Source organism: Apostichopus japonicus, chromosome 7 (genome assembly GCF_037975245.1).
Source record: "Apostichopus japonicus isolate 1M-3 chromosome 7, ASM3797524v1, whole genome shotgun sequence".
In the NCBI taxonomy this organism is placed as follows: domain Eukaryota; kingdom Metazoa; phylum Echinodermata; class Holothuroidea; order Aspidochirotida; family Stichopodidae; genus Apostichopus; species Apostichopus japonicus.
Window position 1 is genome coordinate 13,540,863 of NC_092567.1, and position 144,179 is coordinate 13,685,041.

At 36.3% G+C, this 144,179-nt stretch overlaps 2 protein-coding genes and 1 long non-coding RNA gene across 8 annotated transcripts in view; 2 read left to right on the forward strand and 1 right to left on the reverse strand.

Moving 5' to 3' along the window:
- The first annotated feature begins 22,494 nt into the window (after positions 1-22,494).
- LOC139969388 (ATP-dependent DNA helicase Q1-like) lies at positions 22,495-86,466 on the forward strand. Of its 6 annotated transcripts, none has more exons than XM_071974302.1 (13): positions 22,495-22,518; positions 23,618-23,835; positions 25,261-25,434; positions 25,781-25,960; positions 28,655-28,960; positions 31,449-31,615; positions 34,797-34,875; positions 37,536-37,684; positions 38,845-38,962; positions 39,779-39,917; positions 42,580-42,677; positions 64,646-64,774; positions 82,985-86,466. In XM_071974302.1, the coding sequence occupies exons 2-13, from the start codon at positions 23,784-23,786 to the stop codon at positions 84,469-84,471; spliced, it is 3,078 nt and encodes a 1,025-aa protein (XP_071830403.1). In that variant the 5' UTR covers positions 22,495-22,518; positions 23,618-23,783; the 3' UTR covers positions 84,472-86,466. The 6 variants fall into 6 exon arrangements, with proteins under 6 accessions (XP_071830403.1, XP_071830405.1, XP_071830399.1 ...); XM_071974298.1 differs by lacking the exon at positions 22,495-22,518 and adding an exon at positions 22,526-22,689; XM_071974300.1 differs by lacking the exon at positions 22,495-22,518 and adding an exon at positions 22,753-22,869.
- Positions 86,467-92,847: 6,381 nt separating this feature from the next.
- LOC139969389 (uncharacterized) lies at positions 92,848-118,399 on the reverse strand. The gene is made up of 3 exons (XR_011793712.1): positions 118,262-118,399; positions 95,781-95,850; positions 92,848-94,143 (listed from the first exon to the last, which is right to left on the reverse strand). It is a non-coding gene; the product is annotated as an uncharacterized lncRNA (long non-coding RNA).
- Positions 118,400-127,515: 9,116 nt separating this feature from the next.
- Positions 127,516-144,179, forward strand: part of LOC139969390 (uncharacterized) — a 29,706-nt gene continuing 13,042 nt past the window's right edge. Inside the window, exon 1 of the mRNA XM_071974305.1 lies at positions 127,516-128,270. Within this exon, the coding sequence (XP_071830406.1) occupies positions 127,766-128,270 (505 nt within the window). The 5' untranslated portion in view covers positions 127,516-127,765. The remainder of the gene's footprint in view (positions 128,271-144,179) is intronic.

Sequence of the window (144,179 nt, forward strand, 5' to 3'; positions counted from 1 at the left end):
ACGAACATTTGATCGATCGGTAACGTGCTTTCGATCGATCGCTAACGCACATTCGTTTGATCGATACCGCACATTCGATTGATCGGTACCGCACATTCGATTGATCTGTACCGCACATTCGATTGATCGGTACCGCACATTCGATCGATCGGTACCGCACATTCGATCGATTGGTTACGAACATTCGATCGATCGGTACCGAACATTCGAATGATCGATACCGCACATTCGATCGATCGTTACCGAATTTTCGATTGATCGGTAGCGCACATACGATTAATTGGTTCCGCACATTCGATTGATCGGTACCGCACATTCGATTGATCGATACCGCACATTCGATAGATCGGTACCACACATTCGATTGATCGGTACCGCACATTCGATTGATCGGTAACGCACATACGATTAATTGGTACCACACATTCGATTGATCGGTACCGCACATTCGATTGATCGGTATCGTACATTCGATCGATCGGTACCGCACATTCGATCGATCGGTAGCGAATTTTCGATTGATCGGTAACGCACATTCGATTAATTGGTTCCGCACATTCGATTGATCGGTACCGCATATTCGAATGATCGATGCCGCACATTCCATCGATTGGTATCGCACATTCGATTGATCGGTCCCGAACATTCGTGTGATCGGTAACGCACGATCGATTGATCGGTACCGCACATTCGTTCGATCGCTAACGCACCTTCGTTTGATCGGTTCTGCACATTCGATTGATCGATACCGCACATTCGATCGATCGGTATCGCACATTCGATTGAACGGTAACGCACATTCGATTGATCGGTAACGCATATTCGATTGATCGGTACTACACATTCGATTTATCGGTACCGCACATTCGATCGATTGGTTACGAACATTCGATCAATCGGTAACGAACATTCGATTGATCGATACCGCACTTTCGATCAATCGGTAACGAACATTCGATTGATCGGTAACGCACATCGATTGATTGGTAACGCACATTCGATTGATCGGTACCGCACATTCGATTGATCGGTACCGCACATTCGATTGATCGGTAGCTATGAGAGCTGTGGTTCAAAGACACTAGCTATGTTTGTGTATATTCCACGCAAAATGATGTCTTCACAATAAGAAACTGGTCAACTGTTTCTCAAATTTCTTGTGTATGACTTGTTTTTGATATATATACCTTGTAAAATAACGTAAATAAAGTATACACAAAAGTGAGGGCGCTTCGATACCTGGCCCCAAAATGGCGCACATGAATTCAGTTGGCCGGTCTCACCTACAATATGGTCTCTTGTTGCTTACAGATACATTGTGGATAGGGCTCTGGTTGCTTAGAATTTTTAAAAGTAAATGTACTGAACTATTTAAGAAATCTTACAGCGGTTGTATGAAATAATTTATGGCTGAAAGATACAGACACACATGATATATGGCACAATAGAATATTCAAGATGTTTAGATGAGTTCAGCAAGTACTGCTGTTGCCATGGTTACCAAAAATGTTTGAGGATTGACCAGAAGGAATGCTGTGATATCTCTAATTCTATCGTGAGCTATGACCTTGAAACTTGGTAGGAATGTGCAATTCTTGATTGAGACTAGCTTCATTGCAACTTTCATTTGGTTTCTGTGGTATAAATAGATTTCACATGGTCAGAAATTGATGATACACTGGCTCCAGCTTTTCTGTATAAATTATAGAGCATATTGTAGTGTTAACTCAATCTAAGATTCCAGGGGAAGGACCTAAATATTCTCTGCTGAGGACTGGTGGTGGTATGGAAACAAATGCGGCTTCGATGGCCGTGTGTTAATAACGACGAGCCTTGAATCTCGCTATTACATGCAAAGAATATAACAAATAAATAAAAGAGTAAAGAATGAACACTGAGATTTCGCAATCTGTTACATAATCAGCCATGGTACAGACAATTCATTGGCACAAAGCCCTTAATAATAAATAGAAAAACATATACTTAAACGATACTGGTCACAATGGAGGTATCAATGCCGAAGTAGAGTCCTATAACGATACGTCCAATAGTATAAACATCACGTGACCTGTAATACTTACGACACTTTCCACATGGAAAGTACATGTGATACGTAACCTAGATAATTAGAGGACGACAGATATGATGACCAACAGCCTCACAATGTTCTCCGCTGGCAGCTGAAACACATCAACTTTAAGTTAAATGGATCTGGAAATTGGTATCTCATTTGGAATCAATAGTTTTCATCGATGTGCATATCTGTATATAGACAGCAATGTATATCCCCACTTATTTTTCACACTTGTTACACTTATGTAGGTCTACTTATGTTTCACATTGAAAAGCAATTAATGCAATAACATGCCATAGTTGCAAATAACTGATACTTTTTTAAGCAAATTGATGATGACTTGTGGAAATAAAATATCGTGGCTAGTTAATCAGATTTGCTAAAGGCCTTAATAGTTATAGATGATACACTACTTTGGTGGCAAATTCTGTGACCTTGATGAGAAAGAAGCTAACTTTGATGATCATAGGAGTTGTTTTTCCAGAGGTTCATCAATTTCTTCATCAATTTCTGTTTGGTGATCTTCTTCAATAGAGATATCTTGATCTGAAATAAAAATTTAAAAGTGTAAAACAATTAATATTCCTCAGGATACCTCCTCTATCTGCAAGTGACCTACAGTCATAGGCGTAGGAGGCGGGGGGCTGGGGGGGGGGGGGCTGAATCCCCAACCATATTTTTGGGTGAAAATTCTTACAATATGCTGAGAATTTTTTGGGCACCTACTGGAAGAATAATACTTTGCAGTGTGTTTTTCAAGTTTTTTGGTGAAAATTCGGGCAATATGCTGAGAATTTTTCGGACACCTACCAGTGGTGGAGCGTCCATACAGTCAGAGGGGGCCGATGCCCCCCTGACGGACTCAAATGGACTGTTGGCGACGGCGCCCTTTTCAGCTTTTTACCACTCTTTACTTATTCGCGATTTTTGACTTTTTCATTGCGCTCTCAAATAGCTATTGACATTTGTCACATTTTGTTGGTGCAATTTTCTGACAAATGGCGATGACACCTATTTATTTTTCGTTTATCTGCAAATTAGCTAGGCCCGGAAAGGGTCATTTCCGGCGATCTAGGGAGTATCTTTACTCAAAAAATTTCTGTACGCTCCGCGCCAACCTGTGGTGGCGCTGCGCTTAGATAGTGTCGAAAGCGCCCCTACAGACCATTCTCTCCTCCCTGACCAATACCCCTATAGCTGCGCCACTGGCACCTACTGAACTGAAGTCGTTACAGCCCCCCCCCCCCCCCCCCAAATCAAATGAGGCTCCTACGCCTATGCCTACAGTTGCTTTGTTGGGTTGGTTTGTTTTTTGAATATGACCTTTCTCTAAAACAGACTTTCCATGACATCCTTTTGTTACCTACACAATATTCATCCAAGATTACAATGTAGAGTTGGAACAATTCCTATTCAGAGATGTCTGTGAGTGACTGCTCATATGTTATGTGGGCCCAACAGACACTGACTATTCGTTACACAGAAAATCATTTGTGTCTTAGAAATGACAGCATGACACATAGCACAGTGAAGCCTCACTCAATTTAGAAAACATACAACTGATCTTTATCAATTTCAAATTATGCCATCCTGCTAACAGATTAAAGCTTAACTAAACTTGTTTTGTTGATAGTCAAAACAAACTAGCCTCATTTAATCTCTGACATGCAAAAACAGTATAATATGCTATCTTACATTTTTTTATCAGATAGAGGAAGAAATGATTAAAAGATGTCTCATGGTCTTATATAACTTCCTTCATTTCACTTATTGTTTTCAAAATCCATATCAGAACTGCACTTGCATGATTTCTAAGAATTCTTCAATTTCCTGTGTAGTCAGGTAAACTCATTTAACAAAATCATGCTCAGAGGCCACTTCCTTCAAGACAGGATATATAGCAGGATTTAGCATAAAAAAATTGGGAAAATAAAACAATCAAAGGCCCTTTTGCTCACCCAAAATCTTCTAGAAGTATGCAGTACGTAGTTACCATGTATCCACTTACCAATGTAAATTCAAGCAGTTCAATTACATTGTATTCAATGGAAATGCGCTTTCAAGTTCCAACAAGTGAATTGATCCAAGAAGTGTTACATCACATCATTGAAACAATCTTTATGTGTTTTTTTACATGTTTCTGTATTTCCTAATTTTTGTTTAAATGAAGTCTGCATTGGCCCCAAATTATATATATATTGAAGATGGTCCTGTCTTTGCCTATAGTATGCATATGTGTCTTTTTCAGCATGGTAACATTAAAACCACACATTGACTCTGACATGCAACTTTAATAAATGCTGCCTTCGGTCCTGAAATTAAAACACACCTCTTCCAAAACACAGGTATGAAAGTATATTTCCTACAATATTGGGACGTCACCATAGAAATACAGGACTAACATATTTAAACAAGACCAGCCATGCATGATCATTAATGATACAGAGAAGATGATAACAACTACATTAGGCATCAATATTCGAACAACTTCCAAATCAGACTTTGAGACAAGTAAAAGTTATTTGAAAAACCAATGTGCCACCTACTAACATAGAATGGATATATACAAACAGCATTAATTAAATAAGGGCATTGACGAGCAAGTTACAGACGAATTTTGGCATGAGTAAGGACGGTGATTTTTCTTCCAACAAATATTTTTGATTTGCATGTAACCATGTTAAATGGTTTGGGTATTTTCCCACTATATTCCAGCAGCTACAGAATGTATCTACATTAAAAAGAATGTTACCGTAAGACTTTTTAACATGGAAAAGGATTTTCCTTATGCTTGGATATAGAGGGTGAATGCCTATGAATAATGGTATATTATATAAATTAATAAGAATATGAAGACAATCAAGACAGGTGACCTTTCTAACATTAAGTCAATTTCAATGTATTTTTGAAATAGTTTTTTATTATAAAGCATAGCATCATTAAATTTCATACTTATATCCCTTTTCTCATTCTGTTCTTTTGTGGACCGGTCGATTTTAATAAACTGGAATTTATTTAACCCTGAAGATCGGTTTCTTCATGTTTTTAGCAAAGTGAACTGAAACCAACTATTATCGATTGATTGATCAGAAAAAGTATGTACCGTCTTCAAACAAAATTTGTAACTTGAAACAGCAAAACCTAATAAAACCTAATGTATTCAGATTCAATCTCAAGTCTCCCTTTCAGTAGCCTCTCAGAACACACTTCTCCAACAATAACCCATCACAAGTGCAGTCGCTGGTCATATGGAACATCATGGGGGCCCGTTGATGTGTTCCCGCATCTTGTGGGCCCTCAAGACACTTTTCCGAGCAGTAACAAAATCTGCACTTCAGTTAAAGTCTGTGGTGTTTTCATTTTTTTTTTTTAATATCGAGATTTGTGCTAGGCAGACCATATATATATATATATATATATATATATATATATATATATATATATATATATATATATATATATATATATATATATATATATATATATATATATATAATGATGAATTTTCACCAACACATTCATGGACCGTTTTTGGTCGTTTGGTTGATAATGTTGCTAATGTTTCTATAATTATCTCTGTTTTAAACGGCCATGTTTTTGCACATCTGACATGCTCATACGGTTAAGTCGATAATTTTGAATGAGTTGTTGTCACATAGCCGCTTACAGTTGGGAAATTTAGCTAAGTGTTTGTAAATATGTGAATTCTTATAGGTTTTTAGATGCTCAGAAATCCGTGTAGAAAGGTGCCTATGGGTTTCCCCTATATAACAAGCATTACAGCTTGTGCAGATGAATTTATAGACCACACGAGATCTAAGGTATGATGGAATCATGTCTTTTACTACACACATATTTCGAACTTTAAATGAGATAAACACTAATTTAACATCAATGTCTGTACAATGCGATTTGATCAACTGTCTAACTTTGTTCATAGGCTAAATTTCCCAACTGTAAGCGGCTATGTGACAACAACTCATTCAAAATTATCGACTCAGCTCCCACTAAACTCCAGCTTAGGATCAAAGAAAGCCTACATATCAATTGGGATAAACCTCATCTCAACAAACAGCTTGACTGTCCAGTGTTTTCTTTGTTGAGTTAATCTACTTTTCCTTGTGTGTTATTGCTAGTGTACATTTGTTTGCTATTTCTTGTTCATTTTGCGTCTGTAACCTGTGATGAAAGTCGCTACTTTCGAAACATGTCGATCTTTTTGTATTAATTTTGGTAAATAGATGTATAAGTTAAAGTCTGTGGTGTTTTCATTTTTTTAATATATATATATATATATATATATATATATATATATATATATATATATATATTATGTTAATGCAATGGAGGTAAACGACAAAGGCAAATGAATATATATAAATGAAAATCGTAATGAGTTGGAAAATCAAGAACAGTGAAAAAACTTTCAGCCTCCACCGGGATTCGAACCACGGGCCTCCCGCTCTGTACGCGGACACCCTAACCATTAGGCTATGGACGCTGATTGTATGTCCAGAGGTTCGAAACCGGTAAGGAAGATCGTAATTCCACTGTAGGCGTTTGTCACCTATATCGAACAACACTAGTTCTGTTTTTGGTGACATATTTTGCCCTACTCTAGAGATCAAACATGATGCTATCCAACTCGAAAATCATTTGTGATTCCTAAAGCCGGATCTCGAAAGAGATACTTTGAACAGACTTTATGTTAATGCAATGGAGGTAAACGACAAAGGCAAATGAATATATATAAATGAAAATCGTAATGAGTTGGAAAATCAAGAACAGTGAAAAAACTTTCAGCCTCCACCGGGAGGCTGAAAGTATATATATATATATATATATATATATATATATATATATATATATATATATATATATACATATATATATATATATATATATATATATATATATATATATATATATATATATATATATATATATATATATATATATATATATATAGAGAGAGAGAGAGAGAGAGAGAGAGAGAGAGTATAGGTTGGCGTCTATCTTGGCGCAGAGTGCTCTATGTCCATTGGACAGAGCGGAATATATGTTGATACTAGATGAGACTAGTGGAACACTAGTAGTTGTAACTCGGAGTTTCACGCGTTATAGCGATCGTCAGACAACATAGAGTCGTCTGACGATCGCTATAACGCGTGAAACTCCGAGTTACAACTACTAGTGTTCCACTAGTCTCATCTAGTATCAACATATATATATATATATATATATATATATATATATATATATATATATATATATATATATATATATATATATATACATATATATATATATATATGTATATATATATATATATATATATATATATATTACTCTGGATCATACCTTAGGTCGACATTTACATTGACTTACACACTAAATTCAAACTGTCGACCTAAGGTACATATAGTACGTATATATATTTATATATATATATATATATATATATATATATTGGATATATATATATATATTGGATATATATATATTGGATATATATTGGATATATATACATATATATATCTATCTATCTATATATATATATATATATATATATATATATATATATATATATATATATATATAACCAACACCCTTTTGGACAATGTTTGACAATATGACGCTGCAAAGCACTTCATAGTCCAATTTCTATTGAGTAAAGATTTGGAAGTACACTTTTCACTGTCAGTATGATTGCTTCGAAGCGTGACATGGACGTACACTTTAAGGACACGCCGTACTAACATATATGTCTTAGACCATTGTCTCTATTTATGGTTCACAGACCTATGGTTAACCTATTTTGACTAGTTTTTTTGGTGAGGTGGGGTGGGGGAGGGTGAAGGGTGAGGGGAAGTTAATAGCAAACAGTAGTGTTGAAATATTATCACGGTAGATGTGCTACCATATAGTATACTCTCCTATTTACATATTCTGTCTATTTCCCCTTGAAATGTCATACATTCGCCAAGTTTTTTGGTCTGTATATAAAACTTCATCAAATTGCAACAGTTTTTTCCTTCTTCTTCTAAACATATTACTTTTCTCGGTGAATACATAATTCTAATATGAATAAAGAAGAACAAAGAAGACAACTTCAACACAATTGTCATGATTACATCATTCACACTGCAGGTGCATTCACAAATATTATTCCCAAATTGAAAATATTCAGGCTTCGCGATATCATATTCTATAGGTATACCTGCCCGTGTTTGGCCAAAAGATGTTGACGGTTATTGGTTATCAGTCATGAATAGAATTAACGGTGAAGCAATGTCATATCGGTCTTATCTAGTGGACAACCTGCAGTCTTTGAAATATCTGAGAATGCCTTTGGGCAATCTCTTTCACTTCTGGGCAAAGTACCTGTGCATTCTCTTTTTCAAACATAGTGTGATATTCGAACTAACATGTGGTTTTGTTAACCACTCCTATAACTAGCACAGTTTACACATGCACGTCTGGTATTAATTATAAATCAACCAATCAGAAACTTTCTTGGAGGTAATTTGAATCACGTCCGCTAAACCAAAATTTAGCTTTGAGCGTCTTTAAAAGTTGTATCCAATGCTCCGAAATGAAATATATACTGGACAATATACTTACACTTGTGAATCTTCTCGTAAGTAATTGGAGACGAGATCTCTTTAAACATATTTTCACAACCAGTACATATATTGAGGACGTTACAGCTGTGCTATAGCCTACAAAATATTTGTAACACTGAAAAAGGATCGATCATGCGCATTAAGGAACCAGAACCGAATGTACGTCACTGTTTGGAGCCAGAACCTAGACACATCCCTATTAGGACCGGTATGACAGCGCCTTCTGCTAAAAACGCTAAAGATCCCTGTTTGCAGTAATTAATGCGTTGAAACAATCAACCTCTGTTAATGGGTTATCATAGCTCAATCAACATATGCATTAATATGCATGCATGACCTCCTTTTTCTGCCTCATTTCTTTAACCTTTATACTGCCTTACGGGGTTTTTAAACGAAGGTTTGATTTATTTTGCCCTTTAAAACCTCTTGAAATAATTTTAATTCATCACTTAGCTTTCAATTTGAATATGTTACAAAGTGCTCCGTTCAGTTGCTGTCCACTCGGTGAGTATAAATATTAACTGAACCCTCGTCCAATTCAACAGTGTCAACAAGGGTTGTGTAATTTTGTTTATAGCTTGACCAAGGGTAACTCAATAACAATTTAAAGAATTAAGTAAATAGCTTGGAAAAAAGACCTCACAAGTGTTGACGTCACTGAACTGACAGTGCCAAATTAGTGACAAATATCACGTTTGAACATAATATCACTAGCTAACATTGAATATATCAAGGAAATGGGATGCAGAATAACAAAATAAACCCTAAATCCGAAATTATTACGTGAAAAAGCAAAGGAAACAAAAATTAAATAGATTGCACATCCAATATATCTTCGGAAATGAATGTCATGTTATGAATTAATTACCGAACTTGTTGTTATTTATGTTGTCTACAGTATTTTTCGTCTTCCACTTCGAGGAGTTGGTGTGGGACTACCGCCTACCCGCCTCCTGCCCTTCATTCTTTCAATTCCTCCAGACCCATGCTATATGTCCATGCACTTGATGAATAATTGGTACTTATATAAGGGCCCTTAACAACTCTCTGTTTAAAGGTTATAGTCAATTTTGATATGCCGAAAACCCTTAAACAAGTATCCTATTAGTCAGTTAAAGTGGGCTTGACTGACTACTTAGGTTTACAGTGTAACAATTCAAAAGAATAACATAAGACTTTCATGTCATGGTAAAAGTATACCCTCATATTAAAATTATGTTTTCGCCCGTAAAATAAATCCTGTAATTAGAATCTCTCAGAACCAACCTACTTGTTTAGGATATAGAAGAATTTGTCAACTATTGAAATATTTGGACGACTAAACTACTGTAAGCAGCCTAATTTCAAATTAGGAGTGTAAGCATAGCAAGAACTAACGTCTTGAAAGCAATGCGGCATTCAAGAAGAAAATTTTAAATTTTCCACATGCAACTTTTCAACTTTAACGACTTAAAATAGAAAAAAAACTTGTTTGCCTATATTATTGGTGGGTGTGGCCACCAGGGCTGTTGCCATGGCAACACTATAAAAATTGGGAACAAATCATATCTTTCGGAGTATACAACATGAAAACACAATCTCAGTGTTTAGTTACATCAATTGTATGGTAGCTGCACTAGCTGGTTGATTACAATCAAGATATGAGTCATTTAAGGTTTTTATTATGCCCAATCAGGACCGTTGCGATGACAATGCTTCAAAACTTTCTTGGGGTGGGGTAGGGAATGGAATGGAAACACAATCTATGTGTCTTTGGCATAAAACTTTCAGACTGTCTGGTTGATTGAGCTCAAGATCAGGCCCATTTAAGGTTACTATCGAGCTCAATTAAGACTGTTGCCATGGCAACACTAGGCTGACTGAATTTGAGTTTGGAATGGACTTTGACAACAAAATGTCATATTTATGTAACTAAACAATATAGAAAATTACACAAGCCAAGTGTCAAGATATATATATATATATATATATATATATATATATATATATATATATATATATATATAGATTTAGGGCTGCCTGGTAGATTAGATCAAGATCATTGCAGATTAAGCTCATTCCCAACACTTTGCTGATAGAATTGTAATTCTAATTTGAGAAGAAAATGTCATGTCTTTGCTCAAATACACAGTTAGCCATTAGTAACTTTACATTTTGTTCTAAAATTTGAATTGTTCATCATGGTGTTACCATGGAAACAGCCCTATTTCGACATGACAGTGACCTTAAATGATCCAGATCTTGACTGCAATCAACCGGGCAATGCCAAATCAATGCAAAAAAGACAATTAGTTTGTATTGTTTGGTATATGTATATTATGTGATATTTTTCTCAAAGTCCAAATTTCATCATGGCTATTTTCATGGCAACAGCCCTAATTAGGGATGACTTTGACTTCCCTGGTTGTGATTGGTTTCACCAAGACAGCTTCAAATATATATACTGAGACACTAACGTTGTGCTTTTAGGTTATTTAATTACAAAGATATGACATATCCTTAAATTCCAAGTTTTAATGAATGTGTTGGCAACTTGGTGATCAAAAAGGGCCCCTAAAAAAATGCATCTGATCAAACCAACGAGGTACCACTTGAAACCAATGTCAATGTAGCAGAAAATTTGTCTGGCATGATGATTTCCATAGTCTGTAAGATCAACCCGAACATTCCAAACCGGTTTTGAGTGGTACCTTGCATATTTAATCTGGGTCAATGCTACGATAATGGGCATTTGGGCCATATTTGGGAGCGTCTGGCGGGCCCTTTGCAGCAGAAAATTTGTCTGGCATGGGCCATTCAGTACTATGTGGCATTCATGCATTAAGTTGACATTGGTTTCAAGTGGTACCTCGTTCGTTTGATCAGATGCATTTTTGGGCCCCCTTTAACCGGCCCCAGGGGCCACATGCAGCAGAGGGACCACGGCAGACATCCACTTTTGGATATACTGGGTTTTTCCACAAATGTTCCAATACTCAGATATTGGTACCTCGTTCGTTTGATCAAAGTGCACTGGGCTGCCGGGCTACTACCCAATTGTAATACCAGTTCCTAATACAGGACGATACCATGGTTACGTACGGTTACCCAATTTTCCTAGCTACGTTTATACCTTTCATGCTTAAACCTGATTTTTGTCATGTCACGCCTATTTCAATGACACAACATCTTTTGTTAAACAGAGTAAAACAGAGTTCTGAATGAAAGACAAATAATAAATTAAGGTGAGTTCTGGAATAAGACAATTCATTTATTTGTTCTATGTTCAATTTTTTTTCAAACCCACACTCTATGAGAGGTGACGCAAACACCTCTTTTCAAATCAATAGGAGTAGAAGTTTTATTCCGTTCGTTTATATCTTTGTTATAGAGATCTAATGTACAACTGTCATGGTTCAGTAACGTATCGGCAAATGGAATGAGGAGGGGCGGCGGTGAAAGGAGAGTAGCTACGACCTTGAAAGGGACTAGATATTGTCTCCTATAACTTATGCTTTATAGAGATTTTAGGAAAAAGAGAAAAAGGAGGGAACAGAAGAGAACTTATAAAATTGTGCTATGAAACCAATTGTGGCTGGTCTTGGACTCGACCGAGTCGTCGGGGAACATTACACATTTCGGTATTAGACCAGGATCTATATGTGAACTGCACTAGACCTATGTCCTTCGATGCAACACTGTCATCCAGAGATAAAATGTTATACAACGCGAACTGAATGCTAATTGTTACCCCCACCCCTAGAACCGTAACTCATACAATGACTCTAAAATAAATATAACAAATTCCGCATGTGATTTGAGAATTGAGCACATTTCCTGTGAATATCATGTAATGGATCCAAAGGTGTATCATTGCCGGGGGGGGGGGGGGTGGGGGCGGACGCACATACCACTTCTTAAGATTATTCCCACCTGCATGAAAACGCGCGCCCCACAACCATACGCCCACCTGTCTAATCGCTTTCCGATGAGTTACGAAACCAGACCTATCGTATTCAAAAGTCTACTAGGATTATTTGTCCCCTGATTTTTTAAGGCAGATGCCCATGCATTTCTCCAAACTAAATTTCTATGCCATGAGGTTTGGGAGCATCATTTGGGTCTGGGAGTGTTATTGCCGGTGATCTGGGAGGTATATTTGCCAAAAAATTATTTTACGCTACCCGCGAACCCATGGTCGCGCTCCGCTTAGATAGTATCAGAGAACAGACACGCGTCCCCACCATAATCCAAGACTGATCTGCGCCCATGTACCAATAAATTAGCTGTGTCTGATATTTCGAAATTTCCCTGACCAACATTCCTAAAACATTCTTCCCTCTTCTCGTGCAATTTTGACAGGTCTGTTAGGGGTTGAAGGAGGTTTTTCTGTATTGGCTGTCCATAGATGAAATTTTGTGCAGCATTATTGGTATGTTTTGAAGTGAATTTATTTCACGAGGAGTGTGAATTTTCAAATTCTGAACAAATAATGGGCTTAAAACCTTGAAAAGTAGGGCTGACGGGTATTGTGGGCCGCGACGTGGAATCACCTACAAAAGCAATGATCCACAGGAGATGCAATGAGGTCGCATATAATGTGTGACTGGTGACAATTGTCAAAAAGGTTATGGATGGAAAAAATAATATTGGGAAAATACTTGGTTTACTCAGGCAAATGTGAACATCTAGTTGGTCATTTTCAAGCCCGATATGTGCCATTTCCGGTGTCAAAACCAGAAATTTTCTTGTACGCTGCGCTCCAACTGATGGTGGCGCTCCGCTTAGATAGTCATTTGCGCCACGGGTTAGAAAATCCTGGATACGCCCCTGGACAGTCACATGTATTTAACGTGTTGAACTTAATAAGTATTGTCCCTTCCTCATTCAAAAGGGTCTTGAAATTGTTTGTTGAAATGTTAGGCTTAATCCCAGTTTTTAATCGTCTGCATAGAATATAGTTGTAAAGGGAGACAACTTACAGCAAGAACTCTCTTGCGAGCATAATCGTAAGCGACCTTTTGTGAATTAGAAGATTTCACGGAATCCGTTTTTCTTTTACTGCTTGCTTCGAAGTCATCGATAGTATCGGGGCATAAGCCAATTGTACATTTACGTCTTGAAAGGAAACGACATTCTTACTGCTTGCAGCAATGTAAACAAAGACATTGAAGCGTGAGCTTGTTGTTAATAAAGATATTCTGATCCGTTGTTCTAATGAGAGTGAAACAGGATGAATAGAGATTTCGTTGAAGGCAGTGTCATTCACTGTTACCAATAGATTGTATCCAACCAATAATACCAATTTAAGCTCGTTAAAAGTTAACTTGTCAAATGGCTCAGATGGTAGAGCAGTGGACTGGTGAGCCGATGAAACTGAGTTCGATTCCATCAATGGTTGGTTTTACACGTTATAAATTTCTTTTTCTCTTTCAGTAGTCGACGCTGAAGTCTTGATATATTAATTTAACCATATAATTTACTAGCTGATGTGGTGGCCGATGCTGTTAAGAGGGTGACGAAAGACTCATGCCTCGTCGGTCGTGTAAATCGTGGCTAGGGTTCAAGACAGGCCTCTGGCGATAATACCTTTGGCTGTAGGTATGGTACTTTTTGTGGCCTAGGATCCCGTACCATGTCTCCCTTGTAGTCGCAAAAGAACCCGGGAGGATGCGCAGAGGGTCGGTCAAATCGACCAGAAGCGTACTAGGTGGCGTGCGTGAATCCTTGCCTTTGGCCAGAGGTGGTGACATCTCTGCGACCGGCATGCTTGCAGCCACCGTCCACTGAATACGTGGCCTGATGAGGCGTTATTCTCCTAAAAGTGAATCTACGGATGCCTTTAAGAGCCATATAACTATTTTATATTAAAAAACACCCTGTTTCAAACTAGCGCCATCGAATTCCTTAAAAGCATTTTTTCTTGTCACTCTGAAGGTGGAATGAATTTTATTGTAATGGGTTATTTGTGGTAAGCCAAGCAATTAAACTCATTGTTGGGTATAAATGTGTTGGCAAAGATTTACCCAACCTACACCAAAACAAGCATTATATTCGTTGCAATGCCAGAGACATACAAGCCAGCAAGGCCATGAGATAACATTTTAATATACATAGAATTCAATCTATATCACTTTTGCAAGAAAACCAAAATATACCAGTGTCAATATGGTCCCATTATAAGCAACAGTGTTGTAGCAATTCTCATACCGGATAGTAAGTAGTTTCGGAAACTGAGTGATTTTAAGAACTTTGTTTGAGATTCATAAAAAAATACACCCCTTATTGTGTTTTGATAACTTCAGGAACCAAATTAACTTTGATATGCCGTGAACCGTTAAAAACCACTGCTCTCGGTCTAGCTAGGGTTGTATAGCACATTTACTTATTTTTTGTTTGTTTTTTGGAATGACCCTTTAAACAGTTGAGGTTCACTAGTTAAAGTGACTGGACCTTTTAGTTTAGTACACAGCCCCTCAGACTAGTTCCTTAGTTGCAATACAAAACTCAAAGGGAGGAATTAAGATGATGATGGTCTCAAATGACATGTTTATAATTTATTACCAATTTGTGAAGGACAAATGGTGTTGAATGTCATCCAAGGGTGCTCTGTTGCGTATATGGAGTTTAACGAACATATCCTGGTTGACGGATTAACATTTACTATAAGAACTGCAATGAGGAGCCGACGTCACCATCAAGTTAGCCTAGTAAACGAATATTCCAGAAATTAAGTAAATTTAACGATACATATCTTGAAAATACTGGAAAAGCTACAGAAACATTATTGGACTCAAAGTTTTTTGTTTTATTTCTATTATAACATCGAGGCTAAAATTCTGCTTTATTCATTATTTAATTATTTAAGTAAGTAATCAAGTTACAGCAAAATCTATCTGTCGATCATTCTCCCATGATTGAATACCGGGGGTATATTTTTTTAAAAGAAACCTCATCCAGGAAAGAAACTGGGCACGAAAACCAAACTACCGAACATCTGATCCGCTCTCAACCATAGTCCCCTTGCATCGAGACTGTGACTGTGTGACCATCGTGAGGTGTGTATGACCATTCCCCTCGAAAGGGAACAGATACTACACATGATCTTCAGGGATGTCTTCAACTCTTCGGTCTATCTGTTCGTTGTACACGTCTCAGGATAAAACTAGTTTGATCTAGGAAGAATGTTATCCGGTTCCTTGTTCTTTGTTCTATTTGTTTTACCAGTCAATGGACTACATTCTGATGAACAATGAAGAGATGAAGAAAACCGCCATTACTGTAATACCAAGTAGTCCACGTAATGTCCAAAACGTAACACACTAATGGACTTTATCGATACTCATTGGAGAACCACATCTTCCTTTTCGAAACAAGTTTATAACAATAGAGATAGATTAATGCCATTCAAGTGGTGCATTTGCTTTCATATTGTTAAAATCTATACGACAAGATGTTTACGCTATGTGAGCTGTCCAGAATTCACAGCCAACGTTTTGCGTTTAACCGGTCTCCGGTAACACGTATCAAGCATTCAATTGATGAATATACAACGACAAAAGACATTGAGCACATGGACATTAATATCCTCCTACTTGAGGTACATATGTGAGGCTTATTTGAATCCATTATTATAATTTGCTGTAAGATCAACTTTGCTAGCATTTTTTTCGCAATCTGGGAAATCAAACTCGACCTCTTCGAGGAAACTTAGGGTCCCTGAAAAAGCACCGTGTAATTGTATCCCCTCGGTAGAACCAGGGACGATTATATAAGAAAACCCCTTTAATTTGGAATGAGAAAAATAAAAGACTATAAATTATATACGTTGACAATTCGTATACTTGTTAGTGGATAGATCCATTTATGTTTTTGTATTACGTTTGTTTGGTAAAAGTAACGCAAACCCGGTCACGATGTGGTTCCAAGCGGTACCATTATCTGGCAACAGCACTAAACGCCAATGGCGTGCACAAGGAGGGAGGGCGGGAATGTCCCCTCCTTCACAAGCTCCTTCCTTCGCATCTGGCTGTTTCCACCAAATTTCAGCCTCCTATATCTAATTCGCCGCTGCTACAGTCGCTGTAAATGCTTGTATACAATATAATTCTCTAATAATATCTTTACTTACGCATCTGAGAAGAGTCTTAGTTAAGGTATCAGAAGCACACCCAACCATCATCAGGTGTCTATGTGATAGAGATGAACGACATACCACCCCCCCCCCCCCCCACAGAAAAGGTAAGAACATTTTTATTCCACCCTGCATGGAAATAACAACTTAAAAGTTCTTTGACAGACAAAGGTGATAGCTTGAACAAATCAAAATATTACAGACCGATTCTCATTTGCATTAATTTTTATAGACTTATTATTTATAGCACTACATATTTTCCGTTATAAAGTTGAGCTTTCCAAAATAATGGTGGATCGAACATGTTGAATGTGCATGTAATAAGTGCTTTCATTGTTTCATTGTCAAGTGCGTAAAATCAGCTTGAACATGGAAAAAAGAATGAAAAGAAAAAAAGAAGAAGAATAGCTAAAGGAATAGCCATGTTTGCACCTTCGGCAACACTTTGTCTTCATGACCTGACTAAATGACACACTCATGACACAAATTTCAATCCTGATATCTCCCAAATATTTTGATTTATTAAATACTTGAAATGTTAACGTTTTAAAAGTTCAACAGACTATTTAAATCTCAAAATAGCAACTTTTCTTGAATCCTCGGGATAGTAATATAATTAGGAGGTACTCAATAAAGTAGGAGGATGTTTGAGGGTACAACGAAAGGTCAAAATAAACTGTTGCAAGATTTCGGTGTTTTTCTCAAACTTTCGACCATTTATAGAAAGTTTTAAGGAAAATTCCAACATTTTCACGGACTTTGGTAGGCCTACGACAAAACACAAAATGATAATTTGACGGTTAGATAGCTGTCAATTTCCTCGTAGAAATGAAACCGGACATCGTTTTACGTCGGTATACCAATGATGCAGTCATACTTGTTACGTTGACCCGAATTTTCAATGATTACAGCAGCCTGGATAATTATTATACATGTTTAGACATGGCAAAACAAAAAGTGACGGATAAATCCACACCTCAGCTCCCCCTTCTCCGTCGGTTCTGTAGAAGGTGAAAAATTACCGGCACGTGATTATAGTAAGCTATATATAGAATTGGTCAAATTCGTGCAGAAAAGTGTGCTGCAAAGTCATTCCTATAAAACGGAAATGCTTCGAACGCTTGAGCTTTTGTGATGAATGTTATGTTTTTATGTAACGTTGAACCTTCGTGGTTCACAATCCACACGCTAATGGTTGTCTGAATAATTCATGCGTCACATTTTGGTTCATTCTCCTCCTTGTTATTAGACCATTTTCCTTATCGAATTCAATTTTTGTTTCCTTTTCTATTTCTTCTTTTCAACTTCAACTCTTAAGCCATTGACGTTCATCAGTTAAAGTGACTGGACTTTGTAGTCCACCGACTATTAGATCAGTACCATCAGATGTAACACTAAACTCAATGGGATAAATAAGACATTTTATAGCCCTCACATGACATATTAACAATGCATATACAAATGTGTCAAGAACAGATGGTGCTCAATGTCATCCAACGATGCTCTCTGTTGTTATATGATAGTAATAAGAACATGATGTTTGTAGCTGAATGATTAAAATTGATATACGAGTTGATTAACCCCTTGCAACCTTTAGATATGCAATGAGGAAATGACGTCATCATCAATGTTAGCCTTCAATTACCTATCCAGAGATTTAGCATAAAAGACGATCCTTCTATATCATCTTACAGTATCCTGAATTTCCCAACGGACAGTCCAGATGAATATACCCAGTGACGTTATGGAACAGAATTGTCCGTTGCCGGTTAAAATTGTCCGACCCGGTTATAATTGTCCATAGTTAAAGCAGCCCTTTTAGTTAATAGTAATAGTTGTTGCCCATATTGCTTCCCCCTTATACCCACAAACCAACCCCCTGCCCCATACTCACTCCATCCCAATCCCCTAAAAAAATAACTTTTGCTATGAGACTGCTCATAACGATTGCAAATATAGGAGAGAAATTGATGGTTGATGAATCTTGCATCAACCTCCCAACACACATAGGCAATGTTCGGCCCCCTTGTGTAACCCATGCTGAACTGTACTCCGCAATTCCATAGTATATTACTATCGTATGGATATATGATGCGCTGGAGTTATGGGTGTGTAGAAAGTGAAATAATCTGGTAAAACTTATATCAGATTGTTCGATCACACGGGGTAATGTGAAAATTGCATTTTTTTGGCGTTGAGTTCTAAACATCCTGTCAGAAACACTAGCCTAAGGCTACTGTAAAATAGGGTCTGATAACAATTTAATGCGTGACATCACTCATTGAAACGTCGGGCAGATTGCAACAATACGGTAATATTATTAAAAAGGTTTAACCATTCAAACATTAAAAAAAAAACATTACATTCGTTATACATATAAATTTAAATGTGCGTGATGTGTGTGTTTGAGCACCCAAAACACCCCCATGGCTACGCGCCTGAGTATGAGACTGCGGTATTATCGAATATAGTGTAACGTTGGCCAGTGTCCCCGAAGTCCAGCTGCTTGAACTAATAAAAATCTTCAACACATATCAAGACAAAAAAATCGGAGAAGAGGTTGATGAATGCATGATCGCTTATTTATTGATTTATTACATTGATCTTTGATTCACTGGCACATGAATTTACCACAGATTATGGCATTGACAGACTTTACAGATAAGCAGTTAATATGGTACAGGATAACAGGAACTGTCTGTACACTTAAGCAGTAACACAGTTACGCACTTAGGAAGTTACGCAGTTAGGTAGTTACACAGTTAGGCAACTACGCACTTACGCAGTTACGCAGTTGCGCACTTACGCAGTTACGCACTTACGCAGTTACGCACTTACGCAGTTACACTAACGCGTGGAGGCATAAAAGATATTTTATTGGGACGTACTCAACAACAGGCTTAAAGACTTAATCAGTTTATATTACTAAATAAAATATCTCTTTTCGAGATCACAACCGAACCAGTACGTGGGTAAATGTATTTACAGATGAAGGATAATACTAGCGTTTGTTGACACTAGTCGTTCTCACTATTTGCTTTGCTTAAGAAAACATAAAAGATATCTATAAAACAAACGCCCACATGAAGCACACGGTATAGCGTTTGTGAGCCTCCTAGTGAAGTCGAAATTACAATTATCGAACCCCCAGAATGTGACAACAAATATGACGTCCTAAAAATACACCCTAGTTTCTTGCTACTTCAATGCACTTAGCTCAACGATAATTTTCTTACAATTCCCTAGGTGTACGAAAAATAACCCCCGTCACCCCAAAGATACCCGATTTAATCTTTCCTAAGACAAACAATTAAACCTAGAAGTCATGCCAAGCACATAATCGTGTGATAGAACAAAAATATACCAGTGAAGTGGTAGCAACTTACAGAAAATAGGCGTTCTCTCGGTTCTCTCTCCGTCAGAGGCCAAACTCGGAATACCTCGTGAGCGTGGTGAACTCAAACTAATAAAGCAATCTGCGCTACCACTAACAAGGGGAAACATCTCAAATTCGGGTGCTGATTCAGCAAAGTTTACAAACAAAACAGGGGTACGATTTTCATTGGCTGTCCCACCTGCAACTCGCAAAAGCTCTACACATATTTTGGGAGAGAGGCCATCGACGGGTAGAACCGAGGGAACGCTCAATCCTAAAACGAATATTACAATAACAAATTACTTAAAGGGATACATTTCCGTTACAATATTTAAGCATGTAAAATTTACCAATCGATTTTGAACGAACGCAATTCAATGAACTGTTAACTCTGGTGGCAACCGTCATGAATAGTAATAATAATTTTCTAATGAAATCTTGATTTATTAAAATTGCAATGACGCGTGGGAGTAAACTCACTTAATAGACTATTTGGGTTACCGTTCCGTATAAAAGAATTGTTATTATATTTTACAAGTTGCCTTTTAATAGAGCCTGAAGCATGCATAAGTCGATCGTAAGAATTATGATTGTTTATTAAAAAGGTTGTTTCATTATCATTCAGTCATCGTTGATCTTTTTCCAAAGAGGGGAAATAAAGCATTCTCCGTATCAATTCAAAATCGAAATGTCGTCAGTCCAGCTTATAAGTTGTCAAGATGTGTTAGGGCATACTCAGTGTCTACGTGGTGGGGAGGGGTCGGTTAATAAGTTACGTAACCATTACGTTGGATCACAACATAACTGAAACGTAAATGACTAACGTCGCGATATGTCGTTGTATGAACGTTGCAAGAACATAGTAAAAAGGTAAATATATAAACGTTAATGTGACGTTATAACGCAACAGTTATACGTTATCAAATAACGTAATAAAAACGTCAATACAACATTAGTTTTTTTTGTCAAAGTACAACGCAAATCTCTGCCGTTAATATAACGTAAACGATTCGTAAATATAATATTATAGAAACGTAATTTTGTTAGCTTTCCAAAGCTGTAAAAAACACAATACGATCCACACATATACCTGAAATGGATTCAAATTAATGAAATGTGTAACTCTGTTGCGCTGCAAAAAGTTTGGGTAGCCTGCTGTATCGTTGCTAGTAATATTTGAAGATGCGTCAATTAAAAAGGTTAGTCAATGACGAAGCTTTACTATACAGATCGAGCAGCAACAAACTGTTTCGTGGCATATCCTGTGAGGACTTTGAAACCTGTGATGAATCCTGTGACAAGTTTGAATCCTGTAATGAATCCTGGGATAAGTTTGAACCCCTGTGACGAATCTCGTGATAAGTTTGAAACCTGTGATGAATCCTGGGATAAGTTTGAACCCTGTGATGAATTCTGGGATAAATCCTGGGACGAGTTTGGAATCCTGTGATGAATCCTGTGATAAGTTTGAATCCTATGATGAATCATGGGATAAGTTTGAACCCTGTGATGAATCCTGTGATTAGATTTAATCCTGTGATGAATCCTGTGACATGTTTGAATCCTGTGATGAATCCTGGGATAAGTTTGAATACTGTGATGAATCATGGGATAATTTGAATCCTGTCATGAATTTGAATCCTGTGATGAGTTTGGATCCTGTGATGAATCCTGGGATGAGGTTGAATCCTGTGATGAATTCTGGGATAAATCCTGGGACGAGTTTTGAATCCTGTGTTGAATCCTGGGAAAAATCCTGTGAAGAGTTTGAATCATGTGATGCATCTTGATATGGCAGCATACGCCCATTAAAAGCCCACTGACTCACATGTTGCACACTAAATCACAAAAGTAATGTTGTTGCTAAGTCTAGAAAGAAAGTTCTCACTAGCTAAACACTACCCATCACCGGATAGCTGACAAGTTGGTTTTTAATGGCACCATCGTTTTTTGGTATCCTTACTGTGCATTTTTGTTTTTGCTATGTGATTCAGAAATTTTCGTCACTAAGTTGTAATCAAACCTCTTCACTCAGTAGTAAACAATTTTCGTACGCTGCTCCTGGGAGGCCTAAACGGGTCTAAAATCGCCTAAATTGACCCAATTTGTGCACCACATGTACTTCCATTATTGCTCGTCAACATACAAAACACAGATCTTGATTGATAACGTATCAAAAAAGATGTTTTTCTACTGCATTTCGGCACTTTTCCTGAGATCGGAAACCATCCGGGCGGAGTAATATAGACTCTAATAAATAGGAGTATGCCACCTGCACGGTGATGAAATCCTGAGATGAATCCTTGGATGAATCCTGGAATAGCTTCAGGTTAGTGATGGATTTGACTGTAATGTTGATGCATAGACATAAATACTTTTCTTTAGGTATTGGTGAGTCTCTTAGCTCACGGACTGTTATCGGGAGACTATGCAAGCATGACATACTTAATCACCCTACGATTGGGTGAATTGCCACAACATTTAAATTATACAAGACAAGGTACAAGCCTAGTGCTATTCATTTTGTATGTATCAACAGGACTCATGGTTAGGTCACGAACAGTTAAAATCTAACATATACGTAGAATTAGCGAAGTCGTACTCGTACAACGTAGGCTATGAATGAATGATTTAGCGACCAAGTTGTAGCTTCTACTGTATACTTATGCAGCATGTGAAGGTTTTAAAGATTTCATAGTATAGGTCATATAGCCAAACAGGGATGTTCACTGACATTGTTCAATATCTGTACCAATTAATGTTCGACAAATATTTATCTCAGCAACAAAGACAACTTTGCCCAACGTCGTTAGTCATACGTTTGCATTCACAAGTCACTGTGTCGCATGACTCTAAGCCTAGGCCCTAGGCCTATGACAGAAAACACGCACTTGACCTGTTAAGCATTAACGTCTATCATATATATATATAAAACTTCCAAGGTGTATTTGAAACTGGAAAGTTGTGATGTAATTGTTAAAATTTTTGACATTTGAAGTTAGGCTAGTCGCGAATATTTTATGCTCAGGATAAATGCAACAAAGTGCAACATTTTACATGAGAGGGGCTGTGGAGGGGTGGGTGTGAGTTAAGGTTGTTAGAAAGAGTATGGCTTACTAAGTTAATGATATAGTATAGAGCATTACTATTACATGTTAGGGTCTAACAGGTAAATGATACATACAGTAGGCCTATACATGTGTGTTGGAGTAAATTTGTTTACTACGAATGAAATCAGCTCTGAGAGTTATACAATTTTGTGATACTTTTCATCAAGGTGAACAACAGCAGGAAGTACTTTATTCTGATTGAAGAATGATGCATGCTTGTTGGAAAACTCAGAGACCAACAAACCACTAGCCTAATACATTTGCCTTATAATTAACTCAACAAATTTTCACACATTGTATGCTTTTCTGTCTTTCCAGCCTGGTAACACATATGTGAAATAATTCCAAGAAGGAATGAATGTGAATTACACATCTTGCGGCTCCTTATGTTTGTTGGAACTGTGGCTCAATCTTTGATACAGAATCATTGATAAAGGATAAAGCAGAAATTAGTCTTTCTGGAGGAAAGTTCACTTGAAGTGAAATGATGGAAGGATTTTCTCTTTCTTTACCGGAGAAAAAGAGAAAAATAGGAGGTGTGTGCTCCATTTCTTATTCCTATAGCCAGTGATAAATTTTTGAAGGTGATGGATTGTGTGTGTTATGCTTTGACTTGTAAACACTTTAAATAAATAAATAACTAACTAACTATATGATGAGTGAACTTCATATTTGGCGTGTGGATGCACCTTATTGATACTTGTTTTTTGAAGAGGTCAAAATGCCATATGAGGTCACTAGAGGTCATAATATCAAAACTTTGTAAGCACAATAATTCAAAAAGTAAAGCTTGTACTTACTTCATACAAAGTATGTGGACCCACCTTATTGAAGACAAGAACCATATTGTTTTTTGGTGGAGGCCAAAGGTCAGTCGAGGTCAGCATTTGAAATACATACTATCACATTAACTCAAAAAACTAAAGCTTTGGTGTGTGGGTCCCTACTTTGTGTGAGAAACCAATTTGTTTTGTGGATGGTAACCTCAAACCTAATAAACCTAATAGTCAGCACATTTTAGTAAACACAGTACGTTTTAAAGCAAAGCTAGGGTGAACTTAATATGTACAGTATGGTATGTGAATCCATCATATAGTGAGTACAAAATTGTATTGTTTTCTTAGAAGTGAAATGTCAAGCATGGCTGGACTTCATATTTGGCATATATATGCACATTATCGAGTACAATAATCATACTTTTTATTGGGTGCAAAGGTCATATGAGAGCATGAGTTTTCAAATTGTGGAAACGTTGTGCAAAGTTTTAGGTCAAAATTTGTGAATCCTTTGTGCAGAAATGTATGTTCTTATGTAAAATTTGGTAAGAAACCACCAAGTTTGTTGGCTTTAATATTTGTAAAAGGGTACTAACCATATGGTTTAAAGGCATTGAAGACTCGCCCCAAACCGCATACCGCGCTCTGAAAAAGTTAACTTTCCGTTGCTTGCAAGTGTAGTTTTCTGCTTGTCGCTACAAAATGCAGACAGTAATGAAACTTGATACCTTGTTATCTTTAGCTGGACCTGAGATGTCCATCGCTGTATCGTTTGTACACTGTGCTGTGGGTATTGACCGCAGCTGTATGTACTGACTGTACACTAGTGTCTAATTACCAAAGGTAGCAAGCTGTGTGCGTATTTTCTGGGATCGATGGTGGTGTCTAACACTTCTGTTACACCTCATTCGAAACTAGGTCAGATTACCTGCATTAGACGTTTCTTTTTGCGCGAGTCTTCACACCCTTTAAGTCTGCAAAGCAGTTAACAAATCTGATACTGTAAGGCAGCATTTCTCAATATAGTAGGGGCCTATGAGCTACACTTGCTCTGACAAAGATTTTAATCTGCCTGGGCAAAATATGATGTTTATTGTGTAATAGCATTGCGGTATTGTTTGTTCTGTTACTGTATGGGTTGGCACAAACATCTATATCTTATCTTACATACTTTCATTTCAATAGAGCTGAAGAAAAATATTTCAGCTATTAATTTAGATTTGGCAGAAATTCATAGTAAGCTGGACTACTTGAATAAGAGAAAGCTGATATTACAGAAGGAGAAGAAAGAAATGGAGTCAGAAGCCACTCTTTTGGAGCGATCTTGTCAGTTACCAGATGTAGATTTTAAATGTTCAGGTAAAGTACTGCATGTGACTTGAGTCAGTTTTGTTCAGGAATGTTGTAAATAGTCTGTACTTTGTCTCCAAATATGATGATGCTTACCAAGAAGAAAAGAGGTGGTTACAATTGGATAAACTTTGAAATTTCTCAGTCATCACCATATATTATCTTAACGTTCTGGAAGAAATGTTTGGTACATGTTCAACAAAATGTGCAAACAAAATACATGTGTGACTGCATTTCCACATTCATATTGATCTTCAAACTCAGGACCAGTTTACAGTAATGTCTAGCTGCTTCTCCCAGTAAATTTAGCACAACTAAAAGCTCAAATGATGTGTACAGATATTTCTTTGTCCAGATTTTCAGTGGTCTCAGGAGCTTCATAATTTGAAGACTTCTATGTTTGGTATTGAATCATTCCGACCTTACCAAGAGGAAGTTATCAACGCCACTATGTCAAAGCATGATGTTATTCTGATAATGCCAACTGGAGGAGGAAAGAGTCTCTGCTTCCAGCTTCCAGCACTCCTTTCTGAGGGTAATGACTAAATACATTATTCTTCGTTGAGGCTTATGCATGCAATACATCCTTCATAGCTTAATGCCAGCACCCCAATGACTAGAAGTAACCGTACGTAACTTTATGACAGCACCCTTTGTGGAGACTAATGACTAGCAGTTTCCTGTACGTAATTTAACTTTATGACAGCACCCTTTGTGGAGACTAATGACTAGCAGTTTCCTGTACGTAATTTAACTTTATGACAGCACCCTTTGTGGAGACTAATGACTAGCAGTTTCCTTTACGTAATTTAACTTTAAGACAGCACCCTTTGTGGAGACTAATGACTAGCAGTTTCCTGTACGTAATTTAACTTTATGACAGCACCCTTTGTGGAGACTAATGACTAGCAGTTTCCTTTACGTAATTTAACTTTAAGACAGCACCCTTTGTGGAGACTAATGACTAGCAGTTTCCTTTACGTAATTTAACTTTAAGACAGCACCCTTTGTGGAGACTAATGACTAGCAGTTTCCTGTACGTAATTTAACTTTAAGACAGCACCCTTTGTGGAGACTAATGACTAGCAGTTTCCTGTACGTAATTTAACTTTATGACAGCAATCTCCATATTGAAGGTATTGATTGCTTGCATCCTTATTGCATTGTTATGTTTAAACTTACTGCAATGCTAAAATACATTATTCTTTATTTAATATATCCTCCCTCCCCTCCCCTCCCCTCCCCTCCCCTCCCCTCCCCTCCCCTCCCCTCCCCTCCCCTCCCCTCCCCTCCCCTCCCCTCCCCTCCTCTCCTCATTTTTGCAGTCGGACTGAGGATTTGAAGGAATTTCAAGTTCACAGTTATTTGAAAAGAATCACCCAGTAGTCAGAAGAATTCTATTGTTAAGGTTATTGTACGTTGATTAAAAAAAAAACAAAAAAAACAATGAGGTCCTCGGTCTGAATATAAAACACACAAGTGTGTGTATGTGCGTCTGTGACAACTTTGCTCATAAACACAGTAATTCACCAAGCATTCAGTCCATGCACTTCAAACTTAAATCCCATAGTAAGTGCTGTTGATATTGAGCAAGGTCTATAGGTCATTTGAGGTAGCCAGTGGCGAAGATAGGAAAACCTTGTAAGCAAGCTTACGGAGCATCAGTAACATTGATTAATGCTATAATTATGCGGTAGTAGCTTACACTTTGACTTGGAGCAGGGCTTGATAGAAGCTGTGAAATGTCATTAGAGGTCAACAGGAGACAAAGTATGAGTACAAGAACTGTTTTTGGAAGAGGGTCAAAGGTCAATAAAGGTCAGTGTCTTTTGGTAGGTAGGTGCCCCTAAGTAAGTTCCCAGCTACTTTTGTTTTTGGAAGGTCGAAGGTCATGTGAGGTCAATAGATGTACAATTCTGAAAAATAATAAAAGTAAAGCTGCAGTGAACCTCATATTCAGAATGTACATCTATGATTGTGTAGATACAAGAACTGTTTTGGAAGAGGTCAAATGTCTGAAAACTTTGGAAAAATGACAACTCCAAAAGTGTGGCTTAGATCGACCTCATACGTGGTATGATGGTTTCCCAATGTGACTTGTTGTTGTTATTTCCTTTTGGTGAGCCACCATGGTTGGGTCAACTTCAGTTCAGTTAAGTTTGTGGAGAGGCTGAATACATTAATAGTCTAAATATAATTATGAACAATGCACACAGACAGTCTAAAGATGAATCTGTCTTTAATAGAGAGCTGATACTGTTGAGTTGGGTGAGAACACACTTGACCCTTGTAAGTTGTCACACTTTGAACATGAAGGGGTCAACAGGTTAACTCAAATGGTCTCCAAATTGGCCTTATTTACTGTCATAAGTACTAGATGATTTTGTTTTTGGCAGTAAATTGTCAAAATATTTTACAGTGAAAAACAATGCGATAACTTTCATTCATTATTAACAATTGTTGAATTGTTAGTGGCAGAGCTGATTGTTTAGCTCAATTAGTTAAAAAAAGACCATTTTTATCTGTTTTCAGCAGACAGTGGTCTTCTCTGGATATGGAAACATTTTGGCATTCAACTTGTTTATATTATAAAATCCTTATGAGTTACTCAGTTTTTTTTTGATGCCAGCAGTGTATTAGATTATAATCTCTGCATCATCGGCTAGTTGAGTAAAAATTGAATGGTAGGGAATCACAGAAATGCTTCTGGCTTTCTGGTATTCTTTGTTTGTATAGTAAAAACTGTTGGTCTTTTTTTTAACGTAATTAGACGTGAAACTGGAGGCCAACAACATATCAGTTCAAAGCAGAGCTAAGCTGAAAATCTTTGAAAGGGTTCCTCTTTCACAAATGTGGCAGTGAAGATGAGCAAAAGTATATAAAATGGGGTTATTATCTATTACACACATAGACAATGAATTGAAAAATTTCATGGTGTATGTCAGTTTGCAAAAGACAAATGAGTTAAACATTGCCACTGCTCTAGTCAGTGGAACTCAATGCTTATCTCATGACGGAAACAAAGAGCAATACGTGGAGACATATTTATCTCTTGAAGGAAACCTAATAAGGTTTGTAAACAAGGCATCTAATTACATAAACCCAGACCACATTGCAATTTTGGCATTTCTGGTAAGTATTTCTTTTATCTACTACAATAAAAGATAGAAAAGTCTATTCTATTTTGAATGAAATTAAATGATTAGTATTACCTTTCATTTTTCCCTAGGAATTACCTTAGTTGTTTCACCATTGGTATCTTTAATGGAGGATCAAGCCATGACCCTTCAGGATCTTGGCATAGCAGCCACGCTTCTCTCAGCATCTACCTCACGTGATCATCTGAAAGTGGTTCTTCAGGACATGGTAAATCCTAAGGCCAAACTCAAACTCCTATATGTGACTCCAGAGAAAATTGCCAAGAGTAAACGGTTTATGGCACAACTTCAAAAAGCTTATGACAAGGGAATGCTTTCCAGGATTGTCATTGATGAGGTCCATTGCTGCAGTCAATGGGGACATGACTTTAGACCAGGTATGTCATCATAACTATAACTAATAACTTAGTTCTACCAGACATATCTCTGGACACAACATTTCCCCAAAAACTTGGTTTCCCCATCAGCTAATAATACTTGTGCTGTGTCCTGTACTTACAAGGGGTTTAATTAGTCATTTTTGCAGTAAAATACATGTTATGCATAGTAGGCTCTATCCCTGTAGGTTCAGCATTTTGAAAAAAACAGCTTTCCTTTAGTAGTGACACCAGATTTGACATGAATCCTACCAACCAATAATGTGAAAATGTTTGTCCAAGGAAAACAAGACTTTCAGTCTTGATTCCTGCTCAAAAAGTTGGGAATGTTTGTAGCATCATCTTTAAGGTGTCTAAAAGTCCTTCACACTAACTAATTTTTCATCAGAAAGGCTTGCTCCAACAGGTTGGAGAAATGAAATTTCTTAAGGTGATCTCTGAAAGGTAAGAATGTTGCAACATTCATCATCATTGCTGCCACTGCCTTGGAGGAGACCCTGTTTGTTATAAAGTACCTAATTATTTCAGTACTAAAGTACCTAATATATTCTCCCTCATTGATATAATCTTGATGGTAGAGCTTAAGAGTACTGATAACAAACATTTACTGTATAAAGATAGGCTTTTGCACTTGCATGTACTAGCATGTGTTTGAACAATTTGTTTGTGCAACTTGTTAGGAAACTGTCATACACATTGTACTGACTTGAAGGATTCAGACCTGTCAACCTGTTTGACCCCAAAATAGGGAGAATAAAATTTTTCAGGGCCAAAAAACGGGGAGAATAAGGGGAAAATAGGGAGGTTGGTAATTTTTAACTGAAATTATATAAATACTCCTAAATAAATAGCCTACAGTACCGCTCATGTATAACTGGACATGTGTACGCCGACAGGATCGTATAAAGACGTATAAACAAGTACAATCGCAGATAAAATCGTTGACAAACAAATTGCCGCGTAGACACCTCGTATAATCCCTGTACGAGTTTATACGCAGGAAATGCTATTGTGCTCAATGAATAGGGATTTAAATCGCCGAAAGAATTAGTGGATGTTTGACACAGCCATTTCTTAAATTGTAGTTTAAGACGTGATATTCACCTAGCATCGAAGAGGACGCATGTAAAGTGTGTGCCAGCATAGAACTTAACTGTTTTTTGGCGTATACAAGTAGCCTACATGCAAACTGCACACATCCGGTACGCCGCATATACAAACAAGTGACAACTTTTGTTTATTAAACTTGTGCACCATGGCATATGCACAGTGCACGCTGTACTTCTGTACTGTATTCATGACTCGACCAAGGCCAACGTACAATAACGACATTGGGCGAAGTCTGAGAACTGACAAAGCAGCCTGATATTGATTGAGAGTCCTGCACAGCACTGTGTCAGTCGTAACATGTTTATAAACAGTCAGTCTATTTTTACTTAGATAACACTTATTACGCGATAGGCATAGGACTAACTGTTGGCTATTTCAGAAATTTCACAAGTGATGAAACATTAAAAAACCGGGAGAATAGAATATGAAACCGGGAGGCCGGGAGAGCTTTGTCTGTCCAGATCTTGTTAAAGCTGAGGTATATTATTTTCTACTTGTAGATTCCTCACTGAATAGTACTATATGATAGTGATGGTGCGTGAGTGTGAAAGTCTTTCCCCCTTCTAATCTAGCAGTTCCAAGTCCTTAGAAATCATTTAAAGAATCACCACATCCTCAGAGGAATAATATTGTTAAAGGTAGCCCGGAGTATGTGGATTTCAATAACTGCAAAACAATGTGGTCCTCAGTATGAATGTAAAACACACCTGTGTGTGTGTGTGTGTGATGCCTTTGCTTGTAAAACTATACCTCAAAAAGTATCTGGTGGATAAACTCCATACTTAGTATATGGAAACACCTTACTGAGTACAAGAATCTTATTCTTTTCTGGGACGGTCAAGGATCATTTGAAGTCAACAGAGGTCAAAGTCTAAAAACATTGTAAATACAGTAACTCAAAAAGTTAAGCCTGAATGCAGTTCATACTTGGTATGTACATAAACATTATTTAGCACAAGAAACTTCTTTTCTTTTCTGGGAACGTCAAACATCATTTGAGGTGAACAGAGGTGAAAGTCTGAAATCTTTTAAATATTGTAAAACAAAAAGTATAGCTCCATGAGTGAAGTTGGATAAGGATCATAGTTTGCATGTGTATCTACCAGTACATGAATTTTTAACCCATTTTGTGAACTTCAAAGGTCATTTGAGTCAACAGAGAGAGGTCAAAGTCTCAAAATCTAATCATAAAAACTTAGAAAGTTTAGCTTAGATCTTTGGATCTGAATTAGAGCAAGAAGCTTGCTACTAACATGATTTCATTTAATGGTCAACCGATAACGTCTTGTTTTAGAGGGCAGTTTTTCTGCTGAATTTCCTCTCATAGCATTTGGCAAGGAACCACTAAGCCTATTGACTTTTTGGTTTTTCATTACAGATTACAAAGTACTTGGAATCCTGAAGCGTCAGTTTCCTGATAGTCCCATCCTTGGACTAACAGCTACAGCTTCTACCAGTGTCGTGTATGATGTTAAAAGTATGCTCAACATTGCCGGTTGTGATGTCATCAGATCAACATATAATCGTGCCAATCTATTCTATGAGGTAATGAAGGTTTGTTTAGATGAGGATAATATGAGGCACACCCATTGCGTTTTACATGTGATAGTATTGTACACCTGAATACACAACCTTCAGAGCAGGTTGTGTTTCTGTACCTATTTTAGATATAAAGGTTTTAATGACAAAGTATTTAGATATCACTAATATCAGGCAAACCTGTTATCATGTTACCTCCTCAGTTCAGGTGTATTTGTTGACTTGTGTAGTGTTTCTGAGATACTGAAATTTGAATTCTATGTTATTTATCAACAAATAGAAGTGAATAAAGTGAATCCTCAACTGAAAATAGTGGCAATTAATTGGTGTGCACCACATTAATTCTGTAGGTATTAAACTTTGACCTTCGATATGGTCCTGGACGTCTTTTTCACTGTTTTTTAATATTTGAGGTTGACAGATACACTTGTGATGTTGCTGGAAAATGATATTCAGTTGTTCTTAAGTGTGAAAAACAATGCTTGTAGTAAGGCGTTATCTTACTTTGATTCCCACAGCATGCAATGTCACATATGGGAAGGCATCTTTTCAATATTAAATATGGGCTTTTGAGCCAAGTGGTTTAGGCCAATTTGATTAAGTTGAACCATTTTGTGAGTGGGACCAATGACTTTGGTAGGAAGACCCTGCCTTCTTTTTGTGTTATGCTCAGCACCCAGAAAGAATTGGGAATTTGGCAGCATTTCATTATATTGATCATACAAACTGAAGCAACTGCTACCCTTGATATGTGATTGAGTACTAGTTACAGAAACTGTTATATGACATACATAGATGTCCTTACCATCCATAGAACTTCTAGTCAGGCTGGTATGATCGATCAATGAGTTGGTTTTTCTCAGGGATTTCTCAGGAAAGTCCACCCTTCTTCCAGTGCATCATATGCTGACATTTGTGTAGTTTTTACATGGTTGGTGTTGCAAATTTCTCTTGAAGGATTTCCATAAAAGTGATGTGGTCAATATAAATATAGGGCTTAGTTCCATTGTCTCCCTTCCCCTAGATGCCAAAACATGTCTTTCTTCCTGAATTTCTTGTCCTTTCACCTGTGCTCTTGCCACCTCTGTTAAACACTGGTGTCTCTCCTGGAATCATGTCCCCTTCCGTTTTCTTTAATCTGGAAATGTGACCTTGCCAGCATTTCCATCCTGGATGCTTTATCTACAAGTTTCTTTGGGAAGCGACCTTAAAAGCAAATTATTACCCAGCATCCAAGCTTTCCGTTACAACTGGCACCCATTTGAATGCTGATAGGATATAGTCCCCACTTATCTTATGGCCACTCATGCAAAGTTGTTTGTTTGATAAGCAAGCCAGGTAATAATTATATAGCCACCACTGTAATGGGAGAAAAGCACTAATCCTCCAGCACCTGCAGTGTTTATTCCACTTTTATGGAATATGGCTGACCTCCTTCAGCTTTGTGCTCTTGGTTCAAACCTGTTGTAACATTAGCTCAGAAACTGTTAGGTACTGGGTACTTGCTCCTGTGGGTTTGAAGCAGTAGTTTGCATTTTGTTAGCAACTTTACTACATCTGCCAAGAATTAATCAAATAAAACTGCATAACTCCAAAAGTTCAACTTTCCTGCTAAGAAAATGGAGCAATTTGCGATTTAGTGATTCTACATCACAACCGACGACACCGACTGCAATTACTAAAGAGTACTAAAAGTGTTAACAGCAGTAATATTAGCCATATTACTGTCTGCAGAGCCAGTTTTCCTGATATGAGATATGCTGTTCTGACAGTCTATCAAAAGATAGTAAGGAAAAACAAACACAAAGCTATTGAAGAGGGCCTAAAAGGAAATAAGAGAAACTGCCAAATGGCAGAAAGTGCTAGAATAAAGTAAGATGGCACTTTAAAGCAGCATTTTGCGTTGGGTCTCTTTTTTCCACCTTTTTAACATGTGCATCGATTTTTTTAGATGTATCAATCATAAAACAGCAAACTAAGATACCATCCAAGTTTCACCCTGCCAAGAGAGTTAATTACTCTTTATGTCGATAACGAGTAAAAGTGTCCTCGACAAAGTTTTCATATCTCCAAATCCACTAGTTTGAATTCCACCAATCAGTGAATAGTATGTTTATTCATGAGCATTTTGCGTTTGATCGCCGTTTTCTACATTTTTGACATGTCCATCGAGTTTTTTACATGCATCAAAATCACAAAACAGCAAATTAAGATATTAGCCAAGTTTTTCCCTGCCAAAAACGTTAATTGGCGAGTATTCCACATACAAATTAATCGCATTCAGTTCCCAAACCCACTAGTTTGAATTCAACCAATCAGAGATGCAGGTTTAGTTATGAGCCGTTGCTAAAAATAGATTCAAGACTTTGCCTTGGTACAACCATGGAGCTATAGCTCCATGGTACAACCAAGGAGTTGTTATGCAACTCCCTGGTACAACTGCCATATAGACTGTACACAAATCAAGCGTGGTGTTATATTACGTATCTGTCAATGACGTTCGTAGTGTTTAAATATTCATATTATGGGCGAGGTTTATTGGGTTCCCAACGGAAAATATCTTGGAGAACAACAAAGTTGAAAGTTGCAATTTTTTCGACTTTTATGCCACCATTTGAAGTAAAATATAAATAGATAAGCTAGTTATGTATGTCGTTATGGCACAGTGGAGTCAGTGAGGTTGAGAAAAATCATAGAAAAGGACGCAAAATGCTGCTTTAAAAGGGGTAAAACCTGGACAAAAATAGGTAGCAATAATCCTTAAAATTTGAAATTTTTTTTCTATTGAGAAGCAGAGCTATGGGGAAGAGAAATCATCTAAGGCTTCACCCCTTCTCATCAGCAGAAAATTGTCACACTTAATGTACACACTTGTGTTAAAACTCTTGAGTAAGTCAGGTATATGTCATAAAAACAAACTATTATCAAAGAAATACCACTCTATCATAGAAGAAGTACCTAGCCAATGTGTCATGAAGCAATTAGACTGAAGTGGGGAATAACATAAACTATTATTAATGCTAACTACCTACTAAACTTGTGTTGTTGCAGATGACAGCTGCAAAGACCTTTTGTAGCACATTGGCACAATATTAAATGGAACAAGCTACTTTAGGTAAACATTATTCTTTTAAATTCGCTTATATTATTTTAAGTGGATATCGATGCCATTTCTTTTCCTTTCCAGGTGAGGTTTAAACCACCTGGTAATGAGTTTACTAGTAAACTTGTAGAATTGTTGAAAGGGGAGTTTGCTAATCAATCAGGTATGGTAACAAAAGTGAGGTACAATGTTAACATGTTATATCTTACTTAAGAAACAGCTGATGTATATGACATGTTGATATTTCATACAGGATCTTCTGGTACATGGTATTTTAAATGACCCCTATGAATGAATTGAATTATCAAGCCAAGCAATAATTTGATAATTGCTTTAGTTCCTGTCGATGCTGTTTGTAACCATTGCTTACATCAAGCTAACGCATTGGTGTTTGGTGGAATATGCTGTTATACCACCTTAAAAATGGCCTACCTCTTTGATATGTTGAGGTACATGCAGTGATATCTGCATTGAGAATGGGCTACTCAATTGATGTTTTGAGGTGCATGCAGTGATATCTGCTTTGAGATTAGGCTACTCAATTGATGTTTTGAGGTACATGCAGTGATATCTGCATTGAGAATAGGCTACTCAATTGATGTTTTGAGGTACATGCAGTGATATCTGCTTTGAGATTGGGCTATATAGTTGATGTTTTGAGGTACATGCAGTGATATCTGCATTGAGAATAGGCTACTCAATTGATGTTTTGAGGTACATGCAGTGATATCTGCTTTGAGATTGGGCTACTCAATTGATGTTTTGAGGTACATGCAGTGATATCTGCCTTTGAGAATGGGCTATATATATAGTTGATGTTTTGAGGTACATGCAGTGATATCTGCTTTGAGATTGGGCTATTCAATTGATGTTTTGAGGTACATGCAGTGATATCTGCTTTGAGATTGGGCTATATAGTTGATGTTTTGAGGTACAGGCAGTGATATCTGCTTTGAGATTGGGCTATTCAATTGATGTTTTGAGGTACATGCAGTGATATCTGCTTTGAGATTGGGCTATTCAATTGATGTTTTGAGGTACATGCAGTGATATCTGCTTTGAGATTGGGCTATATAGTTGATGTTTTGAGGTACATGCAGTGTTATCTGCTTTGAGATTAGGCTACTCAATTGATGTTTTGAGGTACATGCAGTGATATCTGCTTTGAGATTAGGCTACTCAATTGATGTTTTGAGGTACATGCAGTGATATCTGCTTTGAGATTGGGCTATTCAATTGATGTTTTGAGGTACATGCAGTGATATCTGCTTTGAGATTGGGCTATTCAATTGATGTTTTGAGGTACATGCAGTGATATCTGCTTTGAGATTGGGCTATGTAGTTGATGTTTTAAGGTACATGCAGTGTTATCTGCTTTGAGATTAGGCTACTCAATTGATGTTTTAAGGTACATGCAGTGATATCTGCTTTGAGATTGGGCTATATAGTTGATGTTTTGAGGTACATGCAGTGTTATCTGCTTTGAGATTAGGCTACTCAATTGATGTTTTGAGGTACATGCAGTGATACTGTATCTGCTTTGAGATTGGGCTACTCAATTGATGTTTTGAGGTACATGCAGTGATACTGTATCTGCTTTGAGATTGGGCTACTCAATTGATGTTTTGAGGTGCATGCAGTGATATCTGCTTTGAGATTAGGCTACTCAATTGATGTTTTGAGGTACATGCAGTGATATCTGCATTGAGAATAGGCTACTCAATTGATGTTTTGAGGTACATGCAGTGATATCTGCTTTGAGATTGGGCTATATAGTTGATGTTTTGAGGTACATGCAGTGATATCTGCATTGAGAATAGGCTACTCAATTGATGTTTTGAGGTACATGCAGTGATATCTGCTTTGAGATTGGGCTACTCAATTGATGTTTTGAGGTACATGCAGTGATATCTGCCTTTGAGAATGGGCTATATAGTTGATGTTTTGAGGTACATGCAGTGATATCTGCTTTGAGATTAGGCTACTCAATTGATGTTTTGAGGTGCATGCAGTGATATCTGCTTTGAGATTAGGCTACTCAATTGATGTTTTGAGGTACATGCAGTGATATCTGCTTTGAGATTAGGCTACTCAATTGATGTTTTGAGGTACATGCAGTGATATCTGCCTTTGAGAATGGGCTATATAGTTGATGTTTTTAGGTACATGCAGGGATATCTGCTTTGAGATTGGGCTATATAGTTGATGTTTTGAGATGCATACAGTGATATCTGCTTTGAGAAATGGAGTTCCTCATTTCTATTTGAGATATATGCAGTGATATCTATTTTCTAATGAAGGAATAATCAGAAAATTAACAAGAAGTTGTGATCTACTCTTAAATGTATTTGAGTAAAATCATCAGAATCCAATGGAATCGGGAAGTTCTCACTTCTGTTTGAAAAATACCGTTGAGAACTTCCCAGTCAGTTGTTGATTTACTTATAAATAAAATAATTTATGCCATAGATAAAATACTTACTAAGTTTGGTACACTTGCTGGAACTATATGTCCAAAATGCAACTAGCCGCCTTAATATCTGAATCTAATTGAGAAGACCATACCATTTTATAGTTAATTGTATTTTGAAACTTAAAGTTGTAGAAGCTGGTGCGATGATTCAAACCTTAAATTAATCAAAGTGGAAACAGTTGCAAGGGGAATATAAGAGAACTAATTTAGAAGAAGGAAGTGACTCTCCTCAGACTAGTTATTATATAGTATAAATTATTATATATAGTATTATATATAGTATAAATTATTTTAGGTAGATTTTATTGATAAATATTGAATGCATGTGTATATCATATGTTCCTTTGCAGGGATAATCTACTGTTTTAGTAGGAAGGACACCGAGAATGTGGCACATGAGCTTAACAGTGAAGGAGTTAGGGCTGCTGCTTATCATGCATACATAGAGCCACAAGCTAGGAGTATGGTTCATAAAGATTGGAGAAATGGTCGTATAAAGGTGAGTGTCAGACTCATCTGCTAAAGAAAGATTCTGTTATCATCACCTGGAAATGTAGTTCATCAACAACAACAAATTAAGTCTACAAAATGCAATTCAAAGCAGAACACTGGATATTGCATTGAACAAGTACAGATACATTGAAGACTAGTTTTTTTTTCAGGTCAAGCTTCATTCACATAAAAACATTTCTTTATCTGAGTATTCCTAAATCTCAGTCCTTTGTTTTATGTTTTTATAATTTCCTGACACAGGTCACCAGAATCTACTATTTGTCATTTCTTGCAGTGTATCATTATACATTAGTGTTCTATCTCTCTCCTCTAATCTTATCTATGTGGTTACTCAGAATCACTTAAACCTGTTCTATCACTCTCCTCTAATCTTATCTATGTGGTTACTCAGAATCACTTATACCTATTCTATTTTTGTTTCAGCTTCTTTCTCTTTCACTCTATTGTTTAATGCAAGTCTTTGTTCAATTGCTTGGAATTATAGCCTTAGATAAGTTACAGTGTACCAAGTTACCCTCAAATAAATAAAGTTGGAATGAAATGGATGAATGAATGGATGGATGAATAACTTCTTTGAAATTCATACTTGGTATGTAAGTTCACATTTGTTAGTTAGAATGTTGCTGAGTGTTTGAAGTCAATGTTTGATAATATTGTCTCTAAGGGTAACCTTACTGATGGATAAGTCCATAAGCCCTTGACTTAATGATAAATGTCAAATGATACATTAAAAGAGTGGCAAGGAGTGTATTATGTGTTGTGTTCATGGAAATTGCATGGTAGAGACTGTACTAGTTTGATTATTGATATGATGACTTGGCTACATAGTAATACTAACCAACATGACTCATGCTCTGAATTATACTGTAGAAAAGTGGCTTTGAAGAAGATTGTGACTTTCATGGCATTAGTAAATAAAGCAATGATAGTATGTGCTGATTCTAACAAAGAAAGACACTTGCTCTCTCTTGATGGGACTTAACTATTGGAGATTTCTGATTTTGTTGAGATACATCCACATTCTAACCGTAACTAGATAACGCTATGTTGACTTTTCCAAGTTTCACATGTTCTACTCCTTGTTCTAAGTAAAGATGATAAACCAGATCAAAGTGAACTCTTGAAATCTGTATTGTTCTTTGGCAGGTGGTAGTGGCTACAACTGCATTTGGAATGGGCATAGACAAGCCAGATGTACGGTTTGTTGTACATCATTCCTTGAGTAAGTCAATGGAGAACTATTATCAAGAAAGTGGCAGAGCAGGTAAAATATCATTTCTATTTTAAAACATAATAAAAAGATGAAATTCATACTTGGTAGTTAGTGTGCATTAATTACTGCAAGAACTTGCTGACCACTTGAAGTCAGTAAGGTTTTTTTTTTTTTTTTACATCTGTAAAAATTTATTTACTGTGCAGTTACAATGAAGTAGAGTTCTATTATACAGTGCAGTTACAAGATTACTGTGGTGTGAAAACCCCCAAGGGGCATGTCTAGAAGATTGAACAAAAATATATATAAGAATGTAAAAAAACAAGTAAATATCTCCAGGACACAAGCAAGTAAATATCTCTAGGACACAAGCAAGTAAATATCTCTAGGACACAAGCAAGTAAATATCTCCTGGACACAAGCTAGTAAATATTTCTAGGACACAAGCCAGTAAATATCTCCTGGCCACCCTCTAAATTACATATCCTACACAGGATGACAAGTGTCATCTGTAATAAAGTGAACATTTGCATTAATGATTTAAAAACTATTATTCATATGTGAGGTGTAAAAGGTTAAACTATATATGTATAATGAGGAAGTACTTTAGTACCGACTATTTTTTAGTGTTGTTGCATGAAACTCCTATTGCTCTAATGACTATTCGTCTTGCACTAAAGTAATTTAATTCATTTGAGCATCTTGCTGCATGCATCTTGGCTTGATTATATGCATCTTCAATGACTTTGACAATGTTCAAATGTTACACAGGCTACTTGCTCCCCACCATTGTTGATGAAGCAAATTTCACCATTGGCAGATGAAGATCCTTACGGCAATAAAGTATTTGCTACTTGTCATTTGCAGGACGTGATAACAAGCCGGCTAGTTGCATCTTATACTTTGGTTTTGTTGACGTCTTCAGACAAAGTACCATGGTGGTAATGGAACAGACAGGCTTGGCAAAGCTCTATGAAATTGTTGCCTACTGCAGTATACGTGGAAGGTAACTTCTATGCACATTCTATGTCTAAAGCATTTTCAATTAACCTGCAAAGGTGCCTCTATCCAGTTTATCAAGTCTAAAATTGTATAAAAATAAGAGTGGTAAAATTCTTGAAAATCACTCAGAAAGTCTTTGTGATTGATTAAACAGCATATTAACCCTATAAATCATATTTCTTATCAAGTGATAATTCATTCAAAGTAACACAATTTGAATCACCGAAGTTAACTTATTTGTTTGTAAGGTATAAACAATATATTTTTTAACATTTCTGCTTCAACTATTCTGAAAAAGTCTATAATTCTTTTGAATTTACAGCTGGTCAGTGCATTTATTTCGTGTGGGTAATTTTCACAAACAAGCTAAAGTATCGCTATTTGCTGAGACTTTTTATATCAAAACCTTTCATTGCTATTGTTTTCTGTGATTTCGTTCAGGACTATCTGCAAATATTGAAAAGCTGTAGGGGTGTAAAACCTGACTGCATTTTACCTGAAAATATGAATGGTAGAAACAGTTCGTGTGGTATCTATAATTCACCAAAATTTTAGTAAGGAACTTATGGAATCTACCAAGAATTTCATTTTGCAGTAACTGTCATATCATTTGCTATCATTCAACACTGTCTAGCCCATCTTGCTAATTTGTGTGAATGGAATGCTTTAGCCTCGGTGTGGCTTTTTTTGTTGTTGAATGATTCATCAAAATCCATGTTAGTACACTTTTAACAATTCAAATGTTTACAGACTGGCCAGAGGTTCCATATGTACACAGCTCGGTCATATAGATGCTGGTATGTTAATGCTTGAAACTGAATTGTCTAAGAATAAATTGATAACCTGACATGGGGACCTGAACTGAAACATTACAATTTTGGGAGATTAACAGTGGAAAGTGACTGCACAATATTTTAACATGGAGAAACATGGATACTGGGATAAAAGCAAATATATCATGACAAGAAAATGGAAGATTATCAGTATTTAGGGACATTTTCACATAGTTGATACTGGTCCATAGTCCTCCCTGCTGATACAATTAATAATCTCACATATATCCTAACATTTGAAAAGGACTTTAACTTGAGCAATTTCAACTAATTCTACACTGTTTGGCAACTTTTTTTGGTTGGTTGCATGTTGTTCAGTGGTACTGTTTGACAGAGCTTTAGCATGTGTTGTTTTTTTACCTACTTCACATTGTAGGCTAGGTTGAACAAACTCAATTTAGACAAATTAAGTTGGAAAAGCCCTACACGACCAAGCCACATGCTGTCATGACTTTTGATAAATTGAATTGAAATAGTAAAACACAGCAGCCCATAAAGTTTGTCCAACTCTGTCTTCAGAAACCGTACAAATGTTACTTTTTTACGTTTTCATTAATTGATCTTGTAGTGTCATTGTGAGCACTGCATGAGCTCTGTAAAAGTGAACATTCTGACTAATACAGTTAACTTCTTGATTGCATATTGATCAAATTGTAAGTACTTAAAGGCAATGGAAATACAAAATATGGTAACATTGCCACCAAAATTTTTGGAAAAGTTTTCACTTAATTGATAAATGTTGTTTAAATCTGGTAGACATCATCAGATAGAAGAAGTAGTAAACAAATGAACTCACTGATTGTTCGCCCGCTCTGAACAGTGATCACATGGTGAACATAACCGCACATAGACTATACATACATTATATGTATAAGGACATATATATACCATAGAATGATAAATACACCCACCCTGTGAGCTACCTTTGATATCTTATAGGCCTTGTTCACACTTAAGAATGCTCCTGTATTTCAAGTCCGCAAGGGCGATAAATTCCCTTAGTGTGAACGCTCGCGTACTCGTACTTCAAGTCTTGCCTATTTTTGATTGTAAACAGTTGATATGACCTTTTCACCCCTGCGCAGTATATTCATCTCGCAAGCGGACTTAATATGAAACTCACTCGTTCTTGAATGTGAACCTGTCTTGTCCTTAATTGATAATCCTTCTCGTGGACTTAATATCAATAATAGCCCTTGTGTTCTTAAATGTGAACAAAGTCATTGAATCCAACTTTGAAACAGAACACCAGCTCAGTGTTTGAGCTGGATACTAGTGAGGATTATCTGTCGTAGTCAAATAATGATGAAAACAAAAGAATGTGTTGAATGACTTGTCCTTGGTCTACGTGAGACTAAGCTGTAGCTACAGTAGGACATGTTGTTTAACATCTTTATGAAATGTTAACATATTATTATAAAAAAAAATCAAGTCAATGTATTACCCCCGAAGGCATCAGAAATCAATGAAGAATACTAGTCTGACTGATCACAAATACCGTAATGTAGACACAGTTAACTAAGACAACTTGAGTTTTGATATTTGGTATAGGAAGAGAGGAATGTATGCTGCAAGTGTGAAACAAAATCAGTTCCATGTCCCTTGATTTTCAATGTAACCTGTCATCAAAGTTATCTCTTTTTCAATCAACACTTGGTTAAAGATTGAGCACTGTTTGCAGAAGATTAACTATGTACTGCATCTATGTTCCATGTAACCTAATTGCAGAATGCTTTAACTTTGCAAGGTATTAAGTTACGTCATAGGTGATACATATTTCTGACACATCTTCAGGGATAAGTTAATATTTGCTGAATATTTCTAACACGATAGGTGTCGACGGGCTTCACTGGCTGAGCATTTTGATGAGTCCTGCGAGAGAGGTGTTGAGTGTAACAACATGTGTGATGCCTGCAAGACTAAATCAACAGGTAGGCTGTATAATATTGTTATCATTTCATAATTTCAAGTCGAATGGCATGCAGAAATTGCATATTGGCAAATACAAACTTCCCTTAATGGCCCCATTTGGTCAGTGTAACAGTATTTCTGATATATTTTTTTAATGAAAGTTTATACTTTGCTGCAATTCTTAGGGGCATCTACAGGTAAACTGCATATTTAAAAACTTAGTAACACATTGAAGACATAAGCGAAACTTGTGCCAACCTCCTGGTGCTCACAAATTTTCTTCTTTTTGGTGCAGAATGAAAATGATACGTATTGAGCAACATTACAGACATGCAGCTAGAGGCATCGGTAAACTGATAACATCAGTATATCGGTAATTTGCTTCATACCCATACCCATGGTATTGAAATCTGTCATCAAAGAATATACCAAAAAAAAACAGGTATATCCGAAACAAACCTTGCATACCCAGTAAACAAAATACTTTATTAAAATACAGATCCAGACAGTACACGCAAACTTGAGGATACTGATATTCCCGCTGCTACTGTTTATCGTGTATACCTTAACACTCCCCATAATTCCAAACTGAAACATTCTTGCTGAACAATCTTAGCCCTTGCATCTGTTGCTTGTACTGTACTGAGCAATAGAACAACAAAGGGACACACATTATTGTTCTTGGGTTTTCACCTACAAAAATGGTTTAAGCCTAATCAGCCAATCATGAGCATGGAAGGGGTACATTTACACACGATAATTTGGAACAGTCTATGTACTGATGGTTGGGGGGGGGGGAGGTACAGAATACAGCACAGCACCTGTTGGAGGTTTTGAAACATGTGCTTCGGTACACAAGGAAAAGGGATTGGATGGCATGTGTGTTCAGGCTGTGCAATTACGTTTAATGATTTAAACGTTTCAACAGCCGGATATTTGTTCGTTTAAACATTTAAACGTGAACTTTTGACCCAGACTTCTGGAAAAATCGAGCTACACGAAAGATAGGGTCAACAATCCAATTTTGCCCAAATTGAAGTAGAAAATGTACAAAGAAAAGTATTTTCACCGCTTCATATCATGCTGTAATTTCCCCTCACTTAAAGCTACATTATTACTTCCCAAATGTAATACATGGTCATACCCCCAGTATTGCATTCGTTTGTTCACAATAAAAACTTTTTGTACCAGATGGAGACTCTTCCTGAACAAAGTTGTTATTGTTGTACCCCCTCCCGGGAAAATATAATCAATTGCTCTACCTCCAATCCACGCTATGAAGCCAATTGTTATTATGCCAGAGAAAGGTAGATATACAGTGTAGCAGAGTGAAAAAGATTACAGATTCACAGGCTTGTGAAAAGTGTTTGGAGTAGGTCTAAGACACGCGAGTAAAATACAGACATTTTTGCATGCCCAGCTTTCTGTACCTACTGTCAGAAAGATCTCAACATTTTACTTAAATTCTACAACAATCCATACTAAACTAATTGATGGTCTGGTCTCTTTCTCATTACTTTCACAATGCCACAGAGCTTTTGTGGTTCAAAGATGTCACTTGATTTGCATTTGAGAATACCATTTCAAAGAAAGGAATCTGCCAAATTTCTCATTTACAGACTGCTACTTGCCAAATTAAAGTCATTCCCCAGTCACATTGTATAATAATACCCAGACTTTGCTACTGCTAATTGCGTTAAAACTTCAGCATAGTTCTGCCGTACAGTACAGTTTCCTGCCAAATGGTTCTCAGATTTTCATATCAGCACGTAGTTTGTCAAATGCTCTGACAAGTTATTTTGGGAAGAAACCGATTCTGTGCAATATGTTTATTCATACCTTTACTAATACCGATTGTATGCTACTGTACTGTTTTCGGTTGGACTGGCCCCCGTAGTGTACTGAACTGTACTTTCGCATTGAAGTGAAGGATACGTAAACAACACTGATTTTATTGTACTTTATTTTCTTTTAATAAAATCTTTGAAAAAGTTGTTGCAAAAAGAAAAAAAAAACAGATGGAAAAGTTGTTATAAAATCGCAAGTACCTTTGTAGGCTAGGCTATTGTCCATAGGTTCATGTTAGTGTTTGATAGTACAGTAAATGCTGAAAGTAGCGATTCCGGGAATATTTCCGATATACCCGGCAGGGCCGGATTTAGACATGTGGAGGCCCGTGGGCAACCTTCAGTGGTGGAGGCCCCCCTCCTGGGGGAGGTGTGTAAGGGGAGGGGTATTGGATTTTTTCCAATAATTAAGGGTTCTTGGATGCAAAATGGTGCAGTATTTTGTGATTTCTGAAGTAAATTTTGTGATTTCTGAAGAATTTTCATTACGGTATGTAGGCCTGTTTGCCTGCAAAATTTTCAGTACAAGTAAAAAGGTTGCTACAACCTCTCTCACTCTCAGTACGAACGAGCAATCATGATCAATCATATAAACCTTGATATAATACTTACAATACGTATAATTACAGACCAGGCAGTTTTCGAGACTTGACCCTTGCAAAATCTTGATCAATTTGTCGAAGTTAGTCTCTCTGAGAATGTCATATTCAATACTCATCAAGGTCAGATGACTGAGCCTATCATGACCCATTGCAGTACGGAGTCTGTTCTTAATAAACTTCAGTTTACTGAACGAAGGTTCTCCATAACAGTTTGTGACCATGAGCACCAAGTACATCCGTAGCATTATCTCGACATTTCCGAAAAAACTCACACCCCGGGCCTAAACTTGCTTTTAGCTGGACTGGACTAACATGATTCATGACGAACATGTTAATGCCAATTGCCAACTGCCCAGACGCGCACGGGCCTGTGTATGTGTGTGTAGTGGGGGTGAGAAGACAGTTGTTTCATCATTGCACATGAAAAGAATCAATTAGCAATACCTGTCTGAAACCTAGCGGGAGGTGATGACAGGCGCACTGTCAGGGTGTACTGAAATGTTTCAACCAAAACCATTAACCTAGTTCTAAAGAAAATAGACATTGAGATTGATGACTTTGGATATTAGGCCAATCATGTTTGTCCGCCGACGTGTGATTTGCAATAACGGGAAAACAACCACTTAGCTGTTTCTACCATTCACAAAGAGATACAATTAAAATTGAATATGACTTCAAGCGTATGCATGGCGTAAGCCGCGCGCAATATGATTTTGATTGATGATATTTGTCAGCCTACATTTAATTTTTTTTCTTCAAATTTCCCCTTATATATATATTTTTTCATGAAGTATGTGGAGGCCCCTTGTTGTGGAGGCCTGTGGGCAGCTGCCCACGTTGCCCATTGGTGAATCCGGCCCTGATACCCGGTAATACCGGTATTTGTCAGCGGGTATACTGTACCTGTTTTGGCTTATACCGACGCACCCTACATGCAGCACACGTTTGTTTTTGTTTTATGAAAAAAGAAAGAAATGAAGAAGAATCAAACCAATGTGCTGTGTTAGGCTTGTTTACTGTTTGGTGTGTGCACCATATGTTATTGTAATAAACCTTGCATGGTTGTCCATAAAGTACTGATTGGCAGTTTGATGACAAAGGTCATCTGGGGTCAAAATGGGTATTCACGAAACCCTTTTCCTTCATACTGATGCACTTGTGCTGGGTTACATATATATTGCTTGTTCAGGAAATGGAGGCAAAGATCATCTCTGTTTCATTTGAGGCCATTTTGAAAATGACTGCATTATAGTTGAAATGCTTCTTGCATATCATTTCTTGTATTTGGATGAATGCTGAACACAATGAACCTAGGATATGGGACCAGTTTTGAATTTGATGTCAAAGATTTGATGTCAAAAGCTATCAAGGGGTCAAACTGTGTGATCTATAGAAATAGACAGACTGTTTCTTTTGCACAGAATGCAATAACTACTTAACATATATTGGCAAAATGATCTGCTACCAATGGATTGTATGGTTTGTGCATATTGAGGTCAAAGGTCATGCAGGGGTCATATAATTATGAAAGTTACTGTGTTAACTTTGAAATGTACAGTATTGTACAGTATTTATGGGATTTACAGTTGTGAACTTACTACCTCATATGAATATGCATTATATCCTATGACTATGCATAAACCATGGTCAAAGTCTTAAACAGGGGGAGTGGCTACGATCTAGGCCCTGGCTCTTCTGTCTTCGTATGACCATTCTGTCAGGGAGGACGCACAAAAATTGATTGAAAAACAAATTCTCAAAGCAGGTAAGGTTTTGTTGAATTTAGATTGAACTTGGACACAATTTTTTTTTGATTTTGTGCTAAGTGTTCAGGGATTGGGAGTCCAAGAACATCAAGAGGTCAAAATGGATCTTGTTAATAAGTTAATGCAATGCTATTTGTACATAATGTAATAACAGCTCAACCAAACTTAAACATATATGATCTGTTCCTAGTGGTTCTTATCGCGTACTCAGAAAATTCAGGTCACTAAAGGTCACCTAGCTAGGTATCCACAAGACCTTTTGTTTATGACAATGAAGGCTTAGTAATCTTTGCAATCGTGTGTGTGTGTGTGAGTGTGTGTTTGTATGTGATGGCTAGCTTGTAAACATATCTCAACAACCACAAGATGAATCAAACTTAGTCGGTAGATCTGCTCTATGATGTCTAGATGTGCCATATTAGTTGTATTCCACCTCATTAATATTAAGGAGTGGGCAGGGCTTAAGATTCATTCTTAAAATGTCAATATCCCTTGAACCATATGTCTGATTTAGTTCATACTTGGTATGGTGATGTAACTACATAGTAAGTACATTTATTTGGCAATAGCAGTATTCACCTTGTTAGTATTCAATGCTTTAATAGGTGGGGCTTAATGGGAAATTGCCAAGAACCGCTTTTAAGCACGATATCTTAACAAACATAAGTTGAATCAATGTCCTACCTGGTAGGTAGATGCCCCATGATGTGTAGACGTATTGAGTTTGGTTCTCATCTCATTAATATTAAGGAGTAGGCAGGGGTTCAGAAAAAAATCTTAAAATGTCGATATTTCTTGAACCATATGTCCGATTAAGTTTCTACCTGGTATTGTGATGTAACTACTTAGTAAGTATATGTTCATTACCAAAACAATTTAGGCATATATTTGCTGGGACCAATTGGGCCCAAAAAAAGTCCAGGCAAAATTTGCACAGAGTGGGACCAAATTTTATTTCCACCTCAAATGCATTTTGGGACACATTCTTTGGGCCTAATAATTTGTGGCACTCAATATTTTTGGGGCCATTTGGGCTCACATTCTTGGGGTTAAATTTTTGGAGGAAATATATTTGTTCAGTCTGTTTGTTTGGGCCAAATATTTTCATACCATTCCACAAAGTAAAACATGTCGCAGAATCATAAATAAGCAGCTAGGCCTACTGTAATGTCTTAAACAATTAAAAGTAAAATGTCTGTAAAAACCCTACTAAGATAGCTAGGCTTCTGCTAAATTATGGCTCCTATATAACTAGGTATATACTATATATAGTAGCTAGGTGTGCGCGAGTCCTAAGCCTATGCAGTACATTACTGCTACTTTGAACTGCTACTCGATTAGTGCGACTTCATACATTTGCTCTGTTATTTGCCCTGTCTTTTAGTTTTAGCTGCAGATTGATGCGCAAAAACTATCGCTATTACTCCCGTGCACTGCCTAATTCAAAGCGATCTTTTACGCAAAGAAAATCTGTGGTTGTAAGAGCATCTATCTTCCAAAAATCCTAGCAGCAACAACAGCAAACTTGTCTCAAAACTCCTTAAATTGTTCTATACTTTGCAAATTATGACTGATAGCCAGTAGGAAAATTGCCTTACGAAATAATTAAGGAGATGTTTTGCCATCTTAAGTGTATTGGTATTCTTACTGGTATTCTTCATGGTGTTCTGTTAACGAACCCTATTCTACCCAACCGTTGCTTGTCTAGACAACATAAAATTGCTCACAGGCCTAGCCAGGTTTGTTTAAGTTGTACCATAATCATAAACGTGACGAAAGTCGAATGTTACTTTTAAGTCCTAGCTATGCTGCAACTGGCAGAAGACACTACACAAATTGAAATCAACAGCCGATTCAGACAAAAGCTTGTAAAGTCACTGCCAAACTAACACCGTTTTACACAATTATTTCCCATTGAGATTGGTCATAGTAAAAAATACCAAACTGTTAAGTTTCATAACGCTGCCTGGTCACAACGAAACTTCATCCAACCTGAAAGAAATACGACGGAAAACGTCCAATAGAACCGCTATACTACAAAAGAGTACACCTTTTTGTACGCAAAGTAAGGCTTCCGAGCGGCATGTTGAAGCCAATGCAAATATGTTTGTGTTCCCAGCTTTGGGATTTAGATTCTATGGATGCCCATAAGCTCATTTCCAATTGCCAATAGCCTCCTATTCATATGAGGGTTAATGCACATGTTATCTGATGGTCTGTGGGAGATACGGTAGCTTATAAAACAAGGTTAGCACAATTTGGCGTCTGGTGACTCCAACTGACCTTTGACCTCAATAAATGCTTGTACTGAACGTGTACCAACTACATACTAAATATGAGATTTGTCCAACCTTCCCTTCTTGAGTTATCGTGTTTACAAGGTTGACCTCTAGTGACCCCAAATGGACTTGGACCTCCACCAAAAACAATAGGGATCATGACTCAATGTGGTACTCCTTCACACAAAATGCGAGATTGATCCAAGCTATCCTTCTTGAGATATCTTGTTGACAAGCTTTACTCAATTCGACCCCTGGTGACCCCAAATAACCTTTGATCTCCACAAAAAACTATATGCTTTTGCTCCTAAATGTGGTCCTCCTACTCACGAAATATGAGATTGTTCCAAGTTTTCCACCTTGAGATATCGTGTTAACAAGGTTTTCACTATTTGGCCCTGGTGACTCCAAATGACCTTTGACCTCCCCACAAAACAATAGGGTTCTTCTACTTATTGTGGTTCTCATATACACCAAATATTAGATTGATCCAAGCTTCCCTTCTTGAGATATCGTGTTTACAAGCAAGGCTTCACACACACACACACACACATACACACACACGCACATGCACAAAATGTTTGGAGAGAAATAGAAGAAAGGCAGAGACTCATCACTTTGAGTCATATTCATCTCATTATTATTTATATATAATTTCTATCCCTGGGTTTCATACATGATTGGTAATGCCTGTATATATATAACTGTATCATCATAACCTTTACATCACTTCAATAACCTTGTAAAGATCACTGTCTTCAATATCTTTTAATCCTGCTGACGTTTTCCTTTAAGATATTTGGCCTTGATAGTTCTCAGTGTATTTAATTACTATGTTAAATGCAATTTTCATAATTCATATATGACAATAGTTGCCTTTTACAAAGATGGGTAGCTGAGGCTAGCTGAGGCTTAATTGGTGTATTCATCTCTAACTTATATTTTTATGTAAATCTGTGTGTGTTGCATAGAATTGCTTCTAGGTAAACATGCAAATTTTGACCTGTGTGTTTATTGTCAGCCACAGAGAGTTTCATCTATAAGGATTAAGCTGACAATTTTTTAGTGGCAGTATGCTAATACCCAGTATTACATCAACCTCAAAACTGCAATATATGCACAAGTAAATGGACAACAAAAAACAATAACATGCAGTTTGAAATGAGCAAAGGAATAATTAGCTATAAAATAGTATTAGAATCAGTGACCAGCTAAGGAATACAAGATGTGCTCCACCAACTGAGCTATCCCATGGACATATCCATAAAACTGGACCAATTACTGTACATCAATTATGAGACTCAGAGAAAAAAAGTACCAACCATGGAGGGTCATGTAACATGTTCCCTGTAGAACTCAACACTTATCATACTACTTGTATGTGTACTTTATAACAACTAATGTCAGAATCAAACCTATGTGATACTGATACAGTATATTTATCAATGTCTACTGCATTTTAGATATGCTAGGTTCTTTCAAATGGAATTCATGTAGCAGATTAAGACTGCACACAGTGTGCCAGACATAATCAGCAGAAGACAGGATTTGCTGCTCCATTTAATAGCTACACTAGTTTCCTTGCTATATCTGCATGTTATAAGCAGGTAACATGATAGGAGTGATGTAATCTATAAGACTGACTCAAGATATATAGTAATAGGATTCCATGTAGCTCAAGCCTATTATGACAAAAGTAAATCTCACAACATTATCATCAAAATGTACACAGTTATTCTTAAATTTTCCATAAATTCCTATCATAGTGGTATTGTTATTGTCTATGAAACTCTTTTCACTTTGAACTTACAAAAGATTATATAATATGTAAGTGCTACCAGGGAGCATGTAATATCACCCTCCAAAGTTGTTACGTATTCCTACTGTGTAGCGAGACCTCTAGATTAACATCTAGTTTGATGAGCTATTCAATCCTTCTATGGTGTAAATCTCTATAGGGTCCAATTATGGTTGTGTTCATTGATGATGTTAAAGATGGACTTTGCTCTGAAGTTGATATCATAACAGGTTAAGTAAAATTTTGGTTGCTGAAGACATAAGTTTGTTTATGCTATTCATCATAAATTATAATAAGAGTGATGAAATACTGGCATACTTTTAGTTTTGTAAATGAGCTGGAAGTTTCATGCAGCAGCATATTCTCAGATGCAGACTGAGTTGAGCTCTAAAACTGACAAGTTTTACAATCAACTAAATTGAAGATAAATTAAAGTAACCATGTAGATAGTAGCTGACAGGACAACAGAGATGGAACATGAAGATAGCCAAAGGATGAAAGGACTGCCAGAATTATTTAATTGATTCTGTAGGTTTAAAGAATGAAAGAACAGAGAAATGTTGGAAGAAATGAAGTGGATGGATAGAATTAGACATAGGAGTACAGTATTGGAACTGTACTCTATCAATCCATATGTTTTGACGAGTGGGGATACTTGTGAACAACTGGATACAACTTGGAAATGGATGAGAAGGGCTGTGAAGGAAATGTCAGCATTTTACATTACATATGGTTACATATTAACTGCTATAAAATGTTGTTAACTACAGTATGACCCATATGTAGTTACTTTTTGCTATCTCCCTTGTTTGGCTTCAAAAGTTGAGAGTTGAAAACAGTGAGTTATTGTACTACAAATAAAGTACATATTTCTAGAGTATCAAATTGTTTATAAAAATATGAATGTGGATGCACTTTATTGAATACAGAGAACCTTACTCTTTTCTTCGAAGATGAAAGGTCAATGAGGTCAAAGTGTGGAAACCTTAACAGGCTGGATAAACATCATTCTTTGTTTGTCTATTTGAGTACAAGCACTTTAACCTAATCTGTGACAATCAAAGGTCAACACAGGTCAAAGTCTTAAAACCTTACAACAATGCATGCAGTATAGCTTGTATGAACTGCATACTTTCAGGGGCACCAAGCCCAATTGAAAAATGTGAGGGACAGAAACTGAACATGGATAAAATTGAAGGATTGTGCGCGTAGGACACCGCAAGCGCCTTGGTGCAAAGCCTTTATTGGGTGGGGTCCAGGGGCCCACTTTAGGGCCCCTGATTTGGTCCACAGGCAAAACCCCAGCGGGGGCCCAGGGGATCGGACTCACATCTAAAAATCTGCAAGTTTGCTTCTGTTTGGTCCCTGAACTGATATGGCTATAATTAATATAGTTAAAAAAAGTCACATCTGACAAGTGATTAAACTTAACTTAAGTAAGACTAAATCTATTTAACATCCGAGTGTAACATAGGGCCTTTATCATGATTAATAAAATTCAAACATACACCAAAAATGGGAACATTCTTAGAGTTTACACACTTGTTTATACAGATGTCTACAACGTGTACACATATATCAAACACCCTAGGGCATTCTGATGCTGAGGGGAAGCCAAATGGGGAAATTATGTGTGAATTAATTGTTAGGTTTGTGTTATCATTATTTGTTTTACATGCTAAAATGACCTTGGAGGGGGGGAGGGGTGATGAGCTGAGTGGGTGGGCGGTGTATTTGACTGTGCCTCAATATTCTTAGAACTCATTAGGCAATGATAAAGGGCTAACAATAAAACTGACAGGCCTATGTAAAACATATTGTGTTCTTTCGGAAGGCCATTCCTTCGATATGTGCCTATAATCTTGAGGTTTCACACTACTGACTAATGAAATCAACAAACATAATGTGATCATTTCTCGAAAATTAACTGAAATTTACTGAAATAGCGCATACTGTCCAGCCGTTCACATAATTATCTACTGTACTTTCATTTAGGACGTGGAAATCTCATGGGGATAGCTTTCCCCCTGTCCATCCTACCCGCAGGCTTTGACCCTGTAATTGGTACTGATAAAGTTAACTGATCAGTTAACTTTATCACAAATTAATATTTTTTGAACATATGTACATAACTACTAACTATATAGAACTTGAGGTGTAATTGAGTAACATGGTTATAACAACAACATGGCTAGTAGCTAAGCACCTAGGCCTATCAAATATATGAATATCTCAAATACACTTTTAAACTATCACAAGTGGCATTGTTAACCAAACTGAATGCACAATATAATTTAAATGTGGTGTTATATTGCTTGTACGTGATCAGGTGCGTATCCAGGGGGGGGGCGTTGGGGGCGCGCACCCCCCGGTAAGAAAAAGAGGAGAGAAAAAAGGAGAAGAAAAAAGGGAAAAGGAGGGGGGAAAAAGAAAAGGAGAGAAAGGAAGGGAAAAGAAAAAAAAAAAGAGAGAAAAAGGAGAAAGGGAGGGAGTAGAAGAGAGCCAAGACCTCGGGAAGAGAAAGATCCCTATTATATACACAGGGTAGCCAGTGACAGATCAAGGATTACGGAGGGGGTGTGCGCCCCACCCTACCCCTTACACCAACAACTCCATTTTTGACGTTTTTTCCCTCTCTCACTAATGTATCTATAAAAATACTATATATAGTCTATCATATTGCGTGTGTGTGTATGGACGCCTTACACAATTGTACAATTGTGCTATATGGAACCAACTGTGGCTGGTCTTGAACTCGACAGGGTCGTCGGGAACATGACGCATTTCAGGAAGGGGGCGACCGCCCCCCCCCCCGAGCAAATGTTCTTTATGACATCGCTAGTAATTTCAAAATAGACAATGCTTAGGTGCAACATACAAGGCCTGGGAAGTGTCATTTCCAGCGATCTGGGAGGCATTTTCGGCCAAAATTTTTCTTGTACGCTTCGCGCCAACTCATGGTGGCGCTTCGCTTAGATAGTTTGCATACAGGCTTTTCCCCTCCCTTGGCAATTACTCGTTACACGCCTGTTCGAATTTGTAAAGCAAAGAGCAGATATAACATCATATCAGTGAGCATTGAAATGCCTGTTCCACGATGAACAGCCTCAAAAATTGTTTGTGTGTAGTCGAAGGCGTATGGATTTGGGGCTGTAACGACTTGCGCGAAAAAAAGCCAAAACTTTTCGCGCTCTTTGCGCGCGTTCAACATATCGATGCCAATATCATATAAGCAAGCATCGGTCATTACATTGCATGGCATCGTGTACCTTACGGTCCGTGAAAGTAGCACAGTATACCGCCGGATGCTAATGTAAACAACCAAATGTCTTATGTAGATGGAGAAAAAGCATACAGATCCATTTAAGTCAAACTCTCTTTTACAGTAGTAATGTCGGCCAATCTTAGAACTTTATTTTAATTACCAAGGAGATAATTTTTAAGCTATTCATTGCTATTTATTTTTCTCTCAGTAAGTGCCCGAAAAAAATGGGGAAAAAATTGGTTGCGGGGCGGGGGTGGGGGCTGCAGCCCCGCCTCCTACGGGACCTACGCCTATGTGTGTAGTGTTCGGTTTCGATATACCTGATATCGAATATCTGGTATTTTTCATTTCCTTCAACGAAGTTTTATAATGGCCATAATAAGAGGTTTTAATATTTGTACACCAATAAATTAACTGTGTCTGAATTTTCGAAAATTTCCTGACCAACATTCTTCATCATACTTTCCTCTACTCGTGCAATTTGTACCTGTCTATTAGGGGTTGAAGGAGGTTTTTCCCTATTGGTTGTCCATAGATTGAATTTTGTGCAACATTATGGGTATGTTTTGAAGTGATTTTTATTCACGAGAAATGTGAATTTTCAAATTCTCAACAAATAATGGGCTTAAAACCTTGAAAAGTGGGGCTTTCGGATATTGTGGGCTGTGACGTAGAATCGCCTACAAAAGCAATGATCCATAGGACATGCAATGAGGTCGAACATGATGTGTAACTGGTGACAATCTTAAAAAAGGTTATGGATGGAAAAAAATTGAGAAATACTTGGTTCTCAGGCAAAAGTGTACATTTGGTTGGTCATTTTTAAGCCCGAGAAGTGTCATTTCCGGTGATCTGGGGGGTATCAAAACCAGAAATTTTCTTGTACGCTCCACGCCAACCGATGGTAGCGCTCCGCTTAGATAGTAATTCGCGCCCCCCGGGTTAGAAAATCCTGGATACGCGCCTGGTGATAATACGACATACTATAAGATATGAAAAAGGAAAGGAGATTAGTGAATGCTGCTGGCTTTCATCATCTGCTGCTTTAGCTTACAGCCTCAGCAGTGTATTGGCACGGATACTCCATCGTAATTCTTATTTCAACCCAGTTGAAAAGTCTATTTGTCATCTGGGGGGGGGGTGGGGGTGGGGTTGAACAGATGAGAATAAAACATTAATAACTGCTAATCTCATATTACAATGTTTGAGCTCCTTTATGAGATGCACGAGTCATGAATCTGACAGGACAATTGACTACATGAGTCAGTGACTAAACCGGGGAGGGGGCAAGGACACTTAATATTGTGTCTCTCACCCTTCAGAAAATGAGGGACAAGAGTCCCCTGTGATTGATGCCCCTGTTTACTTTGCATGTAAATTCATCTTAGTGGGTATGAGAACTACTGTATATTTTTCTCTGTGGATGTCAAAAGCCAACTGAGGTCAAATAAATTCTGCAAACCTTATTAACCTTTGCTGATCACTTGAAGTCAGTAATGGTGAACACAAGTTTACAAGTCTATATTTGCAGTGTTACAGTTAATCTCTCATAAGAATATGTGGCAAGGAATCACTAAACCAGTTAGCTTTGGGTGTTAGTTTTTGAATAGCAATTTGGTCACTTACACCAGTGTGACAGATCATGCTGCATGTAACTTATGCTGGTTGGGAATGATCAAATTACTGAATGACTAAACTACATTTTTATCCCAAGTGACATTTGTCATCTTGTAGTGCACTAAGTGACATCTCAGTAAATCAGCAATGGAAGAAGTTGTATCAGTTCAAACTGGATCAGTGAGCTCTCTTTACAATGTATGTCAGTTGAATGCAGTTTTGAGCTTCAGTATCCCTTTATGATTAGATATTACCTGTACATGTATTGTAGCAAAATTATGTGCTTTTTCTATCCTCAAAGAAAACCTACAGACTACCCATTCAAGCTCTACTTATGGAGTTTATATCAAGTTTTTCCCTTTGAGGATCTGAGAGCCCTTGTAGAGTTCTTAACTCTTTGTATTCTTTAAGGACCATCCACTTACTAATCATTACAGATATCCATCATGCTTATCATGTTTCCAAGCCAAGGGTGTCACAAACATTCCTCACACACACCATCGTTTCATGGATTCTGCATGCCTCCAGCAAGGAATCAAATGTTCCAAACATCTGTAGTTGATATTTAACGCTTCTTCTTCCACGAACATGGTCATTTGAAAGTGATTTTCAAGATTTATCACATCCATGAACTCTGCAACATAAAATGTGTAAATTCTAGGCATCCAGTCTCTGAAAAAATATTCCAGTGGTAATATTGAAACACATATTGATATCAGTAAAAAGTGTCTTTTTTTCATTTAAAGAGTTATTAACCTTTCCTAACTTTTTGCCATGTGATGAACTTATCATGAACTCACTGAGTTACACAGATAAACATGCACTTTTGACCTGTTGTTGAGTTTGTGAGCCTCAGGGTGATATCAAACAACCTTCTTTTTGATTCCTTGCCAGAGGCGGCAGGAATCTATGCTATGGTGATGGTGTGTGTGTATGTGACACTTGCTTGTAACAAGGTAACTCAAAAAATGCAAGGTGGATTAACCTCAAACTTGATATGTGGATCCATCTTATAAAGTAGAAGAACCTTATTGTTTTCTGTGAAGTTCAAAGTTCATTTGAGGTCAACAGAGGTCAAAGTATGAAAACTTTGTAAACACAATAAGTCAAAAGTGCATCTTTGTTGAACTTCAAATTGGTATGTAGATACAGCTTGGTGAGTACAAGAACCCAATTGACATTGATGGGGGTCAAGGGGTCATTTGCAGTCAACATAAGTCTGTAAAACCTTCTTAACATGATGACTCAGAATGTACATCTTTGTGGAACTTCATACTTAGCAGGTAGATCCAGCTTAGTGAATGCAAAAACCCTATCAAACTTGGTATAGGTCAAAGGTCAGATGAGGTTTACATGCATCAAAGTATGTAATCCTCCAAAATTAAGCTTCAAATACTCTGTGAGTTCTACCATACTATGATTTTCTTTTGGTGAACATAGTTTGGTCAATTTCAGTTCAGATTTGTCAATGGGCCAACTATAACATAGATTGCAAGTGACACATAAAGTCATCCTGGATATTATATGCTTCAAAGAATTGATACTCTTGTGTTGGGTGCTTGAAGCACACTCAAATTGCCCTTTAAAGTTTTCACACTCTGAGCATCCAAGGGATCAACAGGTTACCTCAAATTGTCTCAAAATTGGTCTTTTTCCCAGTGATTTATACTAGCTGACTTGGATTTGGAAATAAGTTGTGAAAATACTTCATAGTGAATAAACAATGTCATGTAACTCATTATTAATCACATTTATTAAAGGTAGGTGGTGGCAGAACTGATTTGCTAGCTCAAAATGAGTAAAAGAAAATTTCCATTTGCTCATACATGCATGTGTCTATATTTAACTTAGGAAGACTGTTTTGTCTGTATATTGAAACTTTTGGAAGAAAATTTCTATACTGTAAACCCCTCTCTGTTAATTAATTGGTTGACGTCCACAAGTGAGTGCTACAAATATGACATGGAAATATCTGCTCTTTTCTGGTTCTGATTTAATTCTTGGACAATTTTACCTCACTTGTTCTACAGTAGTCAGATATGTTGAATTTTTGGGCAACTTGTTTGGCAAGGAATCATAAAGCATTCTGGTTGTATCATAGATATTTCTCTGCCACACATTTACAAAGAAAAATGTTTTATTTTTGTTGCCAGCTACTTGAAAGGTAAGAGTGACTTTCCCCTCCCTCCTAAACAGCTCAGGATATCTTGGTTAAAGATTAATTAACTTGTGTTGAAGTTCTTGTCCTCCTCTCCCTCCATTGTGGTCAAGTGGTTCAGGCAGTGGACTGGTGATCTAAGGATTACAGGTTCGAGCCCTGGCCAGATCATTGTGTTGTGTCCTTGGCACTTTATCTCCATTGCCTCTCTTCACCCAGGTGTATAAAATGGGGACTTGTGAGGTACAGTAACTTGTAAATATAGTTGCGTGCGCCGGTTTGTGGCTGCACCCTATGGGAAGTCCCCCGGGGTACACGTGGTTGTGATCGTTTGAATTGTGCACACTGTGGTGTGTAGGTGTGACAATTTAAAAATGACCAGGTTTAAGTTGTTAAGTCGTGTGAGAGGGCCTTGGCCTTGAACAAGAATGTAAACCTAAAAAAATTAATGCAAACAGTGAAATATTGATGGAGTTGCTCTTCAGTTTCATTTGCTTTCACATTAAATGAAATTTATATATTTCATTGTGACTGGTTTAGTTCCAGTGCATCTCGGTTGTTTGGAGGGTGGAAGGACTGAAAGCTCCTGGCACATGGTGGATTACAGCACTGTTTTCTATTCTTTGCCAAGGGTGTAAGGAACCGATGGTGATGGCATGGTCATTGATTTTGGTTCCAATGCTTTGCATCCATTGGACCTATGCAGTCAAGTTGTGGTGTGTGTGTGTGTTGTGACACCTTAGCTAGTAAGCATGGTACCTCAAGAAGGAAAGATGTGATTGATGTCATACTTGGTTTATATGTTGGTCAGGGTCAGTACATGATCTTTATTTTTTTTTTTTTGGAACTTCTTGCATATTAATCAGTGGGCAGGAGTTTAATTTAAAATGTCAATTTCTCTTCAACCATATGTCCAATTTACTTGGTATGGTGATGTAAAGTTCTACATAGTAAGTACATGTTCATTCAACAACAATAAGGGTTACATTTTCTGGGACCATCTGGGCCCAACAAATTCTGGGTGCATTTTTTGGTACCATTTGAGCCCACATTTCTTGGGGTTTAATTTTTGGGGGCAGTTTGTTTATGTCAATTTTTTGGGGAAAGTGTTGAACAACCACCCAAAAACCTGGTTTCCCTACACATGTTTCACTTACTTTTAGCTCACTGGCATTTATTGAACTTACTTTGACAAACCAAGCTTGTTTGAATGTTCTTTTCAATTTATTTGTGTTGTACTCAAGTCATCACTCCCATTCAGCTTCAACAAAGATGTACTGTACCTTTTGAATGTGAATTCTCCAATGCTACGATTTTCTTTGGTGAACATAGTTTGGTCAAATTCAGTTATGCGAAGGAGCTATATCGGACTTCAACAAAATATGCATGGCATACAGGTAATGAAATCTGATGAGTTCATACTCTTGCTTTAAACATGCACTTAAAGGAATTGTCTGGTGGAATATTTGAATACATTGTCCTCATAGTTCTTATTTTCTCTTTCTAACCAACTGAAAATTGTCCCAATTTGACGTTTTCTTCTTGTAGAAGGGCAGGGTCAAGGGATATGAAAAACATTTGGGTTGAAATTGGAAATGTACAGAACATGGTCAAATGTGGTATGGCTAGATAGTTAAAGAGTTATATTTTACCACTGTGCTTGCAGAACAAAAATATAATAATTTAATAAAAAGTAATAGACATATATAACACATGCCAATTTGAACTTGTGTTATGCCAACAATTCTCAAATTCTGGGGATATTTAAAACCAAATTTTTCCTAGTACAAATATGACTTAGAAAGATGACTTACACAACCTAGCAGTCATGGTCAATATTATGCATACCACAGGAATAATTCGCCTTCAATGTCTATAACTTGACAATTTGCAGTAATTGCTCATATTTACCTGATTTGTCCCTCCATTACCTGTCCCTCTGTTACCAAAAATATTTTTTCTTAGTCAGATTTTACTTGCTACTTATTGTGTTCTAAGAATGGAATTCTTGACTTTCTGTTTATGTGAAGAGAACAACAGCTTGACTAGCATTAATAAATTCCTCACAACTGATACCTGTAAAAAAAAATAGACAGGCATGACAGGAAATCTAATGAAAAATTTCATGCATAAAAAACTGCAGAAATTAACATGATAAAACTTATCAGTGCTTGATGCAGGTGATGTTATCTTGATAAAAACAGTTGTAAGCCTTGAGGATGGTAGAATTGGAAGGCAGAGGTAGTAGGTGTTATGTGGGGGCGCAGTGCTAAAATGTTACCATCTGTTGTAGGCTAGGTAGATTAAGTGCATAAATTAGAATGGAGACAGGTAAGAGAGGAGTCAAGTAAATTGTGAAGTCATAGAAGTCAAGAAAAGATAATTTTGAGTTAGAAATAAACCACACCACAAACACCAGCTGGAAGGTAAGGAATGGAAGTTTACATTCATAGATTTCTGCTGATGCCAACCAGTTCTAAACTGTGAGCAATATTTCAGCTTTGAGCAACAAGGACATTTTCTTCCATTTGCAAGAGCCTCCAAAGTCACTTTCCTTCAGCAGAAGCAAACTCAAAGCTGGTTGATCAGGATAACAAGAAATACTACAAAAATTTGAAGACATGTTCAAAGCTTACAGTAGTTGTGATTGGAATATTGTTTTTTATTGATTCCTTGCCCGAAGGCCCAAGGAATCTATGGGATAGTGATTGCGTATGTGTGTGTGTGTATGTGACACCATTGGCTCGTAAACACTATCTAAGCAATGGCAAGCTGGATTGAAGTCATATTTGGTACATAGATGCTCCACACTTAGTATAGATGAACCCTATTGATTTTGGTGCTCATCTCATGAATAATAATGAGGTCACTGGGTTAAATGTGAAAATCTCCAAATGCTAACAACACCGAAACCAAAAATCAAACTTAATTTATACTTGGTATTAATATGTTGGTAGATAGCAGGTACATGTGATATATTTTCAAGTTGATATTATGCATATTTATTAGGGGGCGTGGCTTAAGTTAATTTTCACTAAAATAGCTTGTAAACACAGTAACTGAACAACGACAAGTTGGATTGAAGTCATACGTAGTACATATATGCGCAATAGTAAGTAGATGAACCCTATTGATTTTGGTGCTCATCTCATGAATAGTAATGAGGTCACAGGGTCAAACGTGAAAATCTCCAAATGCTAACAACTCCGCAACCAAAAATCAAACTTAATTTACACTAGGTATTAATATGTTAGTAGATAGCGGCGGGTACATGTGATATATTTTCAAGTTGATATTATGCATATTTATTAGGGGCGGGGCTTAAGTTTATTTTCACTAAAATAGCTTGTAAACACGGTAACTGAACAACAACAAGTTGGATTGAAGTCATACTTAGTACATATATGCGCAATAGTAAGTAGATGAACCCTATTGATTTTGGTGCTCATCCCATGAATAATAATCAGGTCACAGGGTCAAACGTAAAAATCTCCAAATGCTAACAACTCCGCAACGGAAAGTCAGAATTTATTCATACTTGGTTTTAATGTGTTGGTAGATAGTGGGTACATGGAATATATGTTCAAGTTGATATGATGCATATTGATTAGGGGCGGGGCTTAAGTTTATTTTCACTAAAATAGCTTGTAAACACAGTAACTGAACAATGACAAGTTGGATTGAAGTCATACTTAGTACATAGATGTGCCAAAGTGAGTAGATGAACCCTATTGATTTTGGTCCTCATCTCATGAATAATTAGGAGGTCACAGGGTCAAACGTGAAAATCTCCAAATGCTAACAACTCCGCAACCAAAAATCAAACTTAATTTACACTTGGTATTAATATGTTGGTAGATAGCGGCAGGTACATGTGATATATTTTCAAGTTGATATTATGCATATTTATTAGGGGCGGGGCTTAAGTTTATTTTCACTAAAATAGCTTGTAAACACGGTAACTGAACAACGACAAGTTGGATTGAAGTCTTACTTGGTACATATATGCGCAGTAGTGAGAAGAATAGTAAAATGTGTCCGGCATACTACTGTAATGAAATTCTGCACATGGTACAGTACAGTACCTGTGAACTGTCTACTGTAAATATGTGATTTACTGACTTGTTTCCAACTGCACTAGCCCCCCCCCACCCAACAGTTGCTAATAATGCAGTTAGAGAGAGCTAAATGATGAAGATTGTTCTGTTTAAACTTGTTCCTTAAATCGATTTCTTACTACTTTTTTCTTACAGTTTTATTAACCACTGAAATTGCTAATGTTTTGGTGAACATAGCAGTTGGTTTAATGTTCTTATCATTGTTTCCCTAAGTAATATAACTTTTAGTCCAATAGCAATAAAAATATTGAATCTGTAGCAGCAAAAACAGGCAAAAGGCTTCACTAAACAAAACAGAACATTTTGTGCCCCTCGGTTACCATCGGAATTGTCCCTCCATTACTGTAGAAGATCAAATGTAGATTTGACAGTTGATGCCTGTTCATCTAATTTTCCCTTGGTGTATGTGAGGCAATGCACCAGCCAACACATGATATAAGTTACATGGTCATGATTGTACATTTTACATCTTTTGTATAGATACATAGTTATGTCCTATTTATAAATTTTGTAATTTATACTGGAATAAAGAAATTGAATTGAATTGAAATTGTCAGTGCAACTATGTATTTCATGCCATATTTTTCCAATAGTAACAGCCACAACAATTAAATTTATGGGTATGAAGCCAGTAACTACCTGTCTAGATAACCACACAAGAAATTGCAAAATACTCCCCCAAACTAATGCAAAGACAGACAAAATGTGTAAGGTATACACTCAAATGTCCCTCCGTTACTACCGCTTGACCCTGCCCAGAAATCTGGTTTTCAAATTCACCAGTTTCTCACCAAAAGCACTGTTTGTTCAAACACATCAATGTGGTGAATGATGTAATGCGTGCAAATAGGCAAAACGAGCAACTTGAAGTTAGCACTCCCATTTCCTCAGCAAATACACTCTCGTGTGTACATGCACAGGCGATTGCCCATTATATATTACGTACACATCACAAACATACGTATACAGCCTTCAATGCCCAGTTAGTATGTATAGACCATTGCACATAATACTCTATCACACTGAAACCACAGTTCATAAAATGTTCTTAACTGCAAAATAGACCTTGGATAGACTAGTATTTGGTATTTAGATCCACTCAGGAGTCAGGAAGCTGGAGGACGCAAAGTTATAGTACAAGAACCTTATTGAAATTAGTATAGGTGAAAGGTCAACAGAGGTCAAAAGTTTGATAACTTTTGAAACTCTTATGATGATAGTAACTGGAAATGCAATGCTTGAATTTACTTCATAATTAGATCCACGTTAGTGATTGCAACTTTTGTTTTCTGTGAAGGTGAAATTTTGAGACTGTTGGAAAGACAAATGTCTTGAGAGGAACTTGATAGTTGATATGAAGGCCTGCATAAATACAAGGACTTCACTTGCCTTGAGTAATGCTGTGTGCAATGTTACTTCTCAATGTTCTCATCTAAAATGTCACAATCATTAAATCAGTTGGCTTTCTTGTTAGTACATCTATAGTTTATTGCTTCTCCTCAAATTTTTAAATTGTCTTACCCAATACTGTACAGTCAAACAAGTCAATTTGTGCTTTTACAATATGTGGTGTTTAACGTTGCAGGATTTGAGTGTAGTATGCTTCAATAAACTGTTGTGCTGCATGGCAGAATTTTATTGGAAAGCAAGGCTTGCTTTCAATATCTCAATCTCCAAGCACCTGGAGTTGTTTAAACAATCATTCTTCATAGAAATTATTTAGAAAGGCTCTGATTGTATAGGTCAGCGCTTGCATTAAAGGTATAAGTAGCTTTAACCCTGCAATTTCCTGGGTCAGCTTGCACCATGGTTGACTTTTATGATCATTAGACTGTTATTTGTTTCAATGTTGCCAGTTTTCTTTTGCAATATCAATGGCTCTTGCATCCAAGCTGAGCATGATAGATGGAAGTGTTTGTATAAAAATAAAATCAAAAATGAAGAAAGATAATGATGCATGAAATATCAGACATTTCTGTACAAAAATGAAAGATATAATTATTTATAACATTTGGTAACCCAGCAGACATGACTCATAGAATCTTCTTAATATCCTGTAGTTATAAAGAAAAGAAAAATGAAATATAAGCAATTGGAACATTGATATGTAGTTTAATATGAACATCATACTTTTCTGCAGTAGGTTCCTACTTAGCAATTATTCCTGATGCTACCATTGCTCAATTGTTTTGCGGGTGAAAATCACATCTAGTCTATCATAATCACCAATAGTAAATCTTTCTAATAAGACTCATCATTTATATTTATATTAGAATATATTTTGTGGCTTTTTATAGTAATTCATGTGTCAGTTTTTATTCTTTTCTTATTTCTTTTTGTCCCTGTTAATTGTTCACATTTTGTAATTGTTGGAATATATTATGATGTCACATACTTTCCAGAGGAAGACAAACTGTTTAATGACATGTATAGTGCAGGTATGAGACATGACACATTAATACATCACAGCTAGGAAGATGTATTATTACATGTTGAAAACTTGTTACATCAATTTGTTCCTTGTTATCTTATCCACAGCTGAGAATGTTGATTTAACAGACACTGTAAAGACTATTTTAAGGATTCTAAATGAGAGTGACTTAAAGGACCAGAGACTGACAGGCCTGAAATTGTTGGAGCTTGCCGGAAAACACAAGAACCAGACAGGTAAGGAATTCAGTGATGAAAAAACAAGAACAGAATAAAATGTGGCCTTAATATATAAATGTACCTTATGTTGTGGAAACCAGCAAAACAACTTATCTTTGAATTGTTTTTTTATTCCTTGCTGAAGGCAAAAAGAATCTACTCTATGATGATGGCATGTGTGTGTGTATATATATGATGCCTTGGCTTGTAAACTCTCTAACTGCAAAAGTGTGTGGTGGTTGAACTTCATACTTGCAGTTACAAATTCTTAGATGAAGTTTAGTTCTTCCCATAGAAATTGAAGTAGGGAGAAAGACGTAATGCGACATATACTGAAGCCACTGTTCCAACTGGTGGCCCTTTGCTTGTGCGGCAAGAAATTACCGTCACGTAATACAAACATTACGTGTTAGACAAAATTACTAAAGTGATGAAGTTGATATAAATCACTTGTAATGGTGATATCCTGTGCCGCATTTGGGTGCCAAAAAAAGAGTAAAAAATGTGGCAGTGGACTGCAGTTTAACAGGTCATTCTTAGGATGTGATAGTATAAGCAATAACATAGGAATATAATTACTTTTCTAGTGTCTTGTGCTCAGCTGCTGTATTGTTATTCACTGGACTCTGGATATAGTTAGCCTAGGCCCCTAGACCGGCTACAGCTGTTCTTTCGGATGCGATATAACTAAAGCCATTAATGACAACAATTATCACCACCTCATTTTACATAAAACTGTATCCCTAACGATACATGTACAGTAGATCCACATGCCAGAATAACATGGGATGACTGTTATGATGTCCTGGGCTTATCACTAACAAGTCAACTATAAAAATAAATAGACTTAGCTTAACTTAGGCCTATGTAGGTAGTCTTGCCCTTGGTCTAACTTAGGTTAGCCTAGGTATTAAACTTAAGCCTAGAATATTTCAGGCTGTTAACATATCTAGAATTGAACAAATATTCAAACATATCCTCCATTTGCAACATATTCCCAACACTATAACTTTGGTAAAAGGGCATTTTATAAGCAATATAGGCCTAGCCAGTAATCTGGGTTTTTAGGTAGGCCAAAGCCTATGCAGCCTAGCTAGGTATGTTCTGGACAGTTTATTTGCCTAAATTGTCTCAACTATGAATTTAAGGCCTAATGATATTCACTAACCTTGTTTGGACAAAGCTTTGTATGCAAATGACACACTCAAGTGACTACTTGTGCTAACATCTCTAATGTAGGCCTAGACATGGTTTAAGTGTTACACTCTCACTTAGTAAGGCAGGATCTGTTCTCCTGCATGTTTACTACCCACTTTGCAACATCAACGTCGATGCATGCAGATGCATGCAGTTCTCAGTTTAATGTTGATGTAAAAGCAACCGTGCAGATTGCTTTTTCACAGCATTTTCCAGGGACAACTATCACACTATTTGAGTGGAGCACTAAAATAATACAAGCAAGAAAAATGTCTGCCATGTGCCTCTCAGATACCGGAAATGACACTTTACAGACATTAAATGTTGCATAAAACACTCCACCTGCTTGAGTCATTTGAGGTGAAGAAAGTTTTAAAAGTTGGTTCTTAAGTCAGGTATATAGTGCTTACAACTCTGGTCGCCATAACATGTCTCTGTTGTGCAAAGTACACCTACTCTTTAAAAAGAAAACGGGTAAAACAAAATTCAATTTCAAAGTTGAATGCACAATGTATGTTTGAAGACGTACAAATGATCTGGCCTTTTTGCCGTACAAAGCAAAGCGCCCTCACATTTTCAAGGCTTCACTGCTTAAACACACAGCGATACACTGTGTCAGCATACTTCCTAGGTCACTTCCTATGGTTCTTCCAAACTTATAATGATCTACTCTGTAAACAGTGCTTGTTATTCCAGCTCACATTGAATTTGACAACCCACAACTGGAAAGCATGTTAGTTCAATGAAGAATATCCATAACTCATTTGCTGTCACATTAGTGAGGTTGGAGCAAACTGTTGCAAAAGCTTTTGAGCCTACATAAGCTAGTTAATGGCAATGTATCCCATTAACTTCAATACCTCTAACTTTAGAGAATAGCCATGGCTTACAGCTTTATGTGATATCCCAGAAAATCAGAATGCTTAGCTGAAGCTAAATGTACCTCAAGTGACAAGGAAAGTACCAGCAAAACACTGATGAGTGAATAATCTTGGCAGGAATTAATCTGCATCTTTTCAAATCCTAGTTTGTTCTAAGGCTGTGCATGCAAACCTCTATATAGTTTTCATTACTTGTAAATTTAGCAATCTCAGCATGTACAGTGCCATCCTTGGTTCTTGGTATTAGTGTATTGCTAACCAGAACAGCTTTTATTTTACCTTTACTCAGTTTGATTTATTTCTGGTATTATCAGGGATTACTTTAAGAATTTTAGCAAATACTTTTGGGTCATTCCATGGGATTAGGGTATGGTTAATTTTTGGAGCATTCTGTTCATGAAAAGCTTTCCTCATTTTCCACCACCTGATCAAAGCAATTCTGCCTGGTCTTGGAACAGTGGCATAGGTTGTAGAAATGATTTTGACAAAGGAAATTAGAATTGGATAAACCAGGGTATTTACTACGGAGCATCAAAAAGCTTTTGAAGCCATCAGAGAATTAATGACTCAACCACCCATTCTACATACGCCTAGGAAACAAGGTACAGTAGATTTACTCTGTATAGTGACACCTCAAGGACTGCCACAGGACCTCACCTAAACATGTGCATGTCATTAACACATTGGATATTACTCAAAGGTACTCCTGATGCATGTTAAAGATACAGTGTAACAGAGTTAGAGATGTTGGGTCTTCTCAAAGATATCACTGCATGCAAACATTTATTAGGACATTGTGAGTTTGATACTGTTGTAGATCATTCAGCATTAGTACAACTAATGAGATCAAAACGAAGCACCATCAGCCTGTTTACGTAAAGTACTTTTTCGTTTATCAGATTATGCTGTTATTGTTTGATACGAGAAAGGATCTGATACCCCACTGGCTGATTTTCTCTCCCATGCCCCGCAGAACAACGATTATGAAATTGATCAAATTGTTCCATTAGCATTCAGTTCAATATCTGAATTACCCCTGACCAATCAGAACTTATCCTTAATAGTGATGAAGATAATCTTCATCCGGTTATGACCAGATCTAAAGCCAGATCAATGGGTATCACTGTTCCCGAATTATTTAAACCGCAAAACACGTGCAACTACTTCCGCTTATTCTGCCCCTAGACCTGCTACCACCGACCCAGTAAACTCCCGGAGGTTCAAGAAAATCGTCACCTCATCTCCCCCACACAAGGTCAAGCAAGGCAATCATTAGCCTGGTCTTCTGATTCATTTCAGTCCTCAACGACACCTGTTACCTTTCCCCCACGTCCCATTGTCCGCCCCATCCCCACTCATTCGATTTCACAGCCAGAACCAAGTCTCATCCATCGATCTGAGACAGACACTACTTGTGATCCTCCCCCAGACTTGTACGTTCCACCAAAACCAATAATTTCAAAAATAGACAATCTTGTAACTACACATATTCCTAAGCAACTGGAATTGGACAAGATTATGAAGAAAATACAAGAGAAGATCATCCATGACTATAATTTACCATTAGATGTGCATAAACTACGACTACTATGTACAAGAGACTGACCCTCACTTTAAACCAATTTCAACTTTCTTGCTCATGACATATTGCCTTCTAAACCTAAGTCTGCGCGCTCTGTTCACTTGCAATCAGAACAATATAGCCTTTGCAATGGTCTTTTTTTTCGTTTATGTATTAATGAGAATAAGAATAAATTAGAGTGATCTACTCTTTAACTTGTCTTTCCTGAAACGATAGTCGATAGTATCATCTCTAAATATCATGATAATCTCTTGAAGCAATCACCAAGGTGTGACGCGCACATATTTGACAATTCGTAGAGCATTCTATTTTCGTAATGTGTTTCAAAGGATATCAAATTAACTTCAAGCTTTCTTACGATGTCAACAATTTCGTACTAAGAAAGATAAACTACGACAATATATTCCCCGTATCCCAGACTCATATCGACCGTTTGATAGGTTGAGTATGGATTTTAAGACAATGCCCACTTCAGTATCAGGATTCAAGCATGTCATGGTACTTTGTGATGAGATCACACGTTTTGTTATTTGTGTTCCCCTTAAAACAATAGACGCACAAACAGTGTGTGAAGCATTAATTCAAAAAGTTGTATCCATATTTGGTCCCCCATCATTACTCGTAACCGATGCCGCAACTTCTCTTACTGAAACCCTTCTTTGTAAGACATTAGGAATAGAACAGAAAACAGTTAGTGTTGGTAATCATGGTAGTCTTCAAGTTGAATTTTCTGAGGGTAAATTTAAATCAGTTCGGTAATGATTGGGTTTGATTTGTTTCAACAATCTGTTGTGCTTACAACTCATTCAGTTCACAACATTTAGGCAACTATAGCCCGTATGAATTAGTTTTCAGACGAAAGCCAGCTGACCTTACCAAAGTCAACTTTGACCCCATTTCAGGTTTAGCCCACTCTTATCAAGAGTATGTATCTTTGTTAAAGAAACATTTTGACCACCTTTCTCACACATTGTTAGAATTGCAGAGAAGTAAAGAAAACAGTCAGAATGTCAAAGTAACCAACGAGCATACTAAAAGCCCTATGTACACCTTAGGACAATTAGTTTAGTTGTATAAGCCTCTTCTGCTGTACATTCCAACTCCAGGAAAATAAATGCAGAATGTTTCGGTTCTTTGGTAATATATCAAGTATTAGATCGTACTCACAACTGTACCTGTTGTCAACCCTCCATGGAGAAGTATTACATGATGTATTTCATTTTAGTATATTAAAAGCGTTTTATTTACATTCGTCGAATGAGAAACAAAATATTACAACCATCGACAAAACTCAAAACGGTTTGCAGAAACGACAAGGTGAAGATAATACTGTTACAATACAGCAGTTAAAAGACGCCTTGAAGAGTGGTCATACAAAGAAAGATTCTCTTCATGCTCTAATGCCCCAGACAGTATTTTCTTAAGAAAATCTCTCCCAAAGATGTACTGTGTATTACAAAGGTACCCCCAATTGATCTTACCCCTTATGTTCAATGTAGAGAGGTTAACAAAAATCTAGCAAGTCCTGTACCATTGAATTAAAAAGATATAGACCGGAACATTAAGTTTTCTAAAAATGTCATTTTCCAAGGATTTGAAATCATTTGTGCACGTTATTTAGCAGGACATTTACAATGCCTTCTTTCTCTTTGTACTACATACTAATCGAAATCACTCGACAGACGCATTTTGGTGGAATGTTGATCGATATTCTGGAAATAATGACATCATCAATACTTAACTTGAACTGAAAGTTCAAATTTGAGGTAATCCCGAGAGGATCTTATCTCAATTGTTTTCTCATTCAGAGAAAATGAAGAAATCATAGAGGTTTCAACGTAAAAGTAGTTCGGTTGAAACTGTTATGTTGCACTATTATGTTAACTTGTTGGTACAGTACATGTCATTTTGAGAGATGTTAGGTTCAACTGAACTGTAATTAAGTTATGATGTTGTTTTCATGATTCATTTTTCAATATTACTTTTGAATTTAACCTATGCATCATATGTGTTTTGATGGATTCTTCTACGATATTGAATTTATAAAAAGTCAGCTAATGACTTTAGAATTGGTATACTTTCAAGAAGATAATCTGGTTCATCCAAGAGAAATGTAGGTTGGATGTGAAGTTCAAGTTATTACAGATGTTAAATACTCTGTACTTGCCTTTATAGTAGTCTTCACAGTAATTGGTCATAGTTATGAACTAATGACTTTAGAATTGGTATATTTTCAAGAAGATAATCTGGTTCATCCAAGAGAAATGTAGGTTGGATGTGAAGTTCAAGTTATTACAGATGTTAAATACTCTGTACTTGCCTTTATAGTAGTCTTCACAGTAATTGGTCATAGTTATAAACTAATGACTTTAGAATTGGTATATTTTCAAGAAGATAATCTGGTTCATCCAAGAGAAATGTAGGTTGGATGTGAAGTTCAAGTTATTACAGATGTTAAATACTCTGTACTTGCCTTTATGGTAGTCTTCACAGTAATCCAAAGCGCTCCAACTTTCTTAGTTATTGTGAAAATATACAATCCAGATATAATTTTATGGATGAACAATTCATGTGATACCTTCTACAGCAAGGTTAGAGCTAACGTTTTTGCTAACGATTGTGTTTACTATGTTACATTTCATGTATAGTCAAGTGGGGTAAAAAAAAACAATTTCCCTAAAGTTTGCTCTAAAAATTGATGAGTAAGAGGTATTGTTTCGGTTCCAATGTTCAAGTGTGTGGAGTGGGATTCTCTTAAAGAGAATCTAACAAAAATAAATTTTTTGTAAATGAAAAGTGTCGTTTTTTGCGAAAAATGTTGTTTTTTTTTACCCCCAAAATTTGCTTAATTGGAGGTAAAAAAAAACAATGCCGGGGTAAAAAAAAACAATGCTAGAAAACAGCTATTTTCTTCATGAATGTATCTTAAAATCATGTTTACATATAATTACATCTAAGTATGAGCTACTACCTTTACATGAAAAAGGAAAAAAATTGTGAAATTGTCTTAATTCGTAATTATGGATGGCTTGTGTCATATGTCATGCTCAGCCATATTCACACTGTACAGTGTGTATATGATGCTACACAAATGTGGTGTAATATAGTAGAAACATTAGAGTTGAGCCAATTTCAGTTACTTCTGCCCAATTATTTAACATTTTTGACACATGACAGACATGAAAACTATTTGCCTAACCTCTAAAATCAACATTATGGAAAAATTTATCCATTCGGTCAAAATAGGGAGTACATTGGAGCCGGAAAGTACTTGTTTTTTTTTACCCCATTCGCATCATTTTTTGGGGGTAAAAAAAAACAAGGCCCCCCCCATGAAGCGTGAATGAAGTTGGAGTAATTCTACCATGGGGGAGTGTAATATCACTAACTGCTATGCTGTAACTGCTGGAATAATCTCCACATCATATAAGCTGGGTATGCAGGAGAAAGTTTCGGATATGTGGTACAAACTTCAAATTTGGCTATTTTAGCATTGGCTTGATTCGATGAAGCAGTGATTGGCAGCGAAGTGACAGAGTTCCAGAAATTATATAATAATAAACTAGACATATAGGACTATCACCCAAAATAAATTGGAACTTTGGCTAAATATTCCCCTTCTATAAAAGGGGTTGTTTTTTTTTACCCCAACTACCCCCTTATTTTTTTTACCCCAACTGACTATACACTATCTTCTCTTAATGTGTACATTTTCTATGTTTCCCGCTTTGTTTTCATTAATGTTGTATACCGTTTTACTTTTCTTTTCTTGCTTTACAATTTCACTTCAATTCTTCAGCAAAATTCCAAAAGGGATGTACTGTATTATGTAGTTATACCCCATCATATTAGTTGAAACATGTGCTTCCATGCCTATTTGTCTTAAGAGTAACTACTTACTTCCTGTTCCCGAGTGTATTCACCCCTCTCCCACATCATAGTCGTAGAAGCCCCCCTTTGATACAAATTCATAAAAAATTGGTGGAGAAAAGTAAATTGGGGCCATAAGAGGTGTACTAGTGCAATCACGAATAGCCTACTCTTCCTAGGGTTTATGTTTGACTTTATCAAGTTTGGTCATAGTTATAAACATATGATGGCTCATAGAAGGTGTACTTACTTAGAATTAAATTTAAAGGGAGTCACTTGGGATCACAAGGCGTCAAAAAAGCAACACTCATGTGAAAGCCTATTCCTCTTAGGGTTAATGTTTGATTTTGATCAAACATGCCCAGAGTAATCAACAGATTACGGATCGTACAGTTGTACTTAACTTTCAGGTCAAAGGTCATTTGGTCCAAGTGCTCAGAACGTGAAAATCACACACAAACCTACTCCTGCAAGGGTCTGTGTTTAATTGAGATGAAAATGATGTCTTCCTAGCAGCTATGTAGCTCACTTGTCTTATTTCTGTTCTTGGCAAAAGTGGAAGCAGCAGAGTCAAGCAGTTGCTACACTCTAAACCTCTTAACCAAGATCCTAGTTAATTTGTGATAAGGAGTAATGTCAAAGGTTTAACAAATTACCTGGTTCTTATCTATAGCATAACCAGCATTAATATTTCATGAGACATCATTGTCAGATTGTCAACCCACCTCTTTATCAAATAACCTTAATAACCTGGTCCCAGGACAGAAAACAAACTTCATGAATGCACCAGGCATTAGAAACTACCATTTCCATGGATATGGCATAACAAATGCTTTGAAAAGTGGCATAGTACATATTGGGAACAATAAACTGAAACGCCAACAAGTAATCACTTTCTTTATAAAACATCTTTCGTGAATCTTCATTAATAAACAAATAGTAAAAACATGCATGTAAACTTAAGAAAACAATTTTGATGGCAAGTGGTGTAAATATATAAGTAGACTTATAAATAGACAAATAAACTTGAAGAATGAGAGGCATATTAATGGACAGATATAAAGAAGATATTACTTTTCTATTAGTGAAGAGCCCTCCCTAATGTTTGTATCCCATTAATAAGCAAGTTACAGTACGTGTAAACACCAAACCAATTTTATGGCAAGTGTTTCACATACTTACAATGCAGCTATTACTACTAAAAAATGGCTAACATTACTACAAAAAACATAGATAGCACACCTGGAGAAAGATTTGAAATAAAACTAACATACAAACAAACTATGAGTAATCAATTACTTTGTATAAACTGTAAGACAAAATAACGTTTTACTTCTGCAATGAGATGAGTACTAATTATTATAATGTTCTGTGTTTGAAGAACTCTCCACCTTTAGTGATCTTTCTGTAAATATTCCAGCAGGAGATGAACTGCTTAAATTTATAATCAGAGAACAGTACTATTCAAACCCATTGAGTTCGCATCACATGTCATATCTGTGCTACAAGGTTGTCAGATTTTGACCTAATAATATGTTCCCCTTTGACATGGAACCATTAAAAGTATGTACCTCAATCACATTTTAATTTCAGTGAGGTTTAATCATAGTTTGAAGTTTCTTCAAGGTTTCAGTTCGTCAAATGACCGTTGATTCCAGCAATAATTGTAGATATTTATGTCAAGTATGAAGTTCATCAATGGTACAAGGTTTGAGCTACCATGTAATATAGAGGAACAGAGGAGAAACATGATCGGCTCAACTGTCCCCAAGTTTGCTCAAAGTTCAAGTTTGTTTCCTTTGGCCGCTGAAGATCCTGCTAGAACTGGAATTTCAGGCCCTCAAATTTTCTAACCATTGTTACCAGTGTCATGAACAATGAATATATCACTGGATGTATAGTTCTGGTCTTTCACAGATAAGTACACAAAACTTGAAAGCTCATTTAGAGTAACGATGTATTAAAAACTTAAAAATCTGTATATAGGACTGTAGATTCTTCTTGGGAGACTGGAGAATTGCTACAAATTTTGACAAAGATAAACCAACTATGGTTGTTAGGAACGAAAGTTATAACAAGCGAATGATTTTGATGGCAAGTTTTCATAGGTGACAAACCAACTATAAAATATAATGAACAATAGTTGGAGATAAGTGATAAAAGGAAAAGCAGCTGAATGTTTGTTGTTGAAACAGTTCAATTGGAAAGGAATGTTTCATGCATCCAGCATCAGTAATCCACTCCGGCTTTCAATGAATAGCTTCAATGTCCTCATCTGGGACGTCATGAATGTTATCAATGACATGATGTGCAACATTTAGATTCTCATCACCAAGTTCAAGGATATCATGATGTTTAAACATGCCTTTTGAGAGCAGTTGAATATCTGAATGTCTGTAAACAGCCATCTTGGCCACTGGCTAATGGACAGGTGAACATTCTGCCAGCTAAATGAGCTGTCTGCTTTTAATATCAAATAAGTGAACTGGCATTTCCATGAACAACCTGGTCACATACTGAACAAGTATATCCCATGTTTAGTAAACTTAACAGTTGACAGTCTATCAGTCTAAAATGGTATGTACCAGTTCTTCTTGCAATTTTTCAGGTTTTTTGTGGTCCTACTGCTTTCACCATTCTGGTCAACGTTGCCTCATCTAGTAACATGAAACCTTCCTTGTTGATCATGTTCTCTGGAGAAAAAGACAGTACCACATGGTTGAAATATAATATCTGTGAAGTACAATCATGAAGCTTTGAATGTAGTTCCCCTATTAAAAGCATTTATCTAAACAATAAAAATGAAACAGTTTTTAACAATTTCTCATTTCAAGCTCTCCTTTAATTTTCAGTGAAAAGATAACTTTCTCGGTCAGATGATACAGAAGATATTCAAAAAAAGCAAGTCAAACAGTCACATCTCCATGGATCTACCCAATAAAATTTATTCTATAATTATGTTGTTTTGGGAGTGGAAGATAGTGACTCTGGTGGTACGTTCAGTGGAATTGAGATCCGTTGTCAGTGTCGACTTCTTCAGGTACCCCATGTCTGGCAAATACTGATCTCCTTTCATCAATAATTGCCTTACTCGTTGTTGTGTAAAGATAGCATAACTCCGGATAATTGGAATAATAGTCAGTGACTACAAGGTGTTCTCTACCATGGAGACTGAATAAATTGGTTTCAACTTTTACACAAAATTCTTTCGGGACAGGGTGCTGTTTCAGCGTTTCCTTTTGTTGCTTGTATCTGTGCGTCAAGCAAACAGAACATGTTTCTACAACATTAGTGATGTCATTAAGCATACCCAATACACTTATAGCTTGATGTTTGCACTTCTCCACACCTAAGTGACCTGTGGGAATCCTTTGCAACATCTCATTTCTCAAACTTTTAGGTATGACAATTCTAGTTTGCTTAAAATTAATACCATCAACTTCTGTTAACTCTGACCTGACATTCCAATATTCAGAAATGATATGTGGTACTTTAGCTTTAATATCTGGCCATCCCGTCAGGACCAGCTCAGACAGTGTCTTTAACACTTCATTGTTTGTTGTTTCTATTACCTAATTTTGTTCTAATTTTAACTCAGATACTGGCAAAGAACTAGTTATCATATCAACATGTGCTGAGACATCCTCCTCAGTCATACTTGTACTGGCTGTTGTGTCAACTGCTCTTGACAATGTGTCAGGTGCTACCATTTGTTTACCTGGCACATACGACACTCTCAGATCATACTTATGTAGTCGTAACATGAGTCGCTGTATGTGCATTGGACACTCATTTAGAGGTTTCAGAAACAAAGGAATTAAGGGCTTATGATCAGTATCAACAGATGCTGTGCGACCAAAATGTAGCCTGGTCATGATGTGACTCTCATGACCATTCATTTTTTTCCTCTAGTGAGTAGTTTTACTAGACAGTTCAGGTACAAACTTCCATAGATAATTAACAAACCCAAGAAAGCGTTGCACATCTTTTTTTGATTGTGGTTTCTGCATGTTTTTCAGTGCAGAGACCTTTGCTGGGTCTGGCTTAACCCCATTAAGTAGGTCCCCAATTAAGGTAAGCTGATTTACTCCTAGTTCACACTTAGCCTTATTAAGCTTTAGATTCATCTCACGCGCAGTGCTTAGAACTCGTCTTAAACGTTTGTCATGCTGCTCCTTGTCGGAGCCCCACACAATAATATCATCCATACTGGTATCAACCCCTGGATTACCCTCAAATATTTGGTGTATGGTTCGGTGATACACCTCTGGGGCTGATGCGATGCCAAAGGGAAGGCGCAAAAATCTAAACCTACCAAAGGTGCATAAAGTTACACAGTTTTGAGCTTTCCTCAACAAGCCTCATTTGCTAATGCATCAAGTTTTGAAAATACTTTTGCATCCGCAAACTGTGACATTACACCTTCTCTGGAAGACAGTTATTTTTTAGTTGTCGTCGCTGAGAGTACCAAGGACAAATTTTCTCTATGTTTGCTACCATATCTTCTGTCACTATGTCACCATAATAGGTCCTTGTCAAGCTGATACTGTAATTGACTAAATTCTGAAATCATTAAAACATGCAGTTTGTAAGATTCAAAGCTAAGGACCCCTCTTTACATAAGACATGCTTTATCCTAGGACATTAGAGCCTTTGCACATAAATGAGGCAATTACCTTATGCACCGTAACATTTGCATGTGGGAAATAATTGCTTTGAGGCCTGTAGGAATAAAATGGAAATGTCTTGAATAATTCAATAAGATGAATGTTCCTTCATATATTTGTGGTGAGGAATGGCTAGTCCGTTCGTTTGATGGAACATTAACACAGTGTAACATTACATTGACATGTTATATTATAAAGCAATTTCCTGTACTTGGTAACACAGTGGATTAGTAGGAGTCAATTGACATGTTTGTAACCATAAGTTGTGGTCTCACTTCCCTAAAAGCTGCTAGGGTTCATGCTCTGCATAGGTTGCTCACCTAAAAAAATATCAGTATTGCATTGAACACCAGAAAAAGTAATGTCCAAACATCTAACTCAGGCAGCCTTTGGGTAAATAGGTTAACAGTGTATGTATTGGCACGGCATACAACTAGCCTTTCGTGGTCTCTTGGTTGGACAATTACAACAAGCAAATAGGACCAACACTAGCTATAATGAGAACGATATGTGGGACTACCAGATTTTTGTAGTACAAGTAAAATAAGAAGTAGGGGAAGGAAAGAAATTATCTATCAAAAAACAGTTTCAAAGTGACACAGGGTATGGTTCATATAAAGTCAATAATGCTTGTGACATACGAAGCACTTACTTGTTACCGGACTTACCCTTTATGTTTACCTTTATTTGATACTTTTGGCATTCCATGGAGTGAGGAGCCACCTTTTGTAGGTGCCATCTTGTTTTGTTTAGTGAAGACCACATGTACATAAGGTTGATTTAGAAAACTTTAAGACTTTTCACTCTATATGCCAGAATAGAATTTGTGCACTTTAATAATTGATGCACATAATATCATTGTAGTTCTTGCAGTTTCTCTATACTACCTACAATATTATGACTCAGTCTTTTGTGTACTAAACTACTAAATCACCCATATCTAGCCGACATGGTGGGTATACACATGCAATGTGAGGGTGCAACCAGACTCTAGCAATAATGATTGTCAAGTTGCTCTTAATAGTACACCTCACATCTGGTCTAGATTGTTGCAATGCTGCCATAGCTTTAGGTGACCAGACGTCACCGATTTCCGGGGACAGTCCCCGAATTCAGTGTGCTGTCCCCGATGAACAAGTGTCCCCGAAAATGTCCCCGATTCGTCAAAATGTTCAGGAATTTCGAAAATATCCCACATTATTAGTAAAATAATTGTAAAAAACAAATTTATTCAAGTGTGCAGTCGCAGAACGGAACTAAACAGTATTTCAGGTGGGCCAGTGTAAAGTGGAATATGCTAGATCGATCTAGCCTAGCACTCTTTCGTAAAGTAAATAAATTTCATCTAAGAAAAAGCTACATTTTTGAAAATAAAATTGATTTAAAAAGTGCTTCTAAGATGCACCATTTTACATCTAAGCACCTTAGGCACTAGAAAATTTTCCAAAGGGGAGGGGGCCACCCCCTCCCCTTACACCCCTCCCCCATATCAGTTACGCAATAAATGTCCCTGATTCCAGTCAGGCAAATATGGTCACCTTACCATAGCTGGCCTACCCAAACATTTGATAAACAGGCTACAGGCTGTCCAAAATAGTGCAGCTAGAGTGATTCTTAATATGAGATAAGTGAAGTGTTCTACGATATCAGAGTTATATAAATACTGATTGATTGATTGATATAGAAACTTAGAACTATGGCACTAGCAATTAGAGAGAAACTTTCAGCCAGTCAGGCTGTCTGTAGCAATGACTGGTAATAGAACAAGGTCACCGTGGAAACCAGCCTCTCTGAACAGGGATTCCTCAAGGACACTCTCCTGTTCCATAACTTTATTAGTAAGGTAATACTGCATACCATAAGACAAATGACTAGTGGCAAGGGGCCAGGCAATATTTAACCCAGGCTAGCTCTTACTGTGTACAGAGTCTATGTCTTACAAACATATAAACAAAACATATTCATACACCAGTTTCTACACACCAACTACTACCTGGTAACCAGGTATGATATATTGCATTATACAATTTTACCAGAACCAGGTGACAACAACTCTTGGTCACATGACTTCCCCCATCCTATTGGTTAACTCTAGCAAAGATGCAGTTGACCAACTAATATGGTGACCAATCAGTAATTACTTGATGGATTAGTCCTTATAAATATTCATGTCACAATTTGCCTTCCCTTCCCCAGCTCTGGGGTACTTCGTAACCCTTTCCCACCATACACTGTCCCTCTAAATACTATTGTTCCAGGTATAACCACAAGCTATATTGTCTAGCAGGCTCTGTTTATCTCAGGAGAGATAAGTAGCAAAGGATACATACAACAAGCCTTTGTGAAAGTAAAATAGCCATCACTAATCTCCTATATACTCAAAATAAAAATAAAAATAAAATAAAACTGTTAGCAAACTGCTTATCCACTAGAGAGCCTGTGTAGGAGAATGTGTAAATGTAAGTTGGCCTGAGGTTTTGATCCTAGCAGGATCTTCTTCAGAGGCCTATATACTCAGCAGAGACAGGAAGTATCTGTTTACTCTTTTTAATTAAAACTATCTACACTATTTACAGAAATTGCTTCTACTAGCAAGTGAAAACAACAAACCCACTGTGTCATTAATGCCACCAGGGTTACATATATATGCTGGACACACCCCCCCCCCCCCTTCTCTCATGGTATAATCAGCTGAAGATGTGTAGGATATGTCCCATCAAACCTAAGAATTCAATCCCAAAATTCAAAATGTGTGAGAAAGGTCAATCAATCTCTCTTGAACCTGAAAATTTTTGCAAATATGAAGATGAAGAATGAGGCCATCTATCAGTTTATCTCTCCTTCTTAATTACATAGTTCAGTTGACAATTAATTTTTGTGCTGACTGGAGTTGTATTTTATGATGGACACCTTTGATACAATTCTGCTGTGCAAACATATCATTTGGTCATTGTGGTTCAGAATTAAGCAGTCTACTTACTCAAAGAGAAGCCATTTTTTCATGCATGACTTGACCAACTATTGGAGCATTCACATGTGAAATTAGATACAAGTATTTAATGACAAATCAATAAAATTTGTTTATATTTCATCAAGTTGGATCCATTAAGAGTTGGAAATAAATAGATTTTCATTTAATGTTTAATTGTGATTGTGATCAATCGTTAATCAGTTTTCATGATGAAGTCTCACAAGTATATATGCTAATGTTTATTAGTTGAGTTTGACAACCTGCAGAATAATTAAAGTATGGATATGTGTTTAGCTACCAACAATGGATAAGCAAACAGTTTTATTTTATTTAGCTACCAACAATACGCATGTCATCCAGTCTCAAGTTAGGGAACAAACAGACGTCCAGATTGAAGAAAAAAAAATTATTTGGAAGCCTTTTTGAAACCATAATGAATTAATCTAACAGCTCAAATTATGCTATGTAAATTCATACTATACTAAATGTTTGTTTCAAAACTACCAACTGCCACCAATGTCACTAAAGACATTTCCAAAATACATCCACCTCAATTACAAGTTTGAGTTTATATGCTATAATGGATTGGAATGGATAGATAGGTATCATTATTAGTTTATATGCTATAATGGATTGGAATGGATAGATAGGTATCATTATTAGTTTATATGCTATAATGGATTGGAATGGATAGATAGGTATCATTATTAGTTTATATGCTATAATGGATTGGAATGGATAGATAGGTATCATTATTAGTTTATATGCTATAATGGATTGGAATGGATAGATAGGTATCATTATTAGTTTATATGCTATAATGGATTGGAATGGATAGATAGGTATCATTATTAGTTTATATGCTATATGGATTGGAATGGATAGATAGGTATCATTATTAGTTTTTATGCTATATGGATTGGAATGGATAGATAGGTATCATTATTAGTTTTTATGCTATAATGGATTGGAATGGATAGATAGGTATCATTATTAGTTTTTATGCTATAATGGATTGGAATGGATAGATAGGTATCATTATTAGTTTATATGCTATAATGGATTGGAATGGATAGATAGGTATCATTATTAGTTTCTATGCTATATGGATTGGAATGGATAGATAGGTATCATTATTAGTTTTTATGCTATATGGATTGGAATGGATAGATAGGTATCATTATTAGTTTTTATGCTATAATGGATTGGAATGGATAGATAGGTATCATTATTAGTTTTTATGCCATATTGGAATGGATAGATAGGTATCATTATTAGTTTATATGCCATAATGGATTAGAATGGAGAGATCGGTATCATTATTAGTTTATATGCTATAATGGATTGGAATGGATAGATAGGTATCATTATTAGTTTATATGCTATATTGGAATGGATAGATAGGTATCATTATTAGTTTATATATATGCTATATGGATTGGAATGGATAGATAGGTATCATTGTTAGTTTATATATATGCTATATGGATTGGAATGGATAGATACAGTAGGTATCATTATTAGTTTATATGCTATAATGGATTGGAATGGATAGATAGGTATCATTATTAGTTTATATATATGCTATATGGATTGGAATGGATAGATAGGTATCATTATTAGTTTATATATATGCTATATGGATTGGAATGGATAGATAGGTATCATTATTAGTTTATATATATGCTATATGGATTGGAATGGATAGATAGGTATCATTATTAGTTTATATGCTATAATGGATTGGAATGGATAGATAGGTATCATTATTAGTTTATATGCTATAATGGATTGGAATGGATAGATAGGTATCATTATTAGTTTTTATGCTATAATGGATTGGAATGGATAGATAGGTATCATTATTAGTTTCTATGCTATATGGATTGGAATGGATAGATAGGTATCATTATTAGTTTTTATGCTATAATGGATTGGAATGGATAGATAGGTATCATTATTAGTTTTTATGCTATAATGGATTGGAATGGATAGATAGGTATCATTATTAGTTTATATGCTATAATGGATTGGAATGGATAGATAGGTATCATTATTAGTTTATATGCTATATGGATTGGAATGGATAGATAGGTATCATTATTAGTTTTTATGCTATAATGGATTGGAATGGATAGATAGGTATCATTATTAGTTTATATATATGTTATATGGATTGGAATGGATAGATAGGTATCATTATTAGTTTATATGCTATAATGGATTGGAATGGATAGATAGGTATCATTATTAGTTTATATGCTATATGGATTGGAATGGATAGATAGGTATCATTATTAGTTTTTATGCTATAATGGATTGGAATGGATAGATAGGTATCATTATTAGTTTATATATATGCTATATGGATTGGAATGGATAAATAGGTATCATTATTAGTTTTTATGCTATAATGGATTGGAATGGATAGATAGGTATCATTATTAGTTTATATGCTATAATGGATTGGAATGGATAGATAGGTATCATTATTAGTTTATATATATGCTATATGGATTGGAATGGATAGATAGGTATCATTATTAGTTTTTATGCTATAATGGATTGGAATGGATAGATAGGTATCATTATTAGTTTATATGCTATAATGGATTGGAATGGATAGATAGGTATCATTATTAGTTTTTATGCTATAATGGATTGGAATGGATAGATAGGTATCATTATTAGTTTATATGCTATAATGGATTGGAATGGATAGATAGGTATCATTATTCCCTCATATAAGAGTGAATGCATGATCATAACAGCATCACTTGATCTGAAGATATATTATGCAATCAATAGTTGTAGCTATTTGTTGGTTTTAAGGTTTGAAAGGTGTCAACATTGTCCATTGTCTGTTTGTTTCAAGTCATGTTTTTGTGTTCTTCCAAGTGTAATCATTGTCCATGCAGTGTGCACTGTTTGTTTCAAGACATGTTTTTGTGTTCATCATGTCAACATTGTCCGGTGTGCACTGTTAACTTGTGCATCAGTGATAAATAATGGAATGGACTAATTATTACTTCTCTTTCTCCAACATATCTTGAAATACAGGCACAAGAAAACTAAGCAAATCGACCTACCAAGACATAATTTTGCATCTGTTACTAGAGGGCTATCTAAAAGAAGACTTTCATTTCACACCGTATAGTACCATCAGCTATATCTGTCTTGGCCCAAGAGCACACCGTGTCCAGTCAGACTCATCTGCTAAAGTGATAATCCCGATGACCAACATGATATCTGGAGGTAAGGGCTTCCAGAAAAGAGAGAAACCATGTACTTCAAAGGATGTTAGTAAAAGCATCAATGAAGACCAGTTTCATGGAGATGGGATGGTCAAATGTCATTCCAGGTCAGACAATGACAATCTTATGACAAGTGAAAGTAAAAAGGAAGATGTCAAAAGGAAAACTGTAACAGAAGGAAAGAATGAAGTTATCTTCCTGGATGATGACGATTCCGATGATGGAGGATGTCAAGTGATTATGAAAAAACAAACTCTGGTTGGTAAGAAAGTCAGCAAGAAGACAACAAAAAATGCCAGTAAACTGTCAAAAAGAGTCAATCGGTCACAAGTGAAATTACCAACGAGTCCAAACATTCATCTTAGGCATAGAGATGTAATGTTGCCTACAAATGAAAAAGATCCATCTAAAGTGATGTCACCAATATCAAAGATGAAAGGTTTGATTGGATTGCAATCTGAATCTCAATGTGGTGAAACAAGTCTAGATGATTCTGTGCATCAGCCAAAGAAAGGCAGACTGAGTAATCAGGGCAAAGATAAAATGAAAAGTTTTAAAACAAAAGGCAAACTCATACAGGAAGAGATGAGGTCAAAAGTGAAAACGAAAGTTACCAAGGAAGTAGCTGTGTTTGACCTTTGTGACAATGACGCACATGAACATAAGAAGAAGCAAAGCGCACACTTGAGTAGTTGCAAGAAATTACCAAAGAGACACAACATCTCACTGAAGTTACCAAGAACAGACAGCTCCAAAATGACAAATGTGATTAAATCCTCGAAAGTGAAAAGAAAATTGGACAGTTATCCACTGGGCGATTTATCAAAGAGAGCTAAATATTCTCCTAAGTTGTCGGAGGGAAAGTCTACCCTAGCGATGGCTAATTTACATAATCCCCCATCAAATCAAAGCTTAAGGACTGATTTAGTAGGGCTGCTGAAGTCTACTGGATTTAATGCAGGAGTAACTGAAGGGGAAACTTCAGCCTGCCATGAAAGTGATGAATGTAATACCGGTATTAAGAACGATGGACATATGAAAAGAAAGAATGTTGAGACCATGATTGAGGAGGAAAATGTTTCACCCAAAATGTCTCTAAATAAATGTGACACAGTGAGAGTAATTGATGAAGCTGATATGCAAAGTGCGTCATGTTACAGATCACATGGTGTATCATGTGACAGTTCACACAATTTATCATGTGATGTCAATGATGAGTCCTTTCATTCCTCTGGATCAGAATTGGATCTTACCAATGTATACATGAAACAGCTAGCTTCACTTAATGAATGAAGATGATCAAATTAAATTTTAGATTGCAGTCAAAGGGCAGGCTTGTCACAACATTGAAGTGTGCAAAGGGATCAGTTCAGTATCTCTGAATTGTATTCCCCAAATCAGCACCTTTCCAAACACAAAATCCAAACAGAACATCGTCAAGAGAAAGAAAACTAGCTACAGTATGTGTGTATTATTGAAAAGTCAGAAAACACATCCCAAAATTCTTGAAAGACCGACAATGATATTACCATTGCTGGAACTGTGTCTGACATACATAGATTAAGAGCTGGGGGTTTAATCAGGGAGTTGTTATAACAACTAGCTGGTTTAATCAACAAGTTTTTGTACTTCTCATGACCATATAATGGAGTTAAACACATTCAAGAGGAGGCATGCATGCAGTGATGAAAGAGTTAGCAGCTCTCATCTTTGTAGGAGAAATACAGTGTATAATCATAATGAGATGAAGCAGCATATAGTATGTGTGAATCGATATCTAACACATAAATTCATCATTGTCCCAATAAAGTACAGAGGAGAAAGAAATGCATTCATATTCAAAATAAAGAGTGTTGCAAAATCAAATGTTCATGTGTTCCTATCAAGTACATTATGTTTCCCAGAAGATGTAAATTTTTCTGATATTTTTTATTGGTTCAAGTATTGGTTGTACCCATTGTTTTAATTGTGACGATACCAATCACGATGGCTTGTGTATGCAGACATGTATGTGTGTGACGTGTTGCTTGTGAACACAATATCCACCAGGGCTTGGAAAACATCACAAAATAGTACTTCCTCTATCCGACATGTCTTATTGTGCTTTAAAGTCATAACAAAATGCTTAACAAAAGACTCTGGGGGATTCCCCAACCCCCCCCCCCACTCCCACCATGCATTTGGAATACATCCCAGAGAAATTGAACACCTTTCTCTTCTGCGTATATTTTGTGATTTAAAGTGGCAATGAGAGAAGAAATATCTAAGGCCCCTGCAGCTCCCAGGCTGTGCCTTAGTGGATCTCCACTAGCATTGATCGAGACACATAGAAATTGACAGTAAATCCTCCATATTTCATAATAAACCTGCCACAAGGATCTAATATATATCTAGCTAGTTGAACAAATACACATCATCATAGTCGTCTTATTCCTTCTTATTTTGGACATTTCATTGTTCTGCCTGATCACCAATTACACTTGGTAGTTGGTACCCTCCAGAAACCTTTATGTTTGCTGTCACATGAGCCAGCTAAAACCAACAGTAGTTCAAATAGGCCTCCTATGTGCAAATAATAATACCAAACAGAAAACACATAAGCAAGTCCATAAACAGAACCAACCAAACCATGATTTAAATATGATTTTACAACTAAGGGTAACCTATGTTTCCATTTAGCAATATATGTAATATAATAACACAATTTGCCAATGTGGATCTAAGCTTTGCATAACCTTTGGACACCTCAAGAAGCACTGGCATTAACAATATCTTTGTTGAACTTTAATTTGGTATGTACACCTCCTTTAATATAAATTGATTCATAGAAAGTCCTTGGTTTGTTGATGTAACTTATTCTTACTTAGCAAGTACTGACAGTGGTATGATATAACAGGTAGATCATGTATCCAACTGGAATAACATATCATTTAACTCTAAGAAAAGTGCAAAAATATGACACTCAAAACCATATGACACCTTATAGGATTGAATTTCTTCATATTGGTAGTAAGGCAGTATTTAAGTACTACTATCTGACATTGACTTAGCATCAATAGCATTAACCTGTCTCTTCATTCTCACAATTTCTTTCTTGCTATGTAGATAACCACTGGTAAGTAACATATCTGGATTAAAATTGGTGGAGGTCAGGTCAATTGAAGTCTACACAAAAGTAAAAGTGAAGCTTGCATTTAAAGTTCATACTTAGTATGTAGACCCCACATTATAGTGAGAACCAAATATATATATATATATATATATATATATATATATATATATATATATATATATATATATATATTCATACATACATACATACATACATACATACATACATACATACATACACGCATACATACATAGATACATACATAGAAGAATTGAGTGTGTAGCAAGTGGTATGACAGATATATAGTAAATCAATAAAGATTATTATGGTGTGTTATTCTTTATTGATTATATATATATATATATATATATATATATATATATGTATATATATATATGTTGTTGTGTTGAATGGTTTTTATTTCAGGGAAACAGAGTTCAAAGTATGTCTGAATACCTTTTAAACAAAACTGCCAAAGTACAGCTTGATTGAACTTCATACAAGAACCCTATTGTTTGTTGAAGGTTAAACATCATATTAAACCGTTGAATGTAATGCTTGTTGATCACTTGAAGTTCACAATGATCAGTAATCACAAATCCTGCACGCAGTGGTACTAAAGAATATTTACTTATTAATTTCTTTTCTACCACCTGCTTAAGTTAGGAGCGTTAAACCAGGCTGAATTTGGCTCCTGTTCAAGACCGACTTGATGTCCACTTGGGACTGACTTCTGGTTGGAAGCCCACCCCAACACTGCACCCACCCAAATGATGGGGCCTGCTTGATAACCAGATATAGCCAGCTATAAGCAAAAGCTTTCCAAAACTCTTTTCTGTTCTTTTCTTTGTTTTATCATTTAACCTTTCCAAATTTGAAACTGTTTATATGTAGGTATCTAAAACCTTTGTACAACCTCTGTGTTGAAAGGTCCTTGCCATAACTTATCCCCAAAATGGAAAGTTTTAATCTTGAAAAGAAGATCATATATGGTTGACAATGTGAGTTTTAGTTCCAGGACCCCACATGATATATCAAAAACATAACATACATTCCCTTGTTATGAAAGTTGAGGCCAATAATTTCTTGAAAACTTTCCTGTTTCATTTGCTGCAGCTTTGTTTATATTAAATTGTAATGATGTGAGTCATACTTACAGTTTGGGTGGATGAGAGGTGTTGCTGCAGTGGAGAAACAGTAAACTTAGTTTCATTCCAAAACTTGGAAGTTTAAGAATGTGAAACTGTCTCTGTAGAGTGTTTTGGATGTGAAGAGTGGGTTTGTATATGGATAGCATACACTGTTATTTCTGATTGGAGATGCAATTTTGTGATCATGGATATCACAACTGATGTAAGTGCTTAAACTGCAATCAGTCTAAAGTCACAATCAATCACTGAAGTGAATGGAATTTGTATAAGCTATCGTTCCTGTATTGCTTTTATTATTATTTCTAACCCTCTTTCGTGCCCAGTGGCACTGAACCAATCTGTGTTGGGGTCACCAAGGGTCAAACTGTGAAAACCTCGTAAACACGATATCTCAAGAAGGGAAACTTGGATCAATCTCGTACTCGTGTGCAGGAGTACTACATTAAGAAGAAGAAGCCTATTTTTTTTTTGTGGAGGTCAAAGGTCTTTGGGGTCATATTGTGAATACCTTGTAAAAACGATATCTCAAGAAGAGAAGCTTGGAACAATATAATATTTAGTATGTAGTTGTTACACCTTAAGTACAAGAAGCCTATTGTTTTCGTGAACGTCAAAGGTCATTTTGAGTCTTAAGAGGTTAATTGTGGAAACCTTGTTACATAATGTACCGTATCTCCACCAACCAGCCTATTCGATAATGTGCCTTACGCCTCATAAGAATAGTATAGGTTGTTGGCAATTGGAAATGAGCTTATGGGCATCCAAACATAGTATCAGCGACCAAAATAGCATTGAATTAACTGTGTCGCTATTTGATCGGCACTCCGTACATACATGTTTATAAAGTTACATATAATGCTTGCACGTACAACCGTAAGGTAAAAGTGGGTTCATTCACACAAAGCGTGAAGGAAAAAATGTTTATGTCAGAATACCAATACACTTACGGTGGCCAAATGGAAGCTGGTCACTTCGCCCAACAACCATTTCGCCCAACTGCCATTTCGACCAACCTTACCGTTTCGCCCAACCTTGTCGGTCATTTCGCCCAACCTTGCTGGATATTTCGACCAACATTAATTAAATATTATACTTCAATATAACGGACCGGGATACTTCTATGGGTTTGGTCAATTTAATAAGGAGACGTTCGGGAATTGTTAACGTTACGGGATACGAACCGAATATTAAGTAGTAGAAATCATGGATACTTTTCATACAATGTATATGGCTTTGCCATATTGAGTACAAGAATCTTGTCGCTTGTGAGGTCAAACTCTGAAAACCCTTTTAAATGATATCTAACGATGGAAATTGTGGATTATACTTGGTGTGTGGATGTATCACATTGAGTACAAGACCCCTTTTGTTTTTGGTGGAGGTGTGTATTGCCACGAACAGTAGACTGACCTGCGTTTACGATGCTATAGTATAATTGTACATCAAAATAGTGGTTCGGGCCATTGATTACTTGCAAGCGATTTTTGGTTAACTAGCAGATGTCTAGTGCAATGATGTCATCGAAACCTCAATGCATTTTGCATTCTGTTTAGCAGATGGAGTTCATCACTCCATTGTGGCAATTTGTATGCATTAACTGTATGTGTCAAATTTTCTCCGTTTCATGTCATATTCTATTGATCAAACACCATTTACACTTTTAACCTTTCTTACCCAAGTTTACAGAATCCATCAACTTGCTCACTGATCAAATTATATCTAAAACAGTTTTCAGAAAAGATGTATTAACAAGAACCACTCGTTCATAGAGCACGAACGCACCTTACGTTGTCATTGCCTTTGAATTGGTGTTGCAAATGGTCTTACTTTTAAAGAAGTATATTGCTTCAATGCTTGCAAAGTCAACATGAACACACCAATAGTGGAAAAACCTGTTGTATAGTCTGCCAATAGTATGTGTGTTGATATGACAATGTGTTACACTGCTTCTATGTTTGATGTTATTTTTTTAATATCACATTTTTTCCCTCTCACAGACAGACGCAGTTGCAAAAGATGTACGTAATGAAATGGCATTGGTTCTTGTAAGGACTTTTGTCTATTGCTTTAACTGCAAAATTTGTGCAGTTAATTAGGTCTTGTGAAAGAGGTCTGAAGAATGAGGGTAAACTCTACATTTGTTGTCATCAAATATTTAACACTGGCCAGAGTAAACCAACCTTTAGTAACCCACGCATATACATTCTTCATAGCATCTATGCATACTATATTAAATTACTGTCATATCAAGTTGCTGTATCACACGGAGAAGCAACAGACCCTGTCAGGTAGAATTTCTGACTGATAGATGTAAAATGCACCTTGATTTTCCCCTACTTTCGGATTGATATACTTGTATATGTTTAAATTGATATTCCAAAAGCAATCAAGAATTCAGAACTTCGGAGTGTAATTGACAACTAAGCAAACATTCCAAATTTATCTCAGTACAACAAAGTTTAAACACGAAATCGAAACCATGAAGCAGATTGGCCTTGATGGAGCAAAGAAAGGAACCGCTTAAAACAACCACACTGATACTTATACAAAGAAGTTATGAAGATGGGGACTTCAACTAGCACTGTAGAAGATTGTTCGGTGTCCTGAAAGTTTTTTTTTGCACCACAGGATTGTCCTTTCAAAACGAACAATATATTGAAGTATATAAACACTTTCTTCTGTTATTTTACTGTTGTGTCAAATTTCTGATTTCACCATTTCTGACCATCCGTTAAATTTTCAAATACGAATAGTTTCCTTCATTAGTATGCACAAATCCCTAGAAACACATCAATTTTGGAGGGAACACAAACTGTCTGTTGTTGCCAGGCAACATGGTACAGTGTTAACCTCATGTATTAACGCCATTGTACTGTCAAAGCACATATTTAAACGTATTGAAAGTTAATGCATCTAGTGATCTTCTATTGACACATGGACATTCCAGTTTTTAAATAAATTAACTTTGAAATTATGAACCAACTTTGGATAGAGCAGCTGGAATCCTGCCACAGACTAACTTTTATTTGTGTAAAATGCAAAAAAAAGTCTTTAAGCTGCGTTTCATATGTGAATCAGTCGTATTTTAGCCTCATTAAAGCAAATGAAACTGCATAAGTCAATCTGGGTCCTCAGGAATAATTATTGATATGCCCACAATGTCTCATTAAAAATCTGGTCTTGATTGATTTCAGATTATCATCACAAACAAGCACATGAAGCCTGAAGTCTACAGCATTCCTGACGATGATCCTTAGCAAAACTATTATGTCTAGGCTATTGATTTCCAGTGGTAGGCCTACATTAGGCGTACTTGAATGGTCGTTCCAATATTTTGGTTATATATAATAAATATATATATATATATATAAATAAATATATATATATATCTATATATATTTTTATATATATATACGTATGATATATATATACGTATATATATATATATATATATACGTGTATATATATATATAGATATATATCTATATATATAATTGAAATTGGAGTGAGTAGAAAAATCCAGAACAGTGAAAAAACCTCCAGCCTCCACCGGGATTCGAACCCGGGCCTCCTGCTTTATATGCGGACACCCTAACCACTAGGCTATGGACGCTGATTGTATGTGCAGAGGTTCGAAACCGGTATTAAAGGAAGGTCGTAATACCACTGTAGATGTAACTTTGATGCATATACAGGTAACCCATAGACAAAATGTAGGGCTGGGCATATATATATATATATATAGAGCGATTAAGAGGAAGATGTTTTGGAGTAGGTTCAGTTAGTTCATAGATGGTGTATTGAAATATCCAGGACTGCTACTACCTTGACCTTAATGGACAGGTCAGCCTCAGAAAAGGGATGGTGAGACTAAACACCTCTCCTTAAAGGTACAAAGCCAAGGTAAATTGGACAGTTTTCCAGCCCCTATCCTATAGTATAAGGTTCAATCATGGAAAACAAACAATGAAGCTAAATGAACTTGTTTCAAATTAGTAGAAGTGTTTAAAACTTTGAAAAAACGTGCTATTTTAATTTTCACATTGTATTAACGTACAGAAGGCTTTTACTTGTGTGTTGTAATCCCAAGAGGATTGAATGCAAAGCGTTTGGAATGGCAAGATGTCACATAATATTTCCATTGTGAGTTTACAAATATTCAAAAGTAGGACAGGTGGATGAGCCATTAGTGGATGGGTCTATTGTGCATATAAGACAATACCAATTTGTGACAGTTCACTTTAAACAATACCTAAAACAGAGGATTGCATCACATGAAATGTTTAATTTAGTCAGAATTCTGGCCTTGAAATCTTATAGTACCACAAAATAGCGGAATATGAGCCCAAGATGTTTCCTTCTGTCTTTTATATAAAAAAATTTATATTATCTTTTATTTTCACGCTTTCAGTTTGCTTTCCATAACCTGCAAACGTAAGGGTAAAATCTTTTATCAGTGAATCTGGCTCCACAAGACCACTTAGGTTTGACTACAATGCCTTTTGTCCTTCATAAATTTGTGAATGTCTTTGAACATGGGATTGTCAGTGCAGGCCACAAAAGTCCTAATGTATGTGTGCTAGACTGAGTAGTACTCCAGCTACTTGGAATGATTAGACAACAATGCTTAATTGGTAATTTTCAGACAGTTATTTCCATTTCAATTGTTAACTGTACTGTTAAAAGTGCATACATGATCCTTACCAAGTTAACATACCAAGCATTAAGGCGCTTTCAGTGTGCATTTAAATAAATAAATTGCATCTGAATGGTTGGACTATCTATATCATATTTTAAGTCACTCTTAATATTGACTTTCACAGTAGGTTTGGTGATTTCTTTTCATGCGAAAGTGATCAAAGATGGCTACAACACAGTATGCATGAAATGAAGAATTCCAATATGTACCAGTATGCTATTACTTTAACATTAAGTGAAGTACATGGTGGCTACAGCACAAAATGCATGAAATGAAGAATTCCAATGTTTGAGTTTAAAGGGTGTGAAGACTCGCGCACACATGCTGGTAATCTGACCTAGTTTCCAATGAGGTGTAACAGAAGTGTTAGACACCACCATCGATCCCAGAAAATACATACACAGCTTGCTACCGTCGGTAATTAGACACTAGTGTACAGTCAATACATACAGCTACGGGCAATACCCACAGCACAGTGTACATAGCAGCGATGGACAGCTCAGGTCTAGATAAAAGATATCAAGGTATCACGTTTCATTACTATCTGCACTTTGTAGCGGCAAGAAGAAAACTTCACTTGCAAGCAAGGGAAAGTTAACTTTCTCAGAGCACGGCACGTGGTTTTGGGGGAGTCTTCAATGCCTTTTACACTAATGTTTGGTTATTTTATGCAAAGGAGGTCAAAGATGGCTGCAACACAGAATGCATGAGATAATTAATTTCAATGTGTAACAATATATTAGGTTTTTTTTTTCATGCAAAATGATGTTAACAATGGCTACAACACTGAATGCAAATGTTATATATTTTTAGTAAAATCCTTGTTGAATAATTGTAAGTGAACAATGCAAAAACAACTCCAGATATCAAAATGTTCCAATGAAAAATGAAGATTAACATTAGGTCATTTCATTACAATAATTCAATACAATTCAATATAATAATTCAAATTTTAGAATGAAGACAAAAATACTGGTGATAATTAGCTTCAGTGACAAGAGTCTCAACATAACACATGCAGACACTTATGATTAAGAGATGAGAGCCACAATAAGTGTCTTACAATAGGGTATTATTATTATTGGTTTTATCAAATTGACAGATTTGGTTTCTCGCCATTAATACAGCAAATTCCAATGAAATTTGTTTCAACCTGTTGTGACTTAAATGTTAAAACTTCAGCTGCTTTTCTATTGTATAAACTTGTAAGTATCTTGTTGAATGCTGTGAGTAATGACAGTCAATTGGTGTTGACTGTTTAATTCAACAACTTGCTAACCTTTTTTTCTTATTTATTTGTTTTTAAAGTCTCTTTTCTTATTCCAGTCTGGCATATTCATGCCACTATTAAGAAGGAAAAATAGACAAAAAATCTCTAAGACAAATGTGTTGTGTAAATACTGTGTTGAAAAATAAGTATATTTTAATGAATAAGTTAGAAAATTGGCAATGAACAGTCACATAACAAGAAGAGAACAGCTAGAGTATATTTATTCTCTGAAAGAAGGATTGTCCTGATGATCAGATAAACACATTTAAGTGAATCACTCATGGTACAATGTTTGCAATGTGCATCATGTAACAACAATGTATCAATCATGCATCTTTGGATGAAAAACTAGTCTGATTAGTAAAGCTTGTGAAATTTACTTTAACTATTATTTGAGATTATCCAAATGAGCATCACATTAACAGTAGACTGCCAATTTTGTTTTTGATTAAACATGAAAGTTTGTACTGATTAGAAATTAAATTTCACATTAATGAATCAATGGAGGTAAAATGATAGAAATGAACAGTGTATCAAAGGTATGCTCTATTGGCCCCAAATATGCTATATATTCAAATAATGGTCATAACCTTTGTTCAAAATTCTTAATGGAAATGGTTCTTGCTTCTTTTTGTTGAGAAAGCTGAGATCCAGTTAAGGTCTTTGAACAGAATGGGCAGAGTCTCTGTGGACGTCCTTGTTATTCCTTGTCTTTGCTGAGGAGGTTTGTAACCTATAAATAAGAAGTAAAAGAAATGACAAATTGCACTTAAACCAGGGTTACAAAAGCATTGGTAACACTCATGGTCACCACACACTGCCCAATTACATTCACTGTACACAGAGCCAATCATTTAGTGATATAGACATTGATGTCTTCTTTAATTAAAAATAAATATAGATTTCAATAAAGTCAGATGAAGACACATTCACAACTTTCACAAAGTGTTCCCAGTTCCATGCTTCTTTCATCAGGTTCTGGTGTAAATTTTCCTGTGGTGTATATGATAACAGCTTAAATTACTTATGAACTCTGGTTGGATTATTCATCTATATTAGCCATATTGTGGTTCAGAATGATTTAAGGGACAAGAAGTTTTACAATGTACATAGTTAGTTCAGGCTTGTCCAACGTGTGTGTTTCACCACTTGATTTCACATTGCAAGTAAACCAATATTACATGTGAGTGACAGATTAGCAATGTTGTGTAGCAACGGTAAGTAACGATGAAGTGAATGAATAATACAGGCTTCAACATTTTAAAGGAAAAACAAAATACTTAATTTCTGTTTTACTACACTAAGCTGTTTCAAACTTTTATTCTGGCTGACCCAAAACAAACTATGATGGCAATTAATCTGAAGTAACATCGACATAAAAACTATGGGCTCTGAGCTTCCTGGTTGACTATGGTTTTATTTCTTGACATTTCCAAAAGCAAAGTAAGCTTTTTTTCAGTCAATATGGTGCAAAAACACATATTGAACGTCAACTCTTGTATGAGACATAGCTTGCAAGTTAAGTGTCATGTATGCCTACATATTGTGTGCGTGTCATTATGTAAATGAGTATTAATGGTAGACCAGCTTACTGTGATGAGGATGAATTTCCCCATGCTCTTCCTCCCCATCATATCTGACATGCTTATATGTGAAGGCTTGATTATAGTCTGACTAGATTTGTATGAAAGGATGAATTCAGACAAATTTTTGAGTGGAATTCTTATTTATAAATTGATCAATGTCTAAAGATAAAGAGTTAATATCTAAACAATGTACCCACTGCTACTTGAGGCTTTCAGACTTTGGCCTTGAATTTCAACTGAACCCTCTAGCCTTGAGTTGAACATGGTCCCTATAAATAACCTTAATTCTTGTTTCCAGTTATCATTTTAGTGGGTTTTTTCTACCAAAGTAAGAAAAGTTTGTGATTTCCATATGTCTAAATGCTACATTGCAAAATCTGTTGTGTTGTGACCAATTATAGCAAGCAATAGCTAGGAAAGTTTCGTGATTATGTAATTACATCATGGACATTAAATATGAATGTAGGAGACTGACTTCGTCAGCTTGCGGCTTTGATAAGCCAATGAGGCTTCTTCGCGAGTTCCTGCTTGAGGATCTAAAATACATACATAAATACATACACATTTGGGGCCAATACAGCAGTATGACCTATAAGGTTATATCTTAAACAGTTGTTCTGTTCTAGTCATATACCACATTTTTTATATGTGTTTTAAACTTTTAATGTACAGTAACATAAAGATGACATAAAAGCAAGCAGAGTGCAGTTAGCTGGAATTGTACAATATACTACATTTAGTTAGCCGGCTAAGGACAATCCTGTGGAGAAACAGTCAAACTCACCATCCTCATCTGATTCAGAGACTGAATATTTTCCATCTGTCTTGTTGTTGCAGTCAGTTTGTGTGTGTATCTGTAAAACAAATATCCAACACATCGTAATTTTGGAAGATCAGGAAGATTGAACATTTAACTAGCTGAACGAGATGAAAATAAGGTACAATTAATAGAGTATATGAATTGAAATGTCCTATATTCAACATCTTAAATGATAGAGTATTCAAAAACTATTTTAAACCATATGTTTATAGCTGTTATATCAGCATGTTTCTATTGCCTGACATGTCAGGGTATTTGCTTCCTATAGAGAGAGTCATTGCATGTTTTGTACAGGAAAATGGTCATAAAAAGACTTCAGTGATGATTACCTTCAGTTAAACTGTCTCCAAAAGGAATTAGGGACTATGACAATATACTTAAAGTTGAGCATGTTCTGGATTTCACACTTCAATTTTGTACTATAAACATTAGAGAATTAGTGTTACTAGGTAAATTGACTGAAGGTATTAAAGTGAAATAAATAATTGTGGAAAATATTGATGCCCAAGTGATTAAAAGAATATGGCATTGAATGCATCTTCGATCGTGCTAGGATATAAGTAGTGGATAAGAGGAATGAGTGGAGGGGCAAGGGGAGGGGAGTCAAATGCTTATAGCAGGAGAAAACAGGTGGGACGTATACCACCTCCCCTTAGCTGCAAAGTGGAAGCCAAGTGTTACAACTTTATAGCCCCTCTGACATCACCATTCCCTCCCTCCCCTACCCTTTAATGGGGTGTATATTAAACCTACACAGGTTATGGCTCAAAAGTTTCAAGGTACATACATTTTGTGTAAGAGTAACAAAACTTACAAAATCAATGTGGGAGTTATCTCTCAATGTGATTTGGTTCACTATGTACCAGGGGTAGATGATGGTAAATGTAGGAATTGAACAGAAAGTGGGAGGGTTCTTTAACGTGGATTAAAATAGTACATAAATGAAATATCTAGCACTGCTACCTTTAACCTCAAAGTACAGGATAGCCAGAGCAATGGAGGTCAAGGCAACCGCAACCACCCCCCCCCCTACCATCCTTAGTTTCAAGACAGAACGGAAATGTTTCACAGCCCGGCCCCTGAATGATTCTCCCATTGCAAACAGGGTAAAGAGGTTCTATGTTACAGGTATGCTGTATTGACCCCAAATATGCAAGATTTTTAAATATTATATATTTTTATAATATTTTTCACATGGTCAAAATTCTTATACTGTTCATTTTACCACCTCGTAGGTAATTTACCTCACTGGGACATTCAGCCATCTTCTTTGCTTATTTAGCATTATGAGGAAACTTTAGAGGGTAAATGGAAAAGTGCAGTTTGAAAACTTATAGCAATTATAGCATATAGTTAGGGGCAGGGGCGGACTGGGTCTTAAAACCGGCCCAGGCATTTTTCACCTACTGTAGACCAGCCCATTATACATTGATATGTCACTTACATAGTCATCGCCGTCCCTCCCCTTTGAGATTTTTTTAAAGTTAAGGAATGCCTAGATGCAAAATGGGTGCGACTATTTCTCAATTTTGTAGATACAATAATCATTTAAAAAAGACCCAAAAATAATTTTCCAGAAGCAACACTTGATTAAACTGAGAAAAGTCACAACGTAAAAAAAATTGACAGAAATATATGTTTTAGACTGGATTTTATTTAGTTTTTCAAGCATTTTGTGACAACATATGTTGAACAAAAATGGAAAAAAACCTAAATAAAATCCACTAAAACATATATGTTAAATAACACGAGCACGTCATGTCTACGAGAGTTGGAGCCTATGCGGTTCGCTGCTTCTGGCAGTCACACCATCAAAGATATTTTTAGTGTCAAGTTTGGCCAAGATCCTTTTTTCCACAGACATCAACATGAACGCCTCAAGATGTTCGTCGACAACTAACATTCGTCTAATTTTGATAACCAAACACCCAACTGTACAGTATGTGGGTCATTTTTATTCATACATAATCTCTCAGGAATTAGCTACTGAGTGATATCCAAAAAATCTAATAAGATTTTCACTTTTCTTACTTCGTTTTCTGGAGGACGAGGTGCAGATTAATAAAATCTGTTTTCTCTGCCAATGCTACAGTATGTATATGTCAGAATGCATAGGTTACCGTACTTATTTTTCGTAATAATATTAGCACGGACGGGTTGCCAATAGCACGTTCTTTTGTTACGAACTAACAGACTAACTAACATGGTGATTTATTGAGCTGATTCCCACAGTTAAAAATATACAGTATTTCTACACAGCCCATCTGTATTCTATTAACTACTGTGAACATTGGCTGTAATTTTCACCAGGCTCCTTAGGAGTCAACAATCTGTTGCTAAGTTCGACAATAGGCTATCTACATCGTCAAACACTACATATAGCAAAGATATTTAGTTATAAACTTTAACTTCCTATCTTCTTGTTAGTTGTACCAATTGGACATATCTAATTTCAATAATGCCGGCTACTTTATCGCCATTCTTTTCACATTTACTACCTTTGAAAAGTCCATATGGATAGCTGAGTAGGCAAGGCCTAATACTATGTAAATAGTGTCACCAATTTTCTGTGAAACAGACTTTTAATTGAAGTTTCGCCATAAAATAGTGACGAATTTCGAGTGTGTGAAGTTGACAACACACTTAATTTGTTTTAAGGAGGGGGAGGACAAATTCGTAAGTATACAAATGCAGGTACACTACTTTGTTAAACAACTACTTTGCTGATCAGCATCCCTCATTTAACCTTTGACCTGTATTACGCATTAAACCTGTGAGCTAGCATATTGTCTCGTCGCCGTATCGCAGATACCAAACAACCAATGTCACTCATTACCAACACTGACTGAAGGAACCACTGTCAGCTCATTGCTCTGGCTTTAATCATCGATCAATTAATGAACGAAGTAAGGCGTTTGCAAGGGCTTCAACCATTTCAATATTGCTATCATTTAAGGTTTGCTAAAACAAAACAAAATCTGTGGTTCATTACAGATAAATCCTTGTATTACTTTCATTCTTAAGCTTCAATAAAGTTCCACATTTGCTCTACATGTTTGGAAGTAACCTTGTCATAAAGTTCCAAGAAAACTACGTATTTTATGAAGTAAGTGTATTATAGTTTGTCATACAAAGTAAATATCACTGGATATGTTTACGACACTGGTAGAATGGAGCAGGATTCTGATCTGTTTATTTATATTACCTATTTTAATTAGTTTATATCCAATAATTGCAGACGTGCTTTCGTCACTGACGTAAAGCGTGGATCTGGCAATGTTGTATTTTTTTGTGATACTGCGTTACAAGCAATTCCACTCGAAATGAATTGTCAGTGGTAATGAAACAAACTTTAGTCTTAAAGGACCATATTGCATTTATGTGAAATTTTTAGCATTCTATTTTCACTTACATTCATTTTCATATCAGCAAGTAGCGATTGATTAAAGAAAGATCACTGTGATGGAATTTTTATTCTGCGAACCCGATTTTTAAGAGTAATTAACCTTTTCACATCAGACAGCAAACCATGTGTTTTGCTCATTTTATACGTACATTGATGTACTAGACCTATACTACTAGATGTAACTGAACCATGCATTTTAGCAACTTCCTTTACTGATAACAATAACAAACAATTATAACCTCCAAAAAGAATAAGAAATAAGCTCTAAATAGACGTACACAAACATTCATTACGCATAATGAAAATTTTGTTAGCTAGCTTAATGCGGGCAAATCATAGGTATTATTTGGTATATTACTAGTGTATTACTAACGAGTAAGGTTAGTCGGTAAATTAGAATTTCGTGTTAGACTATCTATTATTATTATTATTATTATTATGATAATAATAGATGGTTGGATGGATGGACCTTTTGCTGACGAAAATGTAAATACATTTTGCTAAATTTTGTAAGATTCCAGATGTTTTTATGACAAATATGTTTGGTACATGATTGGAGTAGCGTACAGTCACAATTAATGGTTTGCATGCGTCAATTTGGGGTGATACGTAAATGCAATATGTTAATTTGGGGCATTCATATAAAATATTAATGTACACAAAACTTTAATCTGTGGTAGAACAAAACGTTCAATGAGTTTTCTTCTTGTTAACATCGGAGCATTGACGAGTATTTATATTCTGTTATTTAGTTACAACTTTGCATATTTTAGTGAACAAAATATTTGATAGGCATACCTGTATGCTCATTTTGTTTAAAGTAAAGGAAATTCTAGCCTATTTTTTGGTAACTTGTCTTTAAATATGAGTTCATACCTACTGTACTGCAGTTCACTACCATGGAATCGTTTGGCTTCTGTGTCTTGGTATAAAACATGTATTCGTATGATGTCAAAATGGCCCCGGTGACCATTTTATATGATGGCAGACGAGTGTGTCTTATAAACATGATATCTCCAAAAGAAAAAGTTGATGGAACTCAAAGTTTGTAAGCTGTAGTCCTATATTGAGTTTTATAGCGTATTGTTGTATTGTAAGTGGCAGTCAAAGGTTATTTGAAGGCTGCACAGGTCAAAATGTGCAAATCATTTGGAAGTGTTTCATGTATAATGTTGAGGTTCCATATCGAGAAACAAACTGTTTTTTTATTATTATAGTCAACGGTCACTTGAGGGCATCAAAGGTCAAAGTCTGAAAACTTTGTAAACACGATATCATGATATCTTCAAAAGGGAAACTTGGATAAATCTATTATCTATTCTTTGGATGCCTAATGTTATAATGCAGATGAACCCTATTGTTTCTGTTGATAATCAAAGGTCATTTGTGGTTATTACAGATCAATGCCTGAAAACCTTGTAATTATACTATCTCAAGTACGAGATTTGACATCATAGTGAGTACAAAGACCTCTGTCTTTAGCTCAATTGGCATATCCAATAAAGCTTGCCTTTCTAGCTGAAGACAGTACTGGTTAATCTTATATGTCTTTAAGGTCAGGATTGGTATTAAGATTGTTATGCTCACAGCCGATCTGCTAAATCCTGGTGAAAGGTACACAAGGTGCTGCATAAGGAGCTTCATTAATGGCTACGCAAAAATATATTTCCAAGGTCGATTGGGGTCAAGGAACTTCCAAATTGAAATCCATAAACAATACCTTTCTCCGATGGGATTAATCTGATCTAAATGAAAATAGGTTACCTTTCTCCGATGGGATTAATCTGATCTAAATGAAAATAGTTTACAGCGGCACAAAAGGTATACAAAGAAGAATATGATGTAAAATTTAATCTAATTTATGCCAAAGTTGTCAACAGTCATCAGTTGCTAGTGGGGTAAATGAAAGTACACAAGTTTAAAGGTAATGTGAAGTTATGGGCAGTCAAAGGAAGAGAATGAATCAAACCTGCATCTCTCATACACAGTGGCTTGTTAACATAGTGACATATAGCTAGCTTAAAACAATTCAGTAAAACAGTATAGTAAAGTGGGTAAGATGTCTTGAGCATGTTACAGTGAAAACAAAACTGGTTGCTGTAAATGGCTATTATCTCAGTGTATCAAACTATTATCCTTCAATAAGGTTAATGCTTGAATGAATGTGTTGCTCAATTGATATACGTTTGGAGTTTATTCTAGATAATTGCAAAGTATTGTTTATGTTTACTGGATAAGGTCAAGGGCTTACACAGAGTTTGATAATATTGTCCTTCAATAACAACAGCAGTACTGGTCTGAATGGATTTATTCATTAGTTGTAAACATTTAGAGTCAATACGAAACAATGATATTTGTATTCTGCTAGTCACACGTATTATAAGGGTTTCTTATTCCTACTGGATATTGGACACTTTTTGTCATATTTTGAGAATTTGTAAGTGGGTAATGAGGCAAGGATCTTTTCAGTTCAAAGAAGCACTACTGGAAACCCTTGTTATTTTTTAAAATGTTCCTCTACTGAAGGAATAATATGAATGACTAACCAGCTTCCAAAACTCATAAGAACATAGAGTGGAGACGTGCAACAACATCTCAAGTGTGGCTATGATCTGTCACACAAACAGACAACAACTAACTACATGATCTAAACTGAATTTTGTATTTCAGGTTTTGTCTGTTCTTCTCCTTTAAGTTCTGGCTTCAGTAATTATGAAATCTCATTATAAATCACAATCACTCTATTGAGTACAAACAATATAGTAACTTGCTTCCAACTGACTGGTTCTAGTAAATGTCATAAACTCAAAGCAAGCTTACCGATGGCTACGGTTGAGCGATACCGCCTAATTTTGATGCGCTCTCCAATGGTGTCGGAAAGAGGTTGATCTACTTACTTTAAATTAACAAGCAATCAACACACTTTGAAGTAAAGATTGCTCTCACTCGTGCTCTGCACTGGATCATTCTTAACAGTATACAGACAGTATACAGTGAGGTGTGAAAGACGTAAAGCTTTAGACCTAAAATAATTATGATGTCATCCGTACTAAATTAGCTTGTTTGCGCTCTTATTGGTAACCGTAAGAGCATATATTGTATTCAAAATTTAGTCTGTGACCAATGTAGGTCGCGTGGCTGAATTCATATATCCATTTTGGTATTAGTTTTTTACATAGAGTTCATGGTGGAAGATGAAACTGGTAAGTGACAGATGTGATGAAAACTCCGCAGCTAACATGATCATGTGAAGAAGCACCGTGGCCGGCTTTTTATTGAGGTGTGAACTACCATGCATTTGTCACAAGATGTTTACTTTATTAATTAAGTTGCAAACATATCTTCTGGTTTATTTCTATTCAGTCCAGCAAAGCAACAAATCAGTCTGAGTTTTGCTCAGACTGGATCACATCCCCCCCCCCTACGCAAGATTTCAGATGAAAGTTACAAGTACAGTATGTGGAATAACTGAGTCCCCATAAAATACTAAACGTACCTACTGTACTTGTCAGCAAGTTTGAGAATGTATGAAATTAAAAAATAAAATGAGACGGATTGATATTAACATATTAGCACATACAAAAAATAGTGGATGGGCTCTACCTTGATAACTGACTTAACAGAAGCTTTTTATGGTGGCTTCTGGCCATCTTAACAGAGTGAGTAGGAAGGGTATTTGGTGGCTTAAACGTCTGCTAGAAATATGTGTGGCGTACAAGAAAAGAAAAATACAACTTGAATACTGACAAACTATCATTGTCAGCAAACTAATGTGTACATTTCTCGTTAACTCTGCCAGGCTTAATTACCAGTCGATTACTACAGTATTATCCAAGTACCAAGTAGTCGGCCTATGCTCCAATACTTAAATTCCCAAGTATCGAGTACCACTAATTCCAGTGCTGCTTTTAGAAGTCCAGGTGTCGAGTGCCATTGTCCAAAACAAGTTTGCACAATCCGAATACAAGTACTTTTTTCATCCGAGTACCATTGAAGTATTTAGTAGACATGCTCTTTACATGAACCAATATGCAATGTCAGTTCTCTGAAGGTCATTGTAGGAAAATACCACTATTGCTATGAAACTTTACATTTCTCGAGTCTTGTTATTTCTTGTTCAATTAAAAATATATCTGAATATTTTCAAACATTTTCTGATATGAAAAAGGGCGAATTGGCATTAGTAAGCATCTGACCGAGGTAATTACTCATGAAGTTCTACTAGACTAACTAATAACACTCCTATCTTGCTACTTGTCGTTTCCGTACAGTAAGGAAGTAAGATACATCGCTCATGCATTCACCTTGGTATGTGAATTATAAACAGTACATGGTGTACTCATGCTGAAGTAGGAACACACGAATAGTTCCATGTTTTGTTCGGTGAACTAGGAATATTAGACCTTTTTAGACCTTTTGTCCTCGAGAGCGAATACCTAGTTCTTTAAATTGAGATGTCTACGTTATGCTACTACGTACCAGGCCTTTAAAGCTGTCCTTTCGAAAGACGAAGCAATTCAGATAGTATACGTGTCAGGGCGTGAGCCTCACACCTTTGTTCTCTTCAAATTAAACTCACGCATTAGTGTCACATTTTGAATTTATCTCAGAAATATTCACAACGGAAGACCTTGTGAGTGGCGAAAACTAGTAATGAAGCTGATGATAATTTTATTTAAATGCATTTCTAATTTAGTCACTGTTGCTAGATCCCTCCTTTTATCAGATTATTAGCTTATAATTATGTTGCTTACATCCAGTTAATGCACACTCATCGAGGGAGCAGCAACAGCAAATGAAATGACCAACAAAAATGAGACTATGTGAAAACATAGTTTTATCGTAAAATGGCAAATTATGTGAGATATTTACGTCATTTTGATAAGTATGAGGGAAACAAAGATACCGATTCACCCGCACTCGAATTGTTAATAGTTAAGTAAAACTAACAGAAAGTTTCAAGCTTTGATGTCCTTACTTTATGACTACAATGATATAAAAATACAAAAATACCATTTATGGTCCAACACAACGTAAAAGGAGCACCCTCTTCATTTATTCACACGACTCTATAGCCTACTTTGTATATGATAATAGGTTGGATACAGCCTAATTACTAGCTGAATACACCTTCAGTATCAGGGTAAAACATAGAAATATTCTCTATCAACACAGTGCAAACTCCTGGAGAAGGCCTCCTTTGATGATAATAGGGTGGTTAGAGACTAATTACTAGCTGAATACACCTATCAGGGTAAAACATAGAAATATTCTCTATGGAACACTGTGTAAAATCATGGAGAAGGCCTCCTTTGTATATAATAACTGGTTGGATATAGACTAACTACTAGCTGAACACACCTATCAGGGTAAAACATAGAAATATTCTCTATGGAACACTGTGTAAACTCCTGGAGAAGGCCTCCTTTATATGATATTAGGGTGGTTGGAGACTAATTTCTAGCTGAATACACCTTTCAGGGTAAAACATAGAAATATTCTCTATGGAACACTGTATAAACTCCTGGAGAAGGCCTCCTTTATATGATATTAGGGTGGTTGGAGACTAATTTCTAGCTGAATACACCTTTCAGGGTAAAACATAGAAATATTCTCTATGGAACACTGTATAAACTCCTGGAGAAGGCCTCCTTTGTATATGATAATAGGGTGGATATAGACTAATTACTAGTTGAACACACCTACAGTATCAGGGTAAAACATAGAAATATTCTCTATGGAACACTGTGTAAAATCATGGAGAAGGCCTCCTTTGCACAGAATATGATAGTAGGGTGGTTGGAGACTAATTACTAGTTGAATACACCTTTCAGGGTAAAACATAGAAATATTCTCTATGGAACACTGTGTAAAATCATGGAGAAGGCCTCCTTTGTATATGATAATAGGGTGGATATAGACTAATGACTAGTTGAACACACCTATCAGGGTAAAACATAGAAATATTCTCTATGAACACTGTGTAAAATCATGGAGAAGGCCTCCTTTGTACAGTATATGATAGTAGGGTGGTTGGAGACTAGCTGAATACACCTTCAGGGTAAAACATAGAAATATTCTCTATGGAACACTGTGTAAACTCCTGGAGAAGGCCTCCTTTATATGATATTAGGGTGGTTGGAGACTAATTTCTAGCTGAATACACCTTTCAGGGTAAAACATAGAAATATTCTCTATGGAACACTGTGTAAACTCCTGGAGAAGGCCTCCTTTATATGATATTAGGGTGGTTGGAGACTAATTTCTAGCTGAATACACCTTTCAGGGTAAAACATAGAAATATTCTCTATGCAACACTGTATAAACTCCTGGAGAAGGCCTCCTTTGTATATGATAATAGGGTGGATATAGACTAATTACTAGTTGAACACACCTATCAGGGTAAAACATAGAAATATTCTTTATGAACACTGTGTAAAATCATGGAGAAGGCCTCCTTTGTACAGTATATGATAGTAGGGTGGTTGGAGACTAGCTGAATACACCTTCAGGGTAAAACATAGAAATATTCTCTATGGAACACTGTGTAAACTCCTGGAGAAGGCCTCCTTTATATGATATTAGGGTGGTTGGAGACTAATTTCTAGCTGAATACACCTTTCAGGGTAAAACATAGAAATATTCTCTATGGAACACTGTATAAACTCCTGGAGAAGGCCTCCTTTATATGATATTAGGGTGGTTGGAGACTAATTTCTAGCTGAATACACTTTTCAGGGTAAAACATAGAAATATTCTCTATGCAACACTGTATAAACTCCTGGAGAAGGCCTCCTTTGTATATGATAATAGGGTGGATATAGACTAATTACTAGTTGAACACACCTATCAGGGTAAAACATAGAAATATTCTTTATGAACACTGTGTAAAATCATGGAGAAGGCCTCCTTTGTATATGATAATAGGGTGGATATAGACTAATGACTAGTTGAACACACCTACAGTATCAGGGTAAAACATAGAAATATTCTCTATGGAACACTGTGTAAAATCATGGAGAAGGCCTCCTTTGTACAGTATATGATAGTAGGGTGGTTGGAGACTAGCTGAATACACCTTCAGGGTAAAACATAGAAATATTCTCTATGGAACACTGTGTAAAATCATGGAGAAGGCCTCCTTTGTACAGTATATGATAGTAGGGTGGTTGGAGACTAGCTGAATACACCTTCAGGGTAAAACATAGAAATATTCTCTATGGAACACTGTGTAAACTCCTGGAGAAGGCCTCCTTTGTATATGATAATAGGGTGGATATAGACTAATTACTAGTTGAACACACCTATCAGGGTAAAACATAGAAATATTCTTTATGAACACTGTGTAAAATCATGGAGAAGGCCTCCTTTGTATATGATAATAGGGTGGATATAGACTAATGACTAGTTGAACACACCTACAGTATCAGGGTAAAACATAGAAATATTCTCTATGGAACACTGTGTAAAATCATGGAGAAGGCCTCCTTTGTACAGTATATGATAGTAGGGTGGTTGGAGACTAGCTGAATACACCTTCAGGGTAAAACATAGAAATATTCTCTATGGAACACTGTGTAAACTCCTGGAGAAGGCCTCCTTTGTATATGATAATAGGGTGGATATAGACTAATTACTAGTTGAACACACCTATCAGGGTAAAACATAGAAATATTCTTTATGAACACTGTGTAAAATCATGGAGAAGGCCTCCTTTGTATATGATAATAGGGTGGATATAGACTAATGACTAGTTGAACACACCTACAGTATCAGGGTAAAACATAGAAATATTCTCTATGGAACACTGTGTAAAATCATGGAGAAGGCCTCCTTTGTACAGTATATGATAGTAGGGTGGTTGGAGACTAGCTGAATACACCTTCAGGGTAAAACATAGAAATATTCTCTATGGAACACTGTGTAAACTCCTGGAGAAGGCCTCCTTTGTATATGATAATAGGGTGGATATAGACTAATTACTAGTTGAACACACCTATCAGGGTAAAACATAGAAATATTCTTTATGAACACTGTGTAAAATCATGGAGAAGGCCTCCTTTGTATATGATAATAGGGTGGATATAGACTAATGACTAGTTGAACACACCTACAGTATCAGGGTAAAACATAGAAATATTCTCTATGGAACACTGTGTAAAATCATGGAGAAGGCCTCCTTTGTACAGTATATGATAGTAGGGTGGTTGGAGACTAGCTGAATACACCTTCAGGGTAAAACATAGAAATATTCTCTATGGAACACTGTGTAAACTCCTGGAGAAGGCCTCCTTTGTATATGATAATAGGGTGGATATAGACTAATTACTAGTTGAACACACCTATCAGGGTAAAACATAGAAATATTCTTTATGAACACTGTGTAAAATCATGGAGAAGGCCTCCTTTGTATATGATAATAGGGTGGATATAGACTAATGACTAGTTGAACACACCTACAGTATCAGGGTAAAACATAGAAATATTCTCTATGGAACACTGTGTAAAATCATGGAGAAGGCCTCCTTTGTACAGTATATGATAGTAGGGTGGTTGGAGACTAGCTGAATACACCTTCAGGGTAAAACATAGAAATATTCTCTATGGAACACTGTGTAAACTCCTGGAGAAGGCCTCCTTTGTATATGATAATAGGGTGGATATAGACTAATGACTAGTTGAACACACCTACAGTATCAGGGTAAAACATAGAAATATTCTCTATGGAACACTGTGTAAAATCATGGAGAAGGCCTCCTTTGTACAGTATATGATAGTAGGGTGGTTGGAGACTAGCTGAATACACCTTCAGGGTAAAACATAGAAATATTCTCTATGGAACACTGTGTAAACTCCTGGAGAAGGCCTCCTTTGTATATGATAATAGGGTGGATATAGACTAATTACTAGTTGAACACACCTATCAGGGTAAAACATAGAAATATTCTTTATGAACACTGTGTAAAATCATGGAGAAGGCCTCCTTTGTATATGATAATAGGGTGGATATAGACTAATGACTAGTTGAACACACCTACAGTATCAGGGTAAAACATAGAAATATTCTCTATGGAACACTGTGTAAAATCATGGAGAAGGCCTCCTTTGTACAGTATATGATAGTAGGGTGGTTGGAGACTAGCTGAATACACCTTCAGGGTAAAACATAGAAATATTCTCTATGGAACACTGTGTAAACTCCTGGAGAAGGCCTCCTTTGTATATGATAATAGGGTGGATATAGACTAATGACTAGTTGAACACACCTACAGTATCAGGGTAAAACATAGAAATATTCTCTATGGAACACTGTGTAAAATCATGGAGAAGGCCTCCTTTGTACAGTATATGATAGTAGGGTGGTTGGAGACTAGCTGAATACACCTTCAGGGTAAAACATAGAAATATTCTCTATGGAACACTGTGTAAAATCATGGAGAAGGCCTCCTTTGTATATGATAATAGGGTGGATATAGACTAATGACTAGTTGAACACACCTACAGTATCAGGGTAAAACATAGAAATATTCTCTATGGAACACTGTGTAAAATCATGGAGAAGGCCTCCTTTGTACAGTATATGATAGTAGGGTGGTTGGAGACTAGCTGAATACACCTTCAGGGTAAAACATAGAAATATTCTCTATGGAACACTGTGTAAAATCATGGAGAAGGCGAGTCGATGATGAAGAAGGGTTATGATCTCAAACAAAATGACCTGTTTCAATACACAGACCCTAATTTTAGTGTTGGGCATATACTTTTTTTGTCCACAAAAGTCAACAAACAGTAATTACAAAAATACATCTTCGTTTATGTTATATTTAGAATTTATTCCACTTGGCCCCCTTTTTATTTCTTTTATTTTACTAATGTTTTATTTTGTTTTCCTTGACGGAGGTCACAGGGCATTTGAGTTTGAGTGAGTCTTGAAAACGTTTGAGTAATACAACTATAGAAGAACCAATTTCTTATTTCACGTATCATTTGCTCAACTTTTAATATCGTTTGTAGGGTAGGTTTAGCTTGGTCAAACAAACATGTCTATTGCATGTTAATTTCATTTAACTGGCATCGGAACCGACCCTGTAGTGCTTTACACTATGGTTATCTTATGTGGCATTAAGTATGGCAGCATAATCTCAGATAAATAATGTTTTGTTTTTATTTAACCTGATTTGGACGGATGTCGTTACCTTCATTGACGAAAACAAATCAGCAATTAGCATTCATGCTACAAACCGCTAGCCTTGAAACCTCCCAAACAATGTCATTTTGGGCATTATAGTATATTATAAATTTCAGACTTTGATTCCCCTACGGCATCTTTGAGGACTTCTTAGACAGGTGGAAGAAAAATTTGCTGATGCAATCTTTCTCAGCACTTTGAAGAGCGCAGTATACGTTTACCCCATATATATAAGATTTGTCTGATGAAGATAGGGTTAGTTACAGACAATAGGTTCAGCATATCCATCTTGTTTGATTTATACCCCGAATGACTGGATTACGTTACAAGGACGAAAAGAGGTTGGTTCACTTCAATCAGCTTTGTTACAGTACATAATTATACTCAACATAGGTGTAGGAGGCGGGGGGGGGGGCTGGGGGGCTGCACCCCCCCCAACCTATTCTTTTGGTGAAAATTCGGGCAATATGCTGAGAATTTTTCGGGCACCTACTGGAAGAAGAATAATTTGCAGTGTCTTTTTCATTTTTTTGGGTGAAAATTTTGCAATATGCTGAGAATTTTTCGGGCATCTACTGAAAGAATAATAATTTGCAATATGTTTTTCAATTTTTTTGGGTGACAATTCGGGCAATATGCTGAGATTTTTCGAGCACCTACAGTACTGAAAGAAGAAGAATTTGCAATGTGTTTTTCAAATTTTTTGGTTAAAATTCGGGCAATATGCTGAGAATTTTTTCGGGCACCTACTGAAAGAATAATAATTTGCAGTGTGTTTTTCAATTTTTTTGGAGAAAATTTGGGCAATATGCTGAGAATTTTTCAGACACCTACCAGTGGCGGAGCCTCCATACAGTCAGGGGGATGCCCCCCCCTGACGGACTCAAATGGACTGCTGGCGCCCTTTTCAGCTTTTTACCACTTTTTACTTATTCGCGATTATTGACTATTTTATTGCGCTCTCAAATACCTATTGACATTTGTCACATTTTGTTGGTGCAATTTTCTGACAAATGGCGATGACACATATTTCTTCTTTGTTTATCTGCAAATTAGCAAGGCCTGGAAAGGGTCAATTCCGGTGATCTAGGGAGTATCTTTACTCAAAAAATTTCTCTGCGCTCCGCACCAACCTGTGGTGGCGCTCCGCTTAGATAGTGTCGAAAGCGCCCCTACAGACCATTCTCGCCCCCCCCCGACCAATACCCCTAGCTCTGCCACTGGCACCTACTGAAAGAAGAATAATTTGCAATGTGTTTCCAATGGTTAAACTTATATTATTATTATCATTATTGTTGTAAGGACTTCCCAATAATTCTAACCAATATGGAAGGGTAATAACACGGAAAATGATTTTATGTTATTGGCATGTGATGATATGCACATTGACATGTGGAATGCGCGCGGAGCGCGCGAACAATTTTGGTTATATTTTTCGGGCAAGTCGTTACAGCCCCCCCAAATCAAATGAGGCTCCTACGCCTATGATACTCAAAGCCTGTATGTGCACATTAAATGAGCCACTGCATGAGCCTGGTTATTGAGTATATACTAGTTTTGTCCGTGTAGTAAACCTTATCAATGAAATAAAATAAAAACAGGGGCTAATAATTCTTGCATTAATAGTATTTTAATGATAGGATTTGTTGCTTCTGTCGATGATGCCATAGACTTGCTGGTAAACACTTTAAAGAAGCGGCGAGTACTTGGGAGGCGATGATTCAAAGTATTATCTTAAGAGGTTGATAATCCTCATCTTTGCTCCAACAAAGCCGTATTATGTTGTTATACTGTAAAATCTTGCTTCACCAAGTCCATCATCGAACGCATTGTTGTATTTATCACATGCGTAACTCGTTGTTATTTGAACCATTGCTATTAAAAAGCAATCAAGTCCAAGATAATCTAAATGTAAATCAAGTCGCTTTGTGGAATATTATCCAATGACACTATACATCTAACAGCTAATATGATGAAAGAGAAATTTTTTATAGTGGATATTTTTCCTGTTATCATGCCTACATAAGCATATATCACCGCCTAAGATGACATGATACAAATTACTGCCGAACTAATGGCACAAACTAATTGCAGCAGAGCTATAAAAACACACCCGTTACTGACGCAGACTCAAACTCAATTTTGACAATTTTGAAAAATGTCGAGTTCATCCCTCCTCGAGGCAACACTAACTCGTAAATTAGATTATCATTATAATGTCTCTAGTTGCTATAACACTGTATTACAGGAAAATTTCCCCCTGTAAAATTCTGGGATGGTGAGGCCGTGGCAAAGTAATCGAATCTTATGTGTTGTAGTTTTGAAACAATTGGAAAGCCCTCAATGCAGCCCCAACAATGAAAGGAACGTTTATTGTACGAACTGAATGGTCTTCCATGAAGAGTATAGGTGTAAATCTTAAGTTTTATTGCGAGGTTTATAACAGGGATCCATGGATAAGCAACTCCAAACAATAAATTAACTGTTTCATTTCTACAATACAAGTTTACAATTTGTTTATATCAAAATTACACTAACCCTTCTATATACGTCATATGATATTAGGTTACTACTAGTAATGGATACTTCAGTAAAAATTTAGCACTCCGATGCTTGCATGCGACAAAGATCACCCTTTGGTACTTCTAATCGGACACTACCTCCAAATGTTGCTATGAAAATAATATAGGAACCATTGGTTGGCGGCAACAGAACTGATTGGTAACATGTGAGAAAGCTAAGACTATCCCGTACACATAATATAGTTTACTTCAATATTGTTGGTATAGATATTTAATGAATCACAGCTACAGTAACAAATATTCATACCTATGTATACCTATATATACCAATCTAAATATATAACTCTATATACATCCAACTAAATATAACTATGTAAATATATATAACTATATATATAATTATCTATATACATAAGTTACCACCTTAGGTTCGTTTATTATGCATATATTTCTTCAGGTGTCATTTCAGTCGGATCATAACACCTCTCTGAGCAGCTGTTCATAGACACATTGCAAAGATGACGTCCTGTGTAGCTGCCCCATTGAGCAATGGTAGTGATTTCATTAGTTAAACAAGGTTCGAGTAATCATATAAGCAAGTATATGATACAAAATCGACAACATTCATTTCACTGTGATTACCAAAATGCTTGATTTTGTTTCTACGTTTGAATTCGAAAATTCAACTAGTTTCTTTATGCACGATGTAATGAAACCATAGCCCTCAACAAGAGAACATATGACCTGTAAATATTTAGAACACCACAAGCATCATACAGTCAGTCCCCAGCAGTGTGAAAAGTGCTTTCTTTTCTTGTAGAATATTCATAGCTTTGCATGACGTCACTCCTAATGAATATATAGTGAGGTAAAACTTATCATTTGGAAGGTCAATTTCTCAGTCATTAACTAATTTATGTCTGGTAATAGTTGAATTGATGAAGGAAAGGTGTTTAATCCAATAGTTATTTACAACAGACACATGAAGGAGCGGAAAGGGAATTTTTCGACAGTAACTTAACCACTTTCTAACTGTGTAGCAAAAAAACTTGCTGGGGGGGGGGGAGGGCCATGAATGTCATAATTTGCCACATATTTCTCTTCAAATCATCTGGTAACGAAGTCAAATTCACGGCAATATATACGTATATACGAGTAAAGTGGAAACTGTCCCGTTCCACATTGGTACTGTACGTATCGCGCGAAATAAGCATTACACTTGTCTTCCATAGAGTATATATCGCACTTGTCTCCCATAGAGTATATCACACTTGTCTCCCATAGAGCATATCACACTTGTCTTCCATAGAGTATATCACACCTGTCTTCCATAGAATATATCACACTTGTCTCCCATAGAGTACTGTATATCACACCTGTCTCCCATAGAGTATATCACACTTGTCTTCCATAGAATATATCACAATTGTCTTCGATAAGAGTATTTATCACACTTGTCTCCCATAGAGCATATCACACTTGTCTTCCATAGAGTATATCACACTTGTCTCCCATAGAGTATATCACACTGTCTCTCATAGAGTATATCACACTTATCTCCCATAGAGTATATCACACTTATCTCCCATAGAGTATATCACACTTGTCTCCAATAGAGTATATCACACTTGTCTTCCATAGAATATATATCACAATTGTCTTCGATAAGAGTATTTATCACACTTGTCTCCCATAGAGCATATCACACTTGTCTTCCATACAGTATATCACACTTGTCTCCCATAGAGTATATCACACTTGTCTCCCATAGAGTATATCACACTTGACTTCCATAGAGTATATCACACTTGTCTCCCATGGAGCATATCACACTTGTCTTCCATACAGTATATCACATTTGTCTTCTATAGAATATATCACAATTGTCTTCAATAAGAGTATTTATCACACTTGTCTCCCATAGAGCATATCACACTTGTCTTCCATAGAATATATCACACTTGACTTCCATAGAGTATATCACACTTGTCTCCCATAGAGCATATCACACTTGTCTTCCATAGAGTATATCACACTTATCTCCCATAGAGTATATCACACTTGTCTCTAATAGAGTATATCACACTTGTCTTCCATAGAATATATCACAATTGTCTTCGATAAGAGTATTTATCACACTTGTCTCCCATAGAGCATATCACACTTGTCTTCCATAGAGTATATCACACTTGTCTCCCATAGAGTATATCACACTGTCTCTCATAGAGTATATCACACTTATCTCCCATAGAGTATATCACACTTGTCTTCCATAGAATATATCACAATTGTCTTCGATAAGAGTATTTATCACACTTGTCTCCCATAGAGCATATCACACTTGTCTTCCATACAGTATATCACACTTGTCTCCCATAGAGTATATCACACTTATCTCCCATAGAGTATATCACACTTGTCTCCAATAGAGTATATCACACTTGTCTTCCATAGAATATATCACAATTGTCTTCGATAAGAGTATTTATCACACTTGTCTCCCATAGAGCATATCACACTTGTCTCCCATAGAGTATATCACACTTGTCTTCCATACAGTATATCACACTTGTCTCCCATAGAGTATATCACACTTGTCTCCCATAGAGTATATCACACTTGTCTCCCATAGAGTATATCACACTTGTCTCCCATAGAGTATATCACACTTGTCTCCCATAGAGTATATCACACTTGTCTCCCATAGAGTATATCACACTTGTCTTCCATACAGTATATCACACTTGTCTCCCATAGAGTATATCACACTTGTCTCCCATAGAGTATATCACACTTGTCTTCCATAGAGTATATCACACTTGTCTCCCATAGAGTATATCACACTTGTCTCCCATAGAGTATATCACACTTGTCTTCCATAGAGTATATCACACTTGTCTCCCATAGAGTATATCACACTTGTCTCCCATAGAGTATATCACACTTGTCTTCCATAGAGTATATCACACTTGTCTCCCATAGAGTATATCACACTTGTCTCCCATAGAGTATATCACACTTGTCTTCCATAGAGTATATCACACTTGTCTTCCATAGAGTATATCACATTTGTCTCCCATAGAGTATATCACACTTGTCTCCCATAGAGTATATCACACTTGTCTTCCATACAGTATATCACACTTGTCTCCCATGGAGCATATATCACACTTTCCACAGAGTATATCACACTTGTCTTCCATAGAGTATATCACACTTGTTTTCCATAGAGTATATTACACTTGTCTCCCATAGGGTATATCAGGTTTGAATTACACTCATGAGAAGCATTTCAGCCGCTTTCATTCATTGAAAAGTTGTCAAGATCTCCGAATATTGGTATTTGAGCGAATATTCCTTTTTTTGTGTAGCAGTTACCAACAAGAAGATCGTTTACATGTATTTGTGTACTTTTCATATTTTATATTAATTATTTGTAATGTATTCAACATTTTCAAAGACAGTATATTCTGGAATATACAGATGTAAACATATCACTTTTTCATGAGTTTGTTATTATTCATATATTGTACAATACTTTTTAGGGCAGATACAATTATCTGTGCAGTCTTATCGGTTTCCTTTCATATGCTCTGGGGCTAGAGTACAGTAGTTTACTCTTATTAACCAGCACCGAAGCATTTTTTTCTGCTATTTTTATGTGCTATATCTCAAATGATTGCTTATGACGCCCTGATGAAAATCTAAAAGGGCTAACAATCAAATTGTTCACACAGCCCCCTCCCCATCCCCTTAGGGGTGGGGGTGGGTCAAAATTTAGATTTCTTAAAAAAAAAAATCAAATTTGGTCAACATAATTTGGGAACAGTAAACATAAGATGCTATGTGTCATTGTGAAATAGGAAAAAGAAAGGTATGCTAACACGACACAACAGCTACGCATCTACACCAGACAGAGAGGGATGTGTGGGGGTGGAGGGGGGGGGGTAATACTGTAATAAGAAGCATAATGTGACATACCCAAACTGCATTAAGACTAAACTTGTAGTTGTAGAATGGGTGAACTGTTTATTTAGGAAAGGAAAGTTCAGTCTTTGTCATTTACACATAACACAAAGTCAAAGGAGAGGGTGCAGTGCCCCTCCCCACGAAGAAGCAGTAGGGAAACCATTAACACCCCCCCCCATTTAACATTATACATCTTAGAAAAACCTACCAATCAGCATTTGAAAAATCCATATCAGCATTTCACCCCAAAAGATCTTTACAATTTTACTTTACCCACCTCATTTTAATGTCTATTTTTCTCCAATGTGGGACTCTTCCTCTACCCAGATCATCCACAAATTCTGGCTCAAATCAAATCAAATTCTGATTTTACCAACAATAATGTGAGGCTGGCTAAATACACTGACAATTGGTTACTGTTGCATCATGGTCAACCAAACGGTCACATTTACCTGAAAAAAGGGGAATGCCCATTTGACGCGAATCCCCCCCCCCCCTATTCACACATGCAGTCGGCAAACTCCTGCGCAAGTCGAAAATTGAAGGTAAATAGGCCAGTTCAGAGGTACCATTAATGATATGGACGGGCGTCACCAAGGGGGGTGGGGAATGTGGGGACACGTCCTCCCATTTTTCAGAGAGGCAAATAATAAAATGTTCTAAAATTGCGTTTTATAAATATCTTTTGTAGGGGGTACAGTGGGGTGTAAAATGGCAACATATAAGACAGCAAAAACACAATTAAGCTAGCCTCAATCATAAAACACTGAGATCTACAGTATACAGCAACGTGACAATCCAGGCCCTAGGCCTATATGTTTCATCAAACATGTTTTATTAAACATATTGCCACCAGATACTCATCTACACACATAATAATTTCAACAACAAAACAACACTTCTTTTTTTTTTAGATTGACTTGTTCTCCATCAACACATGGTGCAATGTAATTACCAGATCCTGTACACAATCTGATGACCTGAATAGTTGATAATTTCTTATGTTTAAACTACAGGGTAGTTTATCAACTTCAAATGTTAGCGTTATGTAGGCTGGTCGTAAAAAAAACATTGTCCCAATTCCAAATATTGCCCCGTGCATCAAACCAAATGACATTTCGAATTAAATGGACCATTATCTAGCAATGTCAGATTAGATATTATGGCAGTTTATTACAATCAATTTGCGCGTTCTCAGAAAAAAAAGGTCTCAGACACTTTCCGACATTATCATAATCCAACTAACAATAACATTTCAAATTTTTAGAGAACACTAATTCTATCGTTCTGATCTAGTCCCAAGAGTAAGTAGACTATCTCCTTTTTAAAATCCCAATTTGTGTAAAATATTATTCCACTGTGTCTTTACGTCAGGCATTCTATCAATATATAAGATGGGCTCAAAAATATCTGTACCTTTTACTGTTTAATTTGTGTTTATATTGATTAGGAAGTAGACAGTTTTAGACACTATTTACATTTGAAGGGAGGGGTGTGTTAATTGGTATTTTTGGTGCCTAACAAAATACCTTGTTTATTAATAGTACCAATTTATGTGGCCTAAGCCTCAAATGCCCCCCCCCCCCCTCCCCAATATAACAACACCTGCTTAATCTGTGATATATAACTATATCTATAACTTAAGCTACTGTACAACATCTAAACATGCAGAAGGTAAGTCCCAAATGGCATGGATCAAAACTGTATAAGTTGACCATACGCCCAGCTAAAAAAAAAATGACCAATCGTTTAACACAAGGGCCTAGGCCTCTATGAATATACTCACACCAATTCATGGGGATGTCTTTTCGCTTATGCCTAAATAAATGGCCACCTTCTTAACTTTTAAGGGGGTAGGCCTAGGTCTAAGCTACTTAGTAATGGGACTTTGAATGCGTAATATTTCAAATAATGTAGCGACTTTCTCGGTGTAAATTCAAGGCCACTCCCTTTCTGGCAAATAAAAACCTTAATCATCCAACACTATCCAAAACTAGGGGGGCATTCAAAGTTGCAAACTTTTATTTTTATGCAATATGGATTTTAATTTTCAGGGCAAACACACGCAGTCCTAGCCACTTCCTCTTCCCTTCTCAGACATGTGAAACTTCTTCCCATAAAGCGTACACCCACGTCTGCATGTATTTACTAGCTGAAGTTTCGACCACTGTATGATTTCTATAAAAAGCCTACAGAGTGTTGTATTACTGAGCCTAGGCTGATTAGTGAAACCGGTACACACAGTAATGTAAGAAGTGGTTTACATCAAACTATGTTCAAATCAATAGTAAACTCCTATATTTTCTTAAGAAAATTGCACATGGAATTGCTCTCTAATGTTTTATTATTAAAATATCACCTTTATGCTTCCATTCTTCAATTTTGATTGCTTTTGTAAGTAACACACATTTGATCCGATGGCTCTGGTTGGTTACTAACGAAGCTAGTTACGAGACAGATTTGCCAGATACAGATTTTAAGAAGATGCAAATAGGTATAATTTCGAATTTTAGAAAAAATTATTGCGACAGAATTTTGCAATATGATTTAATAAAAATATACTCATATGAAAGACAATAAAATGGTTAGAATTTTAGTACCAATAATGATGACCTGCAGTATCTGCAAAAGAAATGCACAGGAATACAAATAAAGTTCATTTGTCCTATATCCCCTGTACAAAATACGATGTTTGGCCCCCTCTGATGGGGGCTGTGTGTAATTTCTGAAGTTAGCCCTTAGAGAACGGATGCTAATCATTTCATACAGTAGTTTCAAATATGTAGGTCAGACAAAAATAGCAGAAACACCATTTTTCAACAAAAGTGTCTCAGTGCTCCCCGGTCATCTGGAGACTAACATTCACCGTATTTATAGTCTGGATTAGATCAGTAAAATAAAAGAAATGTATTTCTGTACTAGTTAATTATTGACGTGAAAATGGCAGTCAGCCAGATTTATGGGCAGTATTCTACGCAAGAGCGGTGAAATATGAATGAGTCAGAATTAATACATGAGTGGTTTATTTAAAACGGTTTAATTAGCAACGCGATTGTTTCCCACAAGATTTGATATCACGTTAGTTTGTGATCAGAAGTGATTTGATTTTTCTTTGTATTGTCGTACAACGATTAAAGGACGGGAGGACTTGAAAAGATAAGAAATGGTACAATATCACAATGTTAATCAAGGGAAATATAATTTGACAAGTCAAATAACGTAAATATTTGTTGTTACATTGAAATCCATGGAAAGTCTATTAAGAAACCGCATTTCAAGTAACAGGAATATTAACTTGTTGATGCGTGTAGAATTTGATTTACAGACCGACAAAGGGAATTGGAAGAATATCGTCATATTGGTGCTACTATATTATGAGCAGTTCAGTTGGCGTGAATGTAGAAGTCGTACCATCTATACGTGGTGAGGTCGTTCATTGCTATAATTCGGTTCCTCTATTTGTAAACTTAAAAAATATGAAGAGATACTGATGCGAAATATTAGCCACCAAAAAGCGACAGAGACGACAACAAAACTTAAGCAACTTCAGAAGAACGATCGCTCGGAAGGATCCATAATTAGTTCGATAGAAACACAGAATTAACAGAACAATCCCACGGAAGGATCTTTATTTAGTTAAATAGAAACACACCTTAACAGTACAATCCCTCGGAAGGATCCATATTTAGTTAAATAGAAACACACCTTAACAGAACAATCCCTTGGAAGGATCCATATTTAGTTAAATACAAACACACATTAACAGAACAATCCCACGGAAGGATCTTTATTTAGTTAAATAGAAACACACCTTAACAGTACAATCCCTCGGAAGGATCCATATTTAGTTAAATAGAAACACACCTTAACAGAACAATCCTTCGGAAGGATCCATATTTAGTTAAATACAAACACACCTAAACAGAACAATCCCTTGGAAGGATCCATATTTAGTTAAATACAAACACACATTAGCAGAACAATCCCTCGGAAGGATCCATATTTAGTTAAATACAAACACACGCAGAACAATACCTTGGAAGGATCCATATTTAGTTAAATACAAACACACATTAACAGAACAATCCCTTGGAAGGATCCATATTTAGTTAAATACAAACACACATTAACAGAACAATCCCTTGGAAGGATCTATATTTAGTTAAATAGAAACACACATTAACATAACAATCCTTCGGAAGGATCCATATTTAGTTAAATAGAACACACACCTTAACAGAACAATCCCTTGGAAGGATCCATATTTAGTTAAATACAAACACACATTAACAGAACAATCCCTTGGAAGGATCTATATTTAGTTAAATACAAACACACATTAACATAACAATCCTTCGGGGGGATCCATATTTAGTTAAATAGAAACACACCTTAACAGAACAATCCCTTGGAAGGATCCATATTTAGTTTAATACAAACACACCTAAACAGAACAATCCCACGGAAGGATATATATTTAGTTAAATACAAACACACATTAACAGAACAATCCCACGGAAGGATCTATATTTAGTTAAATAGAAACACACATTAACATAACAATCCTTCGGAAGGATCCATATTTAGTTAAATAGAACACACACCTTAACAGAACAATCCCTTGGAAGGATCCATATTTAGTTAAATAGAAACACACCTTAACAGAACAATCCCTTGGAAGGATCTATATTTAGTTAAATACAAACACACATTAACATAACAATCCTTCGGAAGGATCCATATTTAGTTAAATAGAACACACACCTTAACAGAACAATCCCTTGGAAGGATCCATATTTAGTTAAATAGAAACACACCTTAACAGAACAATCCCTTGGAAGGATCTATATTTAGTTAAATACAAACACACATTAACATAACAATCCTTCGGAAGGATCCATATTTAGTTAAATAGAACACACACCTTAACAGAACAATCCCTTGGAAGGATCCATATTTAGTTAAATAGAAACACACCTTAACAGAACAATCCCTTGGAAGGATCCATATTTAGTTAAATACAAACACACCTTAACAGAACAATCCCTTGGAAGGATCCATATTTAGTTAAATACAAACACACATTAATAGAACAATACCTTGGAAGGATCCAAATGTTGTTAGATAGAAACGCACCTAAACAGAACAATCCCTTGGAAGGATCCATATTTAGTTAAATAGAAACACACATTAACAGAACAATCCCTTGGAAGGATCTATATGTTATTAGATAGAAACACACCTTAACATAACAATCCCTCGAAAGGATCCATATGTTGTTAGATAGAAAAAACCTTAACAGAACAATCCCTCGGAAGGATCTTAATTTAGTTTAAAATATAATTTGTTTGACATAACCCTCCCATTCTATTTCAACATGGTAAATCTCGCACAGTTTACTCAAAGCTAGAATGTATTATGATAAAACGCCCCTAATTCTTATTCTATATTATTATAATCATCGTCATCATCATTATCATCATCGTCTGGTTTCTCGGGTGTATATTATTCGCATGAATGTTGGTTACTGCACCACATTAATTGTTTAGGACATTATTATTGTTACGCTACACTTTACAGCTATCCTTGTTACTATTACAGAGTTTGTTGTAGCACTATATATAAACACAACTGTTGTTACGATATGGCAATATTTATTATGAGCAGTGGCGTAGCTTATATATATATATATGTATATATATATATATATATATATATATATATATATATATATATATATATATATATATATATATATATATATATATATATATATAAATGAAAATCGTAATGAGTTGGAAAATCAAGAACAGTGAAAAAACTTTCAGCCTCCACCGGGATTCGAACCACGGGCCTCCCGCTATATATATATATATATATATATATATATATATATATATATATATATATATATATATATATATATATATATATATATATATATATATATATATATATATATATATATATATATATATATAGCTAAATTTCATTTCAAGATTGAGAGGTGAGGCCCTTCACCCTTACTTCACTTGCCACAATGCCATAAATGTAAACCCCACTAACGACAAAATAACAGTGGCCGGTATAGGCTACACTAAAACTGGAAGGTATTTCGTGTTACCAACTCTGCGAATTCCGCGCATAGAAGTGGTTTATTCTGTAGTGCAGATTCGCTCACAGAACCACCCCTCGGGGCCCCTTGACACTGGGATCCCTGGTGGTTCAACGATTTATAGTTCTAGTTTCGTAACATAGTGTCATGATAACCGTGTTCAGGAGATAACATTGATGTTCTGGGACATCGTCAGGCAAATATCTCTACTCGTCTAACTTACTCCTTTGAATACCAAATACATCTACATAAATCAAAGTTCTAATAACTCCACAAAGGCATCCTACAGATTTGGGTGAACGTTTGCCACAATATTCGTTAATGCATGAATTGTAGTGGTTGGCGAATGTATTCATGTGTTGTCAGCACCTTTTCTCTAATTTCCGGCATTACGAAATTCAGTAGATACATGAGATTTCTGGCAAATACATCCTCTGTCATTATTTGGATATATATTTTTGGTGATAATCCATCCCCGGCCATATACAATATTTATACATTATAGTAAGCGTGATTTGGAATATAAAGTCGCGAATTATTTCTAACTTTGGTTCAATATCAATTGGTTTCCTCCAGTCATGTGTTCGTCTCTTGAAAACAAATAAGCCTTGACAGAACTTGTCTTGACGTAAATGTCGGAGATAATTTACGACTTGAGCGATATATTTGATATAGTAAGTCGGAAATGACTTCATCAGAGGATCATTTATATCGAAAGTAGTAGAGTATAAATCTTGACCTGATGAGGTAACTTTAGCCGTCATGAACATAAACATAATGATTATGTTCGTAGGGCAGACCAAGAGGTTTAAATATTGGCACCGCCGAAGAACCAGTATGTCGAATTCTAGTAAAGAAAGGGGAATTCATATCATATGATCCCCGTCGAAAGTAGAGAAAAGGTTGACAAGTTGCGTCTATAGATTGGACACTTTATCTTTGAGTCACTTTTCTCTGCACTTTAAGTTCACTTTATGAAAGTGCAATCTCGTACTCTCATACAGTTGTTCCTACATCAGGATGTCAGATGGATAAAGTAGTGATGGAAAATTTGATTAATTCTGATGATATGAAACTATTAAAATGTCGACCAATTTTTTACGAGTTGTAATTTAATTAGCGTGACGCATAGAAAACGAAGACTTAAGCATCAATCTTATTGAAGTTTTCGTTTTTTGTACTATACGCCTATCTCCAAAGAAGCAGATAAAATATGAATACTCGGGTAAAGTCACTATCATATAGGGTTTCTTGCAAACATCCATTTCATACACCTTTCCCGTGAAATATAAAGAATATTCCAAATACTATATAGTTCACGGGAAGGGTCTACACAACCAGTGTTGTAACAGGACTTAATGCAAAAATGACGATCAATGTCTGAAAATATCACTGAAGGTCTCTAAGCTAATAGTTTGTGTGGCTCATTGTTTGGTAAACGGATTATAAACAGATAAAGTGGTTTAATTATGTTGATTGCTTTGTACTGTATCCTATCATATTGTATGCATTTGATTTCAAGGAAATTGGAAGATAAATATAATAGTTCTATCTCAGAGACGACTTTCTGTTTCGATTTGCATATTCATGATTTTGTATTCAACGGAGACAAAGGAAGAAGAAAATACGTCGGTAGATCATAGCCATATATTACCTAACAACTGAATAAGAACAATTGATCATAGCCATATATTACCTAGCAACTAAATAAGAACAATAGATCATAGCCATATATTTCCTAACAACTGAATAAGAACAATTGATCATAGCCATATATTACCTAGCAAATAAATAAGAACAATAGATCATAGCCATATATTACCTAACAACTGAATAAGAACAATTGATCATAGCCATATATTACCTAACAACTAAATAAGAACAATAGATCATAGCCATATATTACCTAACAACTGAATAAGAACAATTGATCATAGCCATATATTACCTAGCAACTAAATAAGAACAATAGATCATAGCCATATATTACCTAGCAACTAAATAAGAACAATAGATCATAGCCATATATTACCTAACAACTGAATAAGAACAATAGATCATAGCCATATATTACCTAACAATTGAATAAGAACAATAGATCATAGCCATATATTTCCTAACAACTGAATAAGAACAATAGATCATAGCCATATATTACCTAGCAACTGAATAAGAACAATAGATCATAGCCATATATTACCTAGCAACTGAATAAGAACAATAGATCATAGCCATATATTACCTAGCAAATGAATAAGAACAATAGATCATAGCCATATATTACCTAACAACTGAATAAGAACAATTGATCATAGCCATATATTACCTAGCAACTAAATAAGAACAATAGATCATAGCCATATATTACCTAACAACTGAATAAGAACAATTGATCATAGCCATATATTACCTAGCAACTAAATAAGAACAATAGATCATAGCCATATATTACCTAGCAACTAAATAAGAACAATAGATCATAGCCATATATTACCTAGCAACTAAATAAGAACAATAGATCATAGCCATATATTACCTAACAACTGAATAAGAACAATAGATCATAGCCATATATTACCTAACAACTGAATAAGAACAATAGATCATAGCCATATATTACCTAACAACTGAATAAGAACAATAGATCATAGCCATATATTACCTAGCAACTGAATAAGAACAATAGATCATAGCCATATATTACCTAGCAACTGAATAAGAACAATAGATCATAGCCATATATTACCTAGCAAATGAATAAGAACAATAGATCATAGCCATATATTACCTAGCAACTGAATAAGAACAATATATAATGATGCAGCTACAACAAAACGTAACAGTCTGGTGAGTAGATCAATTATAAATCACTGGAAAACGTAGCAAGTCTGACAAATGTGCGGAACGTAAATTCTGCCCAACTTCCAATGGAGTTACATAAAATTAAATCTAAGAGGGGAAAAAGGGAAACCTTTTCGTACGTTCTATGAAAGGATATTATTTGATATCCTTCAAGTCTATGGTCAATATAATTTGGAGCGCACCGGTAGGTTCCAAATAGCAAGGTTCAAAAACAGAAAGTGTTGAGCTGGATCCATCCATCCATCCATTCATCCGTCCGTCCGTCCGTCCGTCCGTCCGTCCGTCCGTCCGTCCGTCCGTCCGTCCGTCCGTCCGTCCGTCCGTCCGTCCGTCCGTCCGTCCGTCCGTCCGTCCGTCCGTCCGTCCGTCCGTCCGTCCGTCCGTCCGTCCGTCCGTCCGTCCGTCCGTCCGTCCGCCCACCCTCCCTCCATCCATCCATCCATCCACCCACCCACCCATCCATCCATCCACCCACCCACCCACCCATCCATCCATCCATCCATTCATCCATCCATCCATCCATCCAATCATCAATCCATCCATCCATCCGTCCAACCGTCCGTCCGTCTGTCCTCCATCCATCCATCTATCTATATATCTGTACATCAGTATTAATATCTGTGTAATATGACTATAGCCTATATATTTATATATATATATATATATATATATATATATATATATATATATATATATATATAACCATATATATATATAACCATATATATATAACCATATATATAACCATATATATAACCATATATATATAACCATATGACATATTGATATAACCGCAATCAATCCGCATTCACTCTCCAGTACAATCACTATGGTACGGACTTAGTTATGTGACAAGAAGGTCTGGTGTGCGATTCCTATCTTCGCCTATAAATTGTGCGTGTGCATATACGCCGTATGTATGTGTGTATACATATAGGCCCCTAATATCAATACTCGTCAGGATGTAATAAAATGAATATAACTGTACAAGTAAACTCCGTTATGAGCATAATTATATTCGGGGAAGCTGTGCTTCTTTCCGCTGAAAATCTAATTGGCAAATTAGGAGCAAATCTAAAAATAATCTGCTCTTTTGATCATGAAAAATGACTGTCCTAACCAGAGCATAGAAAATAGGAACAAAGCTGGTACCAATATATTAATAATTAATATGAGTAATACTTTCCTTATCAAGTGTTGTAGTCTCAACCAGTTAAGCCTCAACCTGTTCAAGTAATTAACCATGATTGGACACTCACACATGGAGCTCATTAGTTTTATTCCTTCGTCCAAGGTTCGTTAGTGGTCACAACTATCAATTTAAGTCTGCTTGATTGCCACAATTGTATTAACAACTTTTAGTACTATATCATGAAAGAATATATTACTTGTCTTTTGTTAGATAATGTTATAGTTTGCCTCATATTTAATGTTCACTATATATATCTATTCATCTGCTTGTATATATCCTATATTGTTAGCTATATGTTATTTTGTCTATATACAGAGTATAAGTCAATAGCTTCAAATATTGTAAGGTGAATTCCTATAAGAAATATCACGTATCACGTGATCCATGGTTAAAACACGTATTGATTCACGCTGTCCATCGCTCACTTTCCGATGGATAAGCCACATAACGATATACGGCACGCTTTACAAACAAATGCTCAATGTGGCGTAGGGGTGTTTTATACAGGGTCTTTTCATTTATTTCGCACCAACACACGTGCATATATAGCCTATATATATATATATATTTGTAAATATGTGATATGTAGTGATGTTAAATCGAAAGTTGTCAATAGCACGTTTAAACTTATACCTTTCCTTAAATCTAGATTGGTTCGATCGCTCGGCAATTGTGAATGATTGCATCTTGTCTATGTAACTTTATGACTATTTTATCAATGCTATAGGAAGGATGCTTCAGTACTGGGTACCACTAAGTTTTGAATTCTTGATACGTTTCAATACATTACTCTCATTCATCACGATGCTACTCATTAGCTCAACTAATCAACTCTTTTTCAGCTAATGAAGGAAGCAAATCACTGATTTTGAGGGCGGTCTGATATGTTGTTTGATAATAGGTGCTCTGTCATTTTATTATGCTCATAGTTTTCAAAATCTTCAGGTTCCATATGTGATTTTAGTTAAAGGCTTGGTCGAATTTCCAGCTTCCTGTAAAACATTCTAGACGTGTTAAGCCCAATATCACGGGTAGATATGCAGTGGCGGCATTTACACTGCCGGTGCCAGTTACACCTATAAAAGATTAAATTTCACCAAACATTAAAATTTCACATCTGCACGATAATAATAAGGTTCTGACAGCACATTAACACTATAAGTAACACAGTAGTATACCTCTTATGCAGTATTAAACAATAATTATTAATAGCACGTAAGAAAACCTCGATCACAATATCTATAAGCTCAGGCTGCAGCAGATCCTCAAAATCAACGCATGCGTTATCCTCATTTTGTCGTAGCCAATCAAACAGCAGTTAGCTACTTGTGTGAAAAAGTTGGAGTATATAGTGAATGAGACAATGCGCATGTGCGAATAGGTTCGTCCTGGTGGGATTGGCTATTCGATGCTTTGAGATCGTTCGTAATACGTGGGAGAAAAAATTGGGGAAAGAGCAAATGAAAATCCGCTATTAACAGGTATAAAATTCTGATCGAGTGAAACGCAGCAGTTATTGAGAAACAAATGTCAGGGAAGCAACTCAGAGAAGTCAGATTTGAATCGAAAGTAATCCATATTTCATTGTGAAGTTAGAACAAGTATTCGGTTTTTTGGTTTGTTGAAACTTTACTAACAAAATTTAGTTATTGTAAAGAGGCTAAAGGAACAACTAGAAAAGGCATTGCCACGAAATGGCCAATTTGTATTACATATCTATTTCGCTGATTGCTGTCGTTGTACTATCATCAGTAATATGCGTCCTTGCTGACGGAATCGACGGCGAAAGTCCGCTGGCTAAACGGAGGCGCCTCTCCATAGAAAAGCTTCGAAACACCGGTCGACTTCGCAGAATTTTCAAAAAGCGTTTCGACGAGAACGAATTTCAAGGAGTTGATGACGAAGATGAACTTATGAGCCCCACTGACTTCCTTGATTTTTTGGATGAACTGGAAGCACTGGAAAGACTGAAGGAGAATAAAATCGAGTATGAGAAAAGAGGCAACGCAAGAAGGGAAGGGTCAAGGAAAATGAACGGATGGTATACCGGAATGTTCGGAAAAAGATCCTCGGCTGCATCTATACGAGAAACAAGAAACATTCCCCAGACGTATCTATCTGGAGATTACTTTGGCAAACGGTTTAGCGACGAGAGTCCCGCCGAAGGGCTTGACTGGAAGAGAACCTACAACCTTGAAGGTATGTGCAAAAACAATAATATCTTTATAGATAAGTAACACACCCAGTTTTTCTCATATATATATATATATATATATATATATATATATATATATATATATATATATATATATATATATATATATATATATATATATATATATATATATATATTATTGATTGATGTTTTTTAGAAACCAGTCTTATCAGACCACAGCCGATAAACTGGAAGTCCAAAATTAAGATTTTTCTGCTATCAGCTCTTGAGTTCAAACTTATAACTTGTTATTCAATACATAAAATTCCATGAGTTTAAATATTCTCTCTCTTAAATAAGACGAGTCAAACGTTCGGAAAATGTCTAATTTGTCTTTTACTTTCTTAAAACTTACATTGAGATGATGAAATACCGTACTGAGAACCGAATGGAAATATTAAACACTTGCTCAGTAACATTTACATAAACAAATACGAGGCTGCCTTTATTTGATAAAGTCCAATCTTGAGTAATACTCGGTAGTAAGTAACCACAATTTTTTGTTGATAATAGAGAGTATTGCTGTACTACCATGGACTTCCCATAAAGTATATACAAATGTCAGACACTAATATTGTTCGTTTTATATTGTATTGATATTTTAAAATCCAGAAAACTTCAGACTGATATTAATATGAAATGAAATTTCCCTTTCTAAATTCATGTCCGAAACATTTGTTAGCTGTAATAGTTCCATTAAACCATAACAGAATGCATGGCGTAGACGGTCCCTTACATATTGCTTGTGGTAGAAGTAATATCTTTACTAGAACAATTCCAACTGTTAAATTGATTTACACCGCCTTCACGCCTCTTGGACAATTTTATTACATTTTCAATTACTTTATAAGTAGTTTATGGATATACGTATGTGACGATAGCCAAACCTTCCAAACGTCAAGCAATAGGCTAAATGCATTTGGTCAAGCGTACTGCACAATGAACTCTAATGAAATCAGACATTAATAGTAACTAGAACTGCAATATTCGACAGTATCATTGCAACAGGTGGAATATTATTACAGTATGTACGGTATCGATAATAGCTAAATGTAAAAACAAATACAGTTGAATTCAAGCACTTTATAGCTTGATCGATATGAAATGATTTACCTGGTGCAAAAAATGATCAACTAGTGATGACTTTTTATGTTTGTTATTAGGTTGTATTTCTAACTTTGCTAGTATTTTGAGTACATATACTAGGCATTAAATGTAAAGATGTTAAGCAGCTTATGACAAAGTAGAGTTAGTTTAGGCAATAGGAACTTACATATTTGCCATAGAGCCAAACAAAGGTATACATAATTCAAAAAAAAAATTGTACTTCATTTATACCACAAAAAACGGGTGTAAATTTATATTTTTAGTAGTATTATTATAAAATACAAATGCAGTTACAAATTTCTTGTTTATATGAACACGCCATGAACAACGTATGTTGTTGACTTGTATGGGGAAAGTTATAGTGAACTAGATCATCGCAGAATAATTGTATTTTCCGAATTGCATCATGGGATGGGTAATGGTTTCCGATGCAAGAAAGGAGTTAAATGCAAACACCTTTTTACTACCACCCTCTCTTCTGTAACTGCTAAAGTTCGGTTTTCTATTTCTGTAACTAAATCAACGATCTCGGCCATATGGCTCGGGTTGACGCGTCTAAAGCGAGACCATTTCTATCTCTTACCTTTGTAGATGACCCTTCCAATAGTCACACAGGTAACATATATGCTGCGGTTCATCTCATCACCAGGGAATTTGAAGGATATGCTTCACTTTTTTACCGAAATTTGATTTTTTGAGAAAATTAGAGCACTTTTCAATTGTATATTTCATTTGAGTGTATCAAGGTATATAACGTTTCACTATTCATTAACTCACTCCGCGCAGCAGGCGTGGGTTTTATGCATTATCAATCAAAAGCTTATTTCGGCAAATGAATCCCTACACCATATGAGTATTCGCCCATGTGAGACAAAAAGACAGGCGATAATACTTTGGGCATATGGCTGATACAAATCAACTGTTAATTTAATATCCTTATTAGGAACATAATAACCGTGAAGTACGCAAAGAAGACACTATATAAGTCGGCCCAGTTTAGATTGACTAGGTCCATAGGGTCCAGTGTGTATTGGGTCCAGTGTGTATAGGGTCATGGTTATGACACCTATTGGGAACAATTTAATCCCCAGTGGGCAACGCTATGTCTCCTAATAAAGGTATAAGGAATTGCATTAACGAGAGTTGGATCATACATTGACACACTAACACACAGACCTATATAATTTTTGGAATTATAACACTAGTTGAATTTTCTGATTATAAATGTGAAAGGATAGGAAATGAAATATAGATATAAAGACTCCAAGATATATGGTTTATTGTTACTTTCAGCAATTGAAATGTTTATTCTGTTTATTCTCATCAACTGAAGAGACCTTCCTGAAATTTGACGTCGATAAATGTAGATACTAGCCCTGTTGGTTTTACCAATTATTTTTTAATGTAAGCTTTTGCATTATATGAGTGAACTGTACCTTATACATAATTAAGAGTGTTATAGAGTACATTCAAGGACATTGTTATAATGTTCTATCCCTGAATCAAGAAAGAAAATTATAAGGTTGACATTACCGTTCCATCGTCATATCATAGCCATGAATGCTTCAGTTAATGACAGTCAACTTCAGTGAATGACGATACTTCCGATAATTTTAAACCTAAATACTTCTGGAAGCTCATGGTTTTACGGGACGGGAAGACGGTTTTATTATTCCATGCAAAGTTGTCATGGTTACACTTGTGATGGGATAGCTCTGCACTCATTCAAGACGTAACTGGATGACCGAACCGTCTGATCGGCCTGATATACATAGATTTGTTTTAATGCCTTATTGAAGGTATGTCGCTTCCTTGCGAAATCAATAGGAAGGTTGAAACAAATATAGCTTCGAAACTTCAAAATAACTTTGGGTAATTTCGTCACCATTTGAGGTTTCTAAAACATACCATGTACAGGAGCTAAGTGTATGCAACCTTTCAAGTCCTTTCGATTCCATAATTAAGGATTTCAGTGCAATGGTGAATACTGTATCTTGAACTACCGTGTTTATATTTTGCTTTTGAAGCCACTTGTTGCAGTGGCGGAGCATCCATACAGTCAGGGGGGGGGGGGGGTGGCGAATGCCCCCCTGACGAAACTCAAATGGACTGCTGGCGCCCTTTTCAGCTTTTTACTTATTCGCGATTATTGACTTTATTATTGCGCTCTCATCTACTTATTGACATTTGTCACATTTTGTTGGTGTAATTTTCTGACAAAATGCTCTAACGGCGGTCTTGTGGTGAAGCGCATGCACTATCAACACCCATATAAACTTCAGAGTTGTCACAAATGGCGATGACACCTATTTATTCTTCGTTTATCTGCAAATTAGCAAGGCCCGGAAAGGGTCATTTCCGGCGATCTAAGGAGTATCTTGACTCAAAAAATTTCTCTACGCTCGGTGCCAACCTGTGGTGGCGCTCCGCTTAGATAGTGTCGAAAGCGCCCCTACAGACCATTCTCGCCCCCTCTAACCAATACCCCTAGCTCCGCCACTGACTTGTTGCGTCTTTGGCTTCGCTCGCAGAATTGGTTATGGATTTTTCTCATCAAATTAATAGAAAGTCAACTGAATTTTCAAACTTAATACCAACTCAATTTTTTTTATTCCACTAGTTCTTTGATGATGTTACAAAAGCAACCCCTATATGTTGCCATGGTACCAAAAAAGGATGTCGTCATGAAATCCCGACGAAGATACTTGTCAGATTCACTATACCACTAGACCAGTATAATCAGAACATACAAGAATGTAATGCTTACATGGATAGTTTACTCAAGCTTGATTGTAGAGAGGCATGTTTCCATTATCATTTTACGAACATTCTTCTAAGAGACTACATCAATACACCCAACGTTCATGAAATATTCACAAGTGTTTTATTATATTTATGAGATTGCATTATGTTTCATATATAACATGGACAGTTCAAATATATGTTAGTTTGTTTTGAATAGGAATTGATGTAATTCTACATGACGTCTCCATACATTTATTTATATTACAGTTGAAGTTGTCACATTTTGTAGGAACTTAAACCAAGCAGGCATGACGTCATATAGATGACCACTGCAAAAAGACTGCTTCTGTTTTCTTTTTCACTCTATTATTTTGAGAGTGACCTAATTGGACATGCCTCCATATCTCTCTACGGGAATGATAACCTTACACGATACCAATGAACATGGGTGTATATTCACCTTTAGAAAATGGATGCAAATCCTGGAGAGAAAAAGGAAGTTTTTTTGTTTAACTGGACATCGATGACATTACAATTGTTTATCTCACGATCACTTCTGGTAAAAATCATGCATATAATATTCAAATTATCTCGAAAGGTAAAAAGGATCAAGACCTGTGGAAATATTATTGTAATGTATCTTGCCAGCACTGAAGGGGACGATAAAGGTTGACATATGTAGGTTGAGCTGGGATACATAATTAAACTTAAAAGAAAAATGTTAATGGCGGCTTAGATATTTCATAATCACCGGTACATCCAAGATTCTTGATATTACTCTTTAAATTCTATAATGCGATCTTGCCTATCATCTTGCATTTGAGTTTTCACGCTGGGTTGCAATAAAGCACATAATCTTCATTCTCACTTTGGGCAAAGTGAATGAATCCAGCTGATTCAAGTTTTGTTCGTGGCACACGAACTTCCTCCGGCAACTATATTCACAGCATGCATTAGTAAACTACATGCATGGCAAAAGTCTTATATGAACTAATTAACTGTTTTAAATACCTGCCTTGTCCAATAACAGGGTGGTGACTGTGTTAGATGCCTTATAGTTAACCGACAATAGGGGAGTGACTATTTATTCTCATACCACAGTTTACCGATCATAAGGCAGTGACTGTATTGCGCTCATACCACAGTTTACCGATCATAGGGCGGTGACTGTACTAAATACATGCCGCAGTCGATAATAGGACGGTGACTGTATTAAATACATGTTATTCTTATACCACAGTTTACCGATCATAAGGCAGTGACTTTGTTATTCTCATACCACGGCTTACCGATCATATGACAGTGACTATTTATTCTCATACCACACTTTACCGATCATAGGGCGGTGACTATTTATTCTCATACCACACTTTACCGATCCTAGGGCGGTGACTATTTATTCTCATAATACAGTTTACCGATTATAGGGCAGAGACTGTGTTATTCTCATAGCACACTTTACCGATCATATGGCGGTGACTATTTATTCTCATACCACGGCTTACCGATCCTAGGGTGGTGACTATTTATTCTCATAATACAGTTTACCGATCCTAGGGCGGTGACTGTTTATTCTCATACCACAGTTTACCGATATAGGGCAGTGACTGTGTTATTCTTATAACACGGCTTACCGATCATATGGCAGTGACTATTTATTCTCATACCACAGTTTACCGATCATAAGGCAGTAACTGTGTTGTGCTCATACCACAGTTTACCGATCATAGGGCGGTGACTGTATTAAACACATGCCTTAGCCGATAATAGGTCTGTAACTGTATTAAATACATGTGTTTGCCGATAATAGAGTTGTGACTGTATTATAAACATGGAATGCGACGATAATCCAATGAATGTATATAAAAGAAGTACCATGGTCACTTACCGGTAAAGTAGGTGACTGTATTAAACATGTCTTAAGTGTCCTACTGTATTAAAGATGTCTTAAGTGTCCTACTGTATTAAACATGTCTTAAGTGTCCTATAACTGTATTGAAATCTTGTGATACCTACCGTTCCATGGAGTGACTTTATTACATGCACGCCTTAATAACCGATAATCCGATACTATAATCAAGACATGCCTTAGTCACCGTTTATTATGCCATTACTCACAATGAATAACAAAGTTTATGGTATTTCATCTTCAATATCCTTAATAGATAATCGCCCCCAAAAGAGAGATTGATGGCATTAAATCTGAATAGAAGGTGTCTTGCTGAATTGCAACATTGTTTTGACAAACAAGGATATCAATATGGATTTGCGGGTGCAGGGATGATTAGTAGGCTCATAATATTTGAAATGGTCTAATGGCGGCAATAAACTGGACGATTTCATCAAACTCCTAGCTTCGGTGAAGATTCTTTGAAATTTAATAAGCGCTAGTACTCGATCATGAAATCAGATACAAGGTTATTAGAATGTTAATTACTGTGGTGGTATAGTGCTGATATTTCACTGCTACCAAAGTAATGGAGGAACTTGAGGAACCTTTGACATTTGCTAGCTCACACCAAACGATCCATATATTACTTTATGCTGCCAAATCCCGTTCATTAATGTTTTAAATTTATCACGGAAAGTATTATTTTACTTTACAGAGCTTTGGATCCAGGATTTGGAAAAGGAGGCGGGGTGGGGGTGGGGGTATGTGTGAGTCGAAACTTAAGACGAGAATTGGTGCAGTCTTAGGCATATTTAGGCTATAAAGCTATAAATTAAATCTATTATTAGGTACACCACAAGGTCGTGCTAATAACTACTTTATTTTTGTTTGTGGATTGCAAAGAAAGGGGGTGGGGGTCTATACATCCCGCACCCACTGAATTCGCCCCTGGATAGATATGACAGTCATTTAATAAATCAGGCGAGTTGCCTTGGAATCGTAACCACAGAGTTATTCCAGCTCGGTATCGATCATGAGAATTGTTTTCTTTCATCGAGGGTTTTCTGCAACTTTTAAAACTAACTTAATTTCAATGTAAACGCAACGCGTGTCCGTTATCAAACGATGTAGAGGCACAGAACAATAAATGTAAAACATCAAATTTAAGATATGAGATAATAGCCTATAGATCATACCATCAGCTCGCCAGTCATAAAATATAGAATTAAGATAAAGATGCAACCATGTTTACCAAAGTATCATTACGTAAAATCCAAATAATGTGTTGTTGAGATGTTGATATTGTGATTTCATTAAACCTTTTTAAAATCACATGTAATGACATGTAAAATTCAACTAATCGAGAGTACTTTCCTCTGAATCTATGCGAAAATCTATGTTCAAAACTATTCTCATCACCTTTAAAACCTCAAGGACTAATTAGATATTAACGTTTTAATATTCGCATCCGAAAACAGACCTCTGAACAATGAGATTTCAAAACAATATATTAGGAACACAAGTGCAAAGCACAGGCATGTACCGGATGCGCGACGATCATACCGTCACACATACACGCACATTTACACTGAGAAAACAACCACTGTATTACGCTATAACATATCGTTAGAAATTTCAAGTTTTTATAAAACATGTTTTAAAATATTCGAGAAAAATGCCGGTCCGTTGGGGGCTGCAGTAATGTTATAACCCATGCAATAAGCATGATCGATGGCCGAAGAACGAAAAAACACGGCGATTATTACCAAGTTAGTGCGGTACACCAGCGCCGATTTCACTGGGCCTAGCAGCTCCTTATGTAGCGAACACTTCACGAAAGCAGACAACGATCCCTCCTCCTTTCTACTGAAAGAAAACAAACAAACATAAACAAGTCGTTCTTCCTGGCAAGTAACCCACATTAAAAACTCCGAAGCCTGCATGATCGGGGAACAGGAAACCTCCAGTGGGACAAGTGGCGATCCTTTGGAGGAAGCGCGGCCGAGCACTTATTAGCGTTTCTACACTGAAGTCGCAACAGACGGAGAGTTTTTGCTGTATCATCTAAATTAACACCCCTTCATTGCCCTGTTGTGTAGTAATAAGCTATGAGGTTAGCTTCAGAAGGGGTTACATCTTCTTGTGAAAATCTCAGTACCCCAATTTATTTCTGGAATATGCTGGGTCAGTTATTTATGGCAATAATATTTCTTATTCGTATTCCAGGAAAACCATTTTTTTTTTTTGGGAGGGAGAGGGGGCGATAGGAACGGGTCAAACTAAGTAGTTAAAAGTTTATATTTCAAAGGGTGTTTAAATCTCACAGCGATATATTTTAAAGAGTCACGAAGCCAAATATGTACATAACGTAGTTAAAATCTTAAATAATTGAACAAAGTTTATTCAATAAACGCTAATATTATAAACGCTAATACTAGCACTAGTGCTCGGTTAGGCCAGTTCCGCGAATTCCAACGACACATGCACAATATGGACTGGATTTTTTAAATATTTTTCTGCGTTACAAACTTCTTGCCATGTTGTATGTTCCTTGCAATCGATCCGAACGGTTTTCTTCTTCGATATGTTGTAGAGCTTCAATTTCGGCTCCTTTAAAGGCTCGAACTGAAACGGTTCTATGCCTAACAGTAACACCTCAGGTCCACCCTCAACGTTCGGTTCAATATATGGGCATGATCATCGCCTTCAGTCTCTGCTTCGAATATGAGAAAGGGCACACTAATTCTCGCCGAATTTCACTGCCTGGTGAAGAACCGCGCTCACTTTGAATTTCGGTTGCCGCATTTGGTTCTAGATCTGCCATTCAACGGGAAATTTAGATTTGAGTTCGCACTGACTTGTTATCGATTTCTTTTGTGTAGTATGTACACTGGTCGTATGTATAAGTACGTGAATATGTGTTCGGAGGAAACAGCGACAGCAACTGGTTCCTAACATGACGTCACATGACGTTATGAGATAAGGAAAATGTTCTGGCGAACGAAATTTTCAAGCTCCGAAGAGAAGAGAATTTTCGACTGGAAAAATCAAGTTTTTAACTGGCAGAATGGTGATATATGTTCGAGATAACATGCTTAGATGGATCCCCAAAAGATTGGACGTTGATATTTCGTGTAATGGCCACTTGAAATCACAATAATGCTATTTGTGCTCCTTTGTAAATTGCGATCCCTTGCGCTTAGAACGATATATTACTTTGCTCCGTTTGTCCTTCTTTAATCTAATATGTATAGCCTCTGCATCGTTGAGTTGGGGCGCGTCCAAGCATTCAGGATGAACTTGGAATGAAACTGTTCACATTTGGCAGGTGTGACTTTGAATTCTCATGTTTATTTTATTTTCCTGTTTGTCACACCTGCTTTGCCCGATCAGGGTTTGTGGTAATATAAATGAAGAATATTTAAAATGTAGAAATTTCACTGATTTCATTTTACTGGTTGAATACGATAACATCTCTCAACTCTTGCATGAAATATAGCAAGTTTAGCATAATTTGAAGATTTCATTATCATCAATTATCAAGGTGGTGAAGAAGTAATGAATTTAAATAGACGAACTGCATAATTATTTGGCCATCGAATATTTCATGTGTCAGTTGAAAATGGCCATAAACTTCTCTACGTAAATATCAGTCAGTTATATAAAAGGGCACGACATGACCATTTATAGTTTAGCAGTGATACACCACGGTAAAGGGTTTTTTAGGAGGAATCGCCGGATATGCCATTCATGGTCAAATATGTGTCCTAGAACTGTGCTGATGGCACCGACTTGAACCCGACAAGTCTCCGAAAAAAAACGTATACGAAACCTCCATAATAGATCCAATTTTGTATGTTACTTACAGACGGACATGAATTTTCTAGCACAGGTTCTTTCTTTTTAGTTCAAGGGCATGTAGTGTCCTAAAACTGTGTAGGTTACATAAGTTCCTGGACAACGATACTTCCGGGATACTGCTCCGACAAGCGACCACTACACAGTGATAACCTTATATATTTTTGATTCGATGTCTGCGTTTGATTTCCATTTAACGCACTACGCAAGTAGAAGCAGTGGCTTGTTTCAGGCGGGTAAAACAGTTGCTGCAGCAATTAGGGGTTGTGCTTGAATGTAGTGCTCATCAGCTGTATTTGTCATTACGATAAAGACCAGCCAGTTATGATGTGGGGGATCACTGCATTATTAGTTGCTAAGATGTTTCGTGGGTTGGTGTTGGAATGGAGGGTGATGTGGGGAATCACTGTATTATTAGTTGTTAAGATGTTTCGTGGGTTGGTGTTGGAATGGAGGTGATGTTGGGGATCACTGCATTGTTAGTTGCTAAGATGTTTCGTGGGTTGGTGTTGGAATGGAGGTGATGTTGGGGATCACTGCATTGTTAGTTGCTAAGATGTTTCGTGGGTTGGTGTTGGAATGGAGGGTGATGTGGGGATCACTGCATTGTTAGTTGCTGGGATGTTTCGTTGTTGGAATGGAGGGTGGTGTGGTGGTAGGTGTGAATAAGTTGTGGCATCTATTAAAATAAGGGCTTCATAAGAACTCACCTACCGTTACCTTTGCTTGACTATATTGACAATTGACAAAACGCTGTTAGAGTTTGATACCATAACGGTGATTTTAGCTTCACCATGTGTACGGACGTACTCAAGCATGATAATACACTGACGAACCTTATTAGAACCATGAATGGTTGAACAAGTAGGCTACATCATTATTAAACCTGGTTGGATTGATGAAAAGTTAGTAATTAATGTTTCTCTGATCTTGAGGGGCTATTAATCAATGTCTTGATCAGGACTAATGACATTAACAGTTTTTTTTTTATATTAAATATTTAAAAGATATTTCTGTTAATAAGTCATATTACGAAATGCAGTAGTGCGGAGCAGTAGATCCAATATAACCAATCGCCTCCTTCTTTATGATATGAAAAGGGGTTTCCATATCATAAATCTGATCCTAAAATATAACACATCCGAAGCGTTCTGTTCAACTGCTTAAATGAGGATACTAAGGAACTTTAACAAAAGTACTCGAAAAGTATTTAACACGTACTCGGTTCAAAGATAATATACTCCCTAGTTGGAACCTAAAATGCTGTACCTGGTACTCGGTACTCGAATAAGACACATACAGTACTCATGGCACTGGATATACTATAGGAACCTCAAATACTCGTAATTAGTCTGCACTAGGATAAAAGTGTTTGAATATGCGACCATGTTAAGTAGTACACCCTTGACAAGGCCCTGTGTTAAAAATTTGGTTCAAATCCTGTTCTCCAAGTATCCACCATACACTCATCCATTGCTCAGGTCATTGTCCTTCTAACATCCCGTAAACAGCAAATGCAATGTGTATTAACAATATATTGACGCGAGAGTAATAAGCACAGGCCTGTCACAAATATTAAAAAATTTACTAGAAAAACGATAATTTAATTAGCAATTAAATGGCTAACACAATATTAACAAATCACGGGTCTACAGAGGTCTATATGGCGAAATAGGAAATCATCCAATAAATTCACAGTCAGAACTTCAGTTTTCTTAGCAGTGACCATAACTACAGCCAAGAAAATGCCATACCTGTAAATCTACTTTCTAATTGCTTCGTTAATTTACAGGTGTAACACAGTTACGATTGATAGACTTCTGCCTTAAGGATAATGACATGCAGTAAACGTAATATTAACGGATTGGCTCATTTGCTGGAAATTTGACACCAGTTGACAACATTGTGAACCCCACGTAGAGGCCCTCCCGACGTAAAATAAATCTTATGTTCCGGTGCTGCTTTTACGTTGCCATAGTGATGAATATCTGTAAACACAATGTTAGGAAATTAATTCTATACCGTCTATAAAACTGGCCGTTAGCTAAGTAATTTAAGAGTTTGCGAAAATACAAAAATTAGTAACCCTGTCATTTTGTGGGTGAGGCCGTCGAAAGTTTTCAATAATCCGATAAACAGATACTACGTGTGATCATTTATCATTCATTTGTATATACAACGGAATTCCTGACAATGCTCCCTATAGGCTACTCAATCGTTATGTCTTTTGAGTTTTGCGAGAAAATGAAGCTCAGTACAATGTTGAAGAAAACATTTAATAAATATGTGTCACTCATCAATAAATACAAAGGAAGGATAGGACGAATAGGTTACACTTCACATCTTAGGCATCCGCAAGGGAGGGGGGGGGGGTTGCCCCCCTGGAGAATTAAAGTAGTAAAAAAGAGCAAGAAATATCTCAAAATGAGACTGTGGAATTGGGCATTCTATTACATTTCATTGAATTTGAATTCGTCTCTAAAATGTTTTTTTTTTTTTGGTGCTCAAAAATACTATCAAACAACATTAAATATCTGAAAATGGATCCAAGACCAAATTTTAAGGGACTCATGTTTTTGATTTTATGTTGTAATCAATGTCATGTAACCTTACAGCAAAAAAAAAAATGAATTAGGAGGGGCAGGTAGATGAAATTTTACAAGCTACTTTGACAGAACTTTAGCAACAGTTATAGTCATTGCTAACACTAAACACTTTTATGTGATAGCTGATAGATGACCATACATTCTTATCGAAGTTTTCTAATATAGCGGCTGATACCATTGGTCGAGGGGGGGGGGGGGTGAGGTATGGTTATTTATCTGGTTATGAAACTCAAAAAGCAGCCTTGCAGGGTAACAATTTTACCAGAACGGGAATTAGTTTCTAGTTCATCTATAAATACAAGTATTTTATGAATATTAAAACAACTGACAATGGCATGTGTGCAGGTGTACTTTGTACTAGTACTGTATTTTTTTCCTTATTTAATCGGCAGGCAATATTCATTGCTGTCAATGTAACATAGTATTCAACAACATAGAGCGTTAGAGCAATAAATACATAAATACATATACTTTAATCAGATCATGCCGATTTAGTTTCACCAATGGGACAATATAGTGTCAAAATATTTCCGAAGATCCTCAATAACACTTAGGCGTCATGTGATCTGTTTGTCTACACTTTTAATGTCAGAGTATCTCGAAAATAAGGGCCTTGGGTCATGTGACCTGATGACGTAGCCATTATAGTCTTTTGGGGACGAGGGGTAATGACCTCCTGATAGAATTTTCATCACGTTTGGGCGAAAAACTTTGATTTCCAAGTATGAATGAAACCGGTTGAAAGAAGATTAAAGCTGAAAGCGAGAGCTAAGGAAAAAATCGTGATTAATTGATATTGAGTCCAATATTGCCACGGGGCTGGATTTTTCAACGTCAAAAATGGAAATAATAGGGGCTACGGGAAAAGAAATATTCGGAAATATAAGCGTCGCGCGTGTCAAATACGAAGCACAAGTTCACGATAAATTAATCACACTAAACAGGAACTTTGTTACATGAAATGTATATTCACCTCGCCTGATTGTCCTAGACAGCAATACAAATGTGATATCAGTTATAATGTTGCACCAAATACCATTGAACTAACCACGCATCATGCATTACGTAACTGACAGATGACGTCACTTCGTGTTACCTGAAACGCAAGCAACCGTAATTGGCACACACTTATTTCGATAGAGAGAGGGGGGGGGGGGGGGGTATTTACAACTATGCACTGATAAAGGTTGTCATTTCGACATTGTTACAAATGCTTTTCTCACAAATTCGAACATTCTAGTAAGCAACTAACCAGTAGGCTTCACTTGCATATATCTTTGAAGCCGCATAATTGTTAAATACTCCATGTAAATAGTTTGAAAGAACCAGATCATAGGGGTAAGAATATACCAAGGTAGTTTTATCAGGGGAAGAAACACAGTATACATGTGGTGAGCACTATTGTTAATGACTATAGTAAAACCAGAGGGCACTCCATGGAGCTGCAGATCTTTATCCCCTCCATAGTACTTTACTCTTGGCATCCTAATTTTGCTAATAGTATGTCATTTGTTCACACAGCTAGTTTGAACTTGATCGGACAGATCATTACGTTGTGTCCTTTGGACAAAGGCACTTTATTTCCATTGCCTCTATTCACCCATGTGTATAAACGGGCACCTGCAGAGATAAACTAAATTGGCAGTTTGGCACTGTTCAGCTGCTGCCATGTGGTGGGATTGTCTTTATATTTGAATGGTATATCATTGAGCACGGTCATGTTGTGGTGCGCCTTGAGCACCGTTATCGGTGGATACGTCTGCGCTTCATAAATCCTCAAAATTATTCTTATTATTAAAAAAGTGTGTTTCATGACCTTTGACCTCTAACCTTTGATCTACTACGTCATCAACCACGCAGGCCCGAGTTTACATGGTCAGGCACCTACCCACCAAATTTGAACTTGATGGGAATTACGGTCACATACACGTCTCTCACACACACTCACTCACACACTTCCTAACATTTCTGATATGGGGTGAAGTACAATATCTCATCTCCCTGTGTACATGATATGTTAAGGAGATGAGATAATATAACACGCAATAGCAAGGTGACATGCAAAACGAAGGTCCATTTGAAATATCCTCCAATTATGAGAACTGATCGTTTATATGTATCAGGATATTTCTGTATACTCCCAATATTGTGGTCAAGTTAATCAACGGCAGTTAACCTGCACGTATTCTTACTTAGAGGCAAATGGAAACAGATTAAAACAACTAATGGGAGTATTTCAACCCATGAAGTAATGCTGGAAGCCTTACAAGTTTAAATTGTTTACGATGTCTTTCGAGAAAGAAGTTTCAGCGGTCGCATTTGCAAGGTCTAAATGGTTTGAAAGTGGCTATAAAGGCTACCTTCGTGGCGAATCAAGTCCAGATTACATAAAAGAGCAATAAACGGGAGTAAATTTTTCATGTTTCTATGGATTGTGTCCATGTGGAACATTACATCAATAACAGACATGTTCTTTCAATTAAACTCGTTTTAACATTACGAAACATACACGTATATGTTTACATATTCTCGAGAATTAAACCAACGATGAGGTGTGTTCTGTGGAATTAAAACTGTATAACAAGAGAAAATGCGCAATGTTGGTAAACTAACACTTAGAGCGAGTCCAACCATCTTTAATGTTATCGTCCAATGTTATGTCTTCATGTTGTTGCTATTTGTCTTAAATATTGTATCAGATCGCCGGAAATAATTTCCAATATACATTGAATGTGCTGCACGAGTGATCTATAATAAAAGACCTACTATACGCCACCAACCACTAAATTCATGAGATTTTGCAATGAACTTATCAACATTTTTTGCGATGATAAAAATTATTAGAGAGAAACAAAGGGTTACAGGTTTTTAAATGAGAGAGGAATATGGGCTTTCAGATAGTAGAACATGCACGTATCCTCCGGCGAGTAAGTTGCAGTTAAGATTAATTTAATTTAATCTTTCTTCATGATTAATTCGTAGTTTGATGAATCGATTCCCAGATTCCCAGTGTTGACTGTTTTTGCTAGTTTGTACTTTGTGAAGTAATTAGTCTTGACGCTCGACCGTTGAGTTGTATGGGGGAATACTTTTTGCTCAAATTGAAATAAATTACGGGGAAGAAGTTTACAAGCAATGCGTGATTTGTGTTTAGTTTGACAGATGATTCGTCATGTTAATTCAGTGCGTTTCGTGTAGTCGTGCTTAGACATGCATTTCCCTTAATTTAAATGAAGCCCAGAAAAACTTTAACAGTCACACCCACTAAAAAGCGTCTGTATCCATCAAACTTCATCGACAGTAGTCGCATGACATCGGCAATATTAAGAAATTACATATTGAAACTAAACGCATCTCAGACACTAACATCTGGACTGTTACCGTGTATGTGATGACGATATCATACATAGTGACGTAGAAGTCTATACCGATGGACGTGTGACTGTTATATAATAATGTCTTCAATATTAGACCCGCTGAATTAGACTCTACACTAACATCTGGACTGTTACCGTGTATGTGATGACGATATCATACATAGTGACGTAGAAGTCTATACCGATGGACGTGTGACTGTTATATAATAATGTCTTCAATATTATCCCCGCTGAATTAGATTCTACACTAACATCTGGACTGTTACCGTGTATGTGATGTCGATATCATACATAGTGACGTAGAATTCT

Coding starts and splice junctions, on each gene's coding strand:
- LOC139969388 (XM_071974302.1), top strand. CDS start 23,784: ATGATGGAAGGATTTTCTCTTTCTTTACCGGAGAAAAAGAGAAAAATA. Junction 28,961..31,448: donor GGGACATGACTTTAGACCAG/GTATGTCATCAT, acceptor TTTTCATTACAG/ATTACAAAGTACTTGGAATC. Junction 42,678..64,645: donor CTGCAAGACTAAATCAACAG/GTAGGCTGTATA, acceptor TCTTATCCACAG/CTGAGAATGTTGATTTAACA.